General features: G+C 47.3%; 2 protein-coding genes, 1 long non-coding RNA gene, 10 other non-coding genes and 1 pseudogene across 14 annotated transcripts; 9 read left to right on the forward strand and 5 right to left on the reverse strand.

The window, feature by feature from the left end:
* Positions 1 to 1,050: 1,050 nt before the first annotated feature.
* On the forward strand, positions 1,051 to 23,883 carry LOC137311260 (zinc finger protein 850-like). Of its 2 annotated transcripts, XR_010960282.1 has the most exons (4): positions 1,051 to 1,254; positions 11,674 to 11,827; positions 16,990 to 19,816; positions 23,305 to 23,883. XR_010960282.1 is itself a non-coding variant. In XM_067978576.1 (3 exons), the coding sequence occupies exon 3, from the start codon at positions 17,342 to 17,344 to the stop codon at positions 19,163 to 19,165; it is 1,824 nt and encodes a 607-aa protein (XP_067834677.1). In that variant the 5' UTR covers positions 1,051 to 1,254; positions 11,674 to 11,827; positions 16,990 to 17,341; the 3' UTR covers positions 19,166 to 23,883. The 2 variants fall into 2 exon arrangements, 1 of the variants encoding a protein (XP_067834677.1); XM_067978576.1 differs by having other exon boundaries at positions 16,990 to 23,883.
* Positions 23,884 to 32,390: 8,507 nt separating this feature from the next.
* trnaw-cca (transfer RNA tryptophan (anticodon CCA)) lies at positions 32,391 to 32,462 on the forward strand. The gene has a single exon. It is a non-coding gene; the product is annotated as a tRNA-Trp (tRNA).
* Positions 32,463 to 36,687: 4,225 nt separating this feature from the next.
* On the forward strand, positions 36,688 to 36,760 carry trnar-acg (transfer RNA arginine (anticodon ACG)). Its single transcript has one exon. It is a non-coding gene; the product is annotated as a tRNA-Arg (tRNA).
* A 14,266-nt stretch (positions 36,761 to 51,026) lies between these two features.
* LOC137311257 (zinc finger protein 34-like) lies at positions 51,027 to 53,105 on the forward strand (the record flags this gene model as incomplete). The annotated part of the gene is made up of 2 exons (XM_067978575.1): positions 51,027 to 51,751; positions 52,961 to 53,105. Coding segments are annotated over 2 exons (870 nt in total), but the record flags the coding sequence as incomplete, so codon positions are not given.
* Positions 53,106 to 56,200: 3,095 nt separating this feature from the next.
* trnaa-ugc (transfer RNA alanine (anticodon UGC)) lies at positions 56,201 to 56,272 on the forward strand. Its single transcript has one exon. It is a non-coding gene; the product is annotated as a tRNA-Ala (tRNA).
* A 191-nt stretch (positions 56,273 to 56,463) lies between these two features.
* Positions 56,464 to 61,585, forward strand: LOC137311256 (uncharacterized). The gene is made up of 3 exons (XR_010960281.1): positions 56,464 to 56,612; positions 59,470 to 59,560; positions 61,538 to 61,585. It is a non-coding gene; the product is annotated as an uncharacterized lncRNA (long non-coding RNA).
* Positions 61,586 to 62,663: 1,078 nt separating this feature from the next.
* trnat-agu (transfer RNA threonine (anticodon AGU)) lies at positions 62,664 to 62,737 on the reverse strand. The gene has a single exon. It is a non-coding gene; the product is annotated as a tRNA-Thr (tRNA).
* Positions 62,738 to 65,863: 3,126 nt separating this feature from the next.
* LOC137311255 (zinc finger protein 229-like) lies at positions 65,864 to 67,077 on the reverse strand (annotated as a pseudogene).
* Positions 67,078 to 79,914: 12,837 nt separating this feature from the next.
* On the forward strand, positions 79,915 to 80,008 carry trnay-gua (transfer RNA tyrosine (anticodon GUA)). The gene is made up of 2 exons: positions 79,915 to 79,951; positions 79,973 to 80,008. It is a non-coding gene; the product is annotated as a tRNA-Tyr (tRNA).
* An 18,648-nt stretch (positions 80,009 to 98,656) lies between these two features.
* trnar-acg (transfer RNA arginine (anticodon ACG)) lies at positions 98,657 to 98,729 on the reverse strand. Its single transcript has one exon. It is a non-coding gene; the product is annotated as a tRNA-Arg (tRNA).
* Positions 98,730 to 101,391: 2,662 nt separating this feature from the next.
* Positions 101,392 to 101,483, forward strand: trnar-ucu (transfer RNA arginine (anticodon UCU)). Its single transcript is given in 2 exon segments — positions 101,392 to 101,428; positions 101,448 to 101,483. It is a non-coding gene; the product is annotated as a tRNA-Arg (tRNA).
* Positions 101,484 to 103,074: 1,591 nt separating this feature from the next.
* Positions 103,075 to 103,146, reverse strand: trnaw-cca (transfer RNA tryptophan (anticodon CCA)). The gene has a single exon. It is a non-coding gene; the product is annotated as a tRNA-Trp (tRNA).
* Positions 103,147 to 106,322: 3,176 nt separating this feature from the next.
* trnak-uuu (transfer RNA lysine (anticodon UUU)) lies at positions 106,323 to 106,407 on the forward strand. The gene is given in 2 exon segments: positions 106,323 to 106,359; positions 106,372 to 106,407. It is a non-coding gene; the product is annotated as a tRNA-Lys (tRNA).
* A 12,625-nt stretch (positions 106,408 to 119,032) lies between these two features.
* Positions 119,033 to 119,126, reverse strand: trnay-gua (transfer RNA tyrosine (anticodon GUA)). Its single transcript has 2 exons — positions 119,090 to 119,126; positions 119,033 to 119,068 (listed from the first exon to the last, which is right to left on the reverse strand). It is a non-coding gene; the product is annotated as a tRNA-Tyr (tRNA).
* Positions 119,127 to 119,663: the final 537 nt, after the last annotated feature.

Genomic DNA, 119,663 nt, shown 5'->3' on the forward strand with positions numbered 1-119,663 from the left:
TGGGGAGACAGGCTGAGGGTGGGGGGGACTCGGTTTGGGGTGAGGGAAGAGGGGGGAGACAGGCTGAGGGTGGGGGGGACTCGGTTTGGGGTGAGGGAAGAGGGGGAGACAGGCTGAGGGTGGGGGGGACTCGGTTTGGGGTGAGGGAAGAGGGGGAGACAGGCTGAGGGTGGGGGACTCGGTTTGGGGGTGAGGGAAGAGGGGGAGACAGGCTGAGGGTGGAGGGACTCGGTTTGGGTGAGGGAAGAGGGGAGACAGGCTGAGGGTGGGGGGGACTCGGTTTGGAGTGAGGGAAGAGGGGGAGACAGGCTGAGGGTGGGAGGGACTCGGTTTGGGTGAGGGAAGAGGGGAGACAGGCTGAGGGTGGGGGGACTCGGTTTGGGTGAGGGAAGAGGGGGAGACAGGCTGAGGGTGGGGGGACTCGGTTTGGGGTGAGGAAGAGGGGGAGACAGGCTGAGGGTGGGGGGGACTCGGTTTGGGGTGAGGGAAGAGGGGGAGACAGGCTGAGGGTGGGGGGACTCGGTTTGGGGTGAGGGAAGAGGGGGAGACAGGCTGAGGGTGGGGGGGACTCGGTTTGGGGTGAGGGAAGAGGGGGAGACAGGCTGAGGGTGGGGGGACTCGGTTTGGGGTGAGGGAAGAGGGGGAGACAGGCTGAGGGTGGGGGGGACTCGGTTTGGGGTGAGGGAAGAGGGGGAGACAGGCTGAGGGTGGGGGGACTCGGTTTGGGGTGAGGGAAGAGGGGGAGACAGGCTGAGGGTGGGGGGACTCGGTTTGGGGTGAGGGAAGAGGGGGAGACAGGGTGAGGGTGGGGGGACTCGGTTTGGGGTGAGGGAAGAGGGGGAGACAGGCTGAGGGTGGGGGGGACTCGGTTTGGGGTGAGGGAAGAGGGGGAGACAGGCTGAGGGTGGGGGGACTCGGTTTGGGGTGAGGGAAGAGGGGGAGACAGGCTGAGGGTGGGGGGGACTCGGTTTGGGGTGAGGGAAGCGGGGGAGACAGGCTGAGGGTGGGGGGACTCGGTTTGGGGTGAGGGAAGAGGGGGAGACAGGCTTTTGTATTTTAATCAATTCCCTCTCTCTCTCTCTCTCTCTCCCCTCAGGAAACTTTTCGATGAAATGCTGCAAGGAGATGATCCAGGAAAGAGACATTTTGTGAGAAGGAGGAGGATGAGGGGGAATCCTGGGCCAAGAATCGTTCTCTCCGCTGGGGACTGACTGACTGAGACCTTCACCGCGGCCTGGACCCGATGGGGGCCACGTGAGTAATGTCTGGGTTACTCTGGGGACATTGGGGGATCACTGGGACATTCTGGGGACACTGGAGGATCACTGGGCCATTGTACAGGAGCTGACACTGAGACACACACTGACCGTCTGACAGTGCAGCGCTCCCTCAGTACCGACCGTCCAACAGAATCTTACCATCTGTTCGAGCCCAAATTCCTCCCTTCATTCATTGCAAGTGCAACTTTTCAGAAATAACACAAAGTGGATCAAACTATTATTCAGAGGCTGACAATGTGACATATCTGGGGTCTTAATTGAAATTAAAAGCACTTTCAGGGAGCGTCCTGCAGCACGCAGAGGGCCGAAATGTGAAAACAGCCTCCAAATGTTTTCTTAGTTTGAAGTTTAATTTTTGAAAGGTCACTGACAACTCAGAAAGAAATCGTGTTAATTCCGAAGCCATTTTGGGCCCCCATGTGAAATTGTATTGTAATGGAACCACACAGACACATGGGGAAGCTCGGGAGCAAACTGATTGGAATTTGAGATTTTAATCCCATATTCATTTGTGGCACAGCTCAGCTCAATTCAAACCCAATGTCTGTGCAAGAGACACGTGTCTCCTGACTGTACAGTCTGTGTGTGTGTGTGTGTGTCTCAGTCTCACTGGTCCCATAACATAACTTTAAAGCAGTAAAATTAACCAGAACCTGCTCCAAAGACAAAACCGATCCAGATCTTGAAGGTGTGATGATTTCCTTCTTCTCTCTGCTCTGTTGGTGGAGGCTCATTTCCAGTCCCAGGTATTTGTCTATTCCCCATGTCTGATGGGTTGGTTCCTGTGAACAGTTTGTCAGAGAGTGTTTCACTGCCTCAGGGTGTTTACAGAGAGAGAGAGAGAGAGAGAGAGAAGCAGCTCCCATCCTGGTCTGAAAGACCCAGTCAATGAGAGATTTATAAAACAATCCAGCCCAGTGCAGTTAAACCTTGTCCCCTATTAATCCAAACACACCATATTGTGAGCAAAATTCAATATTTCACAGGGCCAGTGAGTCCCAGACACGGATTGTACCCACCTCCCTAAACTAAACTCAACTCCTTACTTTAAAAAGTGTCTGTCAAAACACAGCCCGTTTAGGGACTGAACCCCTCAAATAACCGTTACACTCAACATTGGCAATCTCTCAGTGAATCGTTCCCTTTTACCCACTGTGTACTGTACATGTGCAGGAGCTGACACTGAGGCACACACGGGCCGTACAGTACCAGACAGGAGTGAATCGTTCCCTTTTACCCACTGTGTGCTGCACATGTACAGGAGCTGACACTGAGACACACACGGGCCGTACAGTATCAGACAGGAGTGAATCGTTCCCTTTTACCCACTGTGTACTGTACATGTACAGGAGCTGACACTGAGATACACACGGGCCGTACCGTACCTGAGTACTTTTCAATCAAGAGAAATTCAGAGAGACAACAGAGAGAGAGGGGCAGAGAGAGAGAAAAGGACAGAGAGAGCGGGGGCGAGAGGCAGAGAGAGAGAAGGAGAGAGAGAGAGAAAAAGGCAGAGCGGGGAGAGAGAGAGGAGGCGAGAGGCAGAAGGAGAGAGGGGGACAGAGAGAGAGAAAAAGACAGAGAGAGCGAGGAGAGCGAGGGAGAGCGAGGGAGAGTGCGAGGGAGAGTGCGAGGGAGAGTGCGAGGGAGAGTGCGAGGGAGAGTGCGAGGGAGAGTGCGAGGGAGAGTGCGAGGGAGAGTGCGAGGGAGAGTGCGAGGGAGAGTGCGAGGGAGAGAGCGAGGGAGAGTGCGAGGGAGAGTGCGAGGGAGAGAGCGAGGGAGAGAGCGAGGGAGAGGCAGAGAGAGAGAAGGCGACAGAGAGAGATGGGGAGAGAGGCAGAGAGTGGATTGGTCCTGCCTGGTGATTTACCCGATTCCCGCGAGCAGCCAGGCCTCTCTGGGCTGTTTAATGGCTTCTCACCAGCAAGGGAGGGCCCCCATCTCCCACCTCGCAATAAACTCTTTCAATCAGATGCTTCCTCTCACCCTCACACATTACCACTGTTGCAAGCCGCACACCCACAACCCACAGGTCACACATACTGGCACCTATTCAACCATGACAGGCACATCACCCAAACAACCACCAGGTCCCTCACCGACACACGTCCCGTTTTCTTGCAGGGAGTCCCTCTCTCTCTCTCTCTCCCCCTCTCTCTGTCACTCTCTCTCTCTCTCTCTGTCTTTTTCTCTCTCTCTGCCTCTCTCCCGCTCTCTCTCTGCCTCTCTCTCTTCCCCTCTCTCTTTGTGACTCCCTCTCTCTGTCCCCGTCTCTCCACCTGTGACTCCCTCTCTCTGTCCCCGTCTCTCCGCCTGTCCCCGTCTCTCTCCGCCTGTCCCCGTCTCTCTCCGCCTGTCCCCGTCTCTCTCCGCCTGTCCCCGTCTCTCTCCGCCTGTCCCCGTCTCTCTCCGCCTGTCCCCGTCTCTCTCCGCCTGTCCCCGTCTCTCTCCGCCTGTCCCCGTCTCTCTCCGCCTGTCCCCGTCTCTCTCCGCCTGTCCCCGTCTCTCTCCGCCTGTCCCCGTCTCTCTCCGCCTGTCCCCGTCTCTCTCCGCCTGTCCCCGTCTCTCTCCGCCTGTCCCCGTCTCTCTCCGCCTGTCCCCGTCTCTCTCCGCCTGTCCCCGTCTCTCTCCGCCTGTCCCCGTCTCTCTCCGCCTGTCCCCGTCTCTCTCCGCCTGTCCCCGTCTCTCTCCGCCTGTCCCCGTCTCTCTCCGCCTGTCCCCGTCTCTCTCCGCCTGTCCCCGTCTCTCTCCGCCTGTCCCCGTCTCTCTCCGCCTGTCCCCGTCTCTCTCCGCCTGTCCCCGTCTCTCTCCGCCTGTCCCCGTCTCTCTCCGCCTGTCCCCGTCTCTCTCCGCCTGTCCCCGTCTCTCTCCGCCTGTCCCCGTCTCTCTCCGCCTGTCCCCGTCTCTCTCCGCCTGTCCCCGTCTCTCTCCGCCTGTCCCCGTCTCTCTCCGCCTGTCCCCGTCTCTCTCCGCCTGTCCCCGTCTCTCTCCGCCTGTCCCCGTCTCTCTCCGCCTGTCCCCGTCTCTCTCCGCCTGTCCCCGTCTCTCTCCGCCTGTCCCCGTCTCTCTCCGCCTGTCCCCGTCTCTCTCCGCCTGTCCCCGTCTCTCTCCGCCTGTCCCCGTCTCTCTCCGCCTGTCCCCGTCTCTCTCCGCCTGTCCCCGTCTCTCTCCGCCTGTCCCCGTCTCTCTCCGCCTGTCCCCGTCTCTCTCCGCCTGTCCCCGTCTCTCTCCGCCTGTCCCCGTCTCTCTCCGCCTGTCCCCGTCTCTCTCCGCCTGTCCCCGTCTCTCTCCGCCTGTCCCCGTCTCTCTCCGCCTGTCCCCGTCTCTCTCCGCCTGTCCCCGTCTCTCTCCGCCTGTCCCCGTCTCTCTCCGCCTGTCCCCGTCTCTCTCCGCCTGTCCCCGTCTCTCTCCGCCTGTCCCCGTCTCTCTCCGCCTGTCCCCGTCTCTCTCCGCCTGTCCCCGTCTCTCTCCGCCTGTCCCCGTCTCTCTCCGCCTGTCCCCGTCTCTCTCCGCCTGTCCCCGTCTCTCTCCGCCTGTCCCCGTCTCTCTCCGCCTGTCCCCGTCTCTCTCCGCCTGTCCCCGTCTCTCTCCGCCTGTCCCCGTCTCTCTCCGCCTGTCCCCGTCTCTCTCCGCCTGTCCCCGTCTCTCTCCGCCTGTCCCCGTCTCTCTCCGCCTGTCCCCGTCTCTCTCCGCCTGTCCCCGTCTCTCTCCGCCTGTCCCCGTCTCTCTCCGCCTGTCCCCGTCTCTCTCCGCCTGTCCCCGTCTCTCTCCGCCTGTCCCCGTCTCTCTCCGCCTGTCCCCGTCTCTCTCCGCCTGTCCCCGTCTCTCTCCGCCTGTCCCCGTCTCTCTCCGCCTGTCCCCGTCTCTCTCCGCCTGTCCCCGTCTCTCTCCGCCTGTCCCCGTCTCTCTCCGCCTGTCCCCGTCTCTCTCCGCCTGTCCCCGTCTCTCTCCGCCTGTCCCCGTCTCTCTCCGCCTGTCCCCGTCTCTCTCCGCCTGTCCCCGTCTCTCTCCGCCTGTCCCCGTCTCTCTCCGCCTGTCCCCGTCTCTCTCCGCCTGTCCCCGTCTCTCTCCGCCTGTCCCCGTCTCTCTCCGCCTGTCCCCGTCTCTCTCCGCCTGTCCCCGTCTCTCTCCGCCTGTCCCCGTCTCTCTCCGCCTGTCCCCGTCTCTCTCCGCCTGTCCCCGTCTCTCTCCGCCTGTCCCCGTCTCTCTCCGCCTGTCCCCGTCTCTCTCCGCCTGTCCCCGTCTCTCTCCGCCTGTCCCCGTCTCTCTCCGCCTGTCCCCGTCTCTCTCCGCCTGTCCCCGTCTCTCTCCGCCTGTCCCCGTCTCTCTCCGCCTGTCCCCGTCTCTCTCCGCCTGTCCCCGTCTCTCTCCGCCTGTCCCCGTCTCTCTCCGCCTGTCCCCGTCTCTCTCCGCCTGTCCCCGTCTCTCTCCGCCTGTCCCCGTCTCTCTCCGCCTGTCCCCGTCTCTCTCCGCCTGTCCCCGTCTCTCTCCGCCTGTCCCCGTCTCTCTCCGCCTGTCCCCGTCTCTCTCCGCCTGTCCCCGTCTCTCTCCGCCTGTCCCCGTCTCTCTCCGCCTGTCCCCGTCTCTCTCCGCCTGTCCCCGTCTCTCTCCGCCTGTCCCCGTCTCTCTCCGCCTGTCCCCGTCTCTCTCCGCCTGTCCCCGTCTCTCTCCGCCTGTCCCCGTCTCTCTCCGCCTGTCCCCGTCTCTCTCCGCCTGTCCCCGTCTCTCTCCGCCTGTCCCCGTCTCTCTCCGCCTGTCCCCGTCTCTCTCCGCCTGTCCCCGTCTCTCTCCGCCTGTCCCCGTCTCTCTCCGCCTGTCCCCGTCTCTCTCCGCCTGTCCCCGTCTCTCTCCGCCTGTCCCCGTCTCTCTCCGCCTGTCCCCGTCTCTCTCCGCCTGTCCCCGTCTCTCTCCGCCTGTCCCCGTCTCTCTCCGCCTGTCCCCGTCTCTCTCCGCCTGTCCCCGTCTCTCTCCGCCTGTCCCCGTCTCTCTCCGCCTGTCCCCGTCTCTCTCCGCCTGTCCCCGTCTCTCTCCGCCTGTCCCCGTCTCTCTCCGCCTGTCCCCGTCTCTCTCCGCCTGTCCCCGTCTCTCTCCGCCTGTCCCCGTCTCTCTCCGCCTGTCCCCGTCTCTCTCCGCCTGTCCCCGTCTCTCTCCGCCTGTCCCCGTCTCTCTCCGCCTGTCCCCGTCTCTCTCCGCCTGTCCCCGTCTCTCTCCGCCTGTCCCCGTCTCTCTCCGCCTGTCCCCGTCTCTCTCCGCCTGTCCCCGTCTCTCTCCGCCTGTCCCCGTCTCTCTCCGCCTGTCCCCGTCTCTCTCCGCCTGTCCCCGTCTCTCTCCGCCTGTCCCCGTCTCTCTCCGCCTGTCCCCGTCTCTCTCCGCCTGTCCCCGTCTCTCTCCGCCTGTCCCCGTCTCTCTCCGCCTGTCCCCGTCTCTCTCCGCCTGTCCCCGTCTCTCTCCGCCTGTCCCCGTCTCTCTCCGCCTGTCCCCGTCTCTCTCCGCCTGTCCCCGTCTCTCTCCGCCTGTCCCCGTCCCCTCTCCGCCTGTCCCCGTCCCTCTCCGCCTGTCCCCGTCCCCTCTCCGCCTGTCCCCGTCCCCTCTCCGCCTGTCCCCGTCCCCTCTCCGCCTGTCCCCGTCCCCTCTCCGCCTGTCCCCGTCCCCTCTCCGCCTGTCCCCGTCCCCTCTCCGCCTGTCCCCGTCCCCTCTCCGCCTGTCCCCGTCCCCTCTCCGCCTGTCCCCGTCCCCTCTCCGCCTGTCCCCGTCCCCTCTCCGCCTGTCCCCGTCCCCTCTCCGCCTGTCCCCGTCCCCTCTCCGCCTGTCCCCGTCCCCTCTCCGCCTGTCCCCGTCCCCTCTCCGCCTGTCCCCGTCCCCTCTCCGCCTGTCCCCGTCCCCTCTCCGCCTGTCCCCGTCCCCTCTCCGCCTGTCCCCGTCCCCTCTCCGCCTGTCCCCGTCCCCTCTCCGCCTGTCCCCGTCCCCTCTCCGCCTGTCCCCGTCCCCTCTCCGCCTGTCCCCGTCCCCTCTCCGCCTGTCCCCGTCCCCTCTCCGCCTGTCCCCGTCCCCTCTCCGCCTGTCCCCGTCCCCTCTCCGCCTGTCCCCGTCCCCTCTCCGCCTGTCCCCGTCCCCTCTCCGCCTGTCCCCGTCCCCTCTCCGCCTGTCCCCGTCCCCTCTCCGCCTGTCCCCGTCCCCTCTCCGCCTGTCCCCGTCCCCTCTCCGCCTGTCCCCGTCCCCTCTCCGCCTGTCCCCGTCCCCTCTCCGCCTGTCCCCGTCCCCTCTCCGCCTGTCCCCGTCCCCTCTCCGCCTGTCCCCGTCCCCTCTCCGCCTGTCCCCGTCCCCTCTCCGCCTGTCCCCGTCCCCTCTCCGCCTGTCCCCGTCCCCTCTCCGCCTGTCCCCGTCCCCTCTCCGCCTGTCCCCGTCCCCTCTCCGCCTGTCCCCGTCCCCTCTCCGCCTGTCCCCGTCCCCTCTCCGCCTGTCCCCGTCCCCTCTCCGCCTGTCCCCGTCCCCTCTCCGCCTGTCCCCGTCCCCTCTCCGCCTGTCCCCGTCCCCTCTCCGCCTGTCCCCGTCCCCTCTCCGCCTGTCCCCGTCCCCTCTCCGCCTGTCCCCGTCCCCTCTCCGCCTGTCCCCGTCCCCTCTCCGCCTGTCCCCGTCCCCTCTCCGCCTGTCCCCGTCCCCTCTCCGCCTGTCCCCGTCCCCTCTCCGCCTGTCCCCGTCCCCTCTCCGCCTGTCCCCGTCCCCTCTCCGCCTGTCCCCGTCCCCTCTCCGCCTGTCCCCGTCCCCTCTCCGCCTGTCCCCGTCCCCTCTCCGCCTGTCCCCGTCCCCTCTCCGCCTGTCCCCGTCCCCTCTCCGCCTGTCCCCGTCCCCTCTCCGCCTGTCCCCGTCCCCTCTCCGCCTGTCCCCGTCCCCTCTCCGCCTGTCCCCGTCCCCTCTCCGCCTGTCCCCGTCCCCTCTCCGCCTGTCCCCGTCCCCTCTCCGCCTGTCCCCGTCCCCTCTCCGCCTGTCCCCGTCCCCTCTCCGCCTGTCCCCGTCCCCTCTCCGCCTGTCCCCGTCCCCTCTCCGCCTGTCCCCGTCCCCTCTCCGCCTGTCCCCGTCCCCTCTCCGCCTGTCCCCGTCCCCTCTCCGCCTGTCCCCGTCCCCTCTCCGCCTGTCCCCGTCCCCTCTCCGCCTGTCCCCGTCCCCTCTCCGCCTGTCCCCGTCCCCTCTCCGCCTGTCCCCGTCCCCTCTCCGCCTGTCCCCGTCCCCTCTCCGCCTGTCCCCGTCCCCTCTCCGCCTGTCCCCGTCCCCTCTCCGCCTGTCCCCGTCCCCTCTCCGCCTGTCCCCGTCCCCTCTCCGCCTGTCCCCGTCCCCTCTCCGCCTGTCCCCGTCCCCTCTCCGCCTGTCCCCGTCCCCTCTCCGCCTGTCCCCGTCCCCTCTCCGCCTGTCCCCGTCCCCTCTCCGCCTGTCCCCGTCCCCTCTCCGCCTGTCCCCGTCCCCTCTCCGCCTGTCCCCGTCCCCTCTCCGCCTGTCCCCGTCCCCTCTCCGCCTGTCCCCGTCCCCTCTCCGCCTGTCCCCGTCCCCTCTCCGCCTGTCCCCGTCCCCTCTCCGCCTGTCCCCGTCCCCTCTCCGCCTGTCCCCGTCCCCTCTCCGCCTGTCCCCGTCCCCTCTCCGCCTGTCCCCGTCCCCTCTCCGCCTGTCCCCGTCCCCTCTCCGCCTGTCCCCGTCCCCTCTCCCCCTGTCCCCGTCCCCTCTCCGCCTGTCCCCGTCCCCTCTCCCCCTGTCCCCGTCCCCTCTCCCTTTTTCTCTGTCACTCTGTCCCCCTCTCTCCCTCTGCCTCTTTCCCCCCTCTTTCGCTGCCTCTCTTTTTCTCTCACTCTCTGTTCCTCTATCTTTCTCTGCCTCTCTCCCCTCTCCGTCATTTTCTCTCTATCTCTCTCTGCCTCTCTCTCTGTCTCTCCCCCTCTCTCTCTGTCCTTTTCTCTCTCTCTGTTGTCTCTGAATTTTTCTTGATTGAAAAGTACTCTGAAATATTTCAGTCTCACTGTTTAAAGTAACAACAATTGAACAGCCCAGAGAGGCTTCTCTCCGTCCCTCTCTCTCTCCGTCCCTCTCTCTCTCCGTCCCTCTCTCTCTCCGTCCCTCTCTCTCTCCGTCCCTCTCTCTCTCCGTCCCTCTCTCTCTCCGTCCCTCTCTCTCTCCGTCCCTCTCTCTCTCCGTCCCTCTCTCTCTCCGTCCCTCTCTCTCTCCGTCCCTCTCTCTCTCCGTCCCTCTCTCTCTCCGTCCCTCTCTCTCTCCGTCCCTCTCTCTCTCCGTCCCTCTCTCTCTCCGTCCCTCTCTCTCTCCGTCCCTCTCTCTCTCCGTCCCTCTCTCTCTCCGTCCCTCTCTCTCTCCGTCCCTCTCTCTCTCCGTCCCTCTCTCTCTCCGTCCCTCTCTCTCTCCGTCCCTCTCTCTCTCCGTCCCTCTCTCTCTCCGTCCCTCTCTCTCTCCGTCCCTCTCTCTCTCCGTCCCTCTCTCTCTCCGTCCCTCTCTCTCTCCGTCCCTCTCTCTCTCCGTCCCTCTCTCTCTCCGTCCCTCTCTCTCTCCGTCCCTCTCTCTCTCCGTCCCTCTCTCTCTCCGTCCCTCTCTCTCTCCGTCCCTCTCTCTCTCCGTCCCTCTCTCTCTCCGTCCCTCTCTCTCTCCGTCCCTCTCTCTCTCCGTCCCTCTCTCTCTCCGTCCCTCTCTCTCTCCGTCCCTCTCTCTCTCCGTCCCTCTCTCTCTCCGTCCCTCTCTCTCTCCGTCCCTCTCTCTCTCCGTCCCTCTCTCTCTCCGTCCCTCTCTCTCTCCGTCCCTCTCTCTCTCCGTCCCTCTCTCTCTCCGTCCCTCTCTCTCTCCGTCCCTCTCTCTCTCCGTCCCTCTCTCTCTCCGTCCCTCTCTCTCTCCGTCCCTCTCTCTCTCCGTCCCTCTCTCTCTCCGTCCCTCTCTCTCTCCGTCCCTCTCTCTCTGTTTTTCTATCTCATTTAAACAGAGAGAGTCTGACCGAACCGATCATTTTCTCTCTCTCTGTCCCTCTTTCTCTCTCTCTCTCTCTCTCTCTCTCCCCCTCTCTCTGTCTTTCTATCTCATTTAAACCGATCATTTTCTCTCTCTCTCTGTCCCTCACTCTATTCACCTTTCTGCAGCATTTTTATTCATTAAAATGTTTTCTATATTAAAACTTCAATTAGAGGCTGGAAACCTGTCAGTTAAATCTCGTTTCTCAACCTTTGGATGATTTGAGTGTTTGAAATGGTGCTGTGCCCTGAGCTCGGAACCTGTTTGCCATCCAGACCCGGGGAGGTGAGAATGAGATGGAGTCCCTGCTCCCTCCACAGCTCTTTACAGTAAACACACAGAGAGAATGAAATGGTCAAACACTGTCTGAGAAACAGCAGCCATTCCAGCTCTGCAGCCCTTGTGTATTCGGAGCAGATTCCGCCCAACTTTAGTTCTTTAAATGTGGACGCCGGGCAGGGTGGGATGTGACGGAGGTCCCTGGGGTGTTTGGGTCACGAGGGGAGGGGGGAGACAGGCTGAGGGTGGGGGGGACTCGGTTTGGGGTGAGGGAAGAGGGGGAGACAGGCTGAGGGTGGGGGGACTCGGTTTGGGGTGAGGGAAGAGGGGGAGACAGGCTGAGGGTGGGGGGGACTCGGTTTGGGGTGAGGGAAGAGGGGGAGACAGGCTGAGGGTGGGGGGGACTCGGTTTGAGGTGAGGGAAGAGGGGGAGACAGGCTGAGGGTGGGGGGGACTCGGTTTGGGGTGAGGGAAGAGGGGGAGACAGGCTGAGGGTGGGGGGGACTCGGTTTGGGGTGAGGGAAGAGGGGGAGACAGGCTGAGGGTGGGGGGGACTCGGTTTGGGGTGAGGGAAGAGGGGGAGACAGGCTGAGGGTGGGGGGGACTCGGTTTGGGGTGAGGGAAGAGGGGGAGACAGGCTGTGAGGGTTTCAAATCAGTAAAATAGGTCCTTGAAATGTGGCTCATTCCAGCAGACAGGTCTCCTGGTCAAACCAGTCCTGCCCTGGGCTGTCCCTGGATTAACATGAGAACGGACAGGTCCCTGAGGGAGACCCATTGAGATTCAGTCTAATATCTCAAAGGCTGAAGCAGGGAGCTCCCCGGGGGTAGGGGATGGCCGTGTGTCTCGTCCCAAACCCTCCCCAGGGGCGGGGACAATCTCTCAGTCTGCCGGGGTCCTCCAGCCTGTCCTGAGTGTATTTCTCCCTCTCTGTCTCTCTCCCAACTTTTCTCTCTCTTTCGATTCTCGGGATTTGTGTCTCAGTGTTGGGGCTGAGGGATTGTTGGTGTAACTGGGAGTGGGAATGGGTGTGGGGGAGTTCTGGGCTCTTGCTGTGCCTTTTTAATCCCTTGCTTTTGTATTTTAATCAATTCTCTCTCTCTCTCTCTCTCTCTCCCCTCAGGAAACTTTTCGATGAAATGCTGCAAGGAGATGATCCAGAAAGAGACATTTTGTGAGGTGGAGGAGGAGGAGGAATCCTGGGCCAAGAATCGTTCTCTCCGCTGGGGACTGACTGACTGAGACCTTCACCGCAGCCTGGACCCGATGGGGGCCACGTGAGTAATGTTTGGGTTACTCTGGGATCACTGGGGGATCACTGGGACATTCTGGGGACACTGGGGGATCACTGGGACATTCTGGGGACACTGTGGGGGGGGTCACTGGGACATTCTGGGGACACTGGACGATCACTGGGACATTGTACAGGAGCTGACACTGAGACACACACTGACCGTCTGACAGTGCAGCGCTCCCTCAGTACCGACCGTCCAACAGAATATTACCATCTGTTCGAGCCCAAATTCCTCCCTTCGTTCATTGCAAGTGCAACTTTTCAGAAATAACACAAAGTGGATCAAACTATTATTCAGAGGCTGACAATGTGACATATCTGGGGTCTTAATTGAAATTAAAAGCTCTTTCAGGGAGCGTCCTGCAGCACCCAGAGGGCCGAAATGTGAAAACAGCCTCCAAATGTTTTCTTAGTTTGAAGTTTAATTTTTGAAAAGGTCACTGACAACTCAGAAAAAAAAAGTGTTAATTCCGAAGCCATTTTGGGCCCCCATGTGAAATTGTATTGTAATGGAACCACACAGACACATGGGGAAGCTCGGGAGCAAACTGATTGGAATTTGAGATTTTAATCCCATATTCATTTGTGGCACAGCTCAGCTCAATTCAAACCCAATGTCTGTGCAAGGGACACGTGTCTCCTGACTGTACAGTCTGTGTGTGTGTGTGTGTGTGTGTGTGTGTGTCTCAGTCTCACTGGTCCCATAACATAACTTTAAAGCAGTAAAATTAACCAGAACCTGCTCCAAAGACAAAACCGATCCAGATCTTGAAGGTGTGATGATTTCCTTCTTCTCTCTGCTCTGTTGGTGGGAGGCTCATTTCCAGTCCCAGGTATTTGTCTATTCCCCATGTCTGATGGGTTGGTTCCTGTGAACAGTTTGTCAGAGAGTGTTTCACTGCCTCAGGGTGTTTACACAGAGAGAGAGAGAGAAGCAGCTCCCATCCTGGTCTGAAAGACCCAGTCAATGAGAGATTTATAAAACAATCCAGCCCAGTGCAGTTAAACCTTGTCCCCCATTAATCCAAACACACCATATTGTGAGCAAAATTCAACATTTCACAGGGCCAGTGAGTCCCAGACACGGATTGTACCCACCTCCCTAAACTAAACACAACTCCTTACTGTAAAAAGTGTCTGTCAAAACACAGCCCGTTTAGGGACTGAACCCCTCAAATAACCGTTACACTCAACATTGCAATCTCTCAGTGAATCGTTCCCTTTTACCCACTGTGTACTGTACATGTACAGGAGCTCACACTGAGACACACACGGGCCGTACAGTATCAGACAGGAGTGAATCCTTCCCTTTTCCCCACTCTGTGCTGTACACGTACAGGAGCTGACACTGAGACACACACGGGCCGTACAGTACCAGACAGGAGTGAATCGTTCCCTTTTACCCACTGTGTACTGTACATGTACAGGAGCTGACACTGAGACACACACGGGCCGTACAGTACCAGACAGGAGTGAATCGTTCCCTTTTACCCACTCTGTGCTGTACACGTACAGGAGCTGACACTGAGACACACACGGGCCGTACAGTATCAGACAGGAGTGAATCGTTTCCTTTTACCCACTCTGTGCTGTACATGTGCTGGAGCTGACACTGAGACACACACGGGCCGTACCGTACCAGACAGGTGTGAATCGTTCCCTTTTACCCACTCTGTGCTGTACACGTACAGGAGCTGACACTGAGACACACACGGGCCGTACAGTACCAGACAGGAGTGAATCGTTCCCTTTTACCCACTCTGTGCTGTACACGTACAGTACAGTTGTGGTGGTGGTTGTTGTGGTGGCCCAAACGCAAAGGCCGCCGCTCTGGCATCGCTCTGGGATCCCCGGCTGCACCCTGGCCTCACTCTGGGCTGACTGGGTGCACTCTGGGACCCCGGCATCACTCTGGGATCACTGGGACATTCTGGGGTCACTGCGGGATCACTGGGGACACTCTGTCGGCCTCTTGCCGCCATGTGACAAGATGGCGGCGGCGGCCATTTTTTCCAAGATTGTGGCCGCGCTTGCCGCCATTTTGTCCAAGTTGGTGGCTGCGCCTTCCGCCATTTTGCCCAAGATGGCGGCCGCGCCTGCCGCCATGTTTTCCAAGATGGCGGCCGTGCTTGCTGCCATTTTTTCCAAGATGGTGGCCATGCCGGCCGCCATTTTGTCCAAGACGGACTCTGCGCTTGCCTCCATTTTGTCCAAGCTGGCTTCATTTATTATATAAATAATTGAAAAGTTTAAAATGTAATATAAATGACTCAATAGTTTCATTCATTAAATAAATAATGAATTGCTTATTTTATTATATCAATAATTAAATTGTTTTCAAGTGTTTAATTTATTATATGAATACTTCAAATGTCTCATTTATTATAAAGAGAATTCAATAGTTTAAATTATTCGATTGATTAATTTATTATATAAATAACCAAGAGTTTAATTTATTGTCTAAAAAATTCAATAGCTAAATTTATTATATAAATCATTCAATTGTTTAATATATTATAAATAATTCAAGTGTTTAATTTATTATATGAATGATTAAATTGATTAATATATTTGATAAATAATTCAGTAGTTTAATTATATAATAATTCAAGTGTATAATTTAATATATAAATAGCTCCGTTGTTTAATTTATTGTATAAATAATTCAATTTGTGAATTTATTATACAAATAAACAAGTGTTTAATTTATTAATGAAGCATTCAAGTGTATAATTTATTACATAAATAGTTCATTTGTTCAATTTATTATTTAAATAATTCAACTGTTTAATTTATTATCTAAATAATTCAATAGTTCAATTTATTATATAAATAATTAAAAGGTTTTATTTATTAAATAAATAATTCAATAGTTTAATTCATTATATAAATAATCAATTGTTTAATTTCTTACATAACGACTTCAGTTGTTAAAATAAACTATTGAATTATTTTCATAATAAATTAAGCATCTAAATAATTCAATTGATGAAATTATTATACAAATAAACAAGTGTTTAATTTATTATATAATAATGCATGTCTAATTTATTATAAAAAAACAATTGTTTAATTTATTATATAAATGATTGAACTGATTATTTGATTCTCTAAATAATTAAATTGTTTAATTTATTATATAAATAATTCATGTTTAATTCATTATATAAATAATTCAAGTGTTTCATTTATTATATAAAAAAAACAATTGTTTAGTTTATTATATAAATAATCCAAGTGTTAAAATTATTATATAAAGAGGTCAAGTGTTTAAATTATATAATTAATTCAAAGATTTAACTTATCATAGAAAGATTCAAGTGTTTATTTAATCATATTAATAATCCATTATTTAATTTATTGCATGAAGAATTTCAAAATGTTATTTATTATATAAATAATCAATTGTTTAATTCATTATATTCATAATGAATTGTTTAATTGATTATATAAATAATTCAAAGGTTTAATTCATTACACATAATAAATTGTTTACTTTATTATATAATGAAGTCTCGTGTTTAATTTATCAGACAAATCATTCAAGTGTTTAATTTATTATATAAATAATTCAACTAAATATTGAATTCTTTATATAATAAATTAAATGAAGGAAAATTTATATAATGAATTAAACTATTGAATTATTTCTACGATAAATTAAACACTTGAATCCTTTATATAATAAATAAACACTAATTGTTTATGTAATAAATTAAACAATTGATTATTTAATGAATTGAACTATTCAATTATTTATGAAATGAATTGAACGATTGAATTATTTATATTATAAATTAAACACTTGAATTGTATGCTTCCAATGTCTTTGTTTTCCGGCCTGATATTAAGATCATCAATGGCGGCTGCATCACCCAGCATGCAGCGCGGTTCAGATTGTGCCCTATCTGAATCTGTGGAGCCCAGCACGCAGGCGCAGTAGTGACTCATTATCGGTCAGTGTGTCCTGAGCATGCGCGGCCAGTCGAGGCTGCGGGAGGAGCGCGTTCGGTGCAGGTCAGAGGATCGGAGCAAGAGGCTCAATAAACCCCGGGGCCCGGGTCCGGGCTCAGGCCCAGGCTCAGGCCCAGGCTCAGGCTTTACAAACCCCGAGTGCGGCCCCAGACCCGAATATAAAACAGTGAACATTATCCCCCCCTCACTACCCGCCGGGAAATGAAGGGGAAATGGGGATCGGTCAGGGAGCGTCTGTAAATGAAGGAGAAATGGTGATCGGTCAGGGAGCGTCTGTAAATGAAGGAGAAATGGTGATCGATCAGGGAGCGTCTGTAAATGAAGGAGAAATGGTGATCGATCAGGGAGCGTCTGTAAATGAAGGAGAAATGGTGATCGGTCAGGGAGCGTCTGTAAATGAAGGAGGAATGGAGATCGGTCAGGGAGCGTCTGTAAATGAAGGAGAAATGGTGATCGGTCAGGGAGCGTCTGAAAATGAAGGAGAAATGGTGATCGGTCAGGGAGCGTCTGTAAATGAAGGAGAAATGGTGATCGGTCAGGGGGCGTCTGTAAATGAAGGAGAAATGGTGATCTCTATACCTTTAGTCATCCAGGGAGCTCTAGCTTTGGATGCTGTTCCTTTCCTCCTCGTGGGAATCTGTCTACTCTGTACCCAAACCAACTCCTCCTTGAAGGCCTCCCACTGTTCAATTACTGTTCTGCCTGCCAATTTTTGATTCCAATCCACCTGGACAAGATCCCTTTTTAACTCACTGGAATTAGCCCTCCTCCAGTTAAGAATTTTCACATTTGACTGTCCCTTGTCCTTTTCCATAACTGTTCCAAACCAAATGAGATTATGATCACTGCTGCGCCACTGAAACATGCTCCACCTGCCCCACTTCATTCTCCACACCCAGCCCACTGCTGTACTCACACTCTCTCACACTCTTTCACACACTCACACTCTCTCACACTCTCTCTCACACCCTTTCACTTATGGTTTAGGGCCACTGAAAGATGATGCGATGGATTTGGATTTCAGCACAGGGAGGAGGGAGAGTGTGTGGGACGGGGATTTACAGCTTTGAGGAATGAGAGAGGAAATAATGTTCCATAGAAAGTAAAGTTATCTGATCTGAATTTCTATCCTGTAGTTACAGTGATAACTTTTGTAAACTACTTTTACAGGGGAGGATTTGCAGAGGGAAACTCAAACCAAAGATCACGTCAAGATCTGACAGAGTCACTCGATTCATCAGGACCTGAATATCATCGACCTTTGAATGTGGAAGGAGAAATGTTTGTCTGTTCTGTCTGTGGGAGATGATTTTAGACATCAGTGTGAGTGGAAAAGCACCGAGACACACACACCCGAGTGAGAGTGTTCTCGTGCACTGACTGTGGAAAGAGCTTTAACCAGTTACACAGCCAGAAAAAACATCGCACCATTCACAGCGGGGAGAAACCGTCCACGTGTTCTGTGTGTGGACGAGGCTTCAACTGATCGTCCAACCTGGAGAGACACAAGGACACCCGGACCATGGAGAAACCGTGGAAATGTGGGGACTGTGGGAAGGGATTCAATTACCCGTCCAGGCTGGAAATTCATCAACACAGTCACACTGGGGAGAGGCCGTTCACCTGCTTCGTGTGTGGGAAGGGATTCACTCAGTCATCCACCCTGCTGACACACCAGCGAGTTCACTCTGATGAGAGACCTTTTAAATGTTCTGACTGTGAGATGAGGTTTAAAAGCAAAATTAATCTGCTGATACACCAACGTACCCATACTGGGGAGAGGCCGTTCACCTGCTCCGTGTGTGGGAAGGGATTCACTATTTCATCCAGCCTCCAGACACACCAGCGAGTTCACACTGGGGAGAGACCTTTTAAATGTTCTGACTGTGAGAAAAGGTTTCAATGCAAAAGGAACCTGCTGACACACCAATGTACCCACACTGGGGTGAGGCCATTCACCTGCTCCGTGTGTGGGAAGGGATTCACTCAGTCATCCCTCCTCCTGAAACACCAGCGAGTTCACACTGGCGAGAGGCCGTTCACCTGCTCCGTGTGTGGGAAGGGATTCACTCAGTCATCCCTCCTCCTGACACACCAGCGAGTTCACACTGGGGAGAGGCCGTTCACCTGCTCCGTGTGCGGGAAGGGATACACTCGGTCATCCACCCTGCTGACACACCAGCGACTTCACTCTGATGAGAGACCTTTTAAATGTTCTGACTGTGAGAAGAGGTTTCAAAGCAAAAGTAATCTGCTGAAACACCAACGCACTCACACTGGGGAGAGACCGTTCATCTGCTCTGTGTGTGGGAAGGGATTCACTTGGTCATCTGAGCTTCTGACACACCAGCGAGTGCACACTGGGGAGAGGCCTTTTAAATGTTCTGACTGTGAGAAGAGGTTTAAAAGCAAAATTGAACTGCTGAGACACCAACGCACTCACACTGGGGAGAGACCGTTCATCTGCACCGTGTGTGGGAAGAGATTCACTCAGTCGTCCATCCTGCTGACACACCAGCGAGTTCACACTGGGGAGAGGCCGTTCACCTGCTCCTTGTGTGGGAAGAGATTCACTCGGTCATCCATCCTGCTGAGACACCAGCGGGTTCACTCTGATGAGAGACCTTTCAAATGTTCTGACTGTGAGAAGAGGTTTGAAAGCAAAATTGAACTGCTGAGACACCAACGCACCCACACTGGGGAGAGGCCGTTCATCTGCACCGTGTGTGGGAAGAGATTCACTCAGTCATCCAACCTGCTGAAACACCAGCGAGTTCACACTGGGGAGAGGCCGTTCACCTGCACCTTGTGTGGGATGAGATTCACTCGGTCATTCATCCTGCAGAGACACCAGCGAGTTCACTCCGATGAGAGACCTTTTAAATGTTCTGTCTGTGAGAAGAGGTTTAAAAGCAAATTTAATCTGCTGACACACCAACGCACCCACACTGGGGAGAGGCCGTTCTCCTGCTCTGTGTATGGGAAGGGATTCGCTGGGTCATCCACCCTGCTGAAACACCAGCGAGTTCACACTGGGGAGAGGCCGTTCACCTGCACCTTGTGTGGGATGAGATTCACTCGGCCATCCAACCTGCAGAGACACCAGCGAGTTCACTCCGATGAGAGACCTTTTAAATGTTCTGACTGTGAGAAGAGGTATAAAAGCAAATTTAATCTGCTGACACACCAACGCACCCACACTGGGGAGAGGCCGTTCACCTGCTCAGTGTGTGGGAAGGGATTCACTTGGGCATCCAACCTGCTGCAACACCAGCGAGTTCACACTGAGAGACCTTTAAATGTTCTGACTGTGGGAAGAGATTTAAAATCAGAAACGAACTGCTGAGACATCAACGCACTCACACTGGGGAGAGACTGTTCACCTGCTCCGTGTGTGGGAAGAGATTCACTCGATCATCCCACCTTCTGAAACATTAATTTGTTGACACTATTGAGTGACCTTTTAATGCAGTGACTGTGAGAAGAGCTTTAAAAGCAGAAATGAACTGCTGACACATCAACGCATGCCCATTGGTTGAGAGACTGTTCACCTGCTCCGTGTGTGGGAAGGGATTCACTCAGTCATCACACGTGCTGAGACACCAGCGAGTTCACGAAATGAGCAGGTCCAACGAGCCGGTCTGTAACACAGGCCAATGACTCAGTGCAGCTCGTTACCCAGTCACTGGGCTCCGTTATAGCCTCTCCTGTCAGTAACACACAAAGAGAAATTGTAAATCTGAAACAGAAAGAGATAATGTATAACACTTCATATCAACCACCAGTTTTTCCCTCTTTCCGGCTTTTAAAACAATCTGTTTCACAGTTTGTCAAACCCGAAACAGCCTCTGGGATTTGCTGATTGAGAATTTCAGTGGAAATTGGGACCGTCATTCAGTATCGGAACAAATATCCCCGCTGAGGTTTCGGGATTGTTACTGGTTTATTTATATCAGTGAGTGGCCAATTTTAAACTCGGTGAGGGTCTAAACCTAAGGTAAGAGCCTGGGATAGACAAGAGATTCTTCAATGTATCAAGTTAAATTACACTGATTCCACCAACACTGGACATCACATCCCTCAAACATTGTTACCTGTTACTGTATAAAACTGGTGAGGGTGGAAATGGGAAATAACTGAAGAAAACTTCATTGTATCAAAGTTAATTCTGATCTTTATTATTATACAAACATTCTACAGCCTATCCCTTAAAAAGGACCCAATATCAAACCAGTCCCCAGTCCTTGGGCCTGTGCCTATGTTGTGATTTGCACCCGCTTCTGACTGACTTGGTATCAGACGCACTCCCATCAACAGTAAACGGATGGAGCCGGATCCATAAGAGAAAAATGAGGACCGACCTCCGCGGTTCTCCCAGAGTGCGGGAGGCGGAGTAACAGCAGCAGACAGAGAGATCTCTCTAAACCAGCCGCTGCCGCCGGAGAGAAGCGAGTCCCGTTCCGAGCCGTGTCTGTCAGGCGCCCGCTGACCCTCTCTTCACTGAAGGGGACCGATTCAGCACCAACTCACACACCCACCATTGCATCATTGAATCACCTTCAACACCTGAATTACATCACCACTTAATCCTCTATACACGAGGAAATACAAACCTTGTCCACGCAACTCACCCTCATAATGTTACCATTTTAGCCCCGGTATCATTCTGGTCTTTCTGCGCTGCACCTCCTGCAAGGCCAATATATCCTTCCTGAGGTCTGGTGCCCAGGACTGAATGCCGTACTCTAAATGTGGCCTTAGCAGAGTTTATAGAATTCTAACATAACTTCCACCCTTTTGAATTCCAGTTCCCTTGAGATAAAGGCCGACATTCCATCAGCCATTTTAATTATTTTTTGCACCTGTCTGCCAACTCTTCGTGATTTCCCGAAGTATCTCTGCTCACCCACAGTTCCTGGCTTCTCACCATTTCGAAAATACTCTGATTTATCTTGCTTAGGGCCAAAGTGGATGGCCTCACATTTCCCCAGATTGAAACTTTGAACAGTCTGGGGCTCTTTTGTCGAGAAAAGAGAAGGCTGAGGGTGACCTGATACAGGACTTTAAGATTATGCAAGGGTTTGATCGGTCAGATGTAGATAAGGTGTTTGTACTGTTGGGAGTGGGGATGTGAGAACTTAGGGCCATGAATATAATAGTCATCAATAAATCCAATCTGGCATTCAAGAGAAACATATTTATCCAGAGAGTCGTTAGAATGTGCAGCTCGCCACCACAAGGAGTAGTTAAGGCGAATATCATGGATGCATTTACAGGGAAGCTGGATAAACACATGGAGGAGAAAGGAATATTCGGGTTTGCTCATCGGGTTAGATGAAGAGGGGTTGGAGGAGGCTCGTCTGCAGCATAAACACCGGTGTAGTCTAGTTGGGCCGAATTGCCTGTTTCTGTGATGTACATTCGATGTAATTCTATGTAAGCTCCATCTGACACAGTTTTACCAACTCACTGAATCTATCAATTTCCCTTTGTAACTTTATGCTCCCATCTACACTACTCACTGTGCACCCAAACTTGGTGTCGTCGACAAACCTGGATATACCGCTCTCTATTCCTTTATCTGCCTCATTTATACAGATCCCTGGGGGACACCACTAATCAAATCCTGTCAATTTGAGTACATACCCATTAACCCTACTCTCTGTCTCCTACCTCCAAACCAACTCCCTCCCCATGTCAATGGGTTGCTTTGAATTCCACATGTTCTCATTTCTGTTAACAGTCTCTGATGTTAAACCTTAACAAATGCCTCTGGAAGTCAATATACACATAACCCCCATAGACACTCCATTATTTACCACGTTAGTTACATCTTCAAAAAGTTTCGTTGGACTTGACTTACACTTTACAAATCCATGCTGACTCTCTCTGATCAATTCATGTTTATCCAAATGCTCAGTCATTCTTTCCCTAATAACAGATTCTGGTAACTTCCCCACAACAGACGTCAGACGAATCGGTCTATAATTTCCTGTTTTATCTCTCCTACCCTTCCTATATAATGGAATGATATTTGAAATTTTTCAATCCATGGAACAATTCCTGAATCAAGAGAGTTTTGAACGATCATGACTAAAGCATGTACAATTTCCTCACCTATTCCCCTGGGATGGTCACCATCAGGTCCTGGAGATTTGTCTATCTTTAGTCTAATTATTTTCTCCAATACCATTATTTTACTTACACTGAATCCCCTTGATTTATTTTCAGTTTTCCTCGTGTCTCTGGTACATTATCCTCATGCTTTTCTGTGAGTGTCAAAAAAGGCTGCTATTTCCTGATTTTTCAATTACAATATCACCTCCATTTGTCTTTAAGGGGCCCACATTACTCTTAGTCACCCTTCTTTCTCTTAATGTACGTGTAAAAACCTTGAAAGTTGTCCTTAATTTCACTCACGAGTTTTTCTCGTTTTCCCTCTTTGCACCTTTTACGTTTTTTTCGTTTCAGCACCACAATAAACAACTCTTCACTGTGAAATTTGCTAAATTAGTTCTTCAGTGTCAGAGCGAGAACGGAAAAACGCACAGTGCGGTGTTTGTGTTTTGTTCAGGAGCCAACACAGAACTGATCAGGAAGTCTCTTCAAAAATGCCTTTTCATGAAACAGTCAGCCCTCTCATAGAATGTGTCAGTGACACGTTCTTGTTTCTGGGCTCGTTGAGGTCGGGGGATGATTCTCGATTCGAGGGTCATACCCTGGAGAAGCCCTAATTTAACCCTAGACTTTTGATCTTGACGTGCGGTTCAAACTTTGCAAAGAAGAAAAATAAATCCACAAATCACTCCACCTGAATCTCAAGCGCTTTCGGAAGAAGTTCAGTTCAAACAATCAGGACTTTAAAGGCACCTCAATGACCTGCACTTTCATTGAACGAGCTTTGCTTCCAATTGCATTCAACCTTGAAACCGCTCTGGGTTTTCATCTCATTGAAGCAGAGTGTGGCCGCTCTGTATCTGTGATCATGTCGGTGACGAGGTTAGCTCTGATATTGGTCGCTTTCAATTTTTAAGATCTCGTCAAGTTCAGGGAAAAGAAACCGAGAATCGAATTGTCCCTCCAAGTGATGAATTGAAGGGATTGGTGCTCCAAGCAGATCTGGAAAATGCGCAGTGCGGTCGCTCAGGAATTCCAAATCCACCCTCTCGCCACTCGGCGATCATATTAACTGAGCTTTACTCTGGCCCAGTGACACCGCGCTGAAATCGAGTATTTCTCTGGCACGTTTCTCTTAACTTCACAGTTGCTGGTTTAAGAGTGAAGACCGGCTTGTTGGATTTTCACTCCTGCAAGTTTCAACCACTCATTTTGTAAAAGTAAACTGACAGTGGACAGCTGTTATATTGGTCACTGCAGCCTCAAGGTTTAGCTCAGTGAATTACTGGTTTCGCAGGTGACCTCTTCACTTGTCTCAGTGGTGCTATTGGTTAGATTGATTCGAGCCCTTATTTTATTTTTCCTCAGGATTCATTGCCTCAAAGTTCCAGGGTTTCAATGTGTGTTTTGTCTGCAAGAAAATGTACCGTGATCATAGCCGGCTGAGCAGGGCTGATATTCCACCATTTACCCTGTGGACTAAAAAAAACCTTGTGATCGGAGAGCAGGCACATGAAACTTATAAAGGAATGGAACATTGGCTTCACGGAAATCACAATTCATCTTGAGACAAGGTCCCGAAAGGCGAATTCGCTGAGACATGGAGATTCCTGTAGTGAGCGAGACCAGACTGTTTCTATGTTCAGAGAATAAATGGCGCACGCTTTATGTTGGAAAAGCAAAACGGTGGGGATTTTTGTCATAGCCCGATGCCTTTCGTGTTGTATCAATTGTCCCTCGTTGCGTTACTTTCATCTTGATCGCATAACCAGTTAGGGCGTTCTTGTGATAAATGGCGACAATTGCCTGCTTTGATAAATTTAACAACGGCTGCACCAGATTCCTGGCGTCAAAAACACTGAACTTTTAACCCCACTCTTAAGATACAGTCTGTAAAATAATGAAATTTCATCACTTGAAATGCACAAAAATCAAAGATTCCAACCACTCGCTGTGTGAAGAAGTTTTTACTCATGTCACCTTTGCTTCTTTTGCCAATCACCTTAAATCTATGCCCTTTGGTTCATGTCCCTTCCGCCAATGGGAACAGTTTCACTCTATCTACTCTGTCAAGGCCCTTCATGATTTTGAATATGTCTGTCAAATCTCCTCTCAGCCTTCTCAGTTCCAAGGAGAACAATCCCAGCTTCTTCAGTCTATCCACGTAATTTAAGTCCCTCATCCCTGGAATCATTCCAGTAAATCTCCTCTGCACCCTCTCAAGGCCTTCACATCCTTCCAAAAGTGCACTGCCCAGAACGGGACACAATACTTCATTTGTGGCCGAAATAGTGTTTTATAAAGGTTCATCATGACTTCCTTGTTTTCTAATGTATGCCCTCTTCATAAAGCCCAGGACCCCGTCTGCTTTTTAAACCGCTTTCTCAACCTGCCCTGCTACTTTCAACGATTTGTGCACATATACCCCAAGATCCCTCTGTTCCTCTGACCCTTTCAGAATTGTGCCCTCGTGTTTATATTGCCTCTCCTCGTTTTTCCTACCGAAATGCATCACCTCGCATTTTTCCGTGTTAAACTTCATCTGCCACGTGTCTGTCCATGCCACCAGCGTGTCCATATCCTCTTCAAGTCTATCATAGAATCATAGAAGTTACAACATGGAAACAGGCCCTTTGGCCCAACATGTCCATGTCGCCCAGTTTATACCACCAAGCTAGTCCCAATTTCCTGCACTTGGCCCATCTCCCTCTATACCCATCTTACCCATGTAACTGTCCAAATGCTTTTTAAAAGACAAAATTGTACCCGCCTCTACTACTGCCTCTGGCAGCTCGTTCCAGACACTCACCACCCTTTGAGTGAAAAAATTGCCCCTCTGGACCCTTTTGTATCTCTCCCCTCTCACCTTAAATCTATGCCCCCTCGTTATAGACTCCCCTACCTTTGGGAAAAGATTTTGACTATCGACCTTATCTATGCCCCTCATTATTTTATAGACTTCTATAAGATCACCCCTTAACCTCCTACTCTCCAGGGAAAAAAGTCCCAGTCTGTCTAACCTCTCCCTATAAGTCAAACCATCAAGTCCCGGTAGCATCCGAGTAAATATTTTCTGCACTCTTTCTAGTTTAATAATATCCTTTCTATAATAGGGTGACCAGAACTGTACACAGTACTCCAAGTGTGGCCTCACCAATGCCCTGTACAACTTCAAGAAGACATACCAACTCCTGCATTCAATGTTCTGACCAATGAAACCAAGCATGCCGAATGCCTTCTTCACCACCCTATCCACCTGTGACTCCACTTTCAAGGAGCTATGAACCTGTACTCCTAGATCTCTTTGTTCTATAACTTTCCCCAACGCCCTACCATTAACGGAGTAGGTCCTGGCCCGATTCAATCTACCAAAATGCATCACCTCACATTTATCTAAATTAAACTCCATCTGCCATTCATCGGCCCACTGACCCAATTTATCAAGATCCCGTTGCAATCCTAGATAACCTTCTTCACTGTCCACAATGCCACCAATCTTGGTGTCATCTGCAAACTTACTAACCATGCCTCCTAAATTCTCATCCAAATCATTAATATAAATAACAAATAACAGCGGACCCAGCACCGATCCCTGAGGCACACCGCTGGACACAGGCATCCAGTTTGAAAAACAACCCTCTACAACCACCCTCTGTCTTCTGTCGTCAAGCCAATTTTGTATCCAATTGGCTACCTCACCTTGGATCCCATGAGATTTAACCTTATGCAACAACCTACCATGCGGTACCTTGTCAAAGGCTTTGCTGAAGTCCATGTAGACCACGTCCACTGCACAGCCCTCATCTACTTGGTTACCCCTTCAAAAAACTCAATCAAATTCGTGAGACATGATTTTCCTCTCACAAAACCATGCTGACTGTTCCTAATTAGTCCCTGCCTCTCCAAATGCCTGTAGATCCTGTCCCTCAGAATACCCTCTAACAACTTACCCACTACAGATGTCAGGCTCACCGGTCTGTAGTTCCCAGGCTTTTCCCTGCCGCCCTTCTTAAACAAAGGCACAACATTTGCTACCCTCCAATCTTCAGGCACCTCACCTGTAGCGGTGGATGATTCAAATATCTCTGCTAGGGGACCCGCAATTTCCTCCCTAACCTCCCATAACGTCCTGGGATACATTTCATCAGGTCCCGGAGATTTATCTACCTTGATGCGCGTTAAGACTTCCAGCACCTCCCTCTCTGTAATATGTACACTCCTCAAGACATCACTATTTATTTCCCCAAGTTCCCTAACATCCATGCCTTTCTCAACCGTAAATACCGATGTGAAATATTCATTCAGGATCTCACCCATCTCTTGTGGTTCCGCACATAGATGACCTTGTTGATCCTTAAGAGGCCCTACTCTCTCCCTAGTTACTCTTTTGCCCTTTATGTATTTGTAGAAGCTCTTTGGATTCTCCTTTGCCTTATCTGCCAAAGCAATCTCATGTCCCCTTTTTGCCTTCCTGATTTCTCTCTTAACTCTGCTCCGGCAATCTCTATACTCTTCAAGGGATCCACTTGATCCCAGCTGCCTATGCATGTCATATGCCTCCTTCTTCTTTTTGACAAGGGCCTCAATCTCCCGAGTCATCCAAGGTTCCCTACTTCTACCAGCCTTGCCCTTCACTTTATAAGGAATGTGCTTACCCTGAACCCTGGTTAACACACTTTTGAAAGCCTCCCACTTACCAGACGTCCCTTTGCCTGCCAACAGACTCTCCCAATCAACTTCTGAAAGTTGCAGTCTAATACCATCAAAATTGGCCTTTCCCCAATTTAGAATTTTAACTTTTGGGCCAGACCTATCCTTCTCCATAGCTATCTTAAAACTAATGGAATTATGATCACTGGTCCCAAAGTGATCCCTCACTAACACTTCAGTCACCTGCCCTTCCTTATTTCCCAAGAGGAGGTCAAGTTTTGCCCCCTCTCTAGTCGGGCCATCCACATACTGATTGAGAAATTCCTCCTGAATACACTCAACAAATTTCTCTCCATCCAAGCCCCTAATGCTATGGCTGTCCCAGTCAATGTTGGGAAAGTTAAAGTCCCCTACTATTACCACCCTATTTTTCTTGCAGCTGTCTGTAATCTCCTTACATATTTGCTCCTCAATTTCCCGTTGACTATTTGGGGGTCTGTAGTACAATCCTATCAAAGTGATCTCTCCCTTCTTATTTTTCAGTTCTACCCATATAGACTCAGTGGGCGAACCCTCGGATATATCCCCTCTCACTACTGCCGTGATGTTCTCCCTAATCAAGAACGCAACTCCCCCTCCTCTCTTACCTCCTGCTCTATCTTTCCTATAGCATCTGTACCCTGGAACATTGAGCTGCCAGTCCTGCCCCATCTCACTGTTCTCTACCCTTCCAAGTTTTGTGTCATCTGCAAATTTTGATATATATCAAGAAAAGTAGTGGTCCCAGCACCGACCCCTATGGAACACCATTGCCCACCTCCCTCCAGTCCGAAAAACAACCATTCACCACAACTCTCTGTTTCCTGTCATTCAGCCAGTGCTGCATCCATATTGCTATTGCCCCCTTTATTCCATGGGCTGCAATCTTGATAGCAAGCCTACCACGTGGCACTTTATCAAACGCTTTTTGAAAGTCCATATACACCACGTCAACTGCATTGACCTCATCTACCCTCTCTGTTACCTCATCAAACTACTCTATCAAGTTCGTTAAACACGATTTGCCTTTAACAAATCCGTGCTGGAATTCCCTAATCAATCCACACTCGTCCAAGTGACTGTTAATTCTGTCCCGGATTATCATTTCCAAAACTTTCCCCATCACCGAGGTTAAACTGACTGGCCTATAGTTGCTGGGTTTATCTTTACACCCTTTTTTTGAACAAGGTTGTAACATTTGCAATTCTCCAGTCCTCCGGCACCATCCCCATATCGAAGGATGTCTGGAAGATTATGGCCAGTACCTGTGCAATTTCCCCCTTTACTTCCCTCAGCATCCTCGGGTGCATCCCATCTGGACCAGGTGACTTATCTATTTTAAGTACAGCAAGCCTTTCTAGTACCTCTTCTTTCTCATTTTTTAGCCCATCCAGTATCTTAACTATATCTTCCTTTATCAAGAATCTGGCAGCATCTTCTTCCTTGGTAAAGAACAATGCGAAGTACTCATTTAGTACCTCAGGCCATGTCCACTGCCTCCATGAGTACATAAGTACATAAGAAATTGGAGCAGGAGTAGGCCAATCGGCCCCTCGAGCCTGCTCCGCCATTCAATAAGATCATGGCTGATCTGATCCCAACCACAAATCTAAAGAACACAAGAAGTAGGAGCAGGACCCGGCCCTGGGCCCTCTGCACCACCCACAGGGCATTGACCGATCCGAACTCAGCTTCATGTCCAATTTCCTGCCCGCTCCCCATAACCCCTAATTCCCTTTACTTCTAGAAAACTGTCTATTTCTGTTTTAAATTTATCTAATGATGTAGCTTCCACAGCTTCCTGGGGCAGCAAATTCCACAGACCTACCACCCTCTGAGTGAAGAAGTTTCTCCTCATCTCAGTTTTGAAAGAGCAGCCCCTTATTCTAAGATTATGCCCCCTAGTTCTAGTTTCACCCATCTTTGGGAACATCCTTACTGCATCCACCCGATCAAGACCCTTCACAATCTTATATGTTTCAATAAGATCGCCTCTCATTCTTCTGAACTCCAATGAGTAGAGTCCCAATCTACTCAACCTCTCCTCATATGTCCGCCCCCTCATCCCCGGGATTAACCGAGTGAACCTCCTTTGTACTGCCTCGAGAGCAAGTATGTCTTTTCTTAAGTATGGAGACCAAAACTGTATGCAGTATTCCAGGTGCGGTCTCACCAATACCTTATATAACTGCAGCAATACCTCCCTGTTTTTATATTCTATCCCCCTAGCAATAAAAGCCAACATTCCGTTGGCTTTCTTGATCACCTGCTGCACCTGCATACCAACTTTTTGATTTTCTTGCACTAGGACCCCCAGATCCCTTTGTACTGCAGTACTTTCCACTTTCTCGCCATTAAGATAATAACTTGCTCTCTGATTTTTCCTGCCAAAGTGCATAACCTCACATTTTCCAATATTATATTGCATCTGCCAAATCTCCGCCCACTCACCCAGCCTGCCTATATCCCCTTGCAGGTTTTTTATGTCCTCCTCACTCTCTACTTTCCCTCCCATCTTTGTATCATCTGCAAATTTTGATATGTTGCACTCGGTCCCCTCCTCCAAATCGTTAATATAGATTGTAAAGAGTTGGGGACCCAGCACCGACCCCTGTGGAACACCACTGGTTACTGGTTGCCAGTCCGAAAATGAACCATTTATCCCAACTCTCTGCTTCCTGTTCGATAACCAATCCTCCACCCATGCCAGAATATTACCCCCAATCCCGTTATTTTTTATCTTAAGTAATAATCTTTTATGTGGCACCTTGTCGAATGCCTTCTGGAAGTCTAAATACACTATGTGCACTGGTTCCCCTTTATCCACCCTGTACGTTATATCCTCAAAGAACTCAAGCAAATTTGTCAGACATGACTTCCCCTTCATAAAGCCATGCTGACTTTGTCCTATTAAATTATGCTTATCTAAATGTTCCGTTACTGTCTCCTTAATAATAGACTCCAAAATTTTACCCACCACAGATGTTAAGCTAACTGGCCTATAATTTCCAGCCTTCTGCCTACTACCCTTTTTAAATAACAGTGTTACATTAGCAGTTTTCCAATCTGCCGGGACCTCTCCTGAGTCCAGGGAATTTTGGAAAACTATCACCAAAGCATCCACAATCCCTACTGCCACTTCCCTCAAGACCCTAGGATGGAAGCCATCAGGTCCAGGGGATTTATCCGCCTTGAGTCCCATTATTTTACTGAGTACCATCTCCTGAGTGATTTTAATCGTATTTAGCTCCTCCCCCCGTAGAGTCCCCTGTTTGTCCAGTGTTGGGATATTCTTAGTGTCCTCTACTGTAAAGACTGAAACAAAATATTTGTTCAGCATTTTTGCCATCTCCATGTTTCCCACCATTAATTTCCCGGTCTCATCCTCTAAGGGACCTACGTTTGCCTTAGCCACCCTTTTTCTTTTTATATAACTATAGAAACTCTTGCTATCTGTTTTTATATTTTTTGCTGATTTCTTTTCATAATCTAACTTCCCTTTCTTAATCAATCCTTTAGTTACTTTTTGCTGTCTTTTGAAGAATTCCCAATCTTCTATCCTCCCACTAAGTTTGGCTACCTTATATGTCCTTGTTTTTAGTCGGATACTATCCTTGATTTCTTTACTGAGCCACGGATGGCTGTCATTTCTTTTACACCCTTTTTTCCTCAGTGGAATATATTTATTTTGAAAGTTGTAAAATAACTCCCTAAATGAACACCACGGCTCATGTACCGTCTTACCCTTTAATCTATTTTCCCAGTCCACTTTAATCAATTCCGCTCTCATACCATCATAGTCTCCTTTATTCAAGCTCAGTACGCTTGTTTGAGAATCAACCTTCTCACCCTCTAATTGGATATGGAATTCAACCATGTTGTGGTCGCTCGTTCCAAAGGGATCCTTAACTAGGACATTATTAATTAATCCTGACTCATTACACAGGACCAGGTCCAAGGTTGCCTGCCCCCTTGTAGGATCAGTTACATACTGCTCAAGAAATCCATCCCTGATGCACTCAATGAACTCGTCCTCAAGGCTGCTCTGCCCAATTTGATTTGTCCAGTTAATATGATAATTAAAATCCCCCATAATTATGGCTGTTCCCTTATTACATGCCCCGACTATTTCCTGATTAATACTTCTTCCAGCAGAGTTGCAACTATTAGGAGGCCTATATACTACGCCCACTAATGTTTTTTTCCCCTTATTATTCCTTATCTCCACCCAAACTGTTTCATTATCTTGATGCTTTGTCCCAATATCATTTATCTGTATTACAGTGATTCCTTCCTTTATTAACATAGCCACCCCACCTCCCCTTCCTTCCTGCCTGTCCTTCCTGATTGTTAAATACCCTGGCATATTTAATTCCCAGTCATTGTCACCCTTGAGCCATGTTTCTGTAATGGCCACAAGATCATACCCATACGTAGATCTCCTTTATGGTCCCTAATCGTCCCCGCCCCTCCTCTTACTACCCGTTTACTGTTAACATGTCTGTAGAAGGCTTTTTGATTCCCTTTTATGTTTTCCGCGATTCTTATACTCTCTCTTTGCCCCTCTTATTTCCTTTTTCACTTCCCCTCTGAACTTTCTATAGTCTCTCTGGTTGGTACTTGTGTTATCAACCTGACACCTGTCATAGGTCACTTTTCCCCGCTTCATCTTACTCTCTATCTCTCTTATTATCCAGGGAGCTCTGGCTTTAGTTGCCCGACCTTTCTACCTCGTTGGAATGTACCTTCTCTATACCCGAATCATCTTTTTAAAAGCCACCCACTGCTCAATTATAGTTTTGCCTGACAATCTTTAATTCCAATTTACCGGGGCCAGATCTGTTCTCATCCCACTGAAATTGACCCTCCTCCAATTGAGTACTTTTACTTTAGAGTGGACAGAGTCCATTTCCATAGCTATTCTAATCCTTATGATACTGATCGCTGCTCCCTAAATGCTCCCCCACTGACACTTGCTCCACTTGGCCCGCCTCATTCCCTTGCACCAAGTCCAGCAATGCCTCCTTCCTCAGTGGGCCAGAAACGTACTGGTCGAGAAAGTTATCCTGAACACATTTCAAAAATTCCTCCCCTTCTTTGCGCCTTATATTATTGTTATCCCAGTCTATATTAGGATAGTTGAAATTCCCGGTTATTACTATTTTATGGCTTTTGCACCTCTCTGTAATTTCCCTGCAAATTTGCTCCTCTATATCCGTCCCACTAGCTGGTGGCCTATAGAATACACCCAGGAGTGTAATCGCATCTCTATTGTTCCTTAACTCGAACTCAGTACCCAGGGGAAATTGCCGAGTTCCTGGGAACTTTGTATTAAACAGAAGTTAGCAGCAAAAAGTGTTCGTGGTGGGACTGAGAAATGCTTTAACAGCCGGCACCCTGTAAAACAGAGCTCCAAGTGTCGGTTTAAATAAAGTCCTGAACTGACAGAGCGGCGGGCAGATGAGGATTGAATTAAATCCCAATTCACTGAATCTAAACAAGGTTTAAATAAGTGAACCTGTCAGGAGTGGGATTCCTGAGCTTGTGTGTGAGCTGAAACTGGATCGGTCCCGTTCTGTAAAGACTGAATGGCAGGCGGCTCCCAGACAGGGCTCAGGCCGGGACTGGCAGCTCTCCGCTGGGAACGGCTGGATTGGAGAGCGGGGCTCCTGCGCTGTTGCTGCTGCTGCTTCCGCCTCTTCGAGTCCCTGTGGCGGTCGGTACCGATCTCCCTCCTATGGATCCGGCTCCAGGTGGGCGCTGTGGACCTCGTGGCGCAACGGTAGCGCGTCTGACTCCAGATCAGAAGGATGCGTGTTCGAATCACGTCGGGGTCATTGCATTTTCGCAACGTTTCAGTGTCACTCTGTTTTATCGCGGGGCAGTCTTTCAGGGATGGTCTGTTCACTGTGTGTAAAATAATATTTATCACAGAATGAACACACCACAGAAGGAGGCCATTCAACCCATCAATCCCTTACCTGCCTTTTGTAAGACCAATCCCATTGGTCCCATTCCCCGTCCCTTTCCCCGTGGCCCTGCATTTTCCCCTTCAAGTATTTATCAAATTCCTTTTTGAAAGCCACGATTGAATCTGCTTCCACCACCCTTTCAGGCAGCACATTCCAGATCATAACTATTCGCTGCGTAAAAAAGATTTTCCTCATGTCGCCTTTGGTTCTTTTGCAATCACCTCAAATCTGTGTCCTCTGGTTCTCGACACTTCCGCCAATGGGAACAGCTTCTCTTTATTAACTTTATCTAAACCCTTCATGACTTTGAACACTTCTATCAAATCTCCTCTGAACCTTCTCTGCTCTGAGGAGAACAACCCCAGCACGGCGTAAATGCGGTCAATTGGCTCCAATTTATTTAACTGGGCATTAAACAAAGTGTGAGAGACTGGCAAGGCGTTGTGCGAACGGAGCTCACTGCTTTAAGACAATAAATCCAATCACTGCGTGGGCGCTGGGTTCAAATCTCACTGTTGAGAGAATTTCTGACAATGTTCATTTTGACCTGTTCGCAGAAAACCCGATTGTCGTGCGATGGAGCAGAGGATGTGAAAGAAGCTGAAAGTGGAAGTGCAGATATTAGTTTCATCACGGGGACAGGACACGTTTCCACAGGTTCGGGCCTCTCACCTTAATATTCTTTCCAGCAGAGTGGGACAGGTGATCAGAGTGACCGGGCTCCAGCGGCGCAATCGGTCAGTGCGCGGTCCTTATCTGACAGGACAGGGTCGGGAAATACCGAGGTTGTTAATTCGAGTCTCAGCGAGATCAAACAATCCTTTTGCTTGTCAACATTTCGACCGGAGTTGAAGGTACAAATGGTTTGTTCCAAAATGCATCTTATTTGAATTGCCATGTGGTTCCTCCGGATTACGCTGTTGCAATAGCAGATGAGATGTTCAGTATTACTTGTTTACAGGAGGGAGGCTGCGGTTTTGGAAACACAAACTATGATTTTGATCCATCTACAAATCGTGGGATTTAACTGGAGCTTTAAACCAGCGCCTTCGACCGCTCAGCCAGGATACTTTCCAACCTACACTTCAGGAGCGAGTTTTACAGGAATAGAATTACTACAAACAAGAATTCTACCCCTCCAGCACCAATGCTCACACGGCAGCAGGATGCATGTGTCCAGTTAGAAACCTGTCTGAAGGAACATTCAGTCTGACAGAGCCGGAAGTCCAGCAGATTGACTTTCGGTCTGAGCAGATGATGAGTCTCCTTCTGAGAGAGTTTCGCCAATCCAGCTCGGAGTGGATTTAGAATCATAAATCCGGGTGTGACTGGAGCCACTTGTGTAAGATGAAGTGTCGGGGGCAGTTTCCCGTCCTTTGAATGTCTTCTCCAACCATTAAGTAGAAGTCCAACACGCTGTCCATTGCGCCACAGAGTCAGTTATACAATGTGAGGGAGAGCGGGGATCCTGTGCTGTGGTTGAGGCGGTCAGGCCGCTCCTGTTTCCGCCTCTCACATTCCGAGAGCCGGGGCGGCAGTCTGCACCGATCGCCCTCCAATGGATCCGGCTCCAGCCGCTTGTTGTGGGCCTGGTGCAAGAACAGTCGCGTCTGACTCCACATCAGAAGGCTGCGTGTTTTGAACCAGGTTGAAATCACAGCATTTTCACTGTGGCTCAGGGTCCTGCCGACTGATTTTAGATCGGGACAGTGTTTTAGCGATGGGATGTTCAGTGTTTGTGCAACAATATCAAAATTAAATTTGACACATTAATGAGCTTTTTGTTCTGTTACTTTCTATTTACACCCTCTCCAGTTTTATGTAGAAACAGTTAACAACGTTTAAGGGATGTGGTGTGCAGTGTTTGTGGAATCAGTGTAATTAAATTTGATACTTTCATCTGTTCCTTCTCCAACCCAGACTCTTATCATTAGATTTGTAGCTTCACCCTGTTTAAAATAGGTTACTCAGTGATAGAAATAAATCAGTAACAACCCCGAAACCTCAGCGGGTATATTTGTTCCAATACCTTGTGATGGTCTCGATTTCCATTCAAATTTTCAATCAGCAAATCCCAACGGGTGTTTTGGGTTTGACAAACTAATTTAAGTACTTGACTGGTTCCTGGAAATGATCCAATGGAGATTTCCTTACCGGTACAGATATAGAAATAAATACATTCCATCATTTTACAAATGACAGTTGTGTAAATAACTATATCGCGATATCCAACATGGAAAAGCAACTCTTCATGTTCATCAAAAAAATTCCACATTTTATTGTATTAATCCACTTACGTTTCAATGTAGAACATATATTCAGAGCATCCCTCTAAACTTAAAGAATGGTAAAACAATTGCAGATTTTACAAACACATAACACGCTATCGTATAATTAAGATTAATGCCTACTTTGTGAAAGTTGTATTCTAATTGTCTTTATGATGTTAAGAAAAATATTTCTAGATGTACATCCCCAACTTAACGGAGAAACTAAGATGTAAACCAAAAGGATTTTTCAAAAACTATTTGGGGCGATATGATCAGTTCCCCTTCTCCTTTCTTTAATTGTTACCTTTTGTTAATTGTTCATCTTGATCCGTTTGCTTCATTTTTTCCTCAGTCATTGATGGTGAATTTTCTATCTGTTAACGTTTTTAAATATTTGATTTGTTTGTTCCCTTCCTCTTGACTTGTGATTTGTTGATATCCATGTAAAAGTCTGAAACAGAAATGTGTTTATATTCAGGCGTGACTCTGAAGTGTGAGACCGAGAGGTGATGCCGGATGTGTGACCGAGAGAACAACTGCTGGAGGCGGAACTGTCCGTAACCTAACATACCCCGTGTGGCATTGCACATAGTCGGTCGGATGACAAAGTTTTACATTGACTGAACGGCTATGTACACAACACACAACGGATTTTAATACTGCTTTAACTCCACAAAGTCCAATCACCATAAATGACCAAAGTCTCAGATCAGTTAGAATTGAATTACTGTTGGTGAGGGGAGTTTGTACATTGGAAGGAGTTTATATATTTACAGCTCCAGGTAAACCTGCAAACCTCCCTCACCTGTAGGTTACGTCACCATGAGGTTTCCACCTTGCTTTGCGCTTCTGGACTTCTGAAATGTGATTGAACCTGACCAAAAGTTTCCTATAATTAGTGAGGAAGGAAGGTATCAGTGTAAATGGGAGATAGAAACGTGGATATTTCACTGGGTACCATGGGAACCAGATACACTGCTCATTCCAGTTATTTGTTCGGCAGGAAACAGAAATCATTCTCTTCAACTGTACTCGCCCGAAGGAAAAGGAAAGAAACAAAACTGCTCAGTTCTTTGTTTTAGCTTCTTCTGCTGGTTTACGTTCACTCACCGAGAAAGTGAGAGAGAGACTGAGAGATTGGATTGGCTGTTTCACTTTATAATCCATTATACTTTGTACTTATTGTTAGAGACGGTTCCATCCCAACAATCCTGTGCCTGACCTTCTCATTGATACTAAGATGTGTTCAAAATGAGTTTCAACCAATTTTACAAAAGCTGAACAGCGAAAACTGCTTCGCAACTCTTCATGGTGATTCGGTTGCTGGTTGTAAGTAAAGAAGTTTGTACAATCAGCCCTCTGGAGCAATATCCTCAAAAGGTGTTTCGGACACATTGTATGAGAGGTCCGCCTGCACAGTGCAGGAACATTCACATACTGCAGATCTGGAATCCTTTCCTTGTTGGCTCCGGAACTAATACAAATACCGCTCTGTGTTATTTTGTTGCTTAATTCACAAATTGGGTAAATATCACAGAGGAGGCTGAAGACAAAAAATGCCCCGACCAAACGGGCACTTTGAGCAGCTCAGCCACGGAGCCAAATCAAACTGCAAATTCACCACCTCCTCTCACTGATACCTGTCAGATACCCGCCACTGTCTGGTGGAGTTTGAGGCCGTTTGGTACATTTCTATATCTCTTGTCCATTTCGCTGTGTTTGCCGACACTGTCTGTATCTCTCGCTGTGTTTATCTCTCTGTGTCAATCTGTGGGTTGATTCTGAATGAAAAATGAAATAAAACACACCAGTCATCGGCTGGGCCAGTGGCGCAATGGATAACGCGTCTGACTACGGATCAGAAGATTGTAGGTTCGACTCCTACCTGGCTCGGATTTATGCAATTTTCCCTCTGACACTGGGGAACTGAGAATCAAATTTCATAATAAAATATTGTTGATGGTGATTCAGCGAAGAAAACATTCCATTTTCAATGATTTCGGTTCAGTTATGGAAAGAATGAAACTGTGACCACAACGTGTTTGCAACAAGCCGCCTTTTAAGTTGATGTCCGGCTCGCTAACATTGCAGCACGAGGTGTGGGCACCGCACTGATAACCTTCAGGTGTATCCGGGCCTTTCAGACACTTCGTGTGACACAAGAGCTTTCCAATCCCCGCCAGCTCCTGGACACCGAGACTTCCGTTCGAAGCAGCATTCACCGCCAGGACCGCTATCCCGCTCCCTTTTCCGGTCTGCATAAAATCCGATGCTAAAATTACAAAGTAGGACGGACAGTAACTGGAAAACAGTTCAACTTTCAGTGTTCAGACTTTGGGGAGAACCATAAACAGGACTTTGAGTAAATATAGATTGGGTGTGGATTCGGAGTAAGCTGTTCTGTTATAAACTGTGGATGTGTAGATATGAATGTGATGTTTATATATGAACTGTGGGTGTGTATATATGAGTGCGATGTTTATATATGAACTGTGGGTGTGTATATATGAGTGTGATGTTTATATATGAACTGTGGGTGTGTATATATGAGTGCGATGTTTATATATGAACTGTGGGTGTGTATATATGAATGTGATGTTTATATATGAACTGTGGGTGTGTATATATGAGTGTGATGTTTATATATGAACTGTGGGTGTGTATATATGAATGTGATGTTTATATATGAACTGTGGGTGTGTATATATGAATGTGATGTTTATATATGAACTGTGGGTGTGTATATATGAGTGTGATGTTTATACATGAACTGAGGGTGTGTATATATGAGTGCGATGTTTATATATGAATTGTGGGTGTGTATATATGAGTGTGATGTTTATATATGAACTGTGGGTGTGTATATATGAGTGTGATGTTTATATATGAACTGTGGGTGTGTATATATGAGTGTGATGTTTATACATGAACTGAGGGTGTGTATATATGAGTGCGATGTTTATATATGAATTGTGGGTGTGTATATATGAGTGTGATGTTTATATATGAACTGTGGGTGTGTATATATGAGTGTGATGTTTATATATGAACTGTGGGTGTGTATATATGAGTGTGATGTTTATATATGAACTGTGGGGTGTGTATATATGAGTGTGATGTTTATATATGAACTGTGGGTGTGTCTATATGAGTGTGATGTTTATACATGAACTGAGGGTGTGTATATATGAGTGCGATGTTTATATATGAACTGTGGGTGTGTATATATGAGTGTGATGTTTATATATGAACTGTGGGTGTGTATATATGAGTGTGATGTTTATATATGAACTGTGGGTGTGTATATATGAGTGCGATGTTTATATATGAACTGTGGGGTGTATATATGAGTGCGATGTTTATACATGAAGTGCGGATTGACCGGGAGGGGTAATTCCTCCTGGGGTTATATTTTCTTCCAACATAATGACACAAAGTTCAATTTGCAGTGGGGCGGTAATCGCTCAGTTGGGAGGGCGTTGGACTAAAGATCTAAAGATCTCGGGTTTCACAAGTTTGAGTTATTTAGTTTCTGCCTCTTTGAATCCCAGAATCATAGAATGGTGACAGCACGGAAGGAGGCCATTCGGCACGTCGAGTCCGTGCCGGCCCTCTGCAAGAGCAATCCAGCTTGTCACACCGCCCCCCCACTCCCCCAGTTTACCCGTAGCCCTGCATTTTTTTCCCTTCAAGTACTTATCCAATTCTCTTTTGAAAGCCACGATTGAATCTGCCTACAGCACTCACTTAGGCAGTGAATTCCAGATCTTAACCACTCGCTGTGTAAAAGCGTTTTTCCTCATGTTGACTTTGATTCTTTTGCAATCTCCATAAATCTTTGTCCTCTGGTTCTTGACCCTTCCGCCCATGGGAGCAGTTTCTCTCGATCCACTCTGTCTAGAATCTTCATGTTTTTAAAAACATCGACGAAATATCCTCTCAACATTCTCTGCTCTAAGGAGAACAACCCCAGCTTCTCCAGTCTATCCACGTTACTGAAGTCCCTCATTCCTGGAACCTTTCCAATAAATCTGTTCTGCACCTTCTCAAAGGCCTTCACATCCTTCCTAAAGTGCGGTGCCAAGAACTGGACACAATACTGCAGTTGTGGCCGAACCAGTGGTTTATAAAGGTTCATCATAACTTCCTTCCTTATGTACTCTATGCCTCTATTTGTAAAGCCCACGATCCTGTATGCTTCTTTAACCGCTTTCTCAATCTGCCCGGCCATCTTTAAAGATTTGTTCACATGAACCCCCAGATTTCTCGGTTCCTGCAGCTCCTTTCGAATTGTGCCCTTCAGTTTATTTCTCCTCTCCTCGTTCTTCCACCAAAATGTATCGCTTCGCACTTCTTTGCGTTAAATTTCATCTGCCATGTTTCTGCCCATTCCACCAACCTGTCTTTGTCCTGTCACTCTCCTCCTCACTGTTGTTGGACTGGAAAAATACGCTTGTGAACACAGATCCAAAACCTCCAGCCTCCCCTCACCTAACCTGATATATATATAATAAAGAATGATTAGCCACTCCTATCCTCACAAAAATTCGATAGTTAAATCGCACATGTCGCATTTAGGTAGCAGCAAAGCATGATGGGATACTTGACCATTATGGGAGCAGTTCGTAACCCACACTGTAAGAGCTGACAAAGGCAGGTTTGTTGGATTTATGGCCACCCCCTCGCTTATCTCCAGAACACACTAAGGAATGTTTACTCAAGGACATTGTTTATCCTAACTAACTCACTTGGGATGATTAAGGGAGAAGCGGTGGATATCTCCAAGGTCACCCCAGCACAAAAGGGAGTGAGGGATGAGCTGCTCAGGACTTGTGAAGACCCCCGCCCAGTCTCAATGTTTGGGACTTATGTGTTTACTGATAAGGGCCCTCCTCAGGAATGTGAGATGTTTAAAGTCATGGGACGATCCAAGGTAGCACCTGACAAGTGAGTGGCAGACTATACCACCCAATGAAACCCACTGTAGTTATGTAAACATGTACCCTCACCTCTCACAGCAGGTGGGTGTTGCTTATTGAAAGGTATAAACATGCTTGTAGTGCTGATGTTCCTTTGAGAGTTAGTCACGAGCTTGAGGAAGCTGACCCCTCTCCCTTTGTGCACAAAGCTTTCGAATAAACTTTAACTTTGTCAGCAGTTCTGTCTCCGTCTGGTTTTGCTCCAAAAATTCGAGTCTAACAGTTGATGTCAGAAGTGGGATACTGCGCTGCAGGTCGGCTAACGGATCCTGTATTGGAGGGTACGTGGTATAGTGAAACAGGATAGCCCTGTACTCCAGATGGGGGGTGCCCCTGTATAAAGCCCTCGAGGGTGAGGCCGGTAGCCTATGGTAGGGGCTCGGCTCATCATTGGAGACAGGATTGGCAGTGGCACTTGCCGCAGTATTAAAATTATCCACGTAGTAAAATTCCTCACGGAGACCACGGATTGACGGAATTGACGAGACCTGTAGGTTTATAAGATATAGTGTAAGTGTTTGTTTGCTTAGAGTATAAGTTTATGCCGTTATTCCGATACAGTATAAGGTTGGATTTTGAGAGTCACGTGGTGATGGACACGGACAAGGGTGGTGGTTTATCTCAAACACCGAGCCTGAGCCTGAATTAAGAGGACCAAGTCCCACGTGACGGCCAGGATCAAGTAGGCGAAGGGAACGACAACCACCACAGAATCGTGATCCGGGGACCAGTGAGTGTGTATAAATTAGACTATAAGGTGATACGTTTGTGCCGATTAAAGTATAAGATTAGAGTAAAATAAATTAAAGTATAAGATAGAGCATAAGGATATACGTAATGATTGACATGAGTAACGAGGGGAAACCCCTTCCTCCGGACGTCCCGGCTCTGCCCACCAGTGTCTCTGTTGTAAAACGAGTCCAAGAGGCTAATTTAAAATATCAAAGTGAAATGATCAGGAACGGATGGAAGGAAACGAGTCCTGTAGTCGATCAAATAGAGTGGTGGGCGGGACACAAGGCTGCTAAACAAATTAATTATGGTACCGTTCTGCTCGCTAGTTGGGCAGATCAGACAGGATATTTAATCGTGAACAAATGGGGGAGACCGTCTTCTCTCCAGGACTTTTTGAGACCTGTACAAGAGGCTAAAGTTCGAGTTTGCAGCCTTTTTGGATCTGGAAGTGCCAGCAACGGAGGAGTTAGACGATTTACAGGAATGTGGGGGGAATGGTTAAGGCAATGGAGGCTCTGCAGCACAAAACGCCGCAGACCGAGTGCCTCCCGAATACAACCGTATCTGCCCTTCGGCACCGGGACAACCTGGAAATAGGGAGCCGAAACCCCTGGCCCCTGTCCGAGTAAATCCAAACCCAGCCGGAGGGGCGGCAAATGGGGAAATGGGAGGCAGGGGCACATTGGGGGGAATCTCAGCCTTTAACACCACAGGAGAGATCCAGCCTGATCCTTCTCATTCCCGACCTGAAGTGATATAATCCCAATGTCGACGTATGGGCAAAGATACAAAGCGCCGCCCGACATTTTAATCTGTCCATAAAGGACATAAAAGATATCATTGAGGTTAAGTGCCTCTCTGCTGTCTTTGGGGCGTTGCCCCCTTGGGATTTGCAAGTCCCAGCCACTATGGTCGAGTATGACACCCAATTTGAAGCTCTAAAGACCTGGGTTCAAGATGGATTGGGTAACGGCACTGCCACCTGGACAGAACTCACGGCCCCACGACAAAACCCTGGGGAAGACCCCAGTGCGTATATTGACCGGGTAATTGAACGGTATGAACATTGGGGACAGACCAACGGCATCCCCGCCAAACACAACGATCCAAGATTTATAGATAGCTTAATTCGGGGACTGGAGAAACCATACCAAACAGCGCTTAGGATGGGGGCCAGTCCACAGGCCACTGAGGCAGGGCTTCGGGAATGGACTAGTCAGCTTTTCGGGTTCTATCTGACAGACACCCACACTCACCGCCAGGGCCACACCCTATCCGTCCTGCCGTGGATCCTGCACCACACTCGCCCAAAAATTAAAACAGAACCGGTAGCAGTAGCCCGAGAGGATCGTGCCTGCTATAATTGCCAGGAAACAGGCCATTTATATCGAGACTGCCCCGTGTAAAGGAAACCATGAACCAATTGTGGGCGCCCGGGGCATAGCCAAGCCACGTGTTACGGAAAGGGGGGGGGGGGGAAGGGAAGGACAGGGGCCCCGGGGAACCACTCAGGGGTCACAAAGACCAACAAGGGGGGGGGGGGGCGTTATCCGACCGTGAATTGGAGGGACTGCGAGCTCTCCTCCTCCCATCTTCCCCTCATCAAGGATTGGACACCCAGGCCTCCTCCGTCGGAGGACCGGGGGCCACCCGCCCGTGTCTAAACGTACTGTTAGGAGGCCGGTAGTATTGTGCTCTTTTATACACGGGAGCCTCGGTGTCGATAACCGACTCAGATTTTCCTACCGTAAACAAAAAAATACATATCAGCGGGGTTAGTGGGGAGAGCGTGATCCTTCGCCAGAGCATTCCAATCCCCCTACAGCTATCCCCCGGGCCAGGCTCTGGGAAGGTCCCAATAACCAGGGTCTGATTTTGGGAATGGACATCTTGCACCAGATGGAGGCGAACCTGCCTTGAGTGACCACTCACTGCAAATAGGGGGGCCGTGAGGGGGAGGTTTCCCTTTTCAGCAGATTATACCCAACAGTGTGGGGTACAGGTCCTCCGACCGATTGGGCGTGCTTGGGCGGAGGAAGGGCTATGGGGGAAAGTTTGCGCAGCTTACCCTCTCGCATGGGCTACACACAAGCTAGATTGCGGTAGGGCACAGATAGACCCTGTCAGGGTTCACGGACCCGACCACGAGGCTCACCGGCAGTATCCCCTCCGGCCGGAGGCCCAACGTGCCGTTGAGTCATCAGTGGGAGATTTGTTAGAAACCGGGATAGTGATTGAGACCCGTTCCCGGACCAACTCCCCCGTATGGCCTGTGCAAAAGCCAGATGGGTCCTGGAGGCTGACCATAGACTATACGGCCCTGAACAAAGTCACAGATAAACTCCACGCTCCAGTAGCAAACCCCGCTCCCATTTTAAACGGCCTCCACCCAGGCCTGTCCATATTTACGGCACTGGACATCCAAGACGGGTTCTGGACCTGTCCTCTGGACGCTGAGTCCCGGGAATGTTTTGCCTTCACTGTGCGGTCCACTCAATATACCTGGACCCGGCTGCCCCACGGATTCCACCATTCCCCCATTATTTTTCACAAGAGTCTGGAAAAGGCTCTCCAACCGGCAATGGTGGATGCCCGCATGCAAACCCCCGCCTGTCTCCAGTATGTAGACGACTTTCTCATCAGAAGCCCTTCACCCTCAGATCATTTAGACGCCCTAACATGTGTCTTGGAGACGCTAATCGTAGGAGGTTTTAAACTGAATCCGACTAAGGCCCAAGAGGAGCTCCCACGGGTTATCTATCTGGGTCAGATCATCTCCCCAGAAGGGAGAACGTTAACCCCCGAGACGGTCCGAGTGCTTTTACAAATGCCGCGACCGGCGACCGTCTACGGCCTGCGGAGCGTAACGGGTTTGTTCAATTACACTGACAGCCAGGATGCTTACTCTGTCGTCCATGACTACTCGCGGCTCTGGCAGCGACGAGGCTATTTGACTACCTTAGGCCATTAAATTAAGCACGGCCCTGCGATCGCCGAGCTTATTCGGGCAGCGAGTGGTCCCACCTTGGGGGTTGTCATTAAGATTCGGGCCCATCAGACGGGGGAGACCCCGGAAATCAGAGGGAACCGGGCTGCGGACTTGGCCGCTAAGCAGGCGGCCTTCACCCTCCCTGTGACGGCTCTTAATTCTGCAGAGGGGAAGCACAAGGGACAGGACTAGCGAGGTAACAAGTGAGTCCCTCCTAACCGCGTACCTCTCTGAGTCCCCCGAGAATATCCACCTCTGGGTGCAAGAGGGAGCACATCAAGACGCCCAGGGGTTTTGGCGTCATGAGACCCGGTATGCGGTCCCTGGAGCCTTTCGACGAGCCCTGATACAATCCGACCATGAACCCACACACCTGGGAGGGTACAAATTATACTACCTCATAGCTGACACCTGGTGGTGGCCCGGCCTGGCCAGGGAAATCCACGAGTCCGGACGCTTCTGTTTGCCCTGTCTCCAAACGGGAATTGGGGGTCACATACGAGGACGTATGGGACTCGCCCGACGGCCCAGCGGACCATGGACACATTTACAGATGGATTTCATTGGCCCCTCCCTCCCAGTGGCGGTACAGCCATGTTTTTGTCATCATTGACCTTTTCACTCGCTGGGTGGAGGATTTCCCGACCAGGGGGAATACGGCCGAAGCAGCAGCAAAAATCCTAGCCATGGAGGTCATTCCTCGCTGGGGAGTGTCCTACCAGATAGGTTCGGATCAGGGAACTAATTTCACCGGCAAGACAATGAAACAGGCTTTGGCTCTTTTGGGGGTCCGACAGCGGTTCCACATCCCCTGCCATCCTCAATCGTCTGGAATGGGAGAGGGAATGAACCGCACGCTAAAACAATCCATCAGTAAAATCATCCTGCAGACCGGTAAAGGGTGGAACACCGTCCTCCCCGCTAATCTTTGGCGATTACGGGCCACGCCAGCCAAAAGCACCGGCTTTACACCATTCGAACTAATGACTGGACGGGCCATGGTGTTACCCCAAGACGCACCCCCACTGGGCACAGGGGACACCTCCCAGTTCCAAAACACCCTCCTGACATACCTGCGTCTGCTCAGTGAGACCAACCAGGCTAACCATTTCCGGGTCCAGCATTTACAGGAGGCACACTATCTCTCCAGATGTCAGCGTCTCCCTCCTCAAGCTCATTGCTGCAGCATGAACGGATCGGACTGGATTGGAACAGGACGTGTGGAGGGGTTAACAGATGCGTAATAAATCGTTAAGAATAATGCGAATCAGCGCTCTTTTTTTTTTCCAGGACCAAGGTCAGAAGATCGAGTCAATTGTTTAGGATGTTCTGTATCTCTCTCTCTGCCTTACAGGTACACGGGCCGGCCCCAGTACTGCCACCGCTACCGGACATATTGACTCTCCAACTATTGGTTACCCAGGCTGGAATATTTCCCTCCTCTTCATCCTCCTCTCTGTTTCTTTCCCCTTTTCCCAGGTCTATCGGACCCCTCTTCGCCTACCCCGGCCCAGCACTGGTCCCTGAACCTGGGGCACTGGCGACTTTGACACTATGAATTGGTCTGTATCAGGGATGATAGGATTGTTGGGACTGCTGGTTTATGGGCGGGCAGCTACTGACTCGGAGTTAGAATGGTGCCGGGACGAGTTTGGTACACACACGTGCTATCTGGATGATAGCCGAGGTGGGTATGTGTTAGTTACGCTACTTAATGTGTGCCATCCCCAGTCCGGAGTTTAGCTTCACCCCGGAAAGTCCTGTACGAATTGGACATGAGGAGCTGGTGGACATACACCAGGACAACACGACCTTTCTTCAAGTGTCTGAAGACATTAGGAACGACGTATGGAACTACATCAACACGTTTGGATATCCAATACCTCCATTGCCCGAACACCTGAGACAGTTACGAGAGAAGGTTGAACATTCCCAGCAGGTGAATTATACCATGGAACAGGGGAGCAAGGAGTTGAGGAAAGACATCATGTGGTGGGATGTCTCATGGGACTGGGGACTAAATGTACAGATTCACCCATGGATCCGACTAATTTCCCATGTTTTGGTCATGGTGCAGTTTATACTGGTCTTTATTCTGCTATGTATGGCATGTAAGAAATGTAAACGGGCTGTGGCAAAACATCTGGCTGGACAGGAGGTTAAAACAGCTGGTGTATGCGCCCCTCCCCCACCCGTGCTTCAGACGATTTCAGCCGCTTGTGGGAAAAATCAAGTGTGTGGGTGAGGAGAGCAGCAGGAGATTGAATCGGGAATGGTTTTAATGTAAATGACTAATTACCCTCTTTTGATGCAGACCCGGTGCCTCGACAGGCGGCCGCCTCGACAGGACTCATGTCGGATCATATGTGACCAATAGAGGATCCCCCTGGAATAGCCAGTGGGCTGGAGAGGGGAGAGGGCGAGTAAATTAGGTTGATTATTATACAAAACCTCAGTCACTTGCGCTCTTGCTTTTCCCTGAATAATCCAATGTCCAACCCCACTGTAAAGGTGTTTTTCGGGGTTTGGAGGGGGGACTGTTGGACTGGAAAATAGGCTTGTGAACAGAAATCCAAAACCTCCAGCCCCCCCTCACCTAACCTGATATATATATATATATATATTAAAGAATGATTAGCCACTCCTATCCTCACACACACAAGTAGTTAAATCGCACATGTAGCATTTAGGTAGCAGCAAAGCATGATGGGATACTTGACCATTATGGGAGCAGCTTGTAACCCACATTGTAAAAGCTGACAAAGGCAGGTTTGTTGGATTTGTGTCCACCACCTCGCTTATCTCCAGAACACACCAGGGAATGTTTATCCAAGGCCGAAGCCGACATTGTTTATCCTAACTAGCTCACTTCAGATGATTAAGGGAGGAGCGGTGGATATCTCCAAGGTTACCCCAGCTCAAAAGGGAGTCAGATAGGAAGCAGCTGCTCAGGGATTTGTGAAGACCCTTTGTGTAGTTTCAATGTCTGGGACTTGTGTTTATTGATAAGGGTCCTCCTCAGGAATGTGAGATGTTTAATGTCATGGGACGACCCAAGGTAGCCCCTGACAAGTGAGTGGCAGACTATACCACCCAATGAAACCCTCTGTAGTTACATAGACCTGTACCACATTCTACAGCAGGTGGGTGTTGCTTATTGAAAGGTATAAACATGCTTGTAGTGCTGACGTTCCTTTGAGAGTGAGTCACGAGCTTGAGGAAGCTGCCACTCTCCCTTTGTGCACAAGGTTTTCTAATAAACTATAACTTGGTCAGCAGTTCCGTCTCCGTCTGGTTTTGATCCAAAAATTCGAGTCTAACAAGGCTGAGGATTGATTTAATTGAGGTGTACAAATTTATGTGTGGCCGAGATAGGCTGGATAGGAAGGACCGATTTCCCTGAGCAGAGAGGTCAATAAACAAGGGGCACGGCATTGATTTAAAGTGATTGGTAGAAGGATTATTGAGGAGCTGAGGAAAACATTTTTCACCCAGAGGGTGGTAGGTGTCTGGAATTCACTGCCTGAAAGAGTGGTAGAGGCAGAAACCCTCAACTCATTTAAAAGGTACCCGGATATGCACCTGAAGTGCCGAGACCGACAAGGCTATGGACCAAGTGCTGGAAAGTGGGATTAGGCTGGGTGGCTCAATTTCGGCTGGCGTGGACACAATGGACTGAATGGCCTCCTTCTGTGTTGTAAATTTTCTCTGATTCTATGATTCTAATTAACACGAAGCAGGGTAGTTCAGGGATCATGAGAACACTACTGAAGAAAAGTAACTGCTGGGAACCAAGCAATGTGTCCTTGTAAACCACAGATTAGGGAAGTTCCAGCTCCAGTGACAGAGATGGATCACAACAGGGTATAAAAGTGAGGGGATACTGATGTAAGGGGCAGTTGGGACTGGAGACACCGGAGATCAAGCTCAGGGAGTCCGTGGTTCCATCCAGAGGGCTGATCTCGTCTACACGGGGGATTTGCATGTTTAGTCTGGTATGGGAGAGGAAAGAGAATTTGCTCATATATTTCTTCATGAGGTATTAAAGTTGCTGACTCTCAGACTTGTTAATTAATAAGACAATGCATTATTTAGAACCTTCCATCCCTAAGTCTCTCTGCTTCTCTACTTTTAAACTTTCACCATTTAGTTTACATTTCATCTCATTTTTCTTCCTCTCAAAATGCATCACGTCACATTTCTCTGCATTAAATTTCACCTGGCCCATTTACTAACCCGTGGACGTCACAGTGAAGTCACTGACTCCTCTTCACAGTTGCCCCGGTGCCAATTTTGGCGTCATCTAGCAATTTTCACCTTGTGTCCCACATACCCAAGCTCATATCATTCTCTGTATTGTGGTTAGCAATGGTCCCAACACTGACCCTGTGGGACACCACTGTTCACATCCCTCCAGTCTGGAGAACATCCATTAACCACTACTTTCTGTTTTCTGCCCTTTACACAACTCCCTAAACACACTGCCTCATTCCTTTTAATACGGTAAGTACTAATTTTATCAACAAGCCTCCTGTCCGGCATCTTACCAAACACCCTTTCACAATCAATGTCCACAACATCCACTACATTCACTTTATCAGTAGACTTGAGTTATCTCAAATGATCCATGTTGGCTGTTCTTAGTTAATGTGTTTTTCTTACAAATGTTGAAATGTTTGCTCCACCTCATCTGGTTTGATCTGTTTCAAGACGCAACAGAAAGGTCGAGTTGTCTCCAGGAGTTTAAGATAAATTAGGTTTTAAAAATTATGTTTCAGACAATGAGGGACATCTGGGCTTCGACCCGCCCATTCGGTGCCACAACTCCCACCCCTCACACACTCCGATTGGTTGGAGGACCAACTCACCCCTCAGCCGCCCACCCCTCAAGTCAATTTCCGCTCCTCCTCTTGGTCCGGAACTCTCCTTAATCACCAGGGCGGGATTAGTGTTGAGACTGACATCCTGAGGTGCAGTTCGAAAATAAACATGAATTGAACCCGTCCGTTGCAACATTTAATAAAACGAAATTAATAAAAGTTACCGTAAAAATATTTTCTGGAGTTCACCAAAGTGGGGGAGCGCCTGCGCTGTGTGTTTGTGCCGATTTAAATGACACGAAGAGCTGGTGTTTCATTTTATTTTATTATCTTTGTTCCAAACGCGCTCTTCCTGCTTCCAATGTCTTTGTTTTTCGGCCTGTTATTAAAATCATCAATGGCGGCTGCATCACCCAGCATGCAGCGCGGTACAGATTGTGCCCTATCTGAATCAGTGGAGCTCAGTGCGCAGGCGCGGTAGTGACTCATGATCGGGCAGTGTGTCCTGAGCATGCGCGGCCAGTCGAGGCTGCGGGAGGAGCGCGTTCGGTGCAGGTCAGAGGATCGGAGCAAGAGGCTCAATAAACCCCGGGGCCCGGGTCCGGGCTCAGGCCCAGGCTCAGGCTTTACAAACCCCGAGTGCGGCCCCAGACCCGAATATAAAACAGTGAACATTATCCCCCCCTCACTACCCGCCGGGAAATGAAGGGGAAATGGGGATCGGTCAGGGAGCGTCTGTAAATGAAGGAGAAATGGTGATCGGTCAGGGAGCGTCTGTAAATGAAGGAGAAATGGTGATCGGTCAGGGAGCGTCTGTAAATGATGGAGAAATGGTGATCGGTCGGGGAGCGTCTGTAAATGAAGGAGAAATGGTGATCGGTCAGGGAGCGTCTGTAAATGAAGGAGAAATAGTGATCGGTCAGGGAGCGTGTGTAAATGAAGGAGAAATGGTGATCTGTCAGGGAGCGTCTGTAAATGAAGGAGAAATGGTGATCGGTCAGGGAGCGCCTGTAAATGAAGGAGAAATGGTGATCGGTGAGGGAGCGTCTGTAAATGAAGGAGAAATGGTGATCGGTCAGGGAGCGCCTGTAAATGAAGGAGAAATGGTGATCGGTCAGGCAGCGTCTATTAATGAAGCTGAAATGGTGATCGGTCAAGGAGTGTCTCTCAATGAAGAAGAAATCGTGATCGGTCAGGGAGCGTCTGTAAATGAAGAAGGAATGGTGATCAGTCAGGGAGTGTCTGCAAATCAAGGAGAAATGGTGATTGGTCAGGGAGCATTTGTAAATTAAGGAGAAATGATGATCAGTCAAGGGAGAGTCTGTAAATGAAGGAGAAATGGTGATCGGTCAGAGATCATCTGCAAATGAGGGAGAAATGGTGATTGGTCAGGGAGCATCTGGAAATGAAGGAGAAATGGTAATCGGTCAGGGAGCATCTGTAAATGAAGGAGAAATGGTGATCGGTCAGGGAGCATCTGTAAATGAAGGAGAAATGGTGATCGGTCGGGGAAGGTTTGTAAATGAAGGAGAATTGATGATCGGTCAGCGAGCATCGACAAATGAATGAGGAATGGTAATTGGTCAGGGAGCGTCTGTGAATGAAGGAGAAATGGTGATCTCTATATCTTCAGTCATCCAGGGAGCTCGAGCTTTGGATGCTGTTCCTTTCCTCCTCGTGGGAATCTGTCTACTCTGTACCCAAACCCACTCCTCCTTGAAGGCCTCCCACTGTTCAATTACTGTTCTGCCTGCCAATTTTTGATTCCAATCCTCCAGGACAAGATCCCTTTTTAACTCACTGGAATTAGCCCTCCTCCAGTTAAGAATTTTCGTATTTGACTGTCCCCTGTCCTTTTCCATAAATATTCAAAACCTAATGAGATTATGATCACTGCTGCCCCACTGAAACATGCTCCACCTGCCCCACTTCATTCTCCACAACGAGCCCATTGCTGTACTCACATTCACTCTCTCACACTCTCTTATATTCAATCTCTCACATTCACTGTCTGACATTCACTCTCTGGCATTCACTGTGTCACATTAACTCTCACGCTCTCTCACATTCATTCTCTCACTCTCTCTCACCCTTTCACTCATGGTTTCGGGTCACTGAAAGATGACACGATGGTTTGGATTTCAGCACAGGGAGGAGGGAGATTGTGTGGGATGGAGATTTACATCTTTGGAGGAACAAGAGAGGAAAGAATGTTCCATAGAAACTAGAAATGTCTATTCTGAATTTCTATCCTGTACTTACAGTAATGACTTTTCTGAACTCCTTTTGCAGGGTATTGGAAGGGGAGAATTTGGAGAGGGAAATTCAAATCAAAAATCACGTCCGATCTGACAGAGTCACTCGATTCATCAGGACCTGAATATCATCGGCCTTTGAATGTGGAAGGAGAAATGTTTGTCTGTTCTGTCTGTGGGAGAAGATTTCAAACATCAGTGTGAGTGGGAAAGCACCGAGACACACACACCCGAGTGAGAGTGTTCCAGTGCACTGACTGTGGAAAGAGCTTTAACCAGTTACACAGCCTGAAAAAACATCGCACCATTCACAGCGGGGAGACACCGTACACGTGTTCTGTGCTTGGACGAGGCTTCAACTGATCGTCCAACCTGGAGAGACACAAGGACACCCGGACCACGGAGAAACCGTGGAAATGTGGGGACTGTGGGAAGGGATTCAATTACCCTTCAGAGCTGGAAACTGATCGACACTCTCACACTGGGGAGAGGCCGTTCACCTGCTCCGTGTGTGGGAAGGGATTTACTCGGTCATCCAACCTGCTGAAACACCAGCGAGTTCACACTGGGGAGAGGCCGTTCTCCTGCTCTGTGTGTGGGAAGAGATTCACTCAGTCTTCCAACCTGCTGACACACCAGCTTGTTCACTCCGATGAGAGACCTTTTAAATGCTCTCACTGTGAGAAGAGCTTTAAAAGCAGAAAGGAACTGTTGAGACATCAACGCAGTGACACGGGGGAGAGGCCGTTCATCTGCTCTGTGTGTAAGAAGAGATTCACTCAGTCCTCCATCCTGCTGAGACACCAGCAACTTCACTCCGGCGAGAGACCTTTTAAATGTTCTGACTGTGAGAAGAGGTTTAAAAGCAAAATTAATCTGCTGACACACCAACGCACCCACACTGGGGAGAGACCGTTCTCCTGCTTTGTGTGTAAGAAGAGATTTACTCAGTCATCCCACCTGCTGAGACACCAGCGAGTTCACACTGGGGAGAGGCCGTTCTCCTGCTCCGTGTGTGGGAAGAGATTCACTCAGACTTTCAACCTGCTGATACACCAGCGAGTTCACTCCGATGAGAGAAGTTTTAAATGTTCTGACTGTGAGATGAGGTTTAAAAGCAAAATTAATCTGCTGATACACCAACGCACTCACACTGGGGAGAGGCCGTTCCCCTGCTCCCTGTGTAAGAAGAGATTTACTCGGTCATCCCACCTGCTGAGACACCAGCGAGTTCACTCTGATAAGAGACCGATTAAAGTTCCGACTGTGGGAAGAGATTTAAAAGCAAAAGGAATCTGCTGACACACCAACGCACTCACACTGGGGAGAGACCGTTCACCTGCTCCGTGTGAGGGAAGGGATTCACTATTTCATCCGAACTGCTGATGCACCAATTTGTTCACACTGGGGAGAGACCTTTTTAATGTTCTGACTGTGAGAAGACCTGTAAAAGCAGATACCAACTATGGAGACATCGACGCATTCACACTGGGGAGAGGCCGTTCACCTGCTCCATGTGCAGGAAGAGATTTACTCGGTCATCACACCTTCTATCACACCAGCGAGTTCACACTGGGGAGAGACCTTTAAAATGTTCTGACTGTGGGAAGAGATATAAAAACAACAGGAATCTACTGAGACACCAACGTACTCACCCTGGGGAGAGACTATTTAAATGTTCTCACAAATGATCTGCTGAAACACCAACACACTGACACTGGGGAGAGACTGTTCACCTGCTCCGTGTGTGGGAAGGGATTCACTAATTCATCCCACCTTCTGAAACATCAACTTGTTGACACTATTGAGTGACCTTTTAATGCAGTGACTGTGAGAAGAGCTTTCAAAGCAGAAATGAACTGCTGACACATCAACTCACGCCCATTGGGGAGAGACTGTTCACCTGCTCCGTGTGTGGGAAGGGATTCACTCAGTCATCACATGTGCTGAGACTCCAGCGAGTTCACATCTGATTACAGGGGTTGGATTCTGCTGTTAATCCCATCCAGGACTGAACCATGTTCATTCTGACAGATGGGGTTTGTTTCTCCTGATGTTAATAACCCCTATAACTGGGCTGGAGTTTAATATTCAGGATATTTGTGAAATAAATCAGCTTTGTTTTAAACACCTTGTTGTAGATTTTGGTCTTTCCCACCTGAGTGTTTAGCATCACCTGACTGGAGCTCAGAAAGGACAATCTGGGGGGAGGATCGTCCGGTGGGAACAGAACTTCAGCCTGGACACAGTCCTTCAGGGCCACACTGAGAGGGGCAAACGGCACTTTGGTCTTTCTCGTCTCTCTTCACTGACAGCAAAATCTCCGTGTGGGTTAATCTTGAGGCGTGTAAGAAATGTGCCCCAGCCGCTCTCTTCCATGGTTCAGAGCTTCTCGGAACGGAACAGAAGGCTCCTGTACAACGGTGTTTAGAGACAGGAAGAACAATGTGTCAGGATTAACCCATTAACAGATATAATTTAGTATAATTATAATCAATAGTGGAAGTAGAATCAAATGTACTGTGAATCTATGTATCTGTCAATGTAAACTGTACTGTGTATTAATATAGAATGAACCATGTAACGTGTGTTCAATAAGAAAGTGCTGGTGGGCCGAGAAGGATGCATGATGGTTATTATAGTCAAGTTTGCAGTTAAAACTAAAAGGATGCTGACAACAGTAAAGTGGGAATGAACAGACCTAAGGGAGGAATGTGCTGTAATAGCATAATGTCTAAAAGACATGTAGATAAAGGGACTGAAGGTTCATTAAATCAAGGAGTCACTCAGGCTCAGGCCTCTCTATCTCGAGCCTCCACAAGCCAGTGAGCAGAAGTCTGTTTATACAAACGGTTCTGTGAAGGCTCGCAATGTAAACTCTAAATAAGGTTCTGTTAAGTCTGTAACAACAAGGCACGGATGGGACCAGGAGTTATGCTTGGAATGTAACTTCTGAAGGTTGAGAGACATGAATAATGGTCAGGCTGAGAGATGTGGATGTGAGAGTGAACTGCTCATAAACTGAAAAAGGGAATAAGAAAAGACCTCAAAAGCTGAGGAAGGCGCACAAGATTCTGGCAAGGAAGAAGAGAACTTTTCAGTCAACAGATCACAGCGAGAGAGAGAGAGAGAGAGACCGCACTGTAGTCACTTGGAGGGATAGAGAGAGAGAGAGAGAGAGACCGCACCGTAGTCACTTGGAGGGAGAGAGAGAGAGAGAGACCGCACCGTTGTCACTTGGAGGGACAGAGAGAGAGAGAGAGAGAGACCGCACCGTAGTCACTTGGAGGGACAGAGAGAGAGAGAGAGAGAGACCGCACCGTAGTCACTTGGAGGGACAGAGAGAGAGAGAGAGACCGCACCGTAGTCACTTGGAGGGACAGAGAGAGAGAGAGAGAGACCGCACCGTAGTCACTTGGAGGGATAGAGAGAGAGAGAGAGACCGCACCGTAGTCACTTGGAGGGATAGAGAGAGAGAGAGAGAGAGAGACCGCACCGTAGTCACTTGGAGGGAGAGAGAGAGAGAGAGAGACCGCACCGTAGTCACTTGGAGGGACAGACAGAGAGAGAGAGAGAGAGACCGCACCGTAGACACTTGGAGGGATAGGGATAGAGAGAGAGAGACCGCACCGTAGACACTTGGAGGGACAGAGAGAGAGAGAGAGAGAGACCGCACCGTAGTCACTTGGAGGGACAGAGAGAGAGAGAGAGAGAGACCGCACCGTAGTCACTTGGAGGGACAGAGAGAGAGAGAGAGAGACCGCACCGTAGTCACTTGGAGGGATAGAGAGAGAGAGAGAGAGAGAGACTGCACCGTAGACACTTGGAGGGATAGAGAGAGAGAGAGAGAGAGAGAGAGACTGCACCGTAGTCACTTGGAGGGACAGAGAGAGAGAGAGAGAGACCGCACCGTAGACACTTGGAGGGATAGAGAGAGAGAGAGAGAGAGAGACTGCACCGTAGTCACTTGGAGGGACAGAGAGAGAGAGAGAGAGACCGCACCGTAGTCACTTGGAGGGACAGAGAGAGAGAGAGAGAGAGACCGCACCGTAGTCACTTGGAGGGACAGAGAGAGAGAGAGAGAGAGACCGCACCGTAGTCACTTGGAGGGACAGAGAGAGAGAGAGAGAGACCGCACCGTAGTCACTTGGAGGGACAGAGAGAGAGAGAGAGACACCGCACCGTAGTCACTTGGAGGGACAGAGAGAGAGAGAGAGAGACCGCACCGTAGTCACTTGGAGGGACAGAGAGAGAGAGAGACCGCACCGTAGTCACTTGGAGGGACAGAGAGAGAGAGAGAGAGAGAGACCGCACCGTAGTCACTTGGAGGGATAGAGAGAGAGAGAGAGAGAGACCGCACCGTAGTCACTTGGAGGGACAGAGAGAGAGAGAGACCGCACCGTAGTCACTTGGAGGGACAGAGAGAGAGAGAGACCGCACCGTAGTCACTTGGAGGGACACTCCTGAGGTTTCAAGGAACACTCACTATTTCTCACCTTTTTGCACTAATTGTGATGTGATTAATAAATCGGTTTTGCCTTTAACCGTAATACCAGTACCAGTGGTGATCTTGTTGTTGTCAGGAACCAGTCCTTAGATTGGATCAGATTATAATCCTGAAAATAGTGGTTTAAATCCTACAATTGGCGACCACGAAGGGACTATTTCTGACAACAGCTAAAACCTGGTGGGGGATAGTTACAGAATATAAATTGATTATTTCTCCAGTAAAATGAAGTGAGTGGGGGATAGTTACATAATATAAATTGATTATTTCTCCAGTAAAATGTAGTGAGTGGAGGATAGTTACATAATATAAATTGATTATTTCTCCATTAAAATGCAGTGAGTGGGGGATAGTTACAGAATATAAATTGATTATTTCTCCAGTAAAATGCAGTGAGCGGAGTGCACACCCACCACGGGTGGCCTCACAAAATGAGGACAATCAGTTCTTCTTTCCTTGGTGAGAGGTTTCTTTAATCTGGGGATTTTGTTCAGTGGTCGAGCGCATGTTTTACATGTGTTGAGGTCCTGGGTTCAACTCCCAGTATCTCCCTAAATAATTTTCCACCAGAATTCCCCACGGAAAGTTGAATGACGCTTTTTGAGCTCAGCGAGTTCCAACTTCTGAGGCTCCACAAGCATTAAATTGTCCCGGAGCGGGACTTCATCTCTCGGTCCCCTCAACAGCTCAACTCAAAGCAGCCGCCGACTGAGGGGAATGTGTGACGGTGCAATATCGAGCGAGCAGTCCCAGCTCTTGTTCCTGTTTGACGCTCTGTCATTCTTCCATCTCACTTTATGATTCAGAGGTTGGATTTCAGCCTTGTCACTGACCATTAGCGATTGGGTTTTTTTATTTCCGCAGATTTTTTTTTTGGAAAGTTCAAAGTAAAGAGGAGCAGAAACCCCGTGAACTGAAGCAGAGGTTGAACATTGTGAACACGCGGGACCGCTGGGCATCTCGATGTCCTGGAGAGACGGAGCAGAAAGCTCACGGCTTCACTTCGAAAGTGTCTGCTTGTTTATTTCTCAGGTATTTTTTGACCCGTGGGGATGTAGCTCAGTGGAAGAGCGCATGCTTTGCATGTATGAGGTCCCGGGTTCAATCCCCGGTGTCTCCAAACAAGTTACATTTAAAATTTTGGATTCAACTGTGAGAATATCATCTGAGACTCGCCTCACATTTCCACACAAGGAGAGACAAGAGTTTCTTCACCTCGCGAAAAACCGAACACTCCGCACAGAATATAATTCAATGGGAGAGCGCCCACGATGTTTCAATGGCTCCCATCTCATGGTTGAACAGCTTGCCCAGTGATAGATTATTTCCAGTTTCACAGATTGGGGGGAAGCAGCGGACCGGCGTTCCGACCACAAAGAGGGAAGAATAGTCTGGATGTTGGGAGCTTCATCTTTTCCCAGAAAGTACTGAGCATCTGGAATGTATTCCCGGCTGGTGTGGTGCGTGCTGACCCTCTCTGGTGTGGTGGGTGCTGACTCTCTCTGGTGCGGTGGGTGCTGACCCTCTCTGGTGTGGTGGGTGCTGACCCTCTCTGGTGCGGTGGGTGCTGACCCTCTCTGGTGCGGTGGGTGCTGACTCTCTCTGGTCCGGTGGGCGCTGACTCTCTCTGGTCCGGTGGGTGCTGACCCTCTCTGGTGCGGTGGGTGCTGACTCTCTCTGGTGTGGTGGGTGCTGACCCTCTCCGGTGCGGTGGGTGCTGACCCTCTCCGGTGCGGTGGGTGCTGACTCTCTCTGGTCCGGTGGGTGCTGACCCTCTCTGGTGCGGTGGGTGCTGACCCTCTCTGGTGCGGTGGGTGCTGACTCTCTCTGGTGCGGTGGGTGCTGACTCTCTCTCCGCCTTTTTTCTGGATTTTTTTCTGGTTTGCAACCGCTCCCAGGAGATTCCATGTTCCCGGTGGGTGGGGCTGGTGGTGTGTAGGAAGTGTCCAGTCACGATGCTCCAGGCATGTGGGGCAGGATTGATGAACGAGCTGGTCATTTCCTGCCCGTCATGTCCGTCTGTAACCCCAGATCGTCAAGGTGTTTTTAGTGAAGTGATCTTTAAACACAAAATCCTCACCTGGGGCAAGTCCTGCGTCCGTCTGTAGTGAAATGAGATTCAATGCTGTCTGGGCCTCACCTTGTCCTCCTCCTTTTACATTATTATATTGTCCGCACACAGTGATATGTTTGGTTAAGATGAAAATACAAATTATCCGCTCTGGGCTCCTCCAGTCTCTCTGTGTTTCTCTCTCCTCCTAAACTGACTGACTGTCAGATAATAGTAACTGGTGTCCTCTCCATCCCGTTCTCAACACCCAGACACGACTACTTACTGAATAAATTCAACACTCACAGACAGTCCAGTGTCAGACAGTTACAGACGGTTTCTCTCCACCTTTCCTTACAGGACTGGCGAATGATGAATGCCCCGTCAGACCGGTTGATTTACAGTAAAAGGGACAGTGACCGTCTCACCAATAGCACTGGAGGTCTGTTCACAGACACAGAATCAGTCTTTCCCTTTCTATCAGTGTGTCTATATTACGCTCAGTAACAGTATCCCGCCTCCTTGTACAGCACGAGGGAGAGAGAAAGATAGACAGACAGAGAGAGACACACAGACAAACAGACACAGTATCAGTCTCACACTTCCCATCAGTGTGTCCGTTTCACACTCAGTAACAATATTCCACCTTCATGTACAGCGCTAGAGAGAGATAAAAACAGACAGGCACAGTATCAGAATAACACTTCCTATCAGTGTCTCTGTATCACTCTCAGTAACAGTATCTCAACTTCATATGCTGCACAAAAGAGAGAGAGAGAGAGAGACTGACCTGTAATGTCCTGTTTACACAGAGTAACAAATTGGAAAATATTTCATTCCAATTTCTATTCCAAGGTGGAGTGACAGAAGATGCAGTCTCATCTCTCACTGATATTATTTCAGAGACAGACACATTATTAATCCCACTCTCAGGGACAGTGTCACACATTTAACCCTCTCTTGCATGTTGTCCCCTCTGCAATCTTGCAGCTCAGGGCCGTTCTGTATTACTCTCAGTGACCGAGAGTTTCACTCCGATTGAAATAAACTGGGACTGTTGCTGCCTGATATTAATCCTACACGGTCCCAGCAAATACACCGACTCCCACTTTCCTCCCCCGTTTCTCCAGGATTGGTTTGAGGAATCCTCCCTCCAGTTTCGGAGTCAAACGTTACTTTATCAGTCAGGGAGCCAAGAATGAACAGAACCCATTGGCTCATTCCACAGCCGCTCACTTTATCTCTGAAAGACTCTTTCCCATCAAAAGAGCCCGAGAGAAACAGCAGGGATGGAAACCTCGAGTTTAATAGTTGGAGATTGTAAAGTCAGTCTGGATTCCAGCGTTAGGCACTGGTGGAATCCCATCTGTTTCCCATTCTGGTGCCTGTTCCTGCACTGCCTGTGGAGCCCATTCCCTCTGACCTTTCCCCCAGACCCACTTCCTTTGCTCAGACAGGCGGGAATGGAGAGATCACGGCCCCCGGGGGAAGGGAGCAAAGAGCAGCCTCGTTACAGCAGCTCATCGCTCCGGGACCGTGTCCGCAGATGGGCTCAGAGATCGGCATTGCGTCCGGGGGAAGGGCAGGGGGAGTCCGGGGGCTGTTTGTAAGAGGCGGAGTGGATCAGGAACTGGTCCCGGAACATGGAGTGAGAGGGGGGAAGGGAGAGGTCATTCTCGGGCTGTGTGTGGACAGGGTGTGTCCAGGGGAAGGGAGAGAGAATGGGAAGAACCTGCTATTAAAACCATTGCTGCTTTCACTCCCCAAACCAGGAGTGAATGGTCCTGGTTTAGTTCCAGTCTCACCCTGTTTATTGTTATTGGACAGTGAAGAGTGGAAACAGAGCCGGACAGTAAGGATGTGGGGAGTTATACAAAGAGCATCTATTGCAGGCATCAGGTGAGAAGTGTGAAGGACACAATTTAAACAGCGGCTGTTATATTTGGGTTGAACGGTTAGTCCCATGGGAGAGGGGATTAGAAACCTGACCTGGACAAAGGTCCCTGCCCCATCGGGTAGTCCCATTCATGGATCAGTGCAGGGGTTGGGTTGTGTCTGGATGTCACTAAATTGTTGTAAAACAGCCCAACACACCTGGTGTGCAGAAGCTGAGTGCTGCAGTGGAGTCAGACACTGACACTGTTTGTATCACTGGTTTTCATTTGTGGATATTCAAAATGATCATTAGCAGAGATATTAAACTGATCACTTTTCCATTTTCAACCTCACCGTTTCTTGAGTTAGAAGAGATCATTTTCTTTCCACAGGCGAATCCTTGAATGATCCAGAATGAATGTGATGTTTCCTCCACCCGAGGCACAAGGAGGAGTGCAGCCAGCTCCTTCTCACACACAGGAGGTACATTATCACCCACAGAGCACAGAGACACAGACAGGTCATCAGTTCCACAGTCTCAGACAGTAGAAGTAGTCAGTCCCACACTGATCCCAAGTTCCAGAGACACACTTTCAATCCAACATTCAAACAGAGCGGGTGAGGCAGACACTGTTCCATTTGCCCCGAACTCTGTCCCGCTGACAGGTCGATACAAAAATCCCAGTCCAAAATCACACTCTCAGATTGAAAGGCACTGTGTCAATCTCACAATAGGGCAACATAGCTACGAATTAAATACCAGAGAGAAATCACACATGGTATCCGATTGAAAGGGACAGAATGAATCCCAATAATGTACCTGAGATTCCAATTGAATACTATCCCAGAACTCTCACACACATGACTTTAATACATGCAATATCCATTCGAAAAGTGAACCATTTGCTACAAATTGCAAACAAATCCAAACCTCACGTACAGTATCGATTGAGAAATACTGAAATATAGTAAACCTGAGAAACAAATTAGATTCCTGTTCAGAATGCACTCGTAGAATGAAATTTAAAGATACAGTATCAATTCTATTAGTGCAGACTGAGGTACACATTATATACCAGTCCAAAAATCTCATACAATATTAGACTGAAAGATACAGTATCAATTCCATTTCTACAGACTGATCTACACATTACAAACCAATTCAAAAATGTCACCTTATCCGTTTGAAAGATTCATTATCATCCACAATCGTACTCACAGAGATGCAGATTTAATAGTGGTCCAAAAAGCACACAAATTATCTGATTAAAACCTCCAACATTAAAGCCTAAAGTTCGTCCATATTTACAAATTAAATAAGGAGTAAAACTCTTCAAACATTAAGATATTAAAGCTGAAGTATTGAACGCAATAATGTAATCTGAGAGAATAATTACGTACAGATACAGAATGAAACTCACATTCAGATACAGTACCAGAGACACACAGACACAGAATGAATCCAACACTCACAGATACAGAAGGAATCCCAAACTCACATACAGTACTAGAGACTGACAGACACAGAGTTAATCCCACACTCTCATCAAGTACCAGGGACTGATAGGTACAGTATGAATCCCACACTAACATGCAGTATGAGAGACTGCATATAAAGAATGAATCACAAACTCTCACACACACTGCTGACAAGATAGAGAATCAATCCCAAGTTCACACACAGTACCAGAGACTGACAGATACAGAATGAATCCCACACTCACACACAGTACCAGAGACTGAGAGATACAGAATGAATCCCACTAAACTATCAGGGAATAAGCACAGACCAGGGATCAGGGCCTTTACCCAGTAAACTATCAGAGAGTCAGCACAGACCAGGGATCAGGGCCTTTACCCAGTAAACTATCAGGGAATCAGCACAGACCAGGGATCAGGGCCTTTACCCAGTAAACTATCAGAGAATCAGCACAGACCAGGGATCAGGGCCTTTACCCAGTAAACTATCAGGGAATCAGCACAGACCGGGGATCAGGGCCTTGACCCAGTAAACCATCAGAGAGTCAGCACAGACCGGGGATCAGGGCCTTTACCCAGTAAACTATCAGAGAATCAGCACAGACCAGGGATCAGGGCCTTTACCCAGTAAACTATCAGGGAATCAGCACAGACCGGGGATCAGGGCCTTGACCCAGTAAACCATCAGAGAGTCAGCACAGACCGGGGATCAGGGCCTTTACCCACTAAACTATCAGGGAATCAGCACAGACCAGGGATCAGGGCCTTTACCCAGTAAACTATCAGAGAATCAGCACAGACCAGGGATCAGGGCCTTTACCCAGTAAACTATCAGGGAATCAGCACAGACCAGGGATCAGGGCCTTTACCCAGTAAACTATCAGAGAATCAGCACAGACCAGGGATCAGGGCCTTTCACCTGTCGGAGAGAACATTGTATCACAGATCGCTTGTGATAAACCTACACATTCTGATTTACAGCCGTGCAGAACAGATGTTTGTAGCTGCGATGGCCGAGTGGTTAAGGCGTTGGACTCGAAATCCCCTGGGGATTTCCTGTGTACGTTCGAATCCTGTTCCCAGTGATACTTCTTAAAGTTATGTTTACTGCTCAAATAACGATGAACTGGAGTTGACGAACCGCATTTCCTCTCTCAGAGAGACTCTCCAGTGCGGCTCATGCTTTTAATTCGGAGCCCAATGGTCTCTTGCAAAATTGCAAGACACGTGAAGGAATCTCTCCCAAGCTCCATCTTAAATTCTGCCCGTTCGCAGAACTTGACATTGATCCTATTTCTTCCTATACTTTGATCCCACCTTGTCTCTGTCTCTTGACTCTCCGTGTTTTTCCCTCATGGACTTCTCAGGCTTCGTTGAACGGCCACGGATGATCAAACCTGGAACACCGGCAGTGAAGGGTAAAGATGGAAAGACTGAGACGGGGGGAGTGGCGAGAGGGTGGATTTGGAATTCCTGAGCGACCGCACTGCGCATTTTCCAGATCTGCTTGGAGCACCAATCCCTTCAATTCATCACTTACAGGGACAATTCGATTCGCGGTTTCTTTTCCCTGAGCTTGGCGAGATCTTAAAAATTGAAAGCGACCAATATCAGAGCGAACCTCGTCACCGACATGATCACAGATACAGAGCGGCCACACTCTGCTTCAGTGAGGGGAAAACCCAGAGCGGTTTCAAGGTTGAATGTAATTGGAAGCAAAGCTCGTTCAATGAAAGTGCAGGTCATTGAGGTGCCTTTAAAGTCCTGATTGTTTGAACTGAATTTCTTTCAAAAGCGCTTGAGATTCAGGTGGAGTGATTTGGGGACTCCTTTTCCCTCTTCGCAAAACTTTGAACTGCAGATCAAGATCCAAAGTCCAGGGCTAAATTAGGGTTTCTCCAGGGTATGAAACATCGAATCAAGAATTATACCCCGACCTCAACGAGCCCAGAAACAAGAACGTGTCACGGACACATTCCATGAGAGGGCTGTCTGTATGATGAAAAGGCATTTTTGAAAAGACCTCCTGATCAGTTCCGTGTTGGATCCTGAACAAAACACAGCACTGTGTGCTTCTCAAATTCACTAAACACCATGAATTACACAAAGGCACCGCTGGGAGTTGAACCCAGGATCTCCTGTTTACTAGACAGGTGCTTTAACCAACTAAGCCACGGTGCCAATTCATGGTACTGTTTCCCACCTCCTCTCATTAATATCTATCAGCTACACGTCACATTCTGTTGTGGGTTCAGACTGTTTGATCTTTGTCCATTTCGCTTGCCCGTTTCCCTGTGAATCCCGATACTGACTGCGTTTATCTTTCTGTGTCCATCAGTGCTTTGATAGACGAATGAATATTTGTGCTTGTGTTTGTTTGTTACTTTAAATAAATTAGGGATGGACAATTCTCGCTCTGACACTGAAGAACTAATTGAACAAATTTCACAGTGAAGTGTTGTTTGTTGTGGTGCTGAAACTAAAAAAAATCGTAAAAGGTGCAAAGAGGGAAAACGAGAAAAACTTGTGAGTGAAATTAAGGACAACTTTCAAGGTTTTTACACGTATATTAAGAGAAAGAAGGGTGACTAAGAGTAATGTGGGCCCCTTAAAGACAGATGGAGGTGATATTGTAATTGAAAATCAGGAAATGGCAGACTTGCTAAATACTCACAGAAAAGCATGAGGATAATATAACAGAGACACGAGGAAAACTGAAAATAAATCAAGGGGATTCAGTGTAAGTAAAATAATGGTAATGGAGAAAATAATTAGACTAAAGATAGACAAATCTCCAGGACCTGATGTTTACCATCCCAGGGGACGAAGGGGAATAGGTGAGGAAATTGTACATGCTTTAGTCATGATCGTTCAAAACTCTCTTGATTCAGGAATTGTTCCATGGATTGAAAAAATTCAAATGTCATTCCATTAATTAGGAAAGGTAGGAGAGATAAAACAGGAAATTTTCGACCTATTAGTCTGACGTCTGTTGTGGGGAAGTTACCAGAATCTGTTATTAGGGAAAGAATGACTGAGCACTTGGATAAACATGAATTGATCAGAGAGAGCCAGCATAGATTTGTAAAGTGTAAGTCAAGTCTAACGAAAATAGTTGAACTTTTTGAAGATGTAACTAACGTGGTAAATGATGGAGTGTCTATGGGGGTTATGTGTATATTGACTTCCAGAGGCATTCGTTAAGGTTTAACATCAGAGACTGTTCTCATTTCTGTTGACATGTGGAATTCAAAGCAACCCATTGACATGGGGAGGGAGTTGGTTTGGAGGTAGGAGACAGAGAGTAGGGTTAATGGGTATGTACTCAAATTGACAGGATGTGATTCGTGGTGTCCCCCAGGGATCTGTTTTAATGAGGCAGATAAAGGAATAGAGAGCGGTATATCCAGGTTTGTTGATGACACCAAGTTAGGAGGCATAGTGAGTAGTGTAGATGGGAGCATAAAGTTGTAAAAGGAAATTGATAGATTCAGTGAGTTGGTAAAACTGTGTCAGATGGAGCTTACATAGAATTACATAGAATGTACATCACAGAAACAGGCAATTCGGCCCAACTAGACTATACCGGTGTTTATGCTGTAGATGAGCCTCCTCCAACCCCTCTTCATCGAACTCGATGAGCAAACACGAATATTCCTTTCTCCTCCATGTGTTTATCTCACTTCACCGTAAATGCATCCATGATATTCGCCTTAACTACTCCTTGTGGGAGCGAGCTGCACATTCTAACGCCTCTCTGGATAAATATGTTTCTCTTGAATGCCAGATTGGATTTATTGATGACTATTATATTCATGGCCCTAAGTTCTGACGTCCCCACTCCCAAAAGTACAAACACCTTATCTACATCTGACCGATCAAACCCTTGCATAATCTTAAAGTCCTGTATCAGGTCACCCTCAGCCTTCTCTTTTCGATACAAAAGAGCCCCAGACTGTTCAAAGTTTCAATCTGGGAAAGTGTGAGGCCATCCACTTTGGCCCGAAGCAAGATAAATCAGAGTATTTTCGAAATGGTGAGAAGCCAGGAACTGTGGGTGAGCAGAGATACTTCGGGAAATCAGGAAGAGTTGGCAGACAGGTGCAAAAAATAATTAAAATGGCTAATGGAATATCGGCCTTTATCTTAAGGGAACTGGAATTCAAAAGGGTGGAAGTTATGTTAGAATTCTATAAACTCTGCTAAGGCCACATTTAGAGTACGGCATTCAGTCCTGGGCACCAGACCTCAGGATGGATATATTGGCCTTGCAGGAGGTGCAGCGCAGAAAGACCAGAATGATACCGGGGCTAAAATGTTTAAATTATGAGGGCAAGTTGCGTGGACAAGGTTTGTATTTCCTCGTGTATAGAGGATTAAGTGGTGATGTAATTCAGGTGTTGAAGGTGATTCAATGATCCAATGGTGGGTGTGTGAGTTGGTGCTGAATCGGTCCCCTTCAGTGAAGAGAGGGTCAGCGGGCGCCTGACAGACACGGCTCGGAACGGGACTCGCTTCTCTCCGGCGGCAGCGGCTGGTTTAGAGAGATCTCTCTGTCTGCTGCTGTTACTCCGCCTCCCGCACTCTGGGAGAACCGCGGAGGTCGGTCCTCATTTTTCTCTTATGGATCCGGCTCCATCCGTTTACTGTTGACGGGAGTGCGTCTGATACCAAGTCAGTCAGAAGCGGGTGCAAATCACAACATAGGCACAGGCCCAAGGACTGGGGACTGGTTTGATATTGGGTCCTTTTTAAGGGACCGGCTGTAGAATGTTTGTATAATAATAATGATCAGAATTAACTTTGATACAATGAAGTTTTTTTCAGTTATTTCCCATTTCCACCCTCACCAGTTTTATACAGTAACAGGTAACAACGTTTGAGGGATGTGATGTCCAGTGTTGGTGGAATCAGTGTGATTTAACTTGATACATTGAAGAATCTCTTGTCTATCCCAGGCTCTTACCTTAGGTTTAGACCCTCACCTGGTTTAAAATCGGTCACTCACTGATATAAATAAACCAGGAACAATCCCGAAACCTCAGCGGGGATATTTGTTCCGATACTTAGTGACCGGCTCGTTGGACCTGCTCATTTCGTGAACTCGCTGGTGTCTCAGCACGTGTGATGACTGAGTGAATCCCTTCCCACGCACGGAGCAGGTGAACAGTCTCTTAACCAATGGGCATGCGTTGATGTGTCAGCAGTTCATTTCTGCTTTTAAGCTCTTCTCACAGTCACTGCATTAACAGGTGACTCAATAGTGTGAACAAGTTAATGTTTCAGAAGGTGGGATGATCGAGTGAATCTCTTCCCACACACGGAGCAGGTGAAAAGTCTCGCCCCAGTGTGAGTGCGTCGATGTCTCAGCAGTTCGTTTCTGATTTTAAATCTCTTCCCACAGTCAGAACATTTAAAGGTCACTCAGTGTGAACTCGCTGGTGTTTCAGCAGGGAGGATGACCAAGTGAATCCCTTCCCACACACGGAGCAGGTGAACGGCCCCTCCCCAGTGTGAGTGCGTTGGTGTGTCAGCAGATTAAATTTGCTTTTAAACCTCTTCTCACAGTCAGAACATTTAAAAGATCTCTCATCAGTGTGAAGTCGCTGGTGTCTCAGCAGGTTGGATGACTGAGTGAATCCCTTCCCACACACGGAGCAGGTGAACGGCCTCTCCCCAGTGTGAACTCGCTGGTGTTTCAGCAGGCTCGATGAATCAGCGAATCCCTTCCCACACACGGAGCAGGTGAACGGCCTCTCCCCAGTGTGAACTCGCTGGTGTGACAGAAAGTGTGATGACTGAGTGAATCCATTCCCACACACGGAGCAGGTGAACGGCCTCTCCCCAGTGTGAACTCGCTGGTGTGACAGAAAGTGTGATGACTGAGTGAATCCATTCCCACACACGGAGCAGGTGAACGGCCTCTCCCCAGTGTGAATGCGTTGGTGTTTCAGCAGTTCAATTTTGCTTTTAAAGCTCTTCTCACAGTCAGAACATTTAAAAGGTCTCTCATCAGTGTGAACTCGCTGGTGTGTCAGCAGGTTGGATGACTGAGTGAATCCCTTCCCACACATGGAGCAGGAGAACGGCCTCTCCCCATTGTGAACTCGCTGGTGTGTCAGCAAGGTGGATGAATGAGCGAATCCCTTCCCACACACTGAGCAAGTGAACGGCCTCTTCCCAGTGTGAACTCGCTGGTGTGACAGAAAGTGTGATGACCGAGCGAATCCCTTCCCACACACGGAGCAGGTGAACGGCCTCTCCCCATTGTGAACTCGCTGGTGTGTCAGCAGGTTGGATGACTGAGTGAATCCCTTCCCACACACGGAGCAGGTGAACGGCCTCTCCCCAGTGTGACTGCGTCGATGAGTTTCCAGCTCTGAAGGGTAACTGAATCCCTTCCCACAGTCCCCACATTTGCACGGTTTCTCCGTGGTCCGTGTGTCCGTGTGTCTCTCCAGGTTGGATGATCAGTTGAAGCCTCGTCCACACACAGAACACGTGGACGGTTTCTCCCCTCTGTGAATGGTGCGGTGTTTTTTCTGGCTGTGTAACTGGTGAAAGCTCTTTCCACAGTCAGTGCACTGGAACACTCTCACTCGGGTGTGTGTGTCTCGGTGCTTTTCCACTCACACTGATGTTTGAAATCTTCTCCCACAGATGGAACAGACAAACATTTCTCCTTCCACATTCAAAGGCCGACGATATTCAGGTCCTGATGAATCGAGTGACTCTGTCAGATCTTGACGTGATCTTTGGTTTGAGTTTCCCTCTGTAAATCCTCCCCTGTAAATGGAGTTTATAAAAGTTATCACTGGAAGTACAGGATGGAAATTCAGATCAGATAACTCTACTTTCTATGGAACATTATTTCCTCTCTCATTCCTCAAAGCTGAAAATCCCCTGTCCCACACACTCTCCCTCCTCCCTGTGCTGAAATCCAAACCCATCGCATCATCTTTCAGTGGCCCGAAACCATGAGTGAAAGGGTGAGAGAGTGTGAGAGAGTGAGTGTGAGAGAGAGTGTGAGAGAGACAGTGTGAGAGAGAGAGAGAGTGAGTACAGCAGTGGGCTCAGTGTGGAGAATGAAGTGGGGCAGGTGGAGCCTATTTCATTGGGGCAGCAGTGATCATAATTTCATTCGGTTTAGAACAGTTATGGAAAAGGACAGGGGACAGTCAAATGTGAAAATTCTTAACTGGATGAGGGCTAATTTCATGAGTTAAAAAGGGATCTTGTCCAGGTGGATTGGAATCAAAAATTGGCAGGCAGAACAGTAATTGAACAGTGGGAGGCCTTCAAGGAGGAGTTGGTTTGGGTACAGAGCAGACAGATTCCCACGAGGAGGAAAGGAACAGCATCCAAAGCTGGAGCTCCCTGGATGACTGAAGATATGGAGATCACCATTTCTCCTTCATTTACAGACGCTCCCTGACCGATCACCATTTCTCCTTCATTTACAGACGCTCCCTGACCGATCACCATTTCTCCTTCATTTACAGACGCTCCCTGACCGATCACCATTTCTCCTTCATTTACAGACGCTCCCTGACCGATCACCATTTCTCCTTCATTTACAGACGCTCCCTGACCAATCACCATTTCTCCTTCATTTACAGACGCTCCCTGATTCGATGAGTCACGAGGTTTGACGCTGACACTGCGCATGCTCGGAGGCCGCGGGCCGTGTGTTGAGTTTCGGGTCTGATCTAAACCGGAGCCCCCGGAGTGTAGAGAGAGAGAGGAGAATGTTCACTGTTTGATATTCGGGCCCGGGGCCGCACTCGGGGTTTGTGAAGCCCCCGCCCCCTCCCCCGGGGTTTATTAACCCGCTCCCCCCGCCCATCTCTCACCTGTTGCCGACACGATCTCGGCCTCACTCCCCGCCCGCCGCGCATGCTCAGCTCACACTGCCCGGGTGATTGACGGGAGCTCCGGACCAATAGGAAGAGCGGAGAGGGGCTGGAGGACCGAGCGGGCGGTTGGTCCTCCAACCAATGGGAGTGGGTGAGGGGCGGGACTTGCGGCACCGAGTGGGCGGGGCTGAGCCCGGATCTCCCTCAATGGCTGAAACTCTGCATCAATTTTAAACCTGATTAATGTCAAACTCGAGGGAAAAAACTGGACTTTAATAAAGGACAAAGAGGAGGGAATATTGGAGGGAATAACACAGTGTAGGGATAAAATGGATTAATTCAGGACAGACAGCAGGGAATATTGGAGGGAATAACACAGTGTAGGGATAAAATGGATTAATTCAGGACAGACAGCAGGGAATATTGGAGGAAATAACACAGTGCAGGGATAAAATGGATTAATTCAGGACAGACAGCAGGGATTATTGGAGGAAATAACACAGTGTAGGGATAAAATGGATTAATTCAGGACAGACAGCAGGGAATATTGGAGGGAATAACACAGTGTAGGGATAAAATGGATTAATTCAGGACAGACAGCAGGGAATATTGGAGGGAATAACACAGTGTAGGGATAAAATGGATTAATTCAGGACAGACAGCAGGGAATATTGGAGGGAATAACACAGTGTAGGGATAAAATGGATTAATTCAGGACAGACAGCAGGGATTATTGGAGGGAATAACACAGTGTAGGGATAAAATGGATTAATTCAGGACAGACAGCAGGGATTATTGGAGGGAATAACACAGTGTAGGGATAAAATGGATTAATTCAGGACAGACAGCAGGGAATATTGGAGGGAATAACACAGTGTAGGGATAAAATGGATTAATTCAGGACAGACAGCAGGGATTATTGGAGGGAATAACACAGTGTAGGGATAAAATGGATTAATTCAGGACAGACAGCAGGGAATATTGGAGGGAATAACACAGTGTAGGGATAAAATGGATTAATTCAGGACAGACAGCAGGGATTATTGGAGGGAATAACACAGTGTAGGGATAAAATGGATTAATTCAGGACAGACAGCAGGGATTATTGGAGGGAATAACACAGTGTAGGGATAAAATGGATTAATTCAGGACAGACAGCAGGGAATATTGGAGGGAATAACACAGTGTAGGGATAAAATGGATTAATTCAGGACAGACAGCAGGGAATATTGGAGGGAATAACACAGTGTAGGGATAAAATGGATTAATTCAGGACAGACAGCAGGGATTATTGGAGGGAATAACACAGTGTAGGGATAAAATGGATTAATTCAGGACAGACAGCAGGGAATATTGGAGGGAATAACACAGTGTAGGGATAAAATGGATTAATTCAGGACAGACAGCAGGGAATATTGGAGGGAATAACACAGTGTAGGGATAAAATGGATTAATTCAGGACAGACAGCAGGGATTATTGGAGGGAATAACACAGTGTAGGGATAAAATGGATTAATTCAGGACAGACAGCAGGGAATATTGGAGGAAATAACACAGTGTAGGGATAAAATGGATTAATTCAGGACAGACAGCAGGGAATATTGGAGGGAATAACACAGTGTAGGGATAAAATGGATTAATTCAGGACAGACAGCAGGGATTATTGGAGGAAATAACACAGTGTAGGGATAAAATGGATTAATTCAGGACAGACAGCAGGGAATATTGGAGGAAATAACACAGTGTAGGGATAAAATGGATTAATTCAGGACAGACAGCAGGGATTATTGGAGGAAATAACACAGTGTAGTGATAAAATGGATTAATTCAGGACAGACAGCAGGGATTATTGGAGGGAATAACACAGTGTCGGGATAAAATGGATTAATTCAGGACAGACAGCAGGGATTATTGGAGGGAATAACACAGTGTAGGGATAAAATGGATTAATTCAGGACAGACAGCAGGGAATATTGGAGGGAATAACACAGTGTAGGGATAAAATGGATTAATTCAGGACAGACAGCAGGGAATATTGGAGGGAATAACACAGTGTCGGGATAAAATGGATTAATTCAGGACAGACAGCAGGGATTATTGGAGGGAATAACACAGTGTCGGGATAAAATGGATTAATTCAGGACAGACAGCAGGGAATATTGGAGGGAATAACACAGTGTAGGGATAAAATGGATTAATTCAGGACAGACAGCAGGGAATATTGGAGGGAATAACACAGTGTAGGGATAAAATGGATTAATTCAGGACAGACAGCAGGGAATATTGGAGGGAATAACACAGTGTAGGGATAAAATGGATTAATTCAGGACAGACAGCAGGGATTATTGGAGGGAATAACACAGTGTAGGGATAAAATGGATTAATTCAGGACAGACAGCAGGGAATATTGGAGGGAATAACACAGTGTAGGGATAAAATGGATTAATTCAGGACAGACAGCAGGGAATATTGGAGGGAATAACACAGTGTAGGGATAAAATGGATTAATTCAGGACAGACAGCAGGGAATATTGGAGGGAATAACACAGTGTAGGGATAAAATGGATTAATTCAGGACAGACAGCAGGGATTATTGGAGGGAATAACACAGTGTAGGGATAAAATGGATTAATTGAGGACAGACAGCAGGGATTATTGGAGGGAATAACACAGTGTAGGGATAAAATGGATTAATTCAGGACAGACAGCAGGGAATATTGGAGGGAATAACACAGTGTAGGGATAAAATGGATTAATTCAGGACAGACAGCAGGGAATATTGGAGGGAATAACACAGTGTAGGGATAAAATGGATTAATTCAGGACAGACAGCAGGGATTATTGGAGGGAATAACACAGTGTAGGGATAAAATGGATTAATTCAGGACAGACAGCAGGGAATATTGGAGGGAATAACACAGTGTAGGGATAAAATGGATTAATTCAGGACAGACAGCAGGGAATATTGGAGGGAATAACACAGTGTAGGGATAAAATGGATTAATTCAGGACAGACAGCAGGGAATATTGGAGGGAATAACACAGTGTAGGGATAAAATGGATTAATTCAGGACAGACAGCAGGGATTATTGGAGGGAATAACACAGTGTAGGGATAAAATGGATTAATTGAGGACAGACAGCAGGGATTATTGGAGGGAATAACACAGTGTAGGGATAAAATGGATTAATTCAGGACAGACAGCAGGGAATATTGGAGGGAATAACACAGTGTAGGGATAAAATGGATTAATTCAGGACAGACAGCAGGGATTATTGGAGGGAATAACACAGTGTAGGGATAAAATGGATTAATTCAGGACAGACAGCAGGGAATATTGGAGGAAATAACACAGTGTAGGGATAAAATGGATTAAATCAGGACAGACAGCAGGGAATATTGGAGGGAATAACACAGTGTAGGGATAAAATGGATTAATTCAGGACAGACAGCAGGGAATATTGGAGGGAATAACACAGTGTAGGGATAAAATGGATTAATTCAGGACAGACAGCAGGGATTATTGGAGGAAATAACACAGTGTAGTGATAAAATGGATTAATTCAGGACAGACAGCAGGGATTATTGGAGGGAATAACACAGTGTCGGGATAAAATGGATTAATTCAGGACAGACAGCAGGGATTATTGGAGGGAATAACACAGTGTAGGGATAAAATGGATTAATTCAGGACAGACAGCAGGGATTATTGGAGGGAATAACACAGTGTCGGGATAAAATGGATTAATTCAGGACAGACAGCAGGGAATATTGGAGGGAATAACACAGTGTAGGGATAAAATGGATTAATTCAGGACAGACAGCAGGGAATATTGGAGGGAATAACACAGTGTAGGGATAAAATGGATTAATTCAGGACAGACAGCAGGGAATATTGGAGGGAATAACACAGTGTAGGGATAAAATGGATTAATTCAGGACAGACAGCAGGGAATATTGGAGGGAATAATACAGTGTAGGGATAAAATGGATTAATTCAGGACAGACAGCAGGGAATATTGGAGGGAATAACACAGTGTAGGGATAAAATGGATTAATTCAGGACAGACAGCAGGGAATATTGGAGGGAATAACACAGTGTAGGGATAAAATGGATTAATTCAGGACAGACAGCAGGGATTATTGGAGGAAATAACACAGTGTAGGGATAAAATGGATTAATTCAGGACAGACAGCAGGGAATATTGGAGGGAATAACACAGTGTCGGGATAAAATGGATTAATTCAGGACAGACAGCAGGGAATATTGGAGGGAATAACACAGTGTCGGGATAAAATGGATTAATTCAGGACAGACAGCAGGGATTATTGGAGGGAATAACACAGTGTCGGGATAAAATGGATTAATTCAGGACAGACAGCAGGGAATATTGGAGGGAATAACACAGTGTCGGGATAAAATGGATTAATTCAGGACAGACAGCAGGGATTATTGGAGGGAATAACACAGTGTCGGGATAAAATGGATTAATTCAGGACAGACAGCAGGGAATATTGGAGGGAATAACACAGTGTAGGGATAAAATGGATTAATTCAGGACAGACAGCAGGGAATATTGGAGGGAATAACACAGTGTAGGGATAAAATGGATTAATTCAGGACAGACAGCAGGGAATATTGGAGGGAATAACACAGTGTAGGGATAAAATGGATTAATTCAGGACAGACAGCAGGGAATATTGGAGGGAATAACACAGTGTAGGGATAAAATGGATTAATTCAGGACAGACAGCAGGGATTATTGGAGGAAATAACACAGTGTAGGGATAAAATGGATTAATTCAGGACAGACAGCAGGGAATATTGGAGGGAATAATACAGTGTAGGGATAAAATGGATTAATTCAGGACAGACAGCAGGGAATATTGGAGGGAATAACACAGTGTAGGGATAAAATGGATTAATTCAGGACAGACAGCAGGGAATATTGGAGGGAATAACACAGTGTAGGGATAAAATGGATTAATTCAGGACAGACAGCAGGGAATATTGGAGGGAATAACACAGTGTAGGGATAAAATGGATTAATTCAGGACAGACAGCAGGGAATATTGGAGGGAATAACACAGTGTAGGGATAAAATGGATTAATTCAGGACAGACAGCAGGGAATATTGGAGGGAATAACACAGTGTAGGGATAAAATGGATTAATTCAGGACAGACAGCAGGGAATATTGGAGGGAATAATACAGTGTAGGGATAAAATGGATTAATTCAGGACAGACAGCAGGGAATATTGGAGGGAATAACACAGTGTAGGGATAAAATGGATTAATTCAGGACAGACAGCAGGGAATATTGGAGGGAATAACACAGTGTAGGGATAAAATGGATTAATTCAGGACAGACAGCAGGGAATATTGGAGGGAATAACACAGTGTAGGGATAAAATGGATTAATTCAGGACAGACAGCAGGGATTATTGGAGGAAATAACACAGTGTAGGGATAAAATGGATTAATTCAGGACAGACAGCAGGGAATATTGGAGGGAATAACACAGTGTAGGGATAAAATGGATTAATTCAGGACAGACAGCAGGGATTATTGGAGGAAATAACACAGTGTAGGGATAAAATGGATTAATTCAGGACAGACAGCAGGGATTATTGGAGGAAATAACACAGTGTAGGGATAAAATGGATTAATTCAGGACAGACAGCAGGGATTATTGGAGGGAATAACACAGTGTAGGGATAAAATGGATTAATTCAGGACAGACAGCAGGGATTATTGGAGGGAATAACACAGTGTAGGGATAAAATGGATTAATTCAGGACAGACAGCAGGGATTATTGGAGGAAATAACACAGTGTAGGGATAAAATGGATTAATTCAGGACAGACAGCAGGGATTATTGGAGGAAATAACACAGTGTGGGGATAAAATGGATTAATTCAGGACAGACAGCAGGGATTATTGGAGGGAATAACACAGTGTAGGGATAAAATGGATTAATTCAGGACAGACAGCAGGGATTATTGGAGGAAATAACACAGTGTAGGGATAAAATGGATTAATTCAGTACAGACAGCAGGGATTATTGGAGGGAATAACACAGTGTAGGGATAAAATGGATTAATTCAGGACAGACAGCAGGGATTATTGGAGGAAATAACACAGTGTAGGGATAAAATGGATTAATTCTGGACAGACAGCAGGGATTATTGGAGGAAATAACACAGTGTAGGGATAAAATGGATTAATTCAGGACAGACAGCAGGGAATATTGGAGGGAATAACACAGTGTAGGGATAAAATGGATTAATTCAGGACAGACAGCAGGGATTATTGGAGGAAATAACACAGTGTAGGGATAAAATGGATTAATTCAGGACAGACAGCAGGGATTATTGGAGGAAATAACACAGTGTAGGATAAAATGGATTAATTCAGGACAGACAGCAGGGATTATTGGAGGAAATAACACAGTGTAGGGATAAAATGGATTAATTCAGGACAGACAGCAGGGAATATTGGAGGGAATAACACAGTGTAGGGATAAAATGGATTAATTCAGGACAGACAGCAGGGATTATTGGAGGAAATAACACAGTGTAGGGATAAAATGGATTAATTCAGGACAGACAGCAGGGATTATTGGAGGAAATAACACAGTTTAGGGATAAAATGGATTAATTCAGGACAGACAGCAGGGATTATTGGAGGAAATAACACAGTGTAGGGATAAAATGGATTAATTCAGGACAGACAGCAGGGATTATTGGAGGAAATAACACAGTTTAGGGATAAAATGGATTAATTCAGGACAGACAGCAGGGATTATTGGAGGAAATAACACAGTGTAGGGATAAAATGGATTAATTCAGGACAGACAGCAGGGAATATTGGAGGAAATAACACAGTGTCGGGATAAAATGGATTAATTCAGGACAGACAGCAGGGAATATTGGAGGAAATAACACAGTGTAGGAATAAAATGGATTAATTCAGGACAGACAGCAGGGAATATTGGAGGAAATAACACAGTGTAGGGATAAAATGGATTAATTCAGGACAGACAGCAGGGAATATTGGAGGAAATAACACAGTGTAGGGATAAAATGGATTAATTCAGGACAGAGAGCAGGGAATATTGGAGGAAATAGCACAGTGTAGGGATAAAATGGATTAATTCAGGACAGACAGCAGGGAATATTGGAGGAAATAACACAGTGTAGGGATAAAATGGATTAATTCAGGACAGACAGCAGGGATTATTGGAGGAAATAACACAGTGTGGGGATAAAATGGATTAATTCAGGACAGACAGCGGGGATTATTGGAGGAAATAACACTGTGTAGGGATAAAATGGATTAATTCAGGACAGACAGCAGGGAATATTGGAGGAAATAACACAGTGTCGGGATAAAATGGATAATTCAGGACAGACAGCAGGGATTATTGGAGGAAATAACACAGTGTGGGGATAAAATGGATTAATTCAGGACAGACAGCGGGGATTATTGGAGGAAATAACACTGTGTAGGGATAAAATGGATTAATTCAGGACAGACAGCAGGGAATATTGGAGGAAATAACACAGTGTAGGGATAAAATGGATAATTCAGGACAGACAGCAGGGATTATTGGAGGAAATAACACAGTGTCGGGATAAAATGGATAATTCAGGACAGACAGCAGGGATTATTGGAGGAAATAACACAGTGTCGGGATAAAATGGATAATTCAGTACAGACAGCAGGGATTATTGGAGGAAATAACACAGTGTCGGGATAAAATGGATAATTCAGGACAGACAGCAGGGATTATTGGAGGAAATAACACAGTGTAGGGATAAAATGGATAATTCAGGACAGACAGCAGGGAATATTGGAGGGAATAACACAGTGTCGGGATAAAATGGATTAATTCAGGACAGACAGCAGGGATTATTGGAGGAAATAACACAGTGTAGGGATAAAATGGATTAATTCAGGACAGACAGCAGGGATTATTGGAGGAAATAACACAGTGTAGGGATAAAATGGATTAATTCAGGACAGACAGCAGGGAATATTGGAGGAAATAACACAGTGCAGGGATAAAATGGATTAATTCAGGACAGACAGCAGGGATTATTGGAGGAAATAACACAGTGTAGGGATTAAATTCAATGGATGTTGTGAAGATGGATTGTTAAAAAGTGTTTGATAAGATGCCGGACAGGAGGCTTGTTGATCAGATTAAATCTCACGGTGTTACAGGGAGTGGGTCAGTGTGGATGGGAAGTTGGATAAATGGCAGAGTATTGGTTAATGGATGTTTTTCAGACTGTGGGGATGTGAACAGTGGTGTCCCCCAGGGGCAGTGTTGGGACCATTGCTCTTCTCAATATCGAGTAATGACCTGGGCTTGGGTAGAAGGGCATAAGATCAACATTTCCTGACAAAACCAAGATAGGGAGCATTAAGAACTGTGAAGAGGAATGTTAGAAATTTCAGTGTGACAACGGAACATTAGGAACAGGAGTCGGCCATTCAGCCCCTCGAGCCTGTTCCACCATTCAGTGAGATTGGTATCAGTGACTGTGGGATTGGTTTCTTTCAGAGTGGAGGAGATTGGTGTCAGTGACTGTGGGATTGGTTTATATCAGACAGGAGGAGATTGGTGTCAGTGACTGTGGGGATTGGTTTATATCAGACTGGAGGTGATTGTTGTCAGTGATTTGTTTCAGGAACTGGAATTAACCATGAAACCCCTCAAGCCTGCTCCACCATTCATTTTGATCAGGACGAATCTGTACCACAACTCCATTTACTCTTCTTTGCTCCATGTCCCTTTCACCCCTCACACAACACAAATCTATCAATCTCAATATTGAACATTTCAATCGAGCCCCAGCATCCACAGCCTTTCGGGAAAGTGAGTTTGTAATTTCCACTACCCTTTGTGTGAAAAATTGCTGCCTTATTTTGCTCGTAAATGACCGAGCTCTAATTGTAAGATTATCAAGAAGGTGGCAGATGGAGTATAATGTGGGGAAATGTGGAAATTATTCACTTTGGTAGGAGGAATAGAAAAGCAGAATATTTTTTTGAAAAGTGAAAGACTAAGAAATGTTGGTGTTCAGAAGGATTTGGGTGTCCTTGTACAGAGAAAGTTAATATGCAGGTGCAGCAAACAATTAGGAAAGCAAATATTATGTTGGCCTTTATTGCATGGGGGTTGGAGAATAAGAGTAAGGGAGACTTGCTGCAATTATATTGGGCCTTGGTGAGACCACACCTGGAGTACTGTGCACAGTTTTGGTCTCCTTACCTGAGGAAGGATATACTTGCCTTAGAGAGGGTGCAACGAAGGTTCACTAGATTGATTCCTGGGATGAGAGGGTTGTTGTATGAGGGGAGATTGAGCAGAATGGCCCGATATTCTCTGGAGATTAGAAGAATGAGAGGTGATCTCATTGAAACGTCTAAAATTCTTAGAGGGCTTGACAGGGTAGATGCTGAGAGGAAGTTTCCCCTGGCTGGAGAGTCTAGAACTCGGGGGCACAGTCTCAGGATAAGGGTTCGGCCATTTAGGACTGAGATGAGGAAAAATTTCTTCACTCAGAGGGTGGTGAATCTTTGGAATTCTCTACCTCAGAGGGCTGTGGATGCTCAGTCGTTGAGTATTTTCAAGAATGAGATCGAGAGATTTTTGGACACCGAGGGAATCAAGGAATCAGGCAGGAAAGTGGAGTTAAGGTAGAAGATCAGCCATGTTCTTACTGAATGGCAGAGCAGGCTCGAGGGGCCGGATGGCCCACTCCTGCTCCTATTTCTTATGCCCTCTTGTTCTGGATTCCCCCTCCAGAAGAAATAATTTCTCTGTATCTGCCTTATTGAATCATTTTATTATTTTAAACATCTCGATGAGGTCACATCTCAATGTTCTAAACTCATGGGAATAAAAACCAAGTTTATGCCACCTCTCCTCATAATTTAACCCTTTTAACCCCGGCATCATTCTGGTGAATCTGCACTGTACCTTTTCTAAGGCCGATTTATCTCTCCCTCGGTTCGGTGCCCAGTTCTCCAGGTGGGGTCTGACCAAGGTTCATTACAACTGAAGCATCACTTCTGTATTCCAACCCCACTCGAGATAAAGGTCAACATTCAATTAGACTTGTTGATTATTGTCAAGATTTGTAAGGAATTTGCAAAGAATTCGAGGGGATCTTCGAGTTGGGATTTTTCTTTATTCTGTCCACTCAAGGAGTTTGATAACAGACTTACTCCTTTGAATTTAGTGCTGGATTATTGGGCCGTGATGTGTTTACTTGTTTGTATTTTGTTAAATACATTTGCTGAGTGTATTTAAATTTAAGACGAGATTCCCAGGCCTGATGCTCTATTCACACATCGAAGGTGAGAGAGATGCTGTGGGACACACGATAAGTCCAGTCGCTGAAAGTGATTCACAGACTGGGTTTTGTGTTTCGTGATCCCGGGTACATTACTGATACCTTCCCTGGATCCCAAGGCTGGGAGAGGCACCAGGGAAGGACCGGGGAGCTGGGACTTGGCCATGAGAGTAATTGAAGGTATGAGAACTGAAATAATCTACAGTGAGAAAGGAGAAAAAGCAAAATAATCGGTAATGAGGACATCAATTAGTCTCTTATCTTGAATTCATCAAGTAATTGACCCATTCTGTTTGAAACAAAGTTGATTTATTTGACATCGATCCAGAATATTGAATTTCAGCCCAGTTATAGCGGTTATTAACATCAGCAGAAACAAATCCCAACTTCCAGAATGATGTTCTGCTGCTGAAACCCTCATCCGTGCCTTTGTTTACCTCCAGACTCGACTATTCCAATGCTCTCCAGGCCCGGCCTTCCACTTTACACCCTCCGTAAACTGAAACCCACAATCTCCAGATCAATAATCAGTCCCATTATTCATTGTGTCACTGGCCCAGGCTGTGGAGAACACGGAGCAGCTCCCACTCCCACAGCACTGCGGGATGAGCAGGTACCGAGTCAGCCTCAGTCATGAGCACTGGAATCCACGAGTCCGGGTGTGTCAAAGGTGCACGGTGAACAATCACCAAAGTGAAACATTTTTGCCGCTTCCCTTCGATACCTCAGCTGGTCGAGTGACAAGACTGTCGTGGAAAATAAGACAAAGTCATCCTTCCGTCATTTGTTCAATTCCTGCTCGAAGGAGAACGCGTGATTTTGCAATAAGCAGCAATTAGTTCAAGGTCGCTCTCTTAACTTTACAGGCACCTCACAGATTAACATGTTGCCATGAAGGCACAGGACGCCTCTTTTCCTTTCTCAAACCTGAAAACTTTCTGTGTCTGCCCAAACAAGGCTGCTCTGCCTCTGCTCACCAGCAGGGAGCGCTTTTGAGCAGCAATACTTCAAAACACTCAGCTCTCGCTTTCAGGCAAAAGAAGTCTTCGATCAGCACCGGACTCCACGAGTCTGAACGTGTCAACAGGCGCACGGTGAACAATCACCAAAGACAGCACTGTTTATCACTTCCCTTCGATAGCTCAGCTGGGAGAGCGGAGGACTGTAGTGAATAAAACAAAATAAAGTCATCCTTAGGTCGCTGGTTCAATTCCGGCTCGAAGGAGTGAGTGTGATTTTGGAATAAGCAGCAATTACCTCAAGGTCACTCTCTGAACTTCACAGGCAGCTCACAGATTAACATGTTGTCACTCAGGCACAGGACGCCTCTTCTCCTTTCCAAAACCAAAAGACTTTCTGTGTCTGCCTGAACACGGCTGTTTCACTCGAGCATTTCCCTCTGCTCACCAGCAGGGAGTGCCTTTGAGCAGCAACACTTCAAATCGCCCTCAATTTCAGGCAAAATGGTCTTCGATCAGTCAGTCAGTCAGGGCTCTCGCTGCTCCTCGAGCTCGGGCGGCTGTTGCTTTCCGGTGACCTCGTCTTCCTTCCGAAGGCTCGGGCTCTTCTCAGCATCACTCATGATTACTGTGGCTTCCCGTTCTGCTGTTCCTCACTTGCTGATGCTCGATACCGCCGATTGGAGCAAAGTATTTAATATATTCAGGGAGCGGCAACCCAAGGCAAGATTTCTCTGCTGGTCTTGGAGCAGCTTGAAGGCGAGTGTGAGGCAGGAACTGTGAGGGGCGATTTACAAACAGCAAACGAGGAATTAGCTCAACTGGTGGAGCGCTCACTTGGCCTGTGAGAAGTAGCGGGATCGTTGATTATATTCTCCACTCACCGTTTGTCTTGGTGCAATTATACAGAAACAAGAGTGTTGTCAGTGAGTCCATCGACCATGGACTTCCTAAACTTCACTGTGTGTTTGGGTACAGAGAGATCAAGGGGCAGCAAATCTTTTGATGTGCTGCAGTAAGCAAAAGTTCTTGATTTTGCTGTGCAGCAAAGATGGAAAGATGAGGTGAGAGATGGAAAAAAAGCTTCGTAATCCTTGATGCCTTCTCTGAAGATTGAATTCAAGCCCTTCAGATTATGACACTGATGCACTGCTTGCTGCACTGAGAAGGCACTTACCAGGTATGGAGCCAGGCAGCACCACCAAGTCGGACAGCTTGCAAAGTATTGAAGGCCATAAAATTTTGCATTAAAAAATCCGAGCCAGGTAGGAATCGAACCTAATGCGTTATCCATTGCACCACTGGCCCAGATTATAACGAATTAGTAGCAGTGGGAAGCAGTGAGCATGGCGGAGGTACTAAATAAATACATTGCATCTGTCTTTCCCAAGGAAGAAGACGCTGCCAGAGTGTCAGTAAAGGAAGATGTTGCAGAGATACTGGATTGGCTAAACATTTATAAAGAGGAGGTCCTGGAAAGGCTGGCTGTACTTAAAGTAGATACGTCATCTGGTCCGGATGGGATGCATCCGAGGTTGCTGAGGGAAGTAACGGTGGAAATTGCAGAGGTACTGGCAAAAAACCTCCAAACATCCTTAGATATGGGGGTGATGCCAGAGGACTGGAGAATTGCAAATGTTACACCCCTGTTCAAGAAAGGGTGAAAGAAAAAATCCAGCAACTACTGACCAGTCAGTTTAATCTCGGTCGTGGAAAAAGTTCCAGCAACGATAATCCGGGACAGAATTAGCAGTCAATTGGACAAGGATTAGGGAAAGCCAGCACGGATTTGATAAAGGCAAATCGTGTTTAATTAAATTGATACAGTTTTTTGATGAGGTAACAGAGAGTAGATGAGGGCAATGCAGTTAATGTGGTGTGTATGGACTTCGAAAAGGCGTCAGATAAAGTGCCGCATAATGGGTTTGTCATCAAGATTGAAGCCCATGGAATAAAAGGGGCAGTAGCAGCATGGATACAGAATTGGCTAAATAACAGGAAACAGAGTGTAGTGGTGAACGGTTGTTTTTCGGAATGGAGGGAGGTGTACAGTGGTGTTCCCCAGGGGTCGGTGCTGGGACCACTGCTTTCCTTGATATACATTAATGACTTGGACTTGGGGATACAGGGCACAATTTCCAAATTCTTGCTACCAAAATGTTCCACTTCACTGTCATCTGCATTAAAATTCATTGGCCAATTATACACCCATTTTGCAAGTTTATTAATGTATTTTGTATTTGGTCGCAATCTTCATCAATATTATCCAAACTCCACCCCACCCCGCCAATCTGGTGTCATCTGTAAATTTTGAAATTGTACTTCCGATTCCCGAGTCCAATTCATTGATGTGAATTGTGAACAGTGGTCCCAGAACCAATCCTTGTGGAGCCCCACTTTCCACCTTATACAGTGTGAGTCGCTACAATTAACCCCACTCTCTGTTTTAGAGCAGTAGTCAAGAGAAACCTCTTTACATCGGGAGTAGGCAGTCTGTGGAATTCACTTCCATGGTTAGTGTTTGGGGCACACAGTTCTGTAATGACAAGTGGTCCTCATGTTTTTATCCAAGACAGGCCTCAGCCCAGTCATTTACACTAAATGTTGGTGCAATAGTTCAAGCTCAGAGGTGCCAGGTATCGGGAGCAGCAGTAGCTGTAAATAAAATCTAAATGTAAGTAAATACCAATACAGTTCATCTTCATCTATTTCTAGTTTAATAACTTTTGCTGAATGTGGCCCAGGCCAAGTGCCAGGATATCGGGTCAGGTTCACCACAGGAAATGAATTTGACATCCCTGAGATAGACAATGTGAACCGGATTACCCTCATCCACTAACCCAGCAACTTCTTCAAAAAACTCAAGCAAGTTTGTCAGACACCATTTTCTTTCCCAGAAGCCGTGTTGAGTATCTCTAATGGCTCCCTCTCTTTCCCCGTGATCATAAACAGCATCTCTTAGGATCCCTTCAAGCATCTTCCCTCTGATCGTGGTCACACTGATGGGCCTGTCATTCCCCGGCTCTGATTTGTCCCCTTTAATGAAAATGGGAACTTTGTGAGCTCCCTTCCAATCTCAGGGGACAATCCCTGACTCTATTGAGCTGTTGAAGATACAGGCAAGGGGCTCACAGAGCACCCGTCCCATCTCTTTAAACACCCGGGGGTGGATATCATCTGGACCTGGAGCACAATGCATTTTGAGAGTTCATATTTTATCCAAAGTGACATCCCATTCTATTTTAATATTTATGATGTTATTGTTGACAGCACATCCCACAGCTGGAATCTGAGCATCATCCACAGGAGTGTAGACTGATGAGAAATAGTCATTCAACAGCTCTGCCATAGCCCGGGAATCTGTCCTGAACTGTCTTTCAGTGGCCCTAAAGCATCTTTAATGGTCTTCTGACTCCTGACGTAGCTGGAAAGACATTTGCTATTATTCTCAGAATTGGGCACCATCTTCTTTCCCAAAGATGTCTGAGCTTCTCTAATGGCTGCTTTTGTCTCCCTCGATTGTGGGTGATATTTGACCCAATTCTCCTGTAAACTGAATTCATCCTGATCCGATCTGGGAGAAACAAACCCCAACTATCAGAATGAACATGGTTCAGTCCTGGATGGGATTAACAGCAGAATCCAACCCCTGCAGTCATATGTGAACTCGCTGGTGTCTCAGCACGTGTGATGACTGAGTGAATCCCTTCCCACACACGGAGCAGGTGAACAGTCTCTCAACCAATGGGCATGCGTTGATGTGTCAGCAGTTCATTTCTGCTTTTAAAGCTCTTCTCACAGTCACTGAGTTAAAAGGTCACTCAATAGTGTGAACTCGCTGGTGTCTCAGCAGGGTGGATGACTGAGTGAATCCCTTCCCACACACGGAGCAGGAGAACGGCCTCTCCCCAGTGTGAGTGTGTCGATGAGTTTCCAGCTGTGCCGGGTAATTGAATCCCTTCCCACAGTCCCCACATTTCCACGGTTTCTCCATGGTCCGGGTGTCCTTGTGTCTCTCCAGGTTGGACGATCAGTTGAAGCCTCGTCCACACAGAGAACACGTGTACGGTTTCTCCCCGCTGTGAATGGTGTGATGTTTTTACTGGCTGTGTAACTGGTTAAAGCTCTTTCCACAGTCAGTGCACTGGAACACTCTCACTCGGGTGTGTGTGTGTCTCGGTGCTTTCCCACTCACACTGATGTTTGAAATCTTCTCCCACAGATAGAACAGACAAACATTTCTCCTTCCACATTCAAAGGCCGATGATATTCAGGTCCTGATGAATCGAGTGACTCTGTCAGATCTTGACGTGATCTTTGGTTTGAGTTTCCCTCTGCAAATCCTCCCCTGTAAAAGGAGTTTATCAAAGTTATCACTGTAAGAACAGGATAGAAATTCAGATCAGATATCTCTACTTTCTATGGAACATTATTTCCTCTCTCATTCCTCAAAGCTGTAAATCCCCGTCCCACACACTCTCCCTCCTCCCTGTGCTGAAATCCAAACCCATCGCATCACCTTTCAGTGGCCCTAAACCATGAGTGAAAGGGTGAGAGAGGAATGTGAGAGTGAATGTGAGAGAGAGTGTGAGTGAGTGTGAGAGAGTGTGAGTACAGCAGTGGGCTCGGTGTGGAGAATGATGTGGGACAGGGTGGAGCATGTTTCAGTGGGGCAGCAGTGATCATAATCTCATTCGGTTTAGAAGAGTTATAGAAAAGGACAGGGGACAGTCAAATGTGAAAATTCTTAACTGGAGGAGGGCTAATTCCCGTGAGTTAAAAAGGGATCTTGTCCAGGTGGATTGGAATCAAAAATTGGCAGGCAGAACAGTAATTGAACAGTGGGAGGCCTTCAAGGAGGAGTTGGTTCGGGTACAGAGTAGACAGATTCCCACGATGAGGAAAGGAACGGCATCCAAAGCTCGAGCTCTCTGGATGACTGAAGATTTCGAGATCACCATTTTTCCTTCATTTACAGACGCTCCCTGGCCGATCACCATTTTTCCTTCATTTCCAGACGCTCCCTGACCGATCACCATTTTTCCTTCATTTACAGACGCTCCCTGACCGATCACCATTTCTCCTTCGTTTACAAACGCTCCCTGACCGATCACCATTTCTCGTCCATTTGCAGACGCTCCCTGACCGATCGCCATTTTTCCTTCATTTACAGATGCTCCCTGACCGATCACCATTTCTCCTACATTTACAGACGCTCCACGACCGATAACCATTTCTCCTCCATTTACAGACGCTCCCTGACCAATCGCCATTTCTCCTCCGTTTACAAACGCTCCCTGACAGATCATCATTTCTCCTTCATTTACAGACGCTCCCTGACCGATCTCCATTTCTCTTTCATTTACAGACACTCCCCGACCGATCACCATTTCCCCTTCATTTCCAGACGTTTCCCGGCCGATCGCCATTTCTCCTTCATTTACAGACGCTCCCCGACCGATCACCATTTCTCCTTCATTTACAGACGCTCCCCGACCGATCAGCATTTTTCCTTCATTTACAGACACTCCCTGACCGATCTCCATTTCTCCTTCATTTACAGACGCTCCCTGACCGATCTCCAATTCTCCTTCATTTACAGACGCTCCCCGACCGATCATCATTTCCCCTTCATTTACAGACGCTCCCCGACCGATCACCATTTCTCATTCATTTGCAGACGCTCCCCGACCGATCAGCATATTTTTTCTTCATTTACAGACGCTCCCTGACCGATCGCCATTTCTCCTTCATTTACAGACGCTGCCTGACCGATCGCCATTTCTACTTCATTTACAGACGCTCCCTGTCCGATCACCCTTTCTCCTTCATTTACAGACGCTCCCTGACTGATCACCATTTCTCCTTCATTTACAGACGCTCCCTGACCGATCCCCATTTCCCCTTCATTTACAGACGCTCCCTGACCGATCCCCATTTCCCCTTCATTTCCCGGCGGGTAGTGAGGGGGGGATAATGTTCACTGTTTTATATTCGGGTCTGGGGCCGCACTCGGGGTTTGTAAAGCCTGAGCCTGGGCCTGAGCCCGGACCCGGGCCCCGGGGTTTATTGAGCCTCTTGCTCCGATCCTCTGACCTGCACCGAACGCGCTCCTCCCGCAGCCTCGACTGGCCGCGCATGCTCAGGACACACTGACCGATAACGAGTCACTACTGCGCCTGCGCACTGGGCTCCACTGATTCAGACAGGGCACAATCTGTACCGCGCTGCATGCTGGGTGATGCCGCCGCCATTGATGATCCTTCATATCAGGCCGAAAAACAAAGACATTGGAAGCAGGAAGAGCGCGTTTGGAGAAAGGAAAATAAAATAAACTGAAACCCCAGCTCTTCGTGCCATTTCAACCGGCACAAACACACAGCGCAGACGCTCCGCCACTTTGATGTACTCCAAAAAATATTTTTGGTAACTTTTATTAATTTCGTTTTATTAAATGTTGCAACTGACGGGGTCAATTTATGTTCATTTTCGAACTGCACCTCAGGATGTCAGTCTCACCACTAATCCCGCCCTGGTGATTAAGGAGAGTTCCGGACCAATAGGAGGAGCGGAAATTGACTGGAGGGGTGAGAGGGTGAGTTGGTCCTCCAACCAATCGGAGTGTGTGAGGGGCGGGAGTTGCAGCACAGAATGGGCGGGTCTCAGCCTCGATGCTCCTCATTGTCTGAAACATAATTTTTAAATCCTAATTTATCTTAAACTCCAGGAGACAACTCGACCTTTCTGTTGCGTCTTGAAACAGATCAAACCAGATGAGGTGGAGCAAACATTTCAACATTTTTTAGAAAAACACATTAATTAACAACAGCCAACATGGATCATTTGAGATAACTCACGTCTCCTGATGAAGGGAATGTAGTGGATGTTGTGGACATTGATTGTGAAAGGGTGTTTGGTAAGATGCCGGACAGGAGGCTTGTTGATAAAATTAGTACTTACCGTATTAAAAGGAATGAGGCAGTGTGGAAAGGAAGTTGTTTAAAGGGCAGAAAACAGAAAGTAGTGGTTAATGGATGTTCTCCAGACTGGAGGGATGTAAACATTGGTGTGCCCCAGGGTCAGTGTTGGGACCATTGCTCTTCTCAATATAGAGAATGATCTGACCGTGGGTATGTGGGACACAGGGTGAAAATTTCTAGATGACGCCAAAATTGGCACCGGGGCAACTGTGAAGAGGAGTGTCAGAGACTTCACTGTGACGTCCACGGGTTAGTAAATGGGCCAGGTGAAATTTAATGCAGAGAAATGTGACGTGATGCATTTTGAGAGGAAGAAAAATGAGATGAAATGTAAACTAAATGGTCAAAGTTTAAAAGTAGAGCAGCAAAGAGACTTAGGGATGGAAGGTTCTAAATAATGCATTGTCTTATTAATTAACAAGTCTGAGAGTCAGCAACTTTAATACCTCATGAAGAAATATATGAGCAAATTCTCTTTCCTCTCCCATACCAGACGAAACATGCAAATACCCCGTGTAGACGAGATCAGCCCTCTGGATGGAACCACGGACTCCCTGAGCTTGATCTCCGGTGTCTCCAGTCCCAACTGCCACTTACTTCAGTATCCCCTCACTTTTATACCCTGTTGTGATCCATCTCTGTCACTGGAGCTGGAACTTCCCTAATCTGTGGTTTACAAGGACACATTGCTTGGTTCCCAGCAGTTACTTTTCTTCAGTAGTGTTCTCATGATCCCTGAACTACCCTGCTTACTGTTAATTAGAATCATAGAATCATAGAAAATTTACAGCACAGAAGGAGGCCATTCATGCCATCGTGTCCGCGCCAGCCGAAAATGAGCCACCCAGCCTAATCCCACTTTCCAGCACTTGGTCCATAGCCTTGTAGGTCATGGCACTTCAGGTGCATATCCGGGTACCTTTTAAATGAGTTGAGGGTTTCTGCCTCTACCACCCTTTCAGGCAGTGAGTTCCAGACACCTACCAGCCTCTGGATGAAAAATGTTTTCCTCAGCTCCTCAATAATCCTTCTACCAATCACTTTAAATCAATGCCGTGCCCCTTGTTTATTGACCTCTCTGCTAAGGAAAATCGATTCTTCCTATCCAGCCTATCTCGGCCACACATAAATTTGTACACCTCAATTAAATCAATCCTCAGCCTTATTAGACTCGAATTTTTGGAGCAAAACCAGACGGAGACGGAACTGCTGACCAAGTTAAAGTTTATTAGAAAGCTTTGTGCACAAAGGGAGAGTGGCAGCTTCCTCAAGCTCGTGACTGACTCTCAAAGGAACATCAGCACTACAAGCATGTTTATACCTTTCAATAAGCAACACCCACCTGCTGTAGAATGTGGTACAGGTCTCCGTAACTACAGAGGGTTTCATTGGGTGGTATAGTCTGCCACTCATTTGTCAGGTGCTACCTTGGGTCGTCCCATGACATTAAACATCTCACATTCCTGAGGAGGACACTTATCAATAAACACAAGTCCCAGACATTGAAACTACACAAAGGGTCTTCACAAAGTCCTGAGCAGCTGCTTCCTATCTGACTCCCTTTTGAGCTGGGGTAACCTTGGAGATATCCACCGCTCCTCCCTTAATCATCCGAAGTGAGCTCGTTAGGATAAACAATGTCGGCTTCGGCCTTGGATAAACATTCCCTGGTGTGTTCTGGAGATAAGCGAGGTGGTGGACACAAATCCAACAAACCTGCCTTTGTCAGCTTTTACAGTGTGGGTTACAAGCTGCTCCCATAATGGTCAAGTATCCCATCATGCTTTGCTGCTACCTAAATGCTACATGTGCGATTTAACTACTTGTGTGTGTGAGGATAGGAGTGGCTAATCATTCTTTAATATATATATATATATATATATCAGGTTAGGTGAGGGGAGGCTGGAGGTTTTGGATTTCTGTTCACAAGCCTATTTTCCAGTCCAACAGTCCCCCCTCCAAACCTGGACATTGGATTATTCAGGGAAAAGCAAGAGCGCAAGTGACTGAGGTTTTGTATAATAATCAACCTAATTTACTCGCCCTCTCCCCTCTCCAGCCCACTGGCTATTCCAGGGGGATCCTCTGTTTGTCACATATGATCCGACATGAGTCCTGTCGAGGCGGCCGCCCGTCGAGGCACCGGGTCTGCATCAAAAGAGGGTAATTAGTCATTTACATTAAAACCATTCCCGATTCAATCTCCTGCTGCTCTCCTCACCCACACACTTGATTTTTCCCACAAGCGGCTGAAATCGTCTGAAGCACGGGTGGGGGAGGGGCGCATGCACCAGCTGTTTTAACCTCCTGTCCAGCCAGATGTTTTGCCACAGCCCGTTTACATTTCTTACGTGCCATACATAGCAGAATAAAGACCAGTATTAACTGCACCATGACCAAAACATGGGAAATTAGTCGGATCCATGGGTGAATCTGTATATTTAGTCCCCAGTCCCATAAGACATCCCACCACATGGTCACCTTGATCGCGTCTATGTCTTTCCTCAACTCCTTGCTCCCCTGTTCCATGGTATAATACACCTGCTGGGAATGTTCAACCTTCTCTCGTAACTGTCTCAGGTGTTCGGGCAATGGAGGTATTGGATATCCAAACGTGTTGATGTAGTTCCATACGTCGTTCCTAATGTCTTCAGACACTTGAAGAAAGGTCGTGTTGTCCTGGTGTATGTCCGCCAGCTCCTCATGTCCAATTCGTACAGGACTTTCCGGGGTGAGGCTAAACTCCGGACTGGGGATGGCACACATTAAGTAGCGTAACTAACACATACCCACCTCGGCTATCATCCAGATAGCACGTGTGTGTACCAAACTCGTCCCGGCACCATTCTAACTCCGAGTCAGTAGCTGCCCGCCCATAAACCAGCAGTCCCAACAATCCTATCATCCCTGATACAGACCAATTCATAGTGTCAAATTCGCCACTGTCCCAGATTCAGGGACCAGTGCTGGGCCGGGGTAGGCGAAGAGGGGTCCGATGGACCTGGGAAAAGAGGAAAGAAACAGAGGGGAGGATGAAGAGGAGGGAAATATTCCAGCCTGGGTAACCAATAGTTGGAGAGTCAATATGTCCGGTAGCGGTGACAGTACTGGGGCCGGCCCGTGTACCTGTAAGGCAGAGAGAGAGATACAGAACATCCTAAACAATTGACTCGATCTTCTGACCTTGGTCCTGGAAAAAAAAACAAGAGAGCTGATTCGCATTATTCTTAACGATTTCTTACGCATCTGTTAACCCCTCCACACGTCCTGTTCCAATCCAGTCCGATCCGTTCATGCTGCAGCAATCAGCTTGAGGAGGGAGACGCTGACATCTAGAGAGATAGTGTGCCTCCTGTAAATGCTGGACCCGGAAATGGTTAGCCTGGTTGGTCTCACTGAGCAGACGCAGGTATGTCAGGAGGGTGTTTTGGAACTGGGAGGTGTCCCCTGTGCCCAGTGGGGGTGCGTCTTGGGGTAACACCATGGCCCGTCCAGTCATTAGTTCGAATGGTGTAAAGCCGGTGCTTTTGGCTGGCGTGGCCCGTAATCGCCAAAGATTAGCGGGGAGGACGGTGTTCCACCCTTTACCGGTCTGCAGGATGATTTTACTGATGGATTGTTTTAGCGTGCGGTTCATTCCCTCTCCCATTCCAGACGATTGAGGATGGCAGGGGATGTGGAACCGCTGTCGGACCCCCAAAAGAGCCAAAGCCTGTTTCATTGTCTTGCCGGTGAAATGAGTTCCCTGATCCGAACCTATCTGGTCGGGCACTCCCCAGCGAGGAATGACCTCCATGGCTAGGATTTTTGCTGCTGCTTCGGCCGTATTCCCCCTGGTCGGGAAATCAGCGAGTGAAAAGGTCAATGATGACAAAAACATGGCTGTACCGCCACTGGGAGGGAGGGGGCCAATGAAATCCATCTGTAAATGTGTCCATGGTCCGCTGGGCAGTCGGGCGTGTCCCATACGTACTCGAACGTGACCACCAATTCCCGTTTGGAGACAGGGCAAACAGAAGCGTCCGGACTCTTGGATTTCCCTGGCCAGGCCGGGCCACCACCAGGTGTCAGCTATGAGGTAGTATAATTTGTACCCTCCCAGGTGTGTGGGTTCATGGTAGGATTGTATCAGGGCTCGTCGAAAGGCTCCAGGGACCGCATACCGGGTCTCATGACGCCAAAACCCCTGGGCGTCTTGATGTGCTCCCTCTTGCACCCAGAGGTGGATATTCTCGGGGGACTCAGAGAGGTACGCGGTTAGGAGGGACTCACTTGTTACCTCGCTAGCTTGGGAACCCTTCCCTTGTGCTTCCCCTCTGCAGAATTAAGAGCCGTCACAGGGAGGGTGAAGGCCGCCTGCTTAGCGGCCAAGTCCGCAGCCCGGATCCCTCTGATTTCCGGGGTCTCCTCCGTCTGATGGGCCCGAATCTTAATGACAGCCCCCAAGGTGGGACCACTCGCTGCCCGAATAAGCTCGGCGATCGCAGGGCCGTGCTTAATTAAGTGGCCTAAGGTAGTCAAACAGCCTCGTCGCTGCCAGAGACGCGAGTAGTCATGGACGACAGAGTAAGCATCCTGGCTGTCAGTGTATATGTTCGCCGTTGTCCCTTCCGCCAATTGGAGGGCTTTGGTGAGCGCGGTGATCTCGGCCAGTTGCCCCCCTCCTCCGTTCCCAAGGCCCCTTGAGCAAGAGTCTGTCCTGACGGACCCACCACGGCCCATCCGTTGACCCGTCGGCCCTCGTCGTAAAAGCTGGACCCGTCTACAGACATTTCTAAACAGGCCCGGACGATGGGTTCCGTAAGGAGAGGTCCCTGACTCTCGGAGCGTAAAATAGTCGTGAATCATGAGGAGTCCCTTCATCAATCAGGAAAGACGCCGGGTTCGTTCGAGGGTCAGTTATCACCTCGATCCGGATCCCCTTACCGAACAAACACGCCTCCCATCTCGCACGCCCCTGTATTGGAAGTTGTTTTTACGCTGCCTGTGAGGAGTTTAACGAGGCTGTGACGGGTGTGTCGGATAACTTTACCGGGACCTACCATGGGCTCTCTTGCTTCTACAGCCGGTGCCGCACAGTCGGTGGCGGCCAGATATGGAGGCTGTCCTGTCATAGAGGGTGGTATTGGGCAGGAATAGTACCCCACCGGCCGGATGTGATCGTCCCGGAATTGTCCCACCACCGCACTATACGCCCGATTGCCCACCCAATTCCACAAATGGGAGGGTTTTGCAGGGTCCGGGAGACCCAGGGCAGGTGCATTAGCCAAAGTGATTTTGACCATTTCAAAAGCTTCGACTGCCTCAGGTGTCCAATCCAGTCTCGCCTCTCCCGGGGGCCATCCCTTTAGGAGGTTGTTTAAGGGACTTGCCAATTCGGTGAAGTCAGTTCCGTACGTGAGGCAGTAATTGAACAAACCCATTACACTCCGCAGGACGGAGACAGGCATTTGTAAAAGTGCTCGGACCCCCTCGGGGGTTAACGTCCTCCCTTCTGGGGAGATGATCTGACCCAGATAGATAACCCGTGGGAGCCCCACCTGGGCCTTAGTCGGATTCAGTTTAAAACCTCCGACGATTAGCGTCTCCAAGACACATGTTAGGGCGTCTAAATGATCTGAGGGTGAAGGGCTTCTGATGAGAAAGTCGTCTACATACTGGAGACAGGCGGAGGTTTGCATGCGGGCATCCACCATTGCCGGTTGGAGAGCCTTTTCCAGACTCGTGGAAAATAGTGGGGGAATTGTGGAATCCGTGGGGCAGCCGGGTCCAGGTATATTGAGTGGACCGCACAGTGAAGGCAAAACATTCCCGGGACCCAGCGTCCAGAGGACAGGTCCAGAACCCGTTTTGGATGTCCAGTGCCGTAAATATGGACAGGCCTGGGTGGAGGCCGTTTAAAATGGTAGCGGGGTTTGCTACTGGAGCGTGGAGTTTGTCTGTGACTTTGTTCAGGGCCGTATAGTCTATGGTCAGCCTCTAAGATGCATCTGGCTTTTGCACAGGCCATACGGGGGAGTTGGTCCGGGAACGGGTCTCAATCACTATCCCGGTTTCTAACAAATCTCCCACTGATGACTCAACGGCACGTTGGGCCTCCGGCCGGAGGGGATACTGCCGGTGAGCCTCGTGGTAGGGTCCGTGAACCCTGACAGGGTCCATCTGTGCCCTACCGCAATCTAGCTTGTGGGTAGCCCATGCGAGAGGGTAAGCTGCGCAAACTTTCCCCCATATCCCTTCCTCCGCCCAAGCACGCTCAATCGGTCGGAGGACCTGTACCCCACACTGTTGGGTATAATCTGCTGAAAAGGGAAACCTCCCCCTCCCGGCCCCCCTATTTGCAGTGAGTGGTCACTCAAGGCAGGTTCGCCTCTATCTGGTGCAAGATGTCCATTCCCAAAATCAGACCCTGGTTATTGGGACCTTCCCAGAGCCTGGCCCACCAGGTTCGTCCTCCGGGGGATAGCTGTAGGGGGATTGGAATGCTCTGGCGAAGGATCACGCTCTCCCCACTAACCCCGCTGATATGTATTTTTTTGTTTACGGTAGGAAAATCTGAGTCGGTTATCGACACCGAGGCTCCCGTGTATAAAAGAGCACAACACTGCCGGCCTCCTAACAGTACGTTTAGACACGGGCGGGTGGCCCCCGGTCCTCCGACGGAGGAGGCCTGGGTGTCCAATCCTTGATGAGGGGAAGATGGGAGGAGGAGAGCTCGCAGTCCCTCCAATTCACGGTCGGATAACCCCCCCTTTGTTGGTCTTTGTGACCCCTGAGTGGATCCCCGGGGCCCCTGTCCTTCCCTCCCCCCCCCCTTTCCGTAACACGTGGCTTGGCTATGCCCCGGGCGCCCACAATTGGTTCATGGTTTCCTTTACACGGGGCAATCTCGATATAAATGGCCTGTTTCCTGGCAATTATAGCAGGCACGATCCTCTCGGGATACTGCTACTGGTTCTGTTTTAATTTTTGGGCTAGTGTGGTGCAGGATCCACGGCAGGACGGGTAGGGTGTGGCCCTGGCGGTGAGTGTGGGTGTCTGTCAGATAGAACCCGAAAAGTCGACTAGTCCATTCCCGAAGCCCTGCCTCAGTGGCCTGTGGACTGGCCCCCATCCTAAGCGCTGTTTGGTATGGTTTATCCAGTCCCCGAATTAAGCTATCTATAAATCTTGGATCGTTGTGTTTGGCGGGGATGCCGTTGGTCTGTCCCCAATGTTCATACCGTTCAATTACCCGGTCAATATACGCACTGGGGTCTTCCCCAGGGTTTTGTCGTGGGGCCGTGAGTTCTGTCCAGGTGGCAGTGCCGTTACCCAATCCATCTTGAACCCAGGTCTTTAGAGCTTCAAATTGGGTGTCATACTCGACCATAGTGGCTGGGACCTGCAAATCCCAAGGGGGCAACGCCCCAAAGACAGCAGAGAGGCACTTAACCTCAATGATATCTTTTATGTCCTTTATGGACAGATTAAAATGTCGGGCGGCGCTTTGTATCTTTGCCCATATGTCGACAATGGGATTATGTCACTTCACGTCGGGAATGAGAAGGATCAGGCTGGATCTCTCCTGTGGTGTTAAAGGCTGAGATTCCCCCCAATGTGCCCCTGCCTCCCATTTCCTCATTTGCTGCCCCTCCGGCTGGGTTTGGATTTACTCGGACAGGGGCCAGGGGTTTCGGCTCCCCATTTCCAGGTTGTACCGGTGCCGAAGGGCAGATACGGTTGTATTCGGGAGGCACTCAGGCTGCGGCGTTTTGTGCTGCAGAGCCTCCATTGCCTTAACAATTCCCCCCACATTCCTGTAAATCGTCTAACTCCTCCGTTGCTGGCACTTCCAGATCCAAAAGGCTGCAAACACGAACTTTAGCCTCTTGTACAGGTCTCAAAAAGTCCTGGAGAGGAGACGGTCTCCCCCATTTGTCCACGATTAAATATCCTGTCTGATCTGCCCAACTAGCGAGCAGAACGGTACCATAATTAATTTGTTTAGCAGCCTTGTGTCCCGCCCACCACTCTATTTGATCGACTACTGGACTCGTCTCCTTCCATCCGTTCCTGATCATTTCACTTTGATATTTTAAATTAGCCTCTTGGACTCGTTTTACAACAGAGACACTGGTGGGCAGAGCCGGGACGTCCGGAGGAAGGGGTTTCCCCTCGTTACTCATGTCAATCATTACGTATATCCTTATGCTCTATCTTATACTTTAATTTATTTTACTCTAATCTTATACTTTAATCGGCACAAACGTATCACCTTATAGTCTAATTTATACACACTCACTGGTCCCCGGATCACGATCCTGTGGTGGTTGTCGTTCCCTTCGCCTACTTGATCCTGGCCGTCACGTGGGACTTGGTCCTCTTAATTCAGGCTCAGGCTCGGTGTTTGAGATAAACCACCACCCTTGTCCGTGTCGATCACCACGTGACTCTCAAAATCCAACCTTATACTGTATCGGAATAGCAGCATAAACTTATACTCTAAGCAAACAAACACTTACACACTATATCTTATATACCTACAGGTCTAGTCAATTCCGTCAATCCGTGGTCTCCGTGAGGAATTTTACTACGTGGATAATTTTAATACTGCGGCAAGTGCCACTGCCAATCCTGTCTCCAATGATGAGCCGAGCCCCTACCATAGGCTCCCGGCCTCACCCTCGAGGGCTTTATACAGGGGCACCCCCTGTCTGGAGTACAGGGCTATCCTGTTTCACTATACCACGTACCCTCCAATACAGGATCCGTTAGCCGACCTGCAGCGCAGTATCCCACTTCTGACACCAACTGTTAGACTCGAATTTTTGGAGCAAAACCAGACGGAGACGGAACTGCTGACAAAGTTAAAGTTTATTAGAAAACTTTGTGCACAAAGGGAGAGTGGCAGCTTCCTCAAGCTCGTGACTAACTCTCAAAGGAACATCAGCACTACAAGCATGTTTATACCTTTCAATAAGCAACACCCACCTGCTGTGAAAGGTGAGGGTACATGTTTACGTAACTACAGTGGGTTTCATTGGGTGGTATAGTCTGCCACTCACTTGTCAGGTGCGACCTTGGATCGTCCCATGACTTTAAACATCTCACATTCCTGAGGAGGACCCTTATCAATAAACACATAAGTCCCAAACATTGAGACTGGGCGGGGGTCTTCACAAGTCCTGAGCAGCTCATCCCTCACTCCCTTTTGTGCTGGGGAGACCTTGGACATATCCACCGCTTCTCCCTTAATCATCCCAAGTGAGTTAGTTAGGATAAACAATGTCCTTGAGTAAACATTCCTTAGTGTGCTCTGGAGATAATCGAGGGGGTGGCCATAAATCCAACAAACCTGCCTTTGTCAGCTCTTACAGTGTGGGTTACGAACTGCTCCCATAATGGTCAAGTATCCCATCATGCTTTGCTGCTACCTAAATGCGACATGTGCGATTTAACTATCGAATTTTTGTGAGGATAGGAGTGGCTAATCATTCTTTATTATATATATATCAGGTTAGGTGAGGGGCGGCTGGAGGTTTTGGATCTGGGTTCACAAGCGTATTTTTCCAGTCCAACAACAGTGAGGAGGAGAGTGACAGGACAAAGACAGGTTGGTGGAATGGGCAGAAACATGGCAGATGGAATTTAACGCAAAGAAGTGCGAAGCGATACATTTTGGTGGAAGAACGAGGAGAGGAGAAATAAACTGAAGGGCACAATTCGAAAGGAGCTGCAGGAACCGAGAAATCTGGGGGTTCATGTGAACAAATCTTTAAAGATGGCCGGGCAGATTGAGAAAGCGGTTAAAGAAGCATACAGGATCGCGGGCTTTACAAATAGAGGCATAGAGTACATAAGGAAGGAAGTTATGATGAACCTTTATAAAACACTGGTTCGGCCACAACTGCAGCATTGTGTCCAGTTCTTGGCACCGCACTTTAGGAAGGATGTGAAGGCCTTTGAGAAGGTGCAGAACAGATTTATTGGAAAGGTTCCAGGAATGAGGGACTTCAGTTACGTGGATAGACTGGAGAAGCTGGGGTTGTTCTCCTTAGAGCAGAGAATGTTGAGAGGATATTTCGTCGATGTTTTTAAAAACATGAAGATTCTAGACAGAGTGGATTGAGAGAAACTGCTCCCATGGGCGGAAGGGTCAAGAACCAGAGGACAAAGATTTATGGAGATTGCAAAAGAATCAAAGTCAACATGAGGAAAAACGCTTTTACACAGCGAGTGGTTAAGATCTGGAATTCACTGCCTAAGTGAGTGCTGTAGGCAGATTCAATCGTGGCTTTCAAAAGGGAATTGGATAAGTACTTGAAGGGAAAAAAAATGCAGGACGACGGGTAAACTGGGGGAGGGGGGTGTGACAAGCTGGATTGCTCTTGCAGAGGGCCAGCACGGACTCGACGTGCCGAACGGTCTCCCTCCGTGCTGAAACCATTCTATGATTCTGGGATTCAAAGAGGCAGAAACTAAATAACTCAAACTTGTGAAACCCGAGATCTTTAGATCTTTAGTCCAACGCCCTCCCAACTGAGCGATTACCGCCCCACTGCAAATTGAACTTTGTGTCCTTATGTTGGAAGAAAATATAACCCCAGGAGGAATTGCCCCTCCCGGTCAATCCGCACTTCATGTATAAACATCGCACTCAATTATACACCCCACAGTTCATATATAAACATCGCAATCATATATACACACCCACAGTTCATATATAAACATCACACTCATATATACACACCCACAGTTCATATATAAACATCACACTCATATATACACACCCACAGTTCATATATAAACATCGCACTCATATATACACACCCACAGTTCATATATAAACATCACACTCATATACAGACACCCACAGTTCATATATAAACATCACACTCATATATACACACCCACAGTTCATATATAAACATCACACTCATATATACACACCCACAGTTCATATATAAACATCGCACTCATATATACACACACACAGTTCATATATAAACATCACACTCATATATACACACCCACAGTTCATATATAAACATCACACTCATATATACACACCCACAGTTCATATATAAACATCACACTCATATATACACCCCACAGTTCATATATAAACATCGCAATCATATATACACACCCACAGTTCATATATAAACATCACACTCATATATACACACCCACAGTTCATATATAAACATCACACTCATATATACACACCCACAGTTCATATATAAACATCGCACTCATATATACACACCCACAGTTCATATATAAACATCACACTCATATATACACACCCACAGTTCATATATAAACATCACACTCATATATACACACCCACAGTTCATATATAAACATCACACTCATATATACACACCCACAGTTCATATATAAACATCACACTCATATATACACACCCACAGTTTATAACAGAACAGCGCACTCCTAATCCACACCCAATTTATATTTACCCAAAGTCCTGTTCACAGCTCTCCCCAAAGTCTGAACACTGAAAGTTGAACTGTTTTCCAGATACTGTCCGTCCTACTTTGTAATTTTAGCATCGGATTTTATGCAGACCGGCAGAGGGAGCGGAATAGCGGTCCTGGCGGTGAATGCTGCTTCGAACGGAAGTCTCGGTGTCCAGGAGCTGGCGGGGATTGGAAAGCTCTTGTGTCACACGAAGTGTCTGAAAGGCCCGGATACACCTGAAGGTTATCAGTGCGGTGCCCACACCTCGTGCTGTAATGTTAGCGAGCCGGACATCAACTTAAAAGGCGGCGTGTTCGAAACACGTTGTGGTCACAGTTTCATTCTGTACATAACTGAACGGAAATCATTGAAAATGGAATGTTTTCTTCGCTGATTCACCATAAACAATATTTTATTATGAAATTTGATTCTTCGTTCCCCAGTGTCAGAGGGAAAGTTGCATAAATCCGAGCCAGGTAGGAGTCGAACCTACAATCTTCTGATTCGTAGTCAGACGCGTTATCCATTGCGCCACTGGCCCAGCTGATCTGTTTTATTTCATTTTTCATTCAGAATCAACCCAAAGATTGACACAGAGAGATAAACACAGCGAGAGATACAGACAGTGTCGGTAAACACAGCGAAATAAACAAGATATATAGAAATGTACCAAACGGCCTCAAACTCCACCAGACAGTGGCGGGTATCTGACAGGTATCAGTGAGAGGAGGTGGTGAAGTTGCAGTTTGATTTGGCTCCGTGGCTGAGCTGCTCAAAGTGCCCGTTTGGTCGGGGCATTTTTTGTCTTCAGCCTCCTCTGTGATATTTACCCAATTTGTGAATTAAGCAACAAAATAACACAGAGCGGTATTTGTATTAGTTCCGGAGCCAACAAAGAAAGGATTCCAGATCTGCAGTATGTAAATGTTCCTGCACTGTACAGGCGGACCTCTCATACAATGTGTCCGAAACACCTTTTGAGGATATTGCTCGAGAGGGCTGATTGTACAAACTTCTTTACTTCCAACCAGCAACCGAATCTCTATTAAAAGTTGCGAAGCGAAGCTCGTTTCAGAGCAGTTTTCGCTGTTCAGCTTTTGTAAAATTGGTTGAAACTCATTTTGAACACATCTGAGTATCAATGAGAAGGTCAGGCACAGGATTGTTGGGATGGAACCGTCTCTAACAATAAGTACAAAGTATAATAGATTATAAAGTGAAAAAAGCCAATCCAATCTCTCAGTCTCTCTGTCACTTTCTCGGTGAGTGAACGTAAACCAACAGAAGAAGCTAAAACAAAGAACTGAGCAGTTTTGTTTGTTTCCTTTTCCTTCGGGCGAGTACAGTTGAAGAGAATGATTTCTGTTTGCTGCTGGACAATTAACTGGAATGAGCAGTGTATCTGGTTCCCATGGTACCCAGTGAAATATCCACGTTTATATCTCCCATTTACACTGATACCTTCCTTCCTCACTAATTATAGGAAACTTTTGGTCAGGTTCAATCACACTTCAGAAGACCAGAAGCGCAAAGGAAGGTCGACACCTCAAGGTGACGTAACCTACAGGTGAGGGAGGTTTGCAGGTTTACCTGGAGCTGTAAATATATAAACTCCTTCCAATGTACAAACTCCCCTCACCAACAGCAATTCAATTCTAACTGATCTGAGACTTTGGTCATTTATGGTGATTATACTTTGTGGAGTTAAAGCAGCATTAAAATCCGTTGTGTGTTATATACATAGCCGTTCAGTCAATATAAAACATTGTCATCCGACCCACCATGAGCAATGCCACAGGGGGTATGTTAGGTTACGGACAGTTCCGCCTCCAGCAGTTGTTCTCTCGGTCACACTTCCGGCATCACCTCTCGGTCTCATACTTCAGAGTCACGCCTGAATATAAACACATTTCTGTTTCACACTTTAACCTGGAGGTCAACAAATCACAAGTCAAGAGGAAAGGAACAAACAAATCAAATATTTAAGAACGTTAACGGATAGAAAATTCACCATCAATGACTGAGGAAAAAATGAAGCAAACGGATCAAGATGAACAATTAACAAAAGGTAACAATTAAAGAAAGGAGAAGGGGAACTGAGAATATCGCCCCAAATAGTTTTTGAAAAATCCTTTTGGTTTTTATCTTAGTTTCTCCGTTAAGTTGGGGATGTACAACTAGAAATATTTTTCTTAACAACATATAGACAATTAGAATACAACTTTCACAAAGTTGGCCTTAATCTTACTTATACGATAGCGTGTTATGTGTTTGTAAAATCCGCAATTTTTTTACCATTCTTTAAGTTTAGAGGGATGCTCTGAATATATATTCTACATTGAAACGTAAGTGGATTAATACAATAAAATGTGGAATTTTTTTTATGAACATGAAGAGCTGCTTTTCCATGTTGGATATCACGATATATTTATTTATGCAACTGTCATTTGTGAAATGATGGAATGTATTTATTTCTATATCTGTACCGGTAAGGAAATCCCCACTGGATCATTTCCAGGAACCAGTCAAGTACTTAACTTAGTTTGTCAAACCCAAAACACCCGTTGGGATTTGCTGATTGAAAATTTGAATGGAAATCGAGACCATCACAAGGTATTGGAACAAATATACCCGCTGAGGTTTCGGGGTTGTTACTGATTTATTTCTATCACTGAGTAACCTATTTTAAACAGGGTGAAGGTACAAATCTAATGATAAGAGTCTGGGTTGGAGAAGGAACAGATGAAAGTATCAAATTTAATTACACTGATTCCACAAACACTGCACACCACATCCCTTAAACATTGTTAACTGTTTCTACATAAAACTGGAGAGGGTGGAAATAGAAAGTAACAGAAAAAAAGCTCATTAATGTATCAAAATTAGTTTTGATATTGTTGCACAAACACTGAACATCCCATCGCTAAAACACTGTCCCGATCTAAAATCAGTCGGCAGGACCCTGAGACACAGTGAAAATGTTGTGATTTCAACCTGGTTCAAAACACGCAGCCTTCTGATGTGGAGTCAGACGCGACTGTTCTTGCACCAGGCCCACAACAAGCGGCTGGAGCCGGATCCATTGGAGGGCGATCGGTGCAGACTGCCGCCCCGGCTCTCGGAATGTGAGAGGCGGAAGCAGGAGCAGCCTGACCGCCTCAACCACAGCACAGGATCCCCGCTCTCCGTCAAATTCCATCACTGACTCTGTGGCGCAATGGATAGCGTGTTGGACTTCTACTTAATAATCGGAGGGGACATTCAAAGGTTGTGGGTTCGAGTCCCACCAGAGTTGGATTTTAGTTCACGGATCGTGAGCTGGGAAGTGAAATTTTGCAGCAAATCCGCAACAGGGTCATTAATGTGCGTCAAGGATGTGAAACTGCCACCGACACTTCATCTTACACAAGTGGCTCCAGTCACACCCGGATTTATGAATCTTAATCCACTCTGAGCTGGATTGGAGAAACTCTCCCAGAAGGAGACTCATCATCTGCTCAGACCGAAAGTCAATCTGCTGGACTTCCGGCTCTGTCAGACTGAATGTTCCTTCAGACAGGTTTCTAACTGGACACATGCATCCTGCTGCCGTGTGAGCATTGGTGCTGGAGGGGGAGAATTCTTGCTTGCAGTAATTCTATTCCTGTAAAACTAGCTCCTGAAGTGTAGGATGGAAAGTATCCTGGCTGAGCGGTCTAAGGCGCTGGTTTAAAGCTCCAGTTGAATCCCACGATTTGTAGATGGATCAAAATCATAGTTTGTGTCTCCAAAACCGCAGCGTCCCCCCTGTAAACAAGCAATACTGAACATCTCATCTGCTATTGCAACAGCGTAATCCGGAGGAACCACATGGCAATACAAATAAGTAGATGCATTTTGGAACAAACTAATTATACCTTCAACTCCGGTCAAAATGTTTACAAGCAAAAGGATTGTTTGATCTCGGTGAGACTCGAATTAACAACCTCGGTATTTCCCGACCCTGTTCTGTCAGATAAGGACCGCGCACTGACCGATTGCGCCGCTGGAGTCCGGTCACTCTGATCACCTGTCCCACTCTGCTGGAAAGAATCTTAAGGTGAGAGGCCCGAACCTGTGGAAACGTGTCCAGTCACTGTGATGAAACTAATATCTGCACTTCCACTTTCAGCTCCTTTCACATCCTCTGCTCCATCGCACTACAATCGGGTTTTCTGCGAACAGATCAAAATGAACATTGCCAGAAATTCTATCAGTGGTGAGATTTGAACCCAGCGCCCATGCAGTGATTGGATTTATTGTCTGAAAGCAGTGAGCTCCGTTCACACAACGCCTTGCCAGTCTCTCACACTTTGTTTAATGCCCAAATAAATAAATTGGAGCTAATTGACCGCATTTACCCCGTGCTGGGGTTGTTCTCCTTCGAGCAGAGAAGGTTCAGAGGAGATTTGATAGAAGTGTTCAAAGTCATGAAGGGTTCAGATAAAGTTAATAAAGAGAAGCTGTTCTCATTGGCGGAAGTGTCGAGAACCAGAGGACACAGATTTGAGGTGATTGGCAAAAGAACCAAAGGCGACATGAGGAAAATCTTTTTTACGCAGCGAATAGTTATGATCTGGAATGCGCTGCCTGAAAGGGCGGTGGAAGCAGATTCAATCGTGGCTTTCAAAAAGGAATTTGATAAATACTTGAAGGGGAAAATGCAGGGCCCCGGGGAAAGGGACGGGGAATGGGACCAATGGGATTGGTCTTACAAAAGGCAGGTAAGGGATTGATGGGTTGAATGGCCTCCTTCTGTGGTGTGTTCATTCTGTGATAAATATTATTTTACACACAGTGAACAGACCATCCCTGAAAGACTGCCCCGCGATAAAACAGAGTGACACTGAAACGTTGTGAAAATGCAATGACCCCGACGTGATTCGAACACACATCCTTCTGATCTGGAGTCAGACGCGCTACCGTTGCGCCACGAGGTCCACAGCGCCCATCTGGAGCCGGATCCATAGGAGGGAGATCGGTACCGACCGCCACAGGGACTCGAAGAGGCGGAAGCAGCAGCAGCAACAGCGCAGGAGCCCCGCTCTCCAATCCAGCCGTTCCCAGCGGAGAGCTGCCAGTCCCGGCCTGAGCCCTGTCTGGGAGCCGCCTGCCATTCAGTCTTTACAGAACTGGACCGATCCAGTTTCAGCTCACACACAAGCTCAGGAATCCCACTCCTGACAGGTTCACTTATTTAAACCTTGTTTAGATTCAGTGAATTGGGATTTAATTCAATCCTCATCTGTCCGTCGCTCTGTCAGTTCAGGACTTTATTTAAACCGACACTTGGAGCTCTGTTTCACAGGGTGCCGGATGTTTCAGCATTTCTCAGTCCCACCACGAACACTTTTTGCTGCTAACTTCTGCTTAACAAAAAGTTCCCAGGAAGGAGGGAATTTCTCCTGGGGACTGAGTTCGAGTTAAGGAACAATCGAGGTGCGATTACACTACTTGGTGTATTCTATAGGCCAACAGCTGGTGGGACGGATACAGAGGAGCAAATTTTCAGGGAAATTATAGAGAGGTGCATAAGCCATAGAGTGGTGATAACAGGGGATTTCAACTATCCTAATATAGACTGAGATAACAATAATATAAGGCGCAAAGAAGGGGAAGAATTTTTGAAATGTGTTCAGGATAACTTTCTCGACCAGTACGTTTCTGGCCCACTGAGGAAGGAGGCATTGCTGGACTTGGTTCAAGGGAATGAGGCGGGCCAAGTGGAGCAAGTGTCAGTGGGGGAGCATTTAGGGAGCAGCGATCAGTATCATAAGGATTAGAATAGCTATGGAAATGGACACTGTCCACTCTAAAGTAAATGTACTCAATTGGAGGAGAGTCAATTTCAGTGGGATGAGAACAGATCTGGCCCCGGTAAATTGGAATCAAAGATTGTCAGGCAAAACTAAAATTGGACAGTAATTTAAAAAGATGATTCGGGTACATAGAAGGTACATTCCAACGAGGTAGAAAGGTCGGGCAAATAAAGTCAGAGCTCCCTGGATAATAAGAGAGATAGAGAGTAAGATGAAGCGGGAAACATAAAAGTGAATCAAAAAGTCTTCAACAGACATGTTAACAGGAAACGGGTAGTAAGAGGAGGGGCGGGGACGATTAGGGACCATAAAGGAGATCTACTCATGGAGGCAGTGGGCATGGCCTGAGGTACTAAATGAGTACTGGGCACCGCACCTCAGGGAGGATATATTGGCCTTGGAGGGGGTGCAGTGCAGATTCACCAGAATGATACCGGGGCTAAAATGTTTAAATTATGCGGACAAGTTGCAGAGAAAAGGTTTGTATTTCCTTGTGTACAGAAGATTAAGTGTTGATGTATTCGAGTTGTTGAAGGTGATTAAATGAGCCAATGGTGTGTGTGTGAGCTGTGAGACAGCTTGAAATCCCAATCCTCTCCACCACTGGGGACTGAGTCTTCCAACATACAGGGATTTTCACTCGTGCAAGTTTCACCCACAGTTTCTGCTCTTCATTTCTCCGACCTGCTTGTTGCGCCTTTCCCTTCAATTCAGGACTTACAGGAAAAACTCGATTCTGCCGTCAATCTCCGGGTCACATGGTGAGATTTCAAATAATTGAAATCGACCCTGATCACCCCCAATATCGTCACCGACACGTTGGACGAATGTAAAGCGGCTTCTATCGCGGTTTGTCTACACAACTCGTTCAAAGATACTGTCGGTAATTGGAGGGTCTTTCAAGTCATGACACGAACAGAACAGTTCGCACTGCCGTTTTCCGCAAGACGCTTCAGATTCATGGGGAATGATTTCGGTCTGGCGGTTAAATCAGTTCCCTCTTCACAAATCCGCCTTTGAACCCGGGACTTTTAGTATTTTTGATAACCGATACCAAACTGGTTTGTCCTGTATTTTACATTACTGTCTAAATATTACAGATAAGCAGAGCACTTGAGCTGTCACAGCTGTGACTTTGACTTTTCTCCCTCTCCTCTCGATCTCCCCGGCAACTGCCACTAACCACAATCTTCTCTCACACTTCTCCATCAGGAAGTTCCGAGTCTCGGTTTTGAAATGAAATAACGCCCATCTCTCCAATCACCGACAGCCCAGAGAGAGTTTCTTAGTTTCAGCTCCCAATTTCCCCAAATCCTCAAAGTAGCATGAAAATAATTGTCCTTAAGTTAATAATAATAATATAATTAAAAGTTCTTATCGTCTGGGGTTTTGTTTCAGATTCCACGGCTTTTAAAGGTCACTGCGGATGTTTAACGAATCGCCTCTTGGTTGGAGGTTTCTGTGTGGGAAAGATCAGGAAGTGATAATTGAGAGACCGAGGATGAAGCTGTTTGATGGGAGCACTGGGGACACAGACCGTGCGCGGCTCCAGTGGAGCAATCGGTCAGCGCGCGTTATTTCTACAATAATTATACACTCGAGAAATGCTGGGGTTGTGAGTTTCAGCGCCATCTAAAGTAGTTGAACCTTCTAAACATTTTGACTGGAGTTCAAGGTACAACCGGTTCCATAACACATCGACTTCTTCATGTCCCCATGTGGGCACTGAGGCTCCTCTGACCTCCCGTCTTGCAATAGCAGGTGAGAGTTTATTTGTTTATAGGAGGGAGAGGGGGCGATTGGCGAGAGCTGAAATGGTAAAGCGGCCGGCACGACATCTTTAAATCTGAAGAACCAAACACACAATTCTTCTTTCCGTGAAGCAGGGATTCATCGGTTTGAAGTGTCGTGTCGGGAAAATTCGGGAGGCAAATCTGCTGCCTGGTGTCACGGTGTAACGGGTGAAATTATTCAGCTTTCAATTGTTGATCGGCTGAAATCTCGAGAGGCCTTTTCCAGCTCCCGTGTGGAACAAGTTTAGCTTTTGAACCATTGGGTAAAGTGTATTTTTTAAATTGCTGCTAACGAATGACAAGAAATTTTGTACAAACAGGAAGAATTGTAAACTCAAGAGTTCGCTGTCCATGTTTCTTACATCATGTTCAACAGAAACAAGGATTCTCCTCAACACGTTGCTGAAAATTGGAGAAAAGAGATACTCCCCCAAATTCGACATTGACAGGGATAATTCTGAGTCCCACCATGAATCTGTATGATGGAAACCAATCAAACAACGAGCCTGGATAGCTCAGTCGGTAGAGCATCAGACTTTTAAAACAGGTAGTGATCTGAGGGTCCAGGGTTCAAGTCCCTGTTCAGGCTAAAAGTTTTAAAACAGCTGGCAAGTTCTGCTTTTCCAGCGGACCAACATCAGCGAAAGGAGCAAGAGTTGGCCATTCAGTCCCTCAAGCCTGCTCCGCCATTTGATAACGCTGATCTTCGACCTCAACTCCACTTTCCCGACCTATCCCCATATCCCTTGAGTTCCTTCGTGTCCAAAATTCTATCTACATCAGTTTTGAATCTATTCAATGGCTCAGCATCCACAGCCCTCAGGGGTAGAGAATTCCAATGGTTCACAACCCTCTCAGCAAAGAAATCTCTGAACTAAATGGCTGGCCCCTTATCTTGAGATTATAACCTTTAGTTCTAGACTCTCCAGCGAGGGGAAACAGCATCCCAGCATCTACCCTGTCAAGCCCTCTAAGAATTTTATATGTTTCAATGAGATCACCTCATCATTGTAAACACCAGAGAATATCGGCCCATTCTGCTCAATCTCTCCTCACAGGACAAACCTCTCATCCCAGGAATCAATCCAGTCAACCTTTGTTGCACCCACTCTAAGGCAAGTGTATCATTCCCAGGTAAGGAGATCAAAACTGTACACAGTACTCCAGATGCGGTCTCACCAAAGCCCTATATAATTACAGCAAGACTTCCTTATCCTTGTACTCCAACCACCTCGCAATAAAGGCCAACACACCATTTGTTTTCCTAATTGCTTGTTGTACCTGCATGTTAACTTTCTGTGATCCGTGTACAAGGACACACAAATCCCTCTGAATTCCAACATTTCGTAGTCTCTCACCGTTTAAAAGATATTCTGCTTTTCTATTCTTCCTACCAAAGTGAATAATCTCACATTTCCCCACTTTATACTTCATTTGCCAACTTCTAGCCCACTCACTTATCCTGTCTGTTTCACTTTGCATCCTCTTTGCATCCTCCTCACAGCTTACTTTCCCACCTAGTTTTGTATCGTCAGCAAACTTGGATACATTACACTCGGTCCCTTCATCTAAGTCATTAATATAGATTGTAAATATTTGAGGCCCAAGCACTGATCTTCACGGCACCCCACTAGTTACAACCTGCCAACCCCAAAATGAACTGTTTATTCCGACTTTCTGTTTTCTGTCCGTCAACCAATCCCCAATCCATGCTAATATATTACCCACAATCCCATGAACCCTAATCTTGTTTAACAAACTTTTGTGTGGCAACTTATCGAATGCCTTTTGAAAATCCAAATATTCTATATCCACTGGTTCTCCCTTATCTACCCTGCTATCTAAACCCTCAAAACCTCTTGTGGAGTTGTCAAACACGATTTCTCTTTCATAAAACTTGTTGCATGTGCCTAACCATATTATGATTTTCTAAGTGCCCTGTTACCACGCCCCTAGTAATAGATTCCCGCAATTTCCCTCCTACTATTGTCAGGCTAAAGGGCCTGTAGTTCCCTCTTTTCTCTCTCCCTCCTTTCTTCAATAGAGGGGTTACATTTGGTACCTTCCAATCCATGGGGAACTTTCTCGAATCATGGGAACTGTGGAAGATAAAACCAATGCATCCACTGTCTCTGCAGCCACCTCTTTTAAAACCCTAGGATGTAGGCCATCAGGGCCAATGAATTTGTCAGCTTTTAGTCCCATTAATTTCTCCAGTACTTTTTCTTTACTAATCTTAATTGTTTTAGGTTCCTCACTCTCATTAAAACCTTGGTTCCCCAATACTTCTGGTATGATTTTTGTGTTCTCTACTGTGAAGACAGATACAAAATACTTGTTTAACGTCTCTGCCATTTCCTTATTCTCCATTATAAATTCTCCTGTCTCTGTCTCCAAGGGACCCATGTTTACTTTCGCTAATCTCTTCCTTTATACATATTTATCAATTTCTTGATCATCCTTTGCTGATTTCTAAAACTCTCCTAATCCTCAGGCTTACTGTTCTTTTTGGCAACATTATAAGCCTCTTTTAACCTAAAATATCATTAATCTCTCCAATTAACCAAGGTTGGACCACTTTTCCAGTGGAGTTTTTAACCCTCAAAGTAATGTAATTTTGTTAAGGAATTATAAATTATTTCTTTAAATGTTCGCCATTGCTTATCTATCATCATATTTTTAAATCTAATTTCCCAAACTACCTTAGCCAACTCAATCCTCATAACTACGTTATTGGTTTTGTTTAAATTTAAGACCCTAGTTTCCGACTTAATGACATCACTCTCAAACTTTCAAACTCAATATCAAATTCTACCATATTATGATCATTCTTCCCCAGAGGATCATTTACTATAAGATTACCAATTAACCCTGTTTCATTACACAATACTAGATCTAAAATAACCTGTTCCCTTGTAGATTCCTCGACATATTGATCCTGAAAACTGACTCGAATTAATTCCATCAACATAAAGCAGCTTATCTTGAGTTGCTAACATGATGTCAACACGATGGGATGACTTATAAGTCAGATTTGCGAGGTGAATGAGATGTTTGCTGAAAACACGGAGAATTAATGAAACCAAGACTTCCCTGTAGAGCAAGGAGTTGGAACGAAAGATGCTGGGCATCGAGAGGCGATGGATTTTGTCGATAGCAGGATGAATGGACAAAAGTATCTCAACGCCCTGCTTCTTTTCTACATTGATAAATATAGACAAAAATCTCATCTCCGTGCTTCTTTCAGATAATGAATGTCTTAATGCTCAAGAGATCACTGATCCAAGCCAATTTTCTCCACTCGCACTCTCCTTCCAATCCTGCATGTGATGCTTCACTTTGAAATTTTGCATTTTCTCACATTGGGATTCCATTTGAAGAAAACATTGCTGTGATCAGCTTGTGCTGTTAAGGAGATGGAGCACAAAGAGATACATAAAAGGATATTGATAACAGTGACTGTTCAGACACTGTGAGCTACAGTTAAAGGTCAGCAATATTTAAAGTGTCAGGCAGCAGATCTTCTCCAAATCATGACACAAATGGCACGAAAACTTAACGTGGACTTTGATCAATGTCACGACTTTCAAATAGCAGACATTTTATACACAAGGCAAGAAAGATTTACAAAGATGTTGCCTGGACTGTAGAATTTTAGCTATGAGGAAAGATTGGATAGGCTGGGGTTGTTTTCTTTGGAACAGAGGAGACTGAAGGCAGATTTAATTGAGGTGAACAAAATTATGAGGGTCCCAAATAGCGTGGATTGGAAGGACCCACTTCTCTTAGCAGAGAGGTTAATAACCAGGGGCATAGATTTAAAGTGATTGGTAGAAAGTTTAGTGGGGAACTGAGGAGAAATTATTTCACCCAAGGGTTGTGGGGGTCTGGAACTGACTGCCTGAAAGGGTGGTTGAGGCGGACACCCTCATCGCATTTGAAGAATACTTGAACTGCCGGAAGCTACAAGGCTATGGGCCAAGGGCTGGAAAGTGGGATTAAGCTGGATAGCTCTTTTTCGACCGGCACAGACACGATGGGCCGAATGGCCTCTTTCTGTGCCATCAATTTCTTTGATTCTATGAGTCTAATTAACAGTCTCTCTGCTCATCTACTTTTAAACTTTGACCATTTATTTTACATTTCATCTCATATTTCTTCCTCTCAAATTGCATCCCGTCACATTTCTCTGCGTTAAATTTCACCCGCCTGTTTACGAACCTGTGGACGTCACAATGAAGTCACTGACTCCTCTTCCCAGTTCCCCACGCTGCCAATGTTGGCGTCATCTATAGATTTTCACCTTGTGTCCCACATACCCAAGCTCAGATCATTCTCTGTATTGAGAAGAGCAATGGTCCCAACACTGACCCTGGGGGACACCACTGTTTACATCCCTCCAGTCTGAAGAACATCCATTAACCACTACTCTCTGTTTTCTGCCCTTTACACAACTTCCTATCCACACTGCCCCATTCTTTTTAATACTGTGGGTATTAATTTTATCAACAAGCCTCCTGTCCGGCATCTTATCAAACACATTTTCACAATCCATCTACACAACATCCACTACATCCCCTTTATCAGTATACTCGAGTTATCTCAAATAATCCATGTTGGCTATTCTTAATTAATGTGTTTTTCCAACAAATGTTGAAATGTTTGCTCCATCTCATCTGGTTTCATCTGTTTCAAGCCACAACAGAAAGGTCGAGTTTTCTCCTGGAGCTTAAGATAAATTATTTTTTTTAAATGATGCTTCAGTCAATGAGGTGCCGCAACTCCCGCCCCTCACACACTCCGATTGGTTGGAGGACGAACTGTTCTCTCATCCCTCCAGTCAATTTACCATAAGACCATAAGATCATCAGAGATAGGAGCAGGAGTCGGCCATTCGGCCCCTCGAGCCTGCTCCACCATTTCATGAGATCATGGCTGATCTGATGTTTACCTCAACTCCACTTTCCCGCCCTTTCCCCATATCCTTTGACGCCCTTGCGAATCAAAATTTTTTTCGAACTCAGCCTTGAATGTATTCAATGACTCAGCCTCCACAGCTTTTTGGGGTAAAGAATTCCAAAGATTCACAACCCTCTGGGAGAAGAAATTCCTCCGCATGTCCGTCTTAAACGGGCAACCCCTTATTCTGAGACTATGCCCCCTAGTTTTAGATTCCCCCATGAGGGGTAACAACCTCTCAGCATCAACCCTGTCGAGTCCCCTCAGAATCTTGTATGTTTCAATAAGATCTCCTCTCATTCTTCTAAACTCCAATAATTATGGACCAAACCTGTTCAATCTTTCCTTATACGACAACCCTTCCATCGCCGGAATCAACCGAGTGAACCTTCTCTGAACTGCCTCCAATGCAAGTATGACCTTCCTTAAATAAGGTCACCAGAACTGTACGCAGTACTCCAGATGTGGTCTCACCAGCACCCTGTACAGTTGTAGCATGACTTCCCTGCTTTTATACTCCATCCTGCTGGAAATAAAGGCTAATATTCCGTATGTCTTCCGGATTACCTGCTGCAGTTGTATGTTGACTTTTTATATTTCATGTACGAGGACACCAAGGTCCCTCTGTACGGCAGCGTTTTGTAGTATTTCTCCATTCAAATAATATTTTGCTTTTTTATTTTTCCTCCCAAAGGGGATGACTTCACATTTTCCCACATTATATTCCATCCACCAATTTTTTGCCCATCCGCTTAGCCTGTCAATATCTCTTTACAGACAATTTGTGTCCTTATCGCAACTTGCTTATCCACCTTTCTTTGTATCATCAACAAATTTGGCCACAAGACACCCTGTTCCTTCATCCAAGCCATGAATATGTATTGTAAATAGTTGAGGCCCCAGCACTGATCGCTGCGGCACCCCACTCATTACTGGAAATTCCGATAAATTCCTGCTGCTCCAATTGGTCCGGATATCTCCTTAATCACCAGGGAGTGGTTAATGGTGAAACTGACGGTCCTGTGGTGCAGTTGGAAAATAAACATTAATTGAACCCGTCAGTTGCAACAATTAATAAAACGAAATTAATAAAAGTAAATGAAAAAAATATTATCTGGAGTTCACCAAAGTGGGGGGGCGGCTTCTATGCTGTGTGTTTGTGCCGGTTTAAATGGCACGAAGGGCTGGGCTTTCAGTTTAGTTTATTTTCCTTGGTCCAAAAGCGCTCGCCCTGCTTCAAATGTCTTTGTTTTTCGGCCTGATATAAAGATCATCAATGGCGGCTGCATCACCCAGCATGCAGCGCGGTACAGATTGTGCCCTATCTGAATCAGTGGAGTCCAGAGCGCAGGCGCAGTAGTGACTCATTATCGGTCAGTGTGTCCTGAGCATGCGCGGCCAGTCGAGGCTGCGGGAGGAGCGCGTTCGGTGCAGGTCAGAGGATCGGAGCAAGAGGCTCAATAAACCCCGGGGCCCGGGTCCGGGCTCAGGCCCAGGCTCAGGCTTTACAAACCCCGAGTGCGGCCCCAGACCCGAATATAAAACAGTGAACATTATCCCCCCCTCACTCCCCGCCGGGAAATGAAGGGGAAATGGGGATCGGTCAGGGAGCGTCTGTAAATGAAGGGGAAATGGGGATCGGTCAGGGAGCGTCTGTAAATGATGGAGAAATGGTGCTCTGTCAGGGAGCGTCTGCAAATGAAGGAGAAATGGAGATCAGTCAGGGAGCGTCTTTAAATGAAGGAGAATGGTGATCGGTCAGGGAGCGTCTGTAAATGAAGGAGAAATGGAGATCAATCAGGGAGTGTCTGTAAATGAAGGAGAATGGTGATCGGTCAGGGAGCGTCTGTGAATGAAGGAGAAATTGTGTTCGGTCAGGGAGCGTCTGTGAATGAAGGAGAAATGGTGATCGGTCAGCGAGCGTCTGAAAATGAAGGAGAAATGGTGATCGGTCAGGGAGCATCTGTAAATGAAGGAGAAATGGTGATCGGTCAGGGAGCATCTATAAATGAAGGAGAAATGGTGATCAGTCGGGGAGCATCTATAAATGAAGGAGAAATGGTGATCGGTCAGGGAGCGCCTGTAAATGAAGGTGAAATGGTGATCGGTCAGGGAAAGTCTGTAAATGAAGGAGAAATGTTGATCGGTCAGGGAGCGTCTATAAATGAAGGAGAAATGGTGATCAGTCAGGGAGCATCTATAAATGAAGGAGAAATGGTGATCAGTCAGGGAACGTCTGTAAATGAAGGAGAAATGGTGATCGGTCAGGGAGCGTCTGAAAATGAAGGAGAATTGGTGATCGGTTGGGGAGCGTCTATAAATGAGGGAGAAATGTTGATCAGTCAGGGAGCGTCTGTAAATGACGGAGAAATGGTGATCGGTCAGGGAAAGTCTGCAAATGAAGGAGTAATGGTGATCGGTCGGGGAGCGTCTATAAATGATGGAGAAATGGTGATCGGTCAGGGAGCGTCTATAAATGAAGGTGAAATGGTGATCGGTCAGGGAGAGTCTGTAAATGAAGGAGAAATGGTGATCGGCCAGGGACCGTCTGTAAATGAAGGAGAAATGGTGATCGGTCAGGGAGAGTCTGTAAATGAAGGAGAAATGGTGATCAGTCAACGAACATTTGTAAATGAAGGAGAAATGGTGATCGGTCAGGGACCGTCTGTAAATGAAGGAGAAACAGTGATCAGTCAGGGAGAGTCTGTAAATGAAGGAGAATTGGTGATCTCTATATCTTCAGTCATCCAGGGAGCTCTGGCTTTGGATGCCGTTCCTTTCCTCCTCATGGGAATCTGTCCACTCTGCACCTGAACCAACTCCTCCTTGAAGGCCTCCCACTGTTGAATTATTGTTCTGCCTGCCAATTTTTGATTCCAGTCCACACGGACAAGATCCCTTTTTAACTCACTGGAATTAGTCCTCCTCCAGTTAAGAATTTTCACATTTGACTGTCCCCTGTCCTTTTCCATAACTGTTCTAAACCTAATGAGATTATGATCACTGCTGCCCCATTGAAACATGCTCCACCTGCCCCACTTCATTTTCCACACCGAGTCCACTGCTATACTCACACTCACTCTCTCACACTCACTCTCTCACACTCACTCACTCTCTCACACTCACTCACTCACATTCACTCTCACATTCCTCTCTCACCCTTTCACTTATGGTTTCGGGCCACTGAAAGATGATGCGATGGGTTTGGATTTCAGCACAGGGAGGAGGGAGAGTGTGTGGGACGGGGATTTACAGCTTTGAGGAATGAGAGAGGAAATAATGTTCCATAGAAAGTCGAGTTATCTGATCTGAATTTCTATCGTGTACTCACAGTGATAACTTTTATAAACTCCTTTTGCAGGGGAGGATTTACAGAGGGAAACTCAAACCACAGATCACGTCAATATCTGACAGAGTCACTCGATTCATCAGGACCTGAATATCATCGGCCTTTGAATGTGGAAAGAGAAACATTTGTCTGTTCTATCTGTGGGAGAAGATTTCTAACATCAGTGTGAGTGGAAAAGCACCGAGACACACACACCCGAGTGAGAGTGTTCCAGTGCACTGACTGTGGAAAGAGCTTTAACCAGTTACACAGCCAGAAAAAACACCGCACCATTCACAGCGGGGAGAAACCGTCCACGTGTTCTGTGTGTGGACGAGGCTTCAACTGATCGTCCAACCTGGAGAGACACAAGGACACCCGGACCATGGAGAAACCGTGGAAATGTGGGGACTGTGGGAAGGGATTCAATTACCCTTCAGAGCTGGAAACTCATCGACGCATTCACACTGGGGAGAGGCCGTTCACCTGCTCCGTGTGTGGGAAGAGATTCACTCGGTCATCCACCCTGCTGAGACACCAGCGAGTTCACACTGGGGAGAGGCCGTTCCCCTGCTCTGTGTGTGGGAAGAGATTCACTCAATCATCCCACCTGCTGACACACCAACGCACCCACACTGGTGAGAAGCCGTTCTCCTGCTCCGTGTGTAAGAAGAGATTCACTCGGTCATCCCTCCTTCTGTCACACCAGCGAGTTCACACTGATAAGAGACGTTTAAATGTTCTGACTGTGAGAAAAGATTTAAAATCAGAAATTATCTGCTGAGACATCGACGCACTCACACTGGGGAGAGACTGTTCACCTGCTCCGTGTGTGGGAAGAGATTCCCTAATTCATCCCACCTTCTGAAACATCCACTTGTTCACACGATTGAGTGACCTTTTAACTCAGTGACTGTGAGAAGAGCACAAATGAACTGCTGACACATCAACGCATGCCCATTGGGGAGAGACTGTTCACCTGCTCCGTGTGTGGGAAGGGATTCACTCAGTCATCACATGTGCTGAGACTCCAGCGAGTTCACATATGACTGCAGGGGTTGGATTCTGCTGTTAATCCCATCCAGGACTGAACCATGTTCATTCTGACAGTTGGGGTTTGTTTCTCCTGATGTTAATAACCCCTATAACTGGGCTGGAGTTTAATATTCAGGATATCTGTTAAATAAATCAGCTTTGTTTTAAACCCTTGTTGTCGATTTTGGTCTTTCCCACCTGAGTGTTTAGCATCACCTGACTGGAGCTCAGAAAGGACAATCTGGGGGGAGGATCGTCCGGTGGGAACAGAACTTCAGCCTGGACACAGTCCTTCAGGGCCACACTGAGAGGGGCAAACGGCACTTTGGTCTTTCTCGTCTCTCTTCACTGACAGAAAAGTCACTGTGCGGCGTCCAGTTTAAAAATGACTGTGGTAATTATTCTATGAAGATTTAACCTGTTTGTGTGACAGTCCTGAGTCTACCATTTAAGGCAGGCGTTGACTCATTTAAAATAAACCCATTTAAAATAAATGATTTAAAGTCAGAATTAAAATAGCAGAGGGAGGAGTTCACAGGAGCCTGTTAACTGCTGGTACAATTATACAACAGTCATTTGATCTCCAGATAAAGAAGGACCTGCAGTGTGTTCCAGAATTCCCGGTTTTATTGATGTGTGCGTGTGAGACACCAGGATCACTAAAAATACACGATCCGGACCATCCACAGGGTGGGAGCGATCCCGACAGTTACTCTGGGATCACTCCCACTGCGGAACTCCACCACTGACCCTGCTGAAGGTTGCAGGCTCAGGGAGTGGGGCCTCCAGGAGTGGACTGTAAGATAGCTGACAAAGATATGCTGAGGTACCAGAGGAATCCTTACTAAGGAACCGTCTGGGGTTTTACCTCTCAGTGTGGGTCCAGCGGTGAATGATTCCTGACTCCCCGAACTGTCTTACATTCAACCCAGATCGGATCAGGATGAATTCAGTTTACAGGAGAATTGGGTCAAATATCACGCACAATCGAGGGAGACAAAAGCAGCCATTAGAGAAGCTCAGAGATCTTTGGAAAAGAAGATGGTGCCCAATTCTGAGAATAATAGCAAATGTCTTTCCAGCTACGTCAGGAGTCAGAAGACCATTAAAGATGCTTTCGGGCCACTGAAAGACAGTTCAGGACAGATTCCCGGGCTATGGCAGAGCTGTTGAATGACTATTTCTCATCAGTCTACACTCCTGTGGATGAGGCTCAGATTCCAGCTGTGGGATGTGCTGTCAACAATAACATCATAAATATTAAAATAGAATGGGATGTCATCTTGGATAAAATATGAACTCTCAAAATGCATTGTGATCCAGGTCCAGATGATATCCACCCCCGGGAGTTTAAAGAGATGGGACGGGTGCTCTGTGAGCCCATTGCCTGTATCTTCAACAGCTCAATAGAGTCAGGGATTGTCCCCTGAGATTGGAAGGTAGCTCACGTAGTTCCCATTTTCATTAAAGGGGACAAATCAGAGCCGGGGAATGACAGGCCCATCAGTGTGACCTCGATCAGAGGGAAGATGCTTGAAGGGATCCTAAGAGATGCTGTTTATGATCACGGGGAAAGAGAAGGGGCCATTAGAGATACTCAACACGGCTTCTGGGAAAGAAAATGGTGTCTTACAAACTTGCTTGAGTTTTTTGAAGAAGTTGCTGGGTTCGTGGATGAGGGTAATCCGGTTCACATTGTCTATCTCAGGGATGTCAAACTCATTTCCTATGGTGAACCTGACCCGATATCCTGGCACTTGGCCTGGGCCACATTCAGCAAAAGTTATTAAACTAGAAATAGATGAAGATGAACTATATTGGTATTTACTTACATTTAGATTTTATTTACAGCTACTGCTGCTCCCGATACCTGGCACCTCTGAGCTTGAACTATTGCACCAACATTTAGAGTAAATGACTGGGCTGAGGCCTGTCTTGGATAAAAACATGAGGACCACTTGTCATTACAGAACTGTGTGCCCCAAACACTAACCGTGGAAGTGAATTCCACAGACTGCCTACTCCCTATGTAAAGAAGTTTCTCTTGACGACTGCTCTAAAACAGAGAGTGGGGTTAATTGTAGCGACTCACACTGCATAAGGTGGAAAGTGGGGCTCCACAAGGATTGGTTCTGGGACCACTGTTCACAATTCACATCAACGAATTGGACTCGGGAATCGGAAGTACAATTTCAAAATTTACAGATGACACCAGATTGGCGGGGTGGGGTGGAGTTTCGATAATATTGATGAAGATTGCGACCAAATACAAAATACATTCATAAACTTGCAAAATGGGTGTATAATTGGCCAATGAATTTTAATGCAGATGACAGTGAAGTGGAGCATTTTGGCAGCAAGAATTTGGAAATTGTGCCCTGTATACCCAAGCCCAAGTCATCAATCTGCTAATTCTGTCCCGGATTATCGTTGCTCGAACTTTCTCCACTACCGAGGTTAAATTGACTGGTCAGTAGTTGCTGGATTTTTTCTTTCACCCTTTCTTGAACAGGGGTGTAACATTTGCAATTCTCCAGTCCTCTGGCATCACCCCCATATCTAAGGATGTTTGAAGGTTTTTTGCCAGTACCTCTGCAATTTCCACCATTACTTCCCTCAGCAACCGAGGATGCATCCCATCCGGACCAGATGACGTATCTACTTTAAGTACAGCCAGCCTTTCCAGTACCTCCTGTTTATGAATTTTTAGACAATCCAGTATCTCGACAACATCTTCCTTTACTGACACTCTGGCAGCGTCTTCTTCCTTGGGAAAGACAGATGCAATGTATTTAATCAGTACCTCCGCCACGCCCACAGCCTCCCACTGCTACTAATTCGTTATAATCTGGGCCAGTGGTGCAATGGATAACGCATTAGGTTTGATTCCTACCTGGCTTGGATTTTTTAATGCAAAATTTTATGGCCTTCAATACCTTGCAAGCTGTCCTACTTGGTGGTGCTGCCTGGCTCCATACCTGGCAAGTGCCTTCTCAGTGCAGCAAGCAGTGCATCAGTGTCATAATCTGAAGGGCTTGAATTCAATCTTCAGAGAAGTCATCAAGGATGACGAAGCTTTTTTTCCATCTCTCACCTCATCTTTCCATCTTTGCTGCATCGCAAAATCAAGAACTTTTGCGAACTGCAGCACATCAAAAGATTCAATGCCCCTTGATCTCTCTGTACCCAAACTCACAGTGAAGTTTAGGAAGTCCATGGGCGATGGACTCACTGACAACACTCTTGTTTCTGTATAATTGCACCAAGACAAACGGTGAGTGGAGAATATAATCAACGATCTCGCTACTTCTTACAGGCCAAGTGAGCGCTCCACCAGTTGAGCTAATTCCTCGTTTGCTGTTTGTAAATCGCCCCTCACAGTTCCTGCCTCACACTCACCTTCAAGCTGCTCCAAGACCAGCAGAGAAATCTTGCCTTGGGTTGCCGCTCCCTGAATATATTAAATACTTTGCTCCAATCGGCGGTATCGAGCATCAGCAAGTGAGGAACAGCAGAACGGGAAGCCACAGTGATCATGAATGATGCTGAGAAGAGCCCGAGCCTTCGGAAGGAAGACGAGGTCACCGGAAAGCAACAGCCGCCCGAGCTCGAGGAGCAGCGAGAGCCCTGACTGACTGACTGATCGAAGACCATTTTGCCTGAAATTGAGGGCGATTTGAAGTGTTGCTGCTCAAAGGCACTCCCTGCTGGTGAGCAGAGGGAAATGCTCGAGTGAAACAGCCTTGTTTGGGCAGACACAGAAAGCTTTCACGTTTGAGAAAGGAAAAGTTGTGTCCTGTGCCTGAGTGGCAACATGTTAATCTGTGAGCTGCCTGCAAAGTTCAGAGAGTGACCTTGAGGTCATTGCTGCTTATTCCAAAATCACACTCACTCCTTCGAGCCGGAATTGAACCAGCGACCTAAGGATGACTTTATTTTGTTTTATTCACTACAGTCCTCCGCTCTACCAGCTGAGCTATCGAAGGGAAGTGATAAACAGTGCTGTCTTTGGTGATTGTTCACCGTGCGCCTGTTGACACGTTCAGACTCGTGGAGTCCGGTGCTGATCGAAGACTTCTTTTGCCTGAAAGCGAGAGCTGAGTGTTTTGAAGTGTTGCTGCTCAAAAGCGCTCCCTGCTGGTGAGCAGAGGCAGAGCAGCCTTGTTTGGGCAGACACAGAAAGTTTTCAGGTTTGAGAAAGGAAAAGAGGCATCCTGTGCCTTCATGGCAACATGTTAATCTGTGAGGTGCCTGTAAAGTTCAGAGAGCGACCTTGAACTAATTGCTGCTTATTGCAAAATCACGCGTTCTCCTTCGAGCAGGAATTGAACAAATGACGGAAGGATGACTTTGTCTTATTTTCCACGACAGTCTTGTCGCTCGACCAGCTGAGGTATCGAAGGGAAGCGGCAAAAATGTTTCACTTTGGTGATTGTTCACCGTGCACCTTTGACACACCCGGACTCGTGGATTCCAGTGCTCATGACTGAGGCTGACTCGGTACCTGCTCATACCGCAGTGCT

This window comes from Heptranchias perlo, unplaced genomic scaffold (genome assembly GCF_035084215.1).
Source record: "Heptranchias perlo isolate sHepPer1 unplaced genomic scaffold, sHepPer1.hap1 HAP1_SCAFFOLD_319, whole genome shotgun sequence".
NCBI classification, from domain to species: domain Eukaryota; kingdom Metazoa; phylum Chordata; class Chondrichthyes; order Hexanchiformes; family Hexanchidae; genus Heptranchias; species Heptranchias perlo.

Excerpts from the sequence above, each read along its gene's own strand:
- LOC137311260 (XM_067978576.1), top strand. The coding sequence starts at position 17,342 with ATGGAGAAACCGTGGAAATGTGGGGACTGTGGGAAGGGATTCAATTAC.